The sequence below is a fragment of the Oncorhynchus mykiss genome, chromosome 26, assembly GCF_013265735.2.
Source record: "Oncorhynchus mykiss isolate Arlee chromosome 26, USDA_OmykA_1.1, whole genome shotgun sequence".
Classification (NCBI taxonomy): domain Eukaryota; kingdom Metazoa; phylum Chordata; class Actinopteri; order Salmoniformes; family Salmonidae; genus Oncorhynchus; species Oncorhynchus mykiss.
This window is the reverse complement of record NC_048590.1, coordinates 48,795,432-48,939,610: the sequence shown is the minus strand read 5'-3', so window position 1 is coordinate 48,939,610 and position 144,179 is coordinate 48,795,432. Positions and strand designations below refer to the sequence as shown.

The 144,179-nt window shown below is 46.2% G+C and overlaps 4 protein-coding genes and 1 long non-coding RNA gene across 7 annotated transcripts in view; 4 read left to right on the top strand and 1 right to left on the bottom strand.

The window, feature by feature from the left end:
- LOC110527003 (E3 SUMO-protein ligase PIAS1-like) overlaps positions 1 to 2,569 on the top strand; it is a 109,634-nt gene extending 107,065 nt beyond the window's left edge. For both annotated transcript variants that reach the window (XM_036963709.1, XM_036963708.1), the window contains exons 13-14: positions 886 to 926; positions 1,062 to 2,569. In XM_036963709.1, the coding sequence (XP_036819604.1) occupies positions 886 to 926; positions 1,062 to 1,457 (437 nt within the window). In that variant the 3' untranslated portion in view covers positions 1,458 to 2,569. The remainder of the gene's footprint in view (positions 1 to 885; positions 927 to 1,061) is intronic.
- Positions 2,570 to 11,091: 8,522 nt separating this feature from the next.
- LOC110526784 (relaxin-3 receptor 1-like) lies at positions 11,092 to 13,146 on the top strand. Its single transcript, XM_021607973.2, has one exon. It carries the CDS (start codon positions 11,306 to 11,308, stop codon positions 12,323 to 12,325), a length of 1,020 nt encoding a protein of 339 aa, XP_021463648.1. The 5' UTR covers positions 11,092 to 11,305; the 3' UTR covers positions 12,326 to 13,146.
- Positions 13,147 to 14,577: 1,431 nt separating this feature from the next.
- Positions 14,578 to 27,973, top strand: mo4l1 (Mortality factor 4-like protein 1). Of its 2 annotated transcripts, NM_001165073.2 has the most exon segments (13): positions 14,622 to 14,762; positions 15,270 to 15,316; positions 15,447 to 15,514; positions 15,994 to 16,080; positions 17,034 to 17,072; positions 17,308 to 17,388; positions 17,487 to 17,512; positions 20,330 to 20,418; positions 22,076 to 22,177; positions 22,560 to 22,648; positions 22,881 to 23,053; positions 26,558 to 26,642; positions 27,399 to 27,971. In NM_001165073.2, coding segments are annotated over 13 exon segments (1,008 nt in total). In that variant the 5' UTR covers positions 14,622 to 14,722; the 3' UTR covers positions 27,481 to 27,971.
- Positions 16,299 to 17,314, bottom strand: LOC118944437. The gene is made up of 2 exons (XR_005039727.1): positions 16,952 to 17,314; positions 16,299 to 16,884 (listed from the first exon to the last, which is right to left on the bottom strand). It is a non-coding gene; the product is annotated as an uncharacterized LOC118944437 (long non-coding RNA).
- A 17,926-nt stretch (positions 27,974 to 45,899) lies between the features above and the next one.
- LOC118944539 (uveal autoantigen with coiled-coil domains and ankyrin repeats-like) lies at positions 45,900 to 127,815 on the top strand. Its single transcript, XM_036964467.1, has 19 exons — positions 45,900 to 46,128; positions 92,017 to 92,147; positions 101,965 to 102,053; positions 103,255 to 103,319; positions 105,842 to 105,899; positions 107,805 to 107,875; positions 108,012 to 108,118; positions 113,178 to 113,359; positions 116,171 to 116,208; positions 117,107 to 117,148; positions 118,244 to 118,351; positions 118,544 to 118,576; positions 118,819 to 118,911; positions 119,062 to 119,092; positions 119,204 to 119,253; positions 119,699 to 122,449; positions 122,962 to 123,117; positions 124,299 to 124,364; positions 125,654 to 127,815. The coding sequence occupies exons 1-19, from the start codon at positions 46,081 to 46,083 to the stop codon at positions 125,723 to 125,725; spliced, it is 4,191 nt and encodes a 1,396-aa protein (XP_036820362.1). The 5' UTR covers positions 45,900 to 46,080; the 3' UTR covers positions 125,726 to 127,815.
- The last annotated feature ends 16,364 nt before the right edge of the window (positions 127,816 to 144,179 follow it).

The following is a 144,179-nucleotide window of genomic DNA, read 5'->3' as shown; positions in this document are numbered from 1 at the left end:
TACCACGCCCCAACCCAGCTCACAGGTAACACACTACCACGCCCCAACCCAGCTCACAGGTAACATACACACTACCACGCCCCAACCCAGCTCACAGGTAACACACTACCACGCCCCAACCCAGCTCACAGGTAACATACACACTACCACGCCCCAACCCAGCTCACAGGTAACACACTACCACGCCCCAACCCAGCTCACAGGTAACACACTACCACGCCCCAACCCAGCTCACAGGTAACATACACACTACCACGCCCCAACCCAGCTCACAGGTAACACACTACCACGCCCCAACCCAGCTCACAGGTAACACACTACCACGCCCCAACCCAGCTCACAGGTAACATACACACTACCACGCCCCAACCCAGCTCACAGGTAACACACTACCACGCCCCAACCCAGCTCACAGGTAACACACTACCACGCCCCATCCCAGCTCACAGGTAACACACTACCACGCCCCAACCCAGCTCACAGGTAACACACGCATACACAACCACACACATTACCACACACAACCATACACATTACCACGCCCCAAACCAGCTCACAGGTAACACACATACACATACACAACCACAAATATACAACCACACACACACAATACCACACTTACACAACCACACATACACAACCACACACACACGCATACACAACCACACACACACGCATACACAATCACACACACACCAACCTAGTACAACACACTGCCTGGACACATTTCTTCAGGAGTCTCCTCAGGGTCTGTGGAGACCAGTATGTCCCTGTATACAGTAAACACTAACTTGTCTGAGTCAGTTGAACCTGTACTGATCATGGTTCATTGTGAATAAAAATGAATGACCGTATGTTGTGTTTGGTCCATTGTTTTATTCACAGATGTGAATTTCTTCTCCTTTCTACAAGGGGACAACCATCAGGTATGTTTTAGATGGAACCCCCCCTGTAGGCCTCCTGAAGTCAACACTCTATATAGCCTCTAAAGATGTCCCCAGAACTTGGGTTTGGTAACAAGATGAATATAAGTGAATGTACCTGTTTGTCCTCCTCTGAAGCATTACAACATGGTGATGGCCGCCGCCGCCGCCGCCTCGGCCTCAGACGACCACGAGCTCCTCCTCAACCACTTCCGTCCCTACACCACCTCTTCCTCGTCCCAGCTGTTCCTGGACCAATCTGGGGCGCCCTCCTCTGGCTCGCTGGCGCCCGTCAACGGTGGTGATGGCGGCGGAAACAGCAGCGGTGGCAGCAGCAGTAGCCTAGTGTCCTCTAGCAGTCTGAGAGACACTCACAGCACACACTCCACACACTCACACACACACCCCACGCACTCACACACACACCCCACGCACTCACACACACACCCCGGCGTAGGAGGTCGGTCCAGTGCTGATGTGACGGCGGCCGCATCCCTCTACGGGGCCGTCCCCGACGTGATCTCACTAGACTGACGATTTTGTTTTCGGCGACTAGCGACTGACTCCGAAACAGAGGGTTTGTTGGTTGTTTAATGGAGGATGCAGTCATGACTACTAAACTGACGCAGAAACAGTTTAACGGTCCCACCCAGTCTACAGCTCTGGTTTTGAGTTGTGTCGTTAAGGCTGACTCCAGAACAGTGGAATACCTGTCTGTGGCGGAGCCGGTCCCCAGGTGTCGTTTGACTGGGCTGACCCAGGAACAGTTATAAAGTCACACCCCACAGATGGTTGGGATTGGCACCTAGTGTTGCTAGTTACCGGTTGGTAGCTGGCTCCCTGACGACATTCCACTAGACTGACTCCAGAACAGTTACCGGTTGGTAGCTGGCTCCCTGACGACATTCCACTAGACTGATATCAGAGAGGTCTATGGGTTTCATCTCTGACGTCGACAGACTGGACCTAGATCAGCTCCCTGCCGGTACCTACCAGAAACGCTAGCCGTGCAAAAACGGAGGAAGGCTCTTTTTTTTTTTTTTAGGAAAAGAGTAACGCTGTGTACAGAGAACAAAAAGTCTATTTTCTCTTTTTACTTTTGTATATTAATTAATTGAAGAATTTTTCTGTCCCGTAAGTAACTTCAGTTGCTATTTTGAAGTGGAGACTGAAGATGTATCCACACACCTATACATACGTTTCCCCTCGATAAAATGAACTTTAATATCTCATTACTTTTCTTTGGTTTTTATCCTGTTAGATCTGATGGGGATTTTCCTCACACATTCATGGCATTACCTCTTGACATTTTCAACTCTCTCTACTCTTCATTTTTGAAATCACAGTTGAATTTGTTCTCCAAGACAATATCTTTTCCCTGGTTGACTTGTTTGTTACTGTATAATTTGTTTTGGTATTCTGCGTTCTAAGTTATATGTAAGATATATGAATAAGTCTCTCTGGATAAGTGGATCTGCTAAATGACGTGAACATGCATTCCCTAAGGACTTCAGCTTGATGCTGTGGGGAGTGTACAGCTAGGTGGGTGATATTAGACATTTCTGATTTTCGTCTCTGTTAAGGGCCAGTGCCGTCAGAATTCTGTTTCCAGGTGTTTTTATCATAGTGCACAACGGCTGATGAAACTAACATGGTAAAAGTGTGAGAAAAAAAAACGTAAATCAGTTTTATTTCCTGATAGTTGCTGGATGAAAATACAATCTACACAGGGCCTTCTAATCAGCAGGTTTGTTTGGGTGGGAATTTCGGCTTTACACGGTGACATCACCATGTGGTAAATTTGTTGCTAGACCAATAGCAAAGAGACTTCCAAACCCTCTCTGCCAATAACAGCTCGTGTTCAGTTCCCCCCCTTTACATGGTGACATCACCATGTGGTAAAATGGTTGCTAGACCAATAGCAAAGAGACTTCCAAACCTCTCTGCCAATAACAGCTTGTGTTCAGTTCCCCCTTCCCACTCAGACCACTCCCGGACCAGTCTCGGCTAAATTCTTGCTTTAGAGCGGGTTTTTTTCTTCCTAAAAAGCCATTTTTGCCCATTTTAATGGACATCTATTACAGTAAGGTGCTTCATGTTACCTAGAAATTATTTGATATCGATATATAAACGGCTGCATTGGGCCTTTCATCCCCCCCCCCCCCCCCCTTCAATTGACCATCTGTGCAGTCATTATCATTATGCACAACATTTCAATTTGGTAGACACAGAATGCCTATTTAACTTGAGAAATACTCCACAGTAATTTCATGCTTTTATTTGAAACCTCGTTATATTCTGTTATTGCTTTGGTTTTGTTTATTCAACCACATTTGTCACCTTTTGCACAAAACCAAAAATGAACTCAACCCCACACAGAGTGCATGTGTATCTGGGCTCTACATATCAGTCAAGTATCCTCCACCTATCACACACTCTTCCTCTCTGGTTTCACCTGGTTGTTTGTGAGACACTCCAGCTAAAGTCATAGCAGAGAGGAGTACCCCGTAGAGGTGGAGGGGAGTACCCCGTAGAGGTGGAGGGGAGTACCCCGTAGAGGTGGAGGGGAGTACCCCGTGGAGGTGGAGGGGAGTACCCCGTAGAGGTGGAGGGGAGTACCCCGTAGAGGTGGAGGGGAGTACCCCGTAGAGGTGGAGGGGAGTACCCCGTAGAGGTGGAGGGGAGTACCCCGTAGAGGTGGAGGGGAGTACCCCGTAGAGGTGGAGGGGAGTACCCCGTAGAGGTGGAGGGGTGTACCCCGTAGAGGTGGAGGGGTGTACCCCGTGGAGGTGGAGGGGAGTACCCCGTAGAGGTGGAGGGGAGTACCCCGTAGAGGTGGAGGGGAGTACCCCGTAGAGGTGGAGGGGAGTACCCCGTAGAGGTGGAGGGGAGTACCCCGTAGAGGTGGAGGGGAGTACCCCGTAGAGGTGGAGGGGAGTACCCCGTAGAGGTGGAGGGGTGTACCCCGTAGAGGTGGAGGGGAGTACCCCGTAGAGGTGGAGGGGAGTACCCCGTAGAGGTGGAGGGGTGTACCCCGTAGAGGTGGAGGGGTGTACCCCGTGGAGGCGGAGGGGAGTACCCCGTGGAGGCGGAGGGGAGTACCCCGTGGAGGCGGAGGGGAGTACCCCGTGGAGGCGGAGGGGAGTACCCCGTGGAGGCGGAGGGGAGTACCCCTTGGAGGCGGAGGGGGAGTACCCCGTAGAGGCGGAGGGGGAGTACCCCGTAGAGATAAAGACAGACATATCTACTGTGTTATAAATGCTATGGGGATATTGCTAATATGAGAGGCAGTTTCCATCCAACTCAACTGTGGGCAAAAGTTTTGAGAATGACACAAATATTAATTTTCACAAAGTCTGCTGCCTCAGTTTGTATGATGGCAATTTGCATATACTCCAGAATGTTATGAAGAGTGATCAGATGAATTGCAAAGTCCCTCTTTACCATGCAAATGAACTGAATCCCCCCCAAAAAAAACATTTCCACTGCATTTCAGCCCTGCCACAAAAGGACCAGCTGACATCATGTCAGTGATTCTCTCATTAACACAGGTGTGAGTGTTGACGAGGACAAGGCTGGAGATCACTCTGTCATGCTGATTGAGTTTGAATAACAGACTGGAAACTTCAAAAAGAGGTTGGTGCTTGGAATCATTGTTCTTCCTCTGTCAATCATGGTTACCTGCAAGGAAACACTTGCCGTCATCATTGCTTTGCACAAAAAGGGCTTCACAGGCAAGGATATTGCTGCAAGTAAGATTGCACCTAAATCAACCATTTATCGGGATCATCTAGAACTTCAAGGAGAGCGGTTCAATTGTTGTGAAGAAGGCTTCAGGGCGCCCAAGAAATTCCAGCAAGCACCAGGACCGTCTCCTAAAGTTGATTCAGCTGCGGGATCAGGGCACCACCAGTAGAGCTTGCTCAGGAATGGCAGCAGGCAGGTCCATCTGCACGCACAGTGAGGCGAAGTCTTTTGGAGGATGGCCTGGTGTCAAGAAGGGAAGCAAAGAAGCCACTTTTCTCCAGGAAAAACATCAGGGACAGACTGATATTCTGCAGAAGGTACTGCTGAGGACTGGGGTAAAGTAATTTTCTCTGATGAATCCCCTTTCCGATTGTTTGGGGCATCTGGAAAAAAGCTTGTTCGGAGAAGAAGAGGTGAGCGCTACCATCAGTCCTGTGTCATGCCAACAGTAAAGCATCCTGAGACCATTCATGTGTGGGGTTGCTTCTCAGCCAACGGAGTGGGCTCACTCACAATTTTGCCTAAGAAAACAGCCATGAATAAAGAATGGTACCAACACATCCTCCGAGAGCAACTTCTCCCAAACATCCAGGAACAGTTTGGTGATGAACAATGCCTTTTCCAGCATGATGGACAACCTTGCCATAAGGCAAAAGTGATACCTAAGGGGCTCGGGGAACAAAACATTGATATTTTGGGTCCATGGCCAGGAAACTCCCCAGACCTTAATCCCATTGAGAATTTGTGGTCAATCTCAAGAGGCGTGTGGACAAACAAAAACCCACAAATTCTGACCAACTCCAAGCATTAATTATGCAAGAATGGGCTGCCATCAGTCAGGATGTGGCCCAGAAGTTAATTGACAGCATGACATGTAATTGTCAATAAAAGCCTTTAACACTTATGAAATGCTTGTAATTATACTTCAGTTTTCCATAGTAACATCTGACAAAAATATCCAAAGACACTGAAGCAGCAAACTTTGTGGAAATGAATATTTGTGTCATTGTCATTGACTGAGTCAGAATGTGACATGGTGAAATGGTGCTTCGAGTGATAGACAATATAGAGACGGAATACAGACAGAGGACTTTAAACAGTGAACATGTAACTGTAATAGAATGAGTGAATTACCAGTCAGGATGTAAAGGTATAGAAACTAAGCGCAGACTCAACAGTCACTGCTGGTTAAATATACAGGAGACTCTATAGTCATTGGAACTCAACAACTGCCATGTAAAGCTCTTTCAGAAGACATTAAAGAATGTGTCGGGATCGAAACAATGACAGCAATGTTTGTCACTTTTTCCTGCTGAATCAGTTTTCCGCCAACATAGACAATATGAAAGTAAAATACAGGGTTTGTTCAGGCTACTGTACTGAATTTTAAAACTTTCCAAAATCCCTGCTTTAGTGATAGTCACAATCATCACAGTCACCTACAGTCAAAAACAGATACTTTTTAGAGAGGGAGAGGGAGGGAGGGAGGGAGGGAGTGGGAGAGAGAGGGAGAGAGAGAATGTTGAAGTCATTGACATGACCTTTTCTGTCTGTCCGTAGCCCATTCTGCGGAGTGTCTTTGTAGTCAGGCTTTTCTGCAGTGTCATTCTCAAGGTGTTTGTGCTTCAGTCCTCTTCTCTTCCACAGCTCTTCACTTCAAGCCTAATTAGCTTTCCCCTCTTGAGATAGATAATCGCTTGCGACAGCTTCCCCAATCACTCTCCATCTAGTATCCTGAACCAGAGCAAATAACAGGTCAACTTTGCAGCCAGTGGATATGGAGACCTTCCTGCCCCCCCCCCCCCCCCCCCCCCCTCTCCTACTCTTAACTAATTGACTCTTTGATAACATCAGACCTTCCTGCCCCCCCCCCCCCCCCCCTCTCCTACTCTTAACTAATTGACTCTTTGATAACATCAGACCTTCCTGCCCCCCCCCCCCCCCCCCTCTCCTACTCTTAACTAATTGACTCTTTGATAACATCAGACCTTCCTGCCCCCCCCCCCCCCCCCCCCCCTCTCCTACTCTTAACTAATTGACTCTTTGATAACATCAGACGTGTTTTAACAATGTCCTCTCTGTATAAACAATGTTGTGCAGTATTTTATTTATTTTGTAATATATACATATATATAAATCGGATCTATTTTTACACCTGTTTGATTTTCATGGATGTGTGTGTGTGTGTGTGTGTGTGTGTGAGGACAGAGTTTGGGAAGCGCTGGTTTAGGTAACCCTAGTTTAGGGTAGACCAACAAAGTGAGACTAAGATTTGGGGTTAGAGGTTAGGAGTTGACCCAATCAGAAATGTCTTTATTTATTTAGATAATTGAGTTTCTTTTTGTTTCAGATTCGTTGTTGATGTCATCGCTCTAGATCTCTGTGATCTCTTTTTGTTTCAGATTCGTTGTTGATGTCATCGCTCTAGATCTCTGTGATCTCTTTTTGTCGGTTTTTAAGACAAGGTGAGAGCAGACATCACAGAATGTGTTCCCATTTCAAATGCTATGTGTAGCCTAACATGGGCATGGAATGGCCTTATTGTGAAGTCCTCTCCCACTCTCCCCCCATTGGTAATAAATATTATGATGTCCGTATCACCCCCCCAATCCCAAGTGTTTCAATAGTGTCAGTTCCTCCAGTGTTAGTTTGTGTTTTTGCGTCATCCAAAAACATCAGATGAAATTCATTTATATATTTTCAGAAAGAAAATCTGTACAATAAAGTGGACTTCAACCTAAAAAAAAAAAAGGTCCAATTTACTAAATGAATTTAAAGAGCGGATAAGTTGCCAGCTGCCCTCACTGCCTTAACCCCCAGGTTCTGCTTTCACATTTCCAAACAGAGAGTGAAACGGCTTTTCAAGGAAGATGGAACGTTGTACAGTAGACCGATGTCAGGTTGTAGAGAGTACGAGGTGAAAACACAATATTTATTACTTGCGTTGGAAGAAATGGTTTACTTTATTGAATGTTTTCTGTCTAATGTATAGGAGTTTAGATGTAATAAAAAGCATTTTTGTTAACTATGGGTTTTATCTTCATTTTAGTTCACAAACAAATAGATTGAAGATATGGGATCGTCCATATTTTGTTCCTTGTCTCTAGTCACGATTTTGTGTGTACCGTATATTAACTTGTCAAAATCGAATCTGATCTGTGGCGTTTTTAACCTCTTTGTCAGGAACATATACACACAGTATTAAATACTCATGTGGAATGGTAACGTGTTTCATTTCCAGTGCCAGTAAGTGGCTTACAAAATACATGAATATACAATAGTGTATGTTATTACCACAACCATACACTGGGTGGCAGTAGACACTCATTTTGCAGTCCGCGTTAGACGAGGCAGAGTCAAAATCAAATCAAATTGTATTGGTCACACACACATATTTAGCAGGTGTAGAGAAATGCTTGTGTTCCTAGCTCCAACAGTACACAACACTCTTGGGTACAACTAGTCACTAGTGTAGCCACGCATCAAAGGAGTGGAATGCAAGTTACATCATTCTATTCTAGAAGTTACATTATTCTATTCTAGAAGTTACATTATTCTATTCTAGAAGTTACATTATTCTATTCTAGAAGTTACATTATTCTATTCTAGAAGTTACATTATTCTATTCTAGAAGTTACATTATTCTATTCTAGAAGTTACATTATGAGATGGAAATACTTCACCACATATTAGTGAACAGATTTAAAAGGATCATATTCGTTATGGAATCCAACAGCTTATAGCAGCATGCAGGGAAACGTCATAACTATGCACACTACTCCGTCTAGGAGGAGCCATGTGTGGGAAGGCTTGTCGTCAAAATATGGAGATACTAGAACTGCATTGGCAATCTTTAGGAATTGTTAAAAGTTTCTGAAGGTCATTGTTGCCCTCCTGCTTGCTTCTCTGCCTCAGTTTAATTAAAGTTACTCAGTTATTGATTGACAAGTCGTTGAACTAGTATATACTTGTATTTTTTAGTGAGTTTGATGATAAATCCATTGATCCATTGAAAATTCCCCTAATTTGAGATTTATTGTGGTTCCAATCGAAAACCGAACGCATTCAAATGCATTGACAAAAAGTTTTCTGAAGATTCAATTATGGGGATTGGGAGAAGGGGATTGGAGTGTGGTAAAGGGATTGGTGTGAGGGAAAGGGATTGGTGTGAGAGAAGGGAATTGTGTTGGGGTGGGTAGATTGGGTTGGAGTGAAGAGGAAGGACTGCTCTCCAGAGTGATTTAGAAGCAGCTGCTTCCCTTCTTCCTCTGCTTGGCTACAGATGCAATGCTGAGGCCATCACTGGTATAGAGGGCAGAGTGCTGTAGGATGGTAGATAGCATCACCCATATGTACCACTCCCTTGCTACTTTGGGTTGAAACATCACCCACGTGTACCATGGCCTTGCTACTTTGGGTTGAAACATCACCCACATGTACCACGGCCTTGCTACTTTGGGTTGACACATCACCCACATGTACCATGGCCTTGCTACTTTGGGTTGAAACATCACCCACATGTACCACGGCCTTGCTACTTTGGGTTGACACATCACCCACATGTACCACGGCCTTGCTACTTTGGGTTGACACATCACCCACATGTACCATGGCCTTGCTACTTTGGGTTGACACATCACCCACATGTACCACGGCCTTGCTACTTTGGGTTGACACATCACCCACATGTACCACGGCCTTGCTACTTTGGGTTGACACATCACCCACATGTACCACGGCCTTGCTACTTTGGGTTGACACATCACCCACATGTACCATGGCCTTGCTACTTTGGGTTGACACATCACCCACATGTACCATGGCCTTGCTACTTTGGGTTGACACATCACCCACATGTACCACGGCCTTGCTACTTTGGGTTGAAACATCACCCACATGTACCACGGCCTTGCTACTTTGGGTTGACACATCACCCACATGTACCACGGCCTTGCTACTTTGGGTTGACACATCACCCACATGTACCACGGCCTTGCTACTTTGGGTTGACACATCACCCACATGTACCTGGGGTTGAATGGAGGCTTTGGAGATGGTGCCGTCAACATCTATGATCTTGGACTTGACTATTGAACAGCTCCAAGGAGATGGAGATTACCTAAACTTTTCTTTCATTAAAAAAAAATGTATTCTTATTTTTTGTATTTTTGTTGAAGTTTTGACTCTGAAGAGTACAATTAAGAAATACAATTAGAAATGTCTCACCTAAACTCACGGCCTTGGTACAGCCCTGTGGGTCGGCCGTGTCGGGGTTACCGTGGGTCGGCCGTGTCGGGGTTACCGTGGGTCGGCCGTGTCGGGGTTACCGTGGGTCGGCCGTGTCGGGGTTACCGTGGGTCGGCCGTGTCGGGGTTACCGTGGGTCGGCCGTGTCGGGGTTACCGTGGGTCGGCCGTGTCGGGGTTACCGTGGGTCGGCCGTGTCGGGGTTACCGTGGGTCTTACAGTTTTATATAGAGCTCTTATTGCATGGAACTTCCTTCCATTTCATATTGCTCAAATAAACAGCGAACCTGGTTTTAAAAAACAGATAAAGCAACACCTCACGGCACAACGCCTCTCCCCTATTTGACCTAGATAGTTTGTGTGTATGTATTGATATGTAGACTACGTGTGCCTTTTTAAAAATGTATGTAGTTCTGTCCTTGAGCTGTTCTTGTCTTAGTGTTCTGTATTGTGTCATTCTGTAGTATGTTTTGTGTTGAACCCCAGGAAGAGTAGCGGCTGATTTTGCAACATCTAATGGGGATCCTAATAAAATACCCCCAAATACCAAATAGGTAGGCCTGTTAAGCAATAAATGCAGTGTTTTCGATATAAAATGCATTTTGTTTGGGAAATACATAGGCCTACCGGTTAAAGCTGTCATCAACTATCAAGTTGTACTAGTAACACTGCTTGTGGGCTTCAGAGGGAAATTGACCATTTACAGTAATCGGTGTCAAGACTGTCATGTTTTTCGTTGTCCATTTTGACATGAGACACAATAATGCAATCATTAAGACAACGGGGTGAGATTAAATATATGGATGTTTATAAAAAAAACACACATGGTTTGGTCCCATTCCATTCGCGCCTTTCGAGCCATTGTTATGAACCGTCCTCCCCTCAGCAGCCTCCACTGATCTCTACATTGGGATGGTCGATGAAAGATCTAAATAATGTTTCCAATCAATACAATAGTATTTATTAGGTTTAAGCCTACCGGTCCTTTATTTCTCGGTGAGAAGCCAAATCACTATTGCCCAGAAAAACACATTTTATTCCATTATAAAAACCCATTACGCCCAGCGTAGCCTATTGGTCAATATCAATAAAGTGATGCAAATAGGGAATATAGGCTATAGCCTAATGTCAATCAAACATTGTCACCAATCATTGTGCGTTCAGGGCAGGGCATCAAGAAGCGGTCACAATATAAATCCTGTAAGAACTGCAATTGTCAAGACGCTTTGAGCTACCCCACCAAGACCGCTACATTGTCAATGTGTGTGATTATGCGATGATGGGAATGGCGCATAGCAATCGCTGCGCTCTTATCATTTCAAACTAACCTGAGGATGTATTGGAAGCAGAGTGAGCGACTCCAACCCTGATTTGAAGTTGGATAGCCTACATGAATCACTCGAATTTAATAACAGAAACGATGACTGAAGGAAACAACAGCAGTGTAGGCCTACTGAATCGGTCCTTGACGGATCTGGACCGGTTCAGTAGCCTAGAGGACATCGACGTGACGGCCGACGGGACTCCGATTTTGAGGGTGTTCATCTGCGTCGTTTACTCCGTGGTGTGCGCTGTGGGCTTGGTGGGCAACTTACTTGTGCTGTTCTTTATCAGAGTGAAACAAGAGCGGAAAAAATCCAGAATCAACTTCTTTGTACTTAACTTGGCAGTGACGGACTTCCAGTTTGTATTGACTCTGCCGTTCTGGGCAGTGGACACCGCACTTGACTTCAGCTGGCCGTTTGGAGACGCCATGTGCAAAATCATCAGCTCCGTCACGGTTATGAACATGTACGCGAGCGTGTTCTTTCTGACTGCAATGAGCGTCACCCGATACTGGTCCGTCGCCTCCTCTCTAAAGGACCGAACTAGGCAAAAGTCCTGCTCTGCCAAATGGATTAGCGTGGTTCTTTGGGTATCCGCAACAATTGCGACTGCACCAACATCCATATTCTCAACCGTGACAAATGTAGCGGGGGAAAAACTATGTTTGCTTAAGTTCCCTGATGGACAATATTGGTTAGCAGTTTATCACCTTCAGAAAATTATATTTGCATTTGTTTTACCAATGGCCATTGTTTCAGTCAGCTACATCATGCTTTTGCGATTCATCCGCAACCGTAGTATGAAAACAAACACCAAACGGACATCACAAGTCACCAAATCTGTCACCATCGTCGTCCTCTCCTTCTTTCTTTGCTGGATGCCAAATCACGCCATCACATTCTGGGGCGTCCTTGTGAAATTGAATGCTGTGCATTGGGATAAATCTTACTACATAGTTCACACTTACGTATTCCCTGTGACAGTCTGCCTTGCGCATGCCAATAGCTGTCTAAACCCTGTAATTTATTGCCTAATGAGAGAAGAGTTTAGAAAGAAACTGAAAGATTTGTTATATGGCGGATAGTCACTTTACGCAGTGGAAGAATCGGTTTCCGTTGCCATTACGCACGCGCTCCCTGTTGCATAATGTACTCTATAGGGCGCACGACATGGGTGTACTGTAATAGGCGAACGCAGTATGTTCTGTTGGTGGAAAAAAAATCACAAAACAGGCATGGACAAGCACTAAAACAAACGGTCACAATGATACAGTGATAATGGCTACCAAAATTGCGCATGAGGCAATTCTGCCTGTTATGGTTCCTCCTATCCATGTGCTGTTGTATTCCCGGAAAGTTATCATTAAACGATAGAGAAACGGCCCGTACTGTCATCATTAAACTCTAGGGAAACCGCCCGGACAGTCATCATTAAACGATAGAGAAACCGCCCGGACAGTCATCATTAAACGATAGAGAAACCGCCCGGACTGTCGTCTTTAAACGATAGAGAAACCGCCCGGACTGTCGTCTTTAAACGTTAGAGAAACCGCCCGGACAGTCATCATTAAACGATAGAGAAACCGCCCGGACTGTCGTCTTTAAACGTTAGAGAAACCGCCCGGACAGTCATCATTAAACGATGGGGAACCGCCCGGACAGTCATCATTATTAAACGATAGAGAAACCGCCCGGACAGTCATCATTAAACGATAGAGAAACCGCCCGGACAGTCATCATTAAACGATAAACAGAGGCAGACTAGATATTGTCTTTATCATTCCATCATAATTGTAGCCTAGTGGAGATAAACGTACCCATGATCCTATGTTCTCCTTCACAGCTGCACGTCTAGTCTTCAATGTGTGCAATGGCATTTGTCACAAATTCACAAATTACATGCAATGGGAGGGACGTGTAAATATTATGCCTATGATAACAGATAACCATATTGCTTAAATTGTGTTCATGCAAAATAAACATCCATATATTTAATCTCACCCCGTTGTCTTAATGATTGCATTATTGTGTCTCATGTCAAAATGGACAACGAAAAACATGACAGTCTTGACACCGATTAGTGTAAATGGTCAATTTCCCTCTGAAGCCCACAAGCAGTGTTACTAGTACAACTTGATAGTTGATGACAGCTTTAACCGGTAGGCCTATGCATTTCCCAAACAAAATGCATTTTATATCGAAAACACTGCATGTATTGCTTAACAGGCCTACCTTTTTGGTATTTGGGGGTATTTTATTAGGATCCCCATGAGATGTTTCAAAAGCAGCAGCTACTCTTCCTGGGGTTCAACACAAAACATGAAACATAATACAGAATTACATAATACAGAACACTAAGACAAGAACAGCTCAAGGACAGAACTACATACATTTTTAAGAAGGCACCTAGCCTACACATCAATGCATAGACACAAACTATCTAGGTCAAATAGGGGAGAGGTGTGGTGCCAATAGGCTACACTTATGCATCACATACTTGACCCATATCAATAAAACACTTAATCTCAGTTTGATATTGACCTACTATCCTATTTGTCAGGACAGAATGATTGATATTTTTGTTATACTCTTCAGACTAATGAATGAACTTATTAATGATCTTCAAACCTCTTGGCCAGCCATCTGTGTACCATCACACGAGACACAAGATCAAGAGCTGATTTATTAGTTAGTGGCTGAAATAACTAATTCATGTTAAGATTGTATGAATATTCTAAACAGCCTAGTACCCTACAGGGCTTCTGGGTGGTGCAGCGGTCTAAGGCACTGCATCTCAGTGCTAGGAGGTGTCACTACAGACCCTGGTTAGATTTCATGCTGTATCACAACCGGCTGTGAATGGGCGGCACACAATTGGCCCAGCGTCATTCGGGTTTGACCGGTGTAGGTCGTCATTGTAAATAAGAATTAGTTCTTAACTGACTTAAATAAAAAATATGTATTATAATAATCTAAACATACATCCAGATCTGGTACAGTATTCTCATTGGCAGAACTAGGGGGAAAAACTGTCACGTTCTGAATACAAAATGTGTACAGTGAAATGCTTACTTACAAGCACTTAACCAGTAATGCAGTTCAAGAAATAGAGTTTAGAAAATATTTACTAAATAAACTCAAGTAAGAGTCCCATAGGCCTGCGCACAATTGTCCCAGCCTCGTTAGGGTTTGGCCAGGATGTAATTGTAAATAATAATGTGTTTTTAACTGACTTGCCTAGTTAAATAAAGGTTCAAATAAAGTAAATGAATACGGCTCCCTTCACAAAACAATGATCATGTCCTGGGGCGGCCCCGGCCCCAGCCCCAGCCCCAGCGCAGTGCGATACCGTGGTCACCTGACCGCGCTGCCAGGCTGCGCACGTCGAGAGAAGAGCCCTTTGCCGTGTTGTGTCAGGAAGAAATGGAAGCTGGCAATGCACGAATTTGATCATTCAGAGATCCGAACAGTTGAGTCTGTGAATGGCGCCAAAACAGGACCCTAAACCTAAATTTCAAGAAGGTAATGTGCACCGTGATGATGAACTGTGAAAATTAAAAACGTAGCTAGACCCTGTCGTCTCGTGAGTGAAAAGGCATCGACGGTATGGCGCTTCTCGCGCAGAGCACGTTAGCTAAAACACTGCTACATGCTAGCTAGAGATATCATCAATTTGAAAATTGCATGAATAATTAAATGTAATCTACCATAAGTAGTGTACTAATACAGGTACCTTTCGTATTCATTCAGCCAACTAACTAGACTGTTTGCTCTAACTGGCTGTGTTGAAACAATAAGCTACCTAGCTAACGTTAGCTAATTGCTAACGGGTAAACAATCCCTTGCCAAGGGCCTTGGCTTGAATAGCAAATGTAGCTAGCTGGCTAACTATGCAATTGTGTTTCTATTGTATTTGTTTTATACGTTGGCCACATATCAACGAAATACATTTAGCTACACCTTAGCCAACCACTGGTGTGCACGGTTTAATATAACCATCCAGCATTTGTCTATTTCTTCTGTTTTTAGGTGAAAGAGTTCTGTGTTTTCATGGGCCATTGCTTTACGAAGCAAAGGTGGGTTTAGATTCATTCCACCAATTTGAATGGCTTTCGGCTCGTGTTTACTAAACAATACACCATTTGCAGTAGCCTATACCTAAAGTCATATTTATTACAATTCGTAATGATTGTTGTTGTATTTCAGGCAGTGAAAACCAATATCAAGGAGAAGCAAATTAAGTACTTCATTCATTACAGTGGATGGAACAAAAAGTGAGTCAGTTTTTTCATTGTTGGCTTTTCAAATAATAAGGCACGTGTATCTAAAGTGACTTAGTTATGGTGCATACGTTTTTTATGAATGGGTGGTCCTGGGAATTGAATCCACTATTCTGGCGTTGCAAGTAACATTCTCTAACAGAGCGTTACCCAAACTCTTGGGGACCCCAAGGGGGATTCAAATGATCAAAGCTTGATGAGGAGTTCCTCATTTGAATCAGCTGTGTAGTGCTAGGGCAAAAACCAAAACGTACACCCGTTGTGAAACGCTGCTCTTAACATTTGAGCTGCAGAGGACCAGTACTGTCTATTTAGACAGTACTGTTAGCTATGAACCCATCTTTTTTTAGAATTAACTTTTTAATTTTTTTATGACTGCTTACCTCACAGCCACAGACCTAACATTCTGGTATTGATTCAATAAAAAATAAACGGTCAGACATCTGAATGTGGTTGATCTCTTTCTGTTTTAGCTGGGATGAATGGGTTCCTGAAAGCAGAGTTCTCAAATATGTGGACAGCAACCTGCAGAAACAAAAAGAGCTTCAAAAGGCTAATCAGTGAGTTCATCTCATTACAGACTCTGTGTGGTGGGTGTTTAGTGTATGGGATGTACCAACTGTCTCATTACAGACTCTGTGTGGTGGGGGTTTAGTGTATGGGATGTACCAACTGTCTCATTACAGACACAGTGTGGTGGGGGTTTAGTGTATGGGATGTACCAACTGTCTCATTACAGACTCTGTGTGGTGGGGGTTTAGTGTATGGGATGTACCAACTGTCTCATTACAGACACAGTGTGGTGGGGGTTTAGTGTATGGGATGTACCAACTGTCTCATTACAGACACAGTGTGGTGGGGGTTTAGTGTATGGGATGTACCAACTGTCTCATTACAGACACAGTGTGGTGGGGGTTTAGTGTATGGGATGTACCAACTGTCTCATTACAGACACAGTGTGGTGGGGGTTTAGTGTATGGGATGTACCAACTGTCTCATTACAGACACAGTGTGGTGGGGGTTTAGTGTATGGGATGTACCAACTGTCTCATTACAGACACAGTGTGTTGGGGGGTTTAGTGTATGGGATGTACCAACTGTCTCATTACAGACACAGTGTGGTGGGGGTTTAGTGTATGGGATGTACCAACTGTCTCATTACAGACACAGTGTGGTGGGGGTTTAGTGTATGGAATGTACCTACTGTGTCATTACAGACACAGTGTGGTGGGGGTTTAGTGTATGGGATGTACCAACTGTGTCAACATTGTGTTGGGGTGGGGGGAGTGTTTTAGTGTATGGAATGTACCTACTGTGTCAACATTGTGTTGGGGTGGGGGAGTGTTTTAGTGTATGGAATGTACCTACTGTGTCAACATTGTGTTGGGGGGGGGGGGGGGGGGGGGGGGGGGTTTAGTGTATGGAATGTACCTACTGTGTCAACATTGTATTCAAGCTGCCATTGGACGAAATACAACAATGAGATTCTATATGTTAATCAATGTCTCCCCAGAAATGCCGACGATGACTCGAAGATGGGAGAACATAAAAAGTGATTCCACTCATTTTAATAATGAACCATAATAGTAATCTTTATGTATATAGCACCTATGATACAATACTTGCAGCCCACGGTGCATTTACTTGTAAGCACTAGTTGAACCATAAACTTACTGGTTAAAAAGAAGATACATAAAATGATCATAAGGAAATGTTAGAACAAGTGTTTCTGAAGGTTATTGTAGTTCATGGCCTGGTTTCTTGGCGGTGTTTCCTTCCTCTTACAGGCATTATGATGTTGAGGGAAAGATGAGGGGTGTAGCACCGAGCAAGAAGATTGCTGCTGTGCAGCAGAAAAATGTTGATCTGTAAGTTTGATCCCGTCTTTCAAGTATGACCCATTTTCAAACTTTCACCAAAAAAAGAATTGAACAGCGCCTTTTAATGCAATCTTTTTTTTCTTCAGGAAAGCGAAAAAGACAAAACTAAAGAGTAAGTAAAAGTGTTAGTCCCACCAGTTTCTGCTACTAGTTAGTGTTAGTCCCACTAGTTTCTGCTACTGGTTAGTGTTAGACCCACTGGTTTCTGCTACTGGTTAGTATTAGACCCACTAGTTTCTGCTACTGGTTAGTGTTAGTCCCACTAGTTTCTGCTACTGGTTAGTATTAGACCCACTAGTTTCTGCTACTGGTTAGTGTTAGTCCCACTAGTTTCTGCTACTGGTTAGTATTAGACCCACTAGTTTCTGCTACTGGTTAGTATTAGACCCACTAGTTTCTGCTACTGGTTAGTGTTAGTCCCACTAGTTTCTGCTACTGGTTAGTATTAGTCCCACTAGTTTCTGCTACTGGTTAGTGTTAGACCCACTAGTTTCTGCTACTGGTTAGTGTTAGACCCACTAGTTTCTGCTACTAGTTAGTGTTAGACCCACTAGTTTCTGCTACTGGTTAGTGTTAGACCCACTAGTTTCTGCTACTAGTTAGTGTTAGACCCACTAGTTTCTGCTACTGGTTAGTGTTAGTCCCACTGGTTTCTGCTACTAGTAATAGTGTTAGTCCCACTAGTTTCTGCTACTAGTTAGTGTTAGACCCACTAGTTTCTGCTACTGGTTAGTGTTAGACCCACTAGTTTCTGCTACTGGTTAGTGTTAGACCCACTAGTTTCTGCTACTGGTTAGTGTTAGACCCACTAGTTTCTGCTACTGGTTAGTGTTAGACCCACTAGTTTCTGCTACTAGTTAGTGTTAGACCCACTAGTTTCTGCTACTGGTTAGTGTTAGTCCCACTGGTTTCTGCTACTAGTAATAGTGTTAGTCCCACTAGTTTCTGCTACTGGTTAGTGTTAGACCCACTAGTTTCTGCTACTGGTTAGTGTTAGACCCACTAGTTTCTGCTACTGGTTAGTGTTAGACCCACTAGTTTCTGCTACTAGTTAGTGTTAGTCCCACTAGTTTCTGCTACTAGTTAGTGTTAGTCCCACTAGGTTCTGCTACTAGTTAGTGTTAGACCCACTAGTTTCTGCTACTAGTTAGTGTTAGTCCCACTAGTTTCTGCTACTAGTTAGTGTTAGTCCCACTAATTTCTGCTATTAGTTAGTGTTAGTCCCACTAGTTTCTGCTATTAGTACAAGTGTTAGTCCCACTAGTTTCTGCTACTAGTTAGTGTTAGTCCCACTAGTTTCTGCTACTAGTGTTAGTCCCACTAGTTTCTGCTACTAGTTAGTGTTAGTCCCACTAGTTTCTGCTACTAGTTAGTGTTAGTCCCACTAGTTTCTGCTATTAGTACAAGTGTTAGTCCCACTGGTTTCTGCTACTAGTTAGTGTTAGTCCCACTGGTTTCTGCTACTAGTTAAAGTTAGTCCCACTAGTTTCTGCTATTAGTACAAGTGTTAGTCCCACTGGTTTCTGCTATTAGTACAAGTGTTAGTCCCACTGGTTTCTGCTATTAGTAAAAGTGTTAGTCCCACTGGTTTCTGCTATTAGTACAAGTGTTAGTCCCACTGGTTTCTGCTACTAGTTAGTGTTAGTCCCACTGGTTTCTGCTACTAGTTAGTGTTAGTCCCACTGGTTTCTGCTACTAGTTAGTGTTAGTCCCACTAGTTTCTGCTACTAGTGTTAGTCCCACTAGTTTCTGCTACTAGTTAGTGTTAGTCCCACTAGTTTCTGCTACTAGTTAGTGTTAGTCCCACTAGTTTCTGCTATTAGTACAAGTGTTAGTCCCACTGGTTTCTGCTATTAGTAAAAGTGTTAGTCCCACTGGTTTCTGCTATTAGTACAAGTGTTAGTCCCACTGGTTTCTGCTACTAGTTAGTGTTAGTCCCACTGGTTTCTGCTACTAGTTAGTGTTAGTCCCACTGGTTTCTGCTACTAGTTAGTGTTAGTCCCACTAGTTTCTGCTACTAGTAAAATTGTTAGTCCCACTAGTTTCTGCTACTAGTTAGTGTTAGTCCCACTGGTTTCTGCTACTAGTTAGTGTTAGTCCCACTGGTTTCTGCTACTAGTTAGTGTTAGTCCCACTGGTTTCTGCTACTAGTTAGTGTTAGTCCCACTGGTTTCTGCTACTAGTTAGTGTTAGTTCCACTGGTTTCTGCTACTAGTTAGTGTTAGTCCCACTAGTTTCTGCTACCAGTAAAAGTGTTAGTCCCACTGGTTTCTGCTACTAGTTAGTGTTAGTCCCACTGGTTTCTGCTACTAGTTAGTGTTAGTCCCACTTGTTTATTCTACTAGTTAGTGTTAGTCCCACTAGTTTCTGCTACTAGTTAGTGTTAGTCCCACTAGTTTCTGCTACTAGTTAGTGTTAGTCCCACTGGTTTCTGCTACTAGTTAGTGTTAGTCCCACTAGTTTCTTCTACTAGTTAGTGTTAGTCCCACTAGTTTCTGCTACTAGTTAGTGTTAGTCCCACTAGTTTCTGCTACTAGTTAGTGTTAGTTCCACTGGTTTCTGCTACTAGTTAGTGTTAGTTCCACTGGTTTCTGCTACTAGTTAGTGTTAGTCCCACTAGTTTCTGCTACTAGTTAGTGTTAGTCCCACTAGTTTCTGCTACTAGTTAAAGTGTTAGTCCCACTAGTTTCTGCTACTAGTTAGTGTTAGTCCCACTAGTTTCTGCTACTAGTTAGTGTTAGTCCCACTGGTTTCTGCTACTAGTTAGTCCCACTAGTTTCTGCTACTAGTAAAAGTGTTAGTCCCACTAGTTTCTGCTACTAGTTAAAGTGTTAGTCCCACTAGTTTCTGCTACTAGTTAAATGAACCCTTTAACATTCCTTTGTGGATAGGGTTTGATTGTGTGTCTGTCCCATTTGTCTTTGTGCAGCACCAGCGGCTGGAGAAGGTACCAGCACAGGAGAGATGCCACAGCCACCGCGGAAGAAGAGGGCTCGTTGCGACCCAACTGTGGAGAGTGTATGTCCACCTATGGATGCTGTGTGTTGTCCCTCACGTACAGCAGGCCTGTTCTCTGTGTTGTCCCTCACGTACAGCAGGCCTGTTCTCTGTGTTGTCCCTCACCTACAGCAGGGCTGTTCTCTGTGTTGTCCCTCACCTACAGCAGGCCTGTTCTCTGTGTTGTCCCTCACCTACAGCAGGCCTGTTCTCTGTGTTGTCCCTCACATACAGCAGGCCTGTTCTCTGTGTTGTCCCTCACATACAGCAGGCCTGTTCTCTGTGTTGTCCCTCACATACAGCAGGCCTGTTCTCTGTGTTGTCCCTCACATACAGCAGGCCTGTTCTCTGTGTTGTCCCTCACCTACAGCAGGGCTGTTCTCTGTGTTGTCCCTCACCTACAGCAGGCCTGTTCTCTGTGTTGTCCCTCACCTACAGCAGGCCTGTTCTCTGTGTTGTCCCTCACATACAGCAGGCCTGTTCTCTGTGTTGTCCCTCACATACAGCAGGCCTGTTCTCTGTGTTGTCCCTCACATACAGCAGGCCTGTTCTCTGTGTTGTCCCTCACATACAGCAGGCCTGTTCTCTGTGTTGTCCCTCACCTACAGCAGGCCTGTTCTCTGTGTTGTCCCTCACCTACAGCAGGCCTGTTCTCTGTGTTGTCCCTCACATACAGCAGGCCTGTTCTCTGTGTTGTCCCTCACCTACAGCAGGCCTGTTCTCTGTGTTGTCCCTCACCTACAGCAGGCTTGTTCTGTGTTGTCCCTCACCTACAGCAGACCTGTTCTCTGTATTGTCCCTCACATACAGCAGGCCTGTTCTCTGTGTTGTCCCTCACATACAGCAGGCCTGTCCTCTGTGTTGTCCCTCACATACAGCAGGCCTGTTCTCTGTGTTGTCCCTCACATACAGCAGGCCTGTTCTCTGTGTTGTCCCTCACATACAGCAGGCCTGTCCTCTGTGTTGTCCCTCACATACAGCAGGCCTGTACTCTGTGTTGTCCCTCACATACAGCAGGCCTGTCCTCTGTGTTGTCCCTCACATACAGCAGGCCTGTCCTCTGTGTTGTCCCTCACATACAGCAGGCCTGTCCTCTGTGTTGTCCCTCACATACAGCAGGCCTGTCCTCTGTGTTGTCCCTCACATACAGCAGGCCTGTCCTTTGTGTTGTCCCTCACATACAGCAGGCCTGTCCTCTGTGTTGTCCCTCACATACAGCAGGCCTGTCCTCTGTGTTGTCCCTCACATACAGCAGGCCTGTCCTCTGTGTTGTCCCTCACATACAGCAGGCCTGTCCTCTGTGTTGTCCCTCACATACAGCAGGCCTGTCCTCTGTGTTGTCCCTCACATACAGCAGGCCTGTCCTCTGTGTTGTCCCTCACATACAGCAGGCCTGTCCTCTGTGTTGTCCCTCACATACAGCAGGCCTGTTCTCTGTGTTGTCCCTCACATACTGCAGGCCTGTTCTCTGTGTTGTCCCTCACATACTGCAGGCCTGTTCTCTCATACTCTGAAACAACAGCTCCAGTTCCTTGTGTCCTGCAGCAGTCAGCCAATCGCAGATGGGAATTGTGTTTTTTAACAAGACCCAGGGCTTATTATTATTATTTTTTTACTGGTTTTCACATCTCTTATTGTAAATGAGTCTGACTGTTCCATTTGGTTTCGCTGTAACCAGGAGGAGACGTTCATCAACCGTGTGGAGGTCAAGGTGAAGATTCCTGAGGAGCTGAAGCCGTGGCTGGTGGATGACTGGGACCTTATTACCAGACAGAAGCAGGTGGGGGTCTAGACAGCTGTCTACCAGGGTTGGGCTCAATTCCAATTGAAAATGGTCAATTCAGGAATTTGAATTTTAAACTTCAAATATTGAAAAAAAAACGTTTGAAATGAGTAGCTTTTACTTTTTAAGTTTTATTGAGAAGTAATTGAAAATAGTTTATTTATTTATTATTGAATTGGAATTTCAGTTCCTGAATTGGCTGCCGTCACTTCAAATTGACCCCAACCCTGCTGTCTTATGGTCAGAAGATGCCAACTATTTACTGACAAGACAGTCTTTCTCTACAAGTTCATTCTTTACAGGATTTAGTTTGTGTTTTAAGTGTATTTTATCAGGTGCTTGACAAACACGTATACATTACATTTTTATTGACTTGTAGCTTTTTCACCTGCCCGCGAGAAAGAATGTGGATAGCGTCTTGGAGGACTATGCAAGCTATAAGAAATCAAGAGGAACTTCAGAAAGCAAGTGAGTAAAAGCACACCCCTCTAGATGCTGCAGTACGAGTGAAGTTACAATGAAGAAGGTCATCTGACTAGAAACCAGACAAGCCTGGCCTGTATCTGCTTATCAAAGTAGACTAGCTGTAATTCGCTTGCTTGGTGAAGGTCAACCCAGGTATCACGCATTCATTCAGCTCTAGCTGTGAACACTCCAACAGTGCCTGTTGCCTTATATCTCCTGTCCTGGTTCCCCTCAGGGAGTATGCTGTGAACGAGGTGGTGGCAGGGATCAGGGAGTACTTCAACGTCATGCTGGGCACTCAGCTGCTCTATAAGTTTGAGAGGCCCCAGTATGCAGAGATACTGGCGGATCACCCCGACACACCCATGTCCCAGGTCTACGGGGGCCCACACCTGCTCCGGCTTTTTGGTATGTAGCTCCCGTGGGGGGGGGCTGTCTGAATGAGGAGGATCGGAAGTAGCCTCTGGACTGGAACTTTTAACAAATATTTCAGTTTGAATCTCAGGAGACTAACGTTGTGGTGATTGAGCTCTTTAGGAGAGGTGAAGACCCAGGGGGAAATAGTTCTCTTTAGGAGAGGTGAAGACCCAGGGGGAAATGGTTCTCTTTAGGAGAGGTGAAGACCCAGGGGGAAATGGTTCTCTTTAGGAGAGGTGAAGACCCAGGGGGAAATGGTTCTCTTTAGGAGAGGTGAAGACCCAGGGGGAAATAGTTCTCTTTAGGAGAGGTGAAGACCCAGGGGGAAATTGTTCTCTTTAGGAGAGGTGAAGACCCAGGGGGAAATGGTTCTCTTTAGGAGAGGTGAAGACCCAGGGGGAAATAGTTCTCTTTAGGAGAGGTGAAGACCCAGGGGGAAATGGTTCTCTTTAGGAGAGGTGAAGACCCAGGGGGAAATAGTTATTAGAGCCTTAAGACCGTTTACAGTGCCTTTTGTCGACTCTTCTCCTACCACCGTTCACTGCTCTGTCATTGGTGCACCGTCACAGCACCCACGAAAGCTCTCATCTTCAGCCATACTGCTAATGAAGGCCACTTTAATAGATTTCATTATTGGCCGTTATCACAGGGATGAAAGGTTACCTTTCTGGAGTCAATGGGGGTGTAAGAGAATGTGTCATGTGTAATACCCAGGGAAGGCCAGAAAGTTAACTTCCTGGAGTCAATGGGGGTGTAAGAGAATGTGTTATGTGTAATACCCAGGGAAGGCCTGAAAGTTAACTTCCTGGAGTCAATGGGGGTGTAAGAGAATGTGTCATGTGTAATACCCAGGGAAGGCCAGAAAGTTAACTTCCTGGAGTCAATGGGGGTGTAAGAGAATGTGTTATGTGTAATACCCAGGGAAGGCCAGAAAGTTAACTTCCTGGAGTCAATGGGGGTGTAAGAGAATGTGTTATGTGTAATACCCAGGGAAGGCCAGAAGTGAAGCATCTACCGCCGCCACAAATTGCATCCAGAATCCCATTAGTTAGTTAATTAACATTGAGCGGATCTTTAACTACCGACTATTGGGTTTCTGATCTGAACCGGTGGGATCATCAGATGGACTAAGTGCCAGGGACATTTGAGAGAGAGCGTCTCGTTCCGAGCCAGGTTGAACTGAGATTAGTAGATGAAGAACCATTTAGAAAAGTGTTTGTGTCATCAATGGCTGTGGCAAACACTTGAAGGGCAAACGCCAAGTGTCAATTGGGTGGTGCACTCTGTAAACAAAAACCCTGCTTCTATCTCAAGATCATCAGACTGTAAAATAGCCATCATTAGGTCTGATTCCACACGGTTACATAACTCTGCACCTTGGAGGCTGCTGAGCCTATATACATAGACTTGAAATCACTGGCCACTTTAATAATGTTTACTTATTTTTGCTTTGCTCATCTCATATATACTGTATTCTATTCTACTGTGTTTTAGTCTGTGCCACTCTGACATTGCTCATCTCATATATACTGAATTCTATTCTACTGTGTTTTAGTCTGTGCCACTCTGACATTGCTCATCTCATATATACTGTATTCTATTCTACTGTGTTTTAGTCAATGCCACTCTGACATTGCTCATCTCATATATACTGTATTCTATTCTACTGTGTTTTAGTCAATGCCACTCTGACATTGCTCGTCCTAATATTTATATATTTCTTAATTCCATTCTTTTACTTTTAGATTAGTGTGTATGTTAGATATGACTGCACTAGAAACACAAGCATTTCTCTACACCCGCAATAACATCTGCTAAATGTGTGTGACCAATAACATCTGCTAAATGTGTGTGACCAATAACATCTGCTAAATGTATGTGACCAATAACATCTGCTAAATGTGTGTGACCAATAACATCTGCTAAATGTGTGTGACCAATAACATCTGCTAAATGTGTATGACCAATAACATCTGCTAAATGTGTGTGACCAATAACATCTGCTAAATGTGTGTGACCAATAACATCTGCTAAATGTGTATGACCAATAACATCTGCTAAATGTGTGTGACCAATAACATCTGCTAAATGTGTGTGACCAATAACATCTGCTAAATGTATGTGACCAATAACATCTGCTAAATGTGTGTGACCAATAACATCTGCTAAATGTGTGTGACCAATAACATCTGCTAAATGTATGTGACCAATAACATCTGCTAAATGTATGTGACCAATAACATCTGCTAAATGTATGTGACCAATAACATCTGCTAAATGTATGTGACCAATAACATCTGCTAAATGTATGTGACCAATAACATCTGCTAAATGTATGTGACCAATAACATCTGCTAAATGTATGTGACCAATAACATCTGCTAAATGTATGTGACCAATAACATCTGCTAAATGTGTGTGACCAATAACATCTGCTAAATGTGTGTGACCAATAACATCTGCTAAATGTGTGTGACCAATAACATCTGCTAAATGTATGTGACCAATAACATCTGCTAAATGTATGTGACCAATAACATCTGCTAAATGTATGTGACCAATAACATCTGCTAAATGTATGTGACCAATAACATCTGCTAAATGTATGTGACCAATAACATCTGCTAAATGTATGTGACCAATAACATCTGCTAAATGTGTGTGTGACCAATAACATCTGCTAAATGTGTGTGTGACCAATAACATCTGCGAAATGTGTGTGACCAATAACATCTGCTAAATGTGTGTGTGACCAATAACATCTGCTAAATGTGTGTGACCAATAACATCTGCTAAATGTGTGTGTGACCAATAACATCTGCTAAATGTGTGACCAATAACATCTGCTAAATGTGTGTATGTGACCAATAACATCTGCTAAATGTGTGACCAATAACATCTGCTAAATGTGTGACCAATAACATCTGCTAAATGTGTGTATGTGACCAATAACATCTGCTAAATGTGTGTATGTGACCAATAACATCTGCTAAATGTGTGACCAATAACATCTGCTAAATGTGTGACCAATAACATCTGCTAAATGTGTGTATGTGACCAATAACATCTGCTAAATGTGTGACCAATAACATCTGCTAAATGTGTGTATGTGACCAATAACATCTGCTAAATGTGTGTATGTGACCAATAACATCTGCTAAATGTGTGACCAATAACATCTGCTAAATGTGTGACCAATAACATCTGCTAAATGTGTATATGTGACCAATAACATTTTATTTTATTTTGAAATTATAAATAAAATGAAATCACAATTTATTTTGGAGTGCATTTAACAAAGTCACAACACTCTTCGCAGATTTAAATAAAACGGTATAGCAGTTTCCATGGGAGAGTTTCAGTTAACCGTCATCTGTCCCACACCTGCATTCAGACAGTATTTATTCAAATATCAGCCAATGCTAATATAGAATCATGTCTGTGTACATATGGTTAAATCTGGTCCCTGACCGTGCTGTTCTTTGTGTTGTGCAGTGAGAATTGGCTCCATGCTTGCCTACACTCCCCTGGATGAGAAAAGCCTGGCTCTGCTGCTCAACTACCTGCAGGATTTTCTCAAGTAAGACGCCTCTCCTTCATCCCCACTCGTGAAATTGAATGTCTGGCTTGGCAGAGCATTCCCTAACCTGGCTGGCCTATCATATTTCTATATTCTCATCAGAAGGATTTCACCGTTGAAAACGTAGCCCACTGACCGTGAAATGCTGCTGCCTAATCTCGCTGTCAGGGCTCGGTCTTGACACTGACAGACTTTGTGATACCACTCTAACGAGAAGTTATCAAGACCATTGGATTCCAGAGTAGGCCTAATCGTACAGCTTATTTCAGTCATCCTGATGAAGCAGTTCCTTTGTTCACTGTTGCTCTGTCATGAATGTTTTCCTTGCAGTGGGCCTAAATGTCTGGCCGTGTATCTGCAGGATACTGTCTGTGTGTACCCTAGAAACCATCTTGGGAATGTGGCCATAATCATGATCCTCCTCAACCAGCAACAACCGTAGTAGATTGGGATGGGTTCAAACGGAGGCCACATTCATTTAGCCTTTTCCACGTGTCGTTATTTCCTGTAAACAAATGTGGCCTTCTCCTAATTGCTGCGGATGGTTATCTGGACAAAGTCTGTTAAAGGTCCGAATAGAAATTAGGTTATAAGTTGTTAGGATGAGCTGATCTGCTCCTCATTTTTCTGCATCCTGTAATATTTCTAGACTTCGTAGAGGCCGATCACCTTTTACGAATACAGATGCCAAATTTTTGTCCATTTTCTATGGCTGGTAATTGACCTCCAATTGCTTGTTCCTCCTGTCTGTCGTAGGTATCTAATGAAGAACTCCTCCCTCTTCAGTGCCAGCGACTACGAGGTGGCGCCCCCAGAGTACCATAGGAAAGCCGTCTGAGAGGCAGGTGTGGTGGGGGGGGGGGTGTGATCGACCCATTCGGAAACACCAAGCCTCTTCCAGACAACATGGAACCATCTCAAACCCGTTTGAGTGGAAAGATGGACTGGAATTTATTTTTTATTTTTTTTCACTTGAACTATTTCTGGAGGTTCCCTGGAGTCGGTCATGTCTTTTGGAGCAGTGGTAGCTTTTAAGATATATAAAGTGTTTTTCTTTCTCTCCCATCGGGTACGTAACACAAGCGAGGCGGGCATGTTTTTCCTCCCAATATCGGGGACTTTTTACCATGAACAGCTCTGTAATGTTTCTGTGCATTCCATCGGGTCTGTTTTTGTCTGTTTTCACCTCAACGACTTTGCATGTGTTGAATTATGGATATATGATGCTAACCACAATTTGTGCAAAGCAATCGAGTTGAAATGTCTTTGGTGGGATACATTAGCTGTGTAATGGTTGGCTATCATTTTGTAATAAAGATGTTTCTACACAAGTTCTGTATGGTAAATATCCTTCATTCTCCCTGACAACCTGTACTCTACAAATACAGAAATAATCCTCTCATTATTTTGGCATTCATGAGACTGAGATTGAACAATGGCCATTGACTCCCCATTAGATGGTTTTCAGTCAAGTCACATGCACAATCACAGTGAAATGAGTGCCTTGCCCTTCTCAACTGCAGTATTCAGTATCAGAATAGTGTAACTGGCACCTACTACCATACCCTGTTCAAAGACCCTAATCTTCTGTCTTGCCCATTCACCCTCTGAATGGCACACAAACACAGTCCATGTCTCAAGACTTAAACATCCTTCTTTAACCTGTCTCCTCCCCTTCATCTACACTGATTTGAAGTGGATTTAACAGGTGACATCAATAACGGATCATAGCTTTCACCTGGTCAGTCTGTCGTGGAAAGAGCAGGAGTTCCTAATGTTTTGTACACGTAAACAGGGTTGAAAAGTGACGTAACCCGACTCAATACTTATGGTAATACACATGTAAGCAGGAGTAAGATACTATCTATTTCTAGAGTTAACTATATCAATATTTATGGTAATATGCAGTTGAAGTCAGAAGTTTACATAAAGTTGTGGCCAAAAGTTTTGAGAATGACACATCTTAATTTCCGCAAAGTTTGCTGCTTCAGTGTCTAGATATTTTTGTCAGATGTTACTATGGAATACTGAAGTATAATTACAAGCATTTCATAAGTGTCAAAGGCTTTATTGACAATTACATGAAGTTGATGCAAAGAGTCAATATTGCAGTGTTCACCCTTCTTTTTCAAGACCTCTGCAATCCGCCCTGGCATGCTGTCAATTAACTTCTGGGCCACTGATGGCAGCCCAATCTTGCATAATCAATGCTTGGAGTTTGTGGGTTTTTGTTTGTCCACCCACCTCTTGAGGATTGACCACAAATTCTTAATGGGATTAAGGTCTGGGGAGTTTCCTGGCCATGGACCCAAAATGTTTTGTTCCCCGAGCCTTATGGCAAGGTTGTCCATCATGCTAGAAAAGGCATTGTTCATCACCAAACTGTTCCTGGATGGTTGGGAGAAGTTGCTTTCGGAGGATGTGTTGGTATCATTCTTTATTCATTGCTGTGTTCTTAGGCAAAATTGTGAGTGAGCCCACTCCCTTGGCAGAGAAGCAACCCCACACATGAATGGTCCCATGATGCTTTACTGTTGGCATGACACAGGACTGATGGTAGTGCTCACCTCTTCTTCTCCGGACAAGCTTTTTTCCAGATGCCCCAAACAATCGGAAAGGGGATTCATCAGAGAAGATGACTTTACCCCAGTCCTCAGCAGTCCAATCCCTGTACCTTCTGCAGAATATCGGTCTGTCCCTGATGTTTTTCCTGGAGAGAAGTGGCTTCTTTGCTTCTCTTCTTGACACCAGGCCATCCTCCAAAAGTCTTCGCCTCACTGTGCGTGCAGATGCACTCACACCTGCCTGCTGCCATTCCTGAGCAAGCTCTACTGGTGGTGCCCCAATCCCACAGCTGAATCAGCTTTAGGAGACGGTCCTGGCGTTTGCTGGACTTTCTTGGGCGCCCTGAAGCATTCTTCACAACAATTGAACCGCTCTCCTTGAAGTTCTTGATGAGCTGATAAATGGTTGATTTAGGTGCAATCTTACCGGCAGCAATATCCTTGCCAGGGAAGCCCTTGTTGTGCGATGAAATGATGACGGCAAGTGTTTCCTTGCAGGTAACCATGGTTGACAGAGGAAGAACAATGATTCCAAGCACCACCCAACCTTTTGAAGCTTCCAGTCTGTTATTCGAACTCAATCAGCATGACAGAGTGATCTCCAGCCTTGTCCTCGTCAACACTCACACCTATGTTAACGAGAGAATCACTGACATGATGTCAGCTGGTCCTTTTGTGGCAGGGCTGAAATGCAGTGGAAATGTTTCAGTTCATTTGCATGGCAAGAGGGACTGCAGTTAATTGCAATTCATCTGATCACTCTTCATAACATTCTGGAGTATATGCAAATTGCCATCATACAAACCGAGGCAGCAGACTTTGTGAAAATGAATATTTGTGTCATTCTCAAAACTTTTGGCCACGACTGTACACTTAGGTTAGAGTCATTAAAACTAGTTTTTCAACCACTCCACAAATTTCATCTTAACAAACTTTTGGCAAGTCGATTAGGACATCTACTTTGTGCATGACACAAGTAATTTATCCAACAATTGTTTACAGACAGATTATTTCACTTGTAATTCACTTTATCACAATTCCAATGGGTCAGAAGTTTACATACACTAAGTTGACTGTGCCTTTAAACAGCTTGGAAAATACCAGAAAATTATGTCATGGCTTTAGAAGCTTCTGGTAGGCTAATTGACATCATTTGAGTCAATCGTAGGTGTACCTGTGGATGTATTTGAAGGCCTGCCTTCAAACTCAGTGCCTCTTTGCTTGACTTCATGAGACAATCAAAAGAAATCAGCCAAAAATTGTAGACTTGTAGACCTCCACAAGTCTGGTTCATCCTTGGGAGCAATTTCCAAACGCCTGAAGGTACCACGTTCATCTGTACAAATAATAGTACGCAAGTATAAACACCATGGGACCACGCAGCCGTCATACCACTCAGGAAGGAGATGCGTTCTGTCTCCTAGAGATGAACTTCCTTTGGTGCGAAAAGTGCAAATCAATTCCAAAACAACAGCAAAGGACCTTGTGAAGATGCTAAAGGAAACGGGTACAAAAGTATCTATATCCACAGTAAAACGAGTCCTATATCGACATAACCTGAAAGGCCGCTCAGCAAGGAAGAAGCCACTCATCCAAAACCGCCATAAAAAAAGCCAGACTACGGTTTGCAACTGCACATGGGGACAAAGATCGTACTTTTGGAGAAATGTCCTATGGTCTGATGAAACAAAAATAGAACTGTTTCGCCATAATAACCATCGTTATGTTTGGAGGAAAAAGAGGGAAGCTTGCAAGCTGAAGAACATCATCCCAACTGTGAAGCACGGGGGTAGCAGCATCATGTTGTGGGGGTGCTTGCTGCAGGAGGGACTGGTGCATTTCATAAAATAGATGGCATCGTGAGGAAGGAAAATTATATGGATATATTGAAACAACATATGTATTTATCTATATCTATTACAGCAAATGTGTCTTCCAAATGGACATTGACACCAAGCATACTTCCAAAGTTGTAGCAAAATGGCTTAAGGACAACAAAGTCAAGGTATTTGAGTGGCCATCACAAAGACCTGACCTCCATCCTATAGAAGGGAGTGTGAGGGAGGGTGGATTGAAGGTGTGAGGGAGTGTAAGTGTGAGGGAGGGTGGATGTGAAGGTGTGAGGGGGGGTGGATGTGAAGGTGTGAGGGAGTGTAAGTGTGAGGGGGGGTGGATGTGAAGGTGTGAGGGAGTGTAAGTGTGAGGGAGGGTGGATGTGAAGGTGTGAGGGAGTGTAAGTGTGAGGGAGGGTGGGTGTGAAGGTGTGAGGGAGTGTAAGTGTGAGGGAGGGTGGGTGTGAAGGTGTGAGGGAGTGTAGGTGTGAGGGAGGGTGGATGTGAAGGTGTGAGGGAGTGTAGGTGTGTGTGTGTGTGTGTGTGTCTGAGTAGAGACCTGTGGATGGGCATAGAGCCAGTGTCGATAGTCTGTGGGAGAGGGAGAGCAGTAGCTGTAACCCATTTAACAGTCTTATGGCCAGGGGATAGAAGATGTTTAGGAGTCTGTTGGTCTGAGCCGTGATGCATGTCTCAGGTGGCTGGAGTTTTTGGCAATTTTTCTGGGCAACCAAGAAAGACAATTTGAAAGATAGCTGCAGTTCAATTTCCTCTGGAGCTTGTGTCTGAATTTTTATGGAGTTTGCATATTTCTTTGTGAAAGAATAATTGCTAGAAAGATTAGAAGTTGAAACCTGGACCCATTTAAAATGATAAAAGGATGCCCTCAATTGAGGATTCATAGTCTTCAGATTCGGAGGCAGAATTCCTGGAGATATATGAAAGACTTGGACTAAAAACAAAGCAGAGTCCTATATCCACTACTTCCTGTACAGTGGTGCCCTAGATAATCTACTTCCTGTACAGTGGTACCCTAGATCATCTACTTCCTGTACTTTGGTACCCTAGATCATCTACTTCCTGTACAGTGGTGCCCTAGATAATCTACTTCCTGTACAGTGGTACCCTAGATCATCTACTTCCTGTACTTTGGTGCCCTATATCATCTACTTCCTGTACAGTGCCGCCCTAGATAATCTACTTCCTGTACTGTGGTGCCCTATATCATCTACTTCCTGTACTTTGGTGCCCTATATCATCTACTTCCCATACAGTGGTACCTTAGATCATCTACTTCCTGTACAGTGGTGCCCTAGATAATCTACTTCCTGTACTGTGGTGCCCTATATCATCTACTTCCTGTACTTTGGTGATCTATATCATCTACTTCCCGTACAGTGCTGCCCTAGATTATCTACTTCCTATACACGTAAATGTTTTGCTCCTTGAAGTAATCCAGAAATGTGTACGCCACCATCTTGTCTATTTCAAGTCATTGATTGAGACATTCTGTAGCTAACCTACTGCAACATGATAGGCCTTTGCAAAACAGAAAGGGAAAGGACTTGAGTCACTAAGGTACTAAATTCATGATATTAATGAACAGAATACAAGGCTGCTGAGGTGTGGGCCAACGGTGTGTTTCTAACAGCTTCCAGCAACAAATACAAGATGCAATTCCAACCGAGTCAGTCAGTGAATGGTGAGTGACCAATCAGCGGAGAGTGGTGGGAGGAGCTATAGGAGGACGGGCTCATCGTAATGGCTGGAATGGAATTAACGGAACGGTATCAAACACATGGAAACCACATGTTTGACTCAGTTCCTTTTTTTTCCATTCCAGCCATTACAATGTGCCCATCCTCCTATATCTCCTCACACCAGCCTCCACTGGTGTCAATGGATTCTGCACTAATGTAAAATAACTGGTTAAGCAAAAGCACAATCTGAGAAGACATTGACTGTAGAAAGGATTCATCAAATCCAGGTGTTAATTAAACGTGCAACTCATTGGACTGTTCTTATTTATGTTAACAATGAATTGAATATGACTCTGTTTACTTGTCAGATTTGACAATTGGCAGACACGAAGATGACTACAGATGAGGCAGCAACGACAGGCCAGAGGAAGATCAGAAAGGAATTGGTGACTGAATAACCATTCCACACTGTAGGTGTAGCCTACTGTGGTCTTAGGCAGGGTTTCTCAACCTGGGTCCTGGGGCCCCCTCTGGGTGCACGGTTTTTGTTTGTGCCCCCTAGCACTACACAGCTTGATGACGAGTTGGTTATTTGAATCAGCTCTGTAGTGCTAGGACAAAAAACAAAAAGTGCACCCAGTGCTGGGGCCCCAGGACCAAGTTTGAGAAACCCTGATCTGAGAACAGCCTGGTCTGAGAACACCCTGGTCTGAGAACACCCTGGTCTGAGAACACCCTGGTCTGAGAACACCCTGGTCTGAGAACACCCTGGTCTGAGAACACCCTGGTCTAAGTACAGCCTACTCTGAGAACACCCTGGTCTGAGAACACCCTGGTCTGAGAACACCCTGGTCTGAGAACAACCTGGTCTGATGACTCTTGGTCTGAGAACAACCTGGTCTGAGAACACCCTGGTCTGAGAACACCCTGGTCTGAGAACAACCTGGTCTGATGACTCTTGGTCTGAGAACACCCTGGTCTGAGAACACCCTGGTCTGAGATCACCCTGGTCTGAGAACACCCTGGTCTGAGAACACCCTGGTCTGATGACTCTTGGACTAAGAACACCCTGGTCTGATGAATCTTGGTCTGAGAACACCCTGGTCTGATGACTCTTGGTCTGAGAACACCCTGGTCTGAGAACACCCTGGTCTGAGAACACCCTGGTCTGAGATCACCCTGGTCTGAGAACACCCTGGTCTGAGAACACCCTGGTCTGATGACTCTTGGTCCGAGAACACCATAGTCTGATGACTCTTGGTCTAAGAACAACCTGGTCTGATGACTCTTGGTCTGAGAACATCCTGGTCTGAGAACACCCTGGTCTGATGACTCTTGGTCTGAGAAGAACCTGGTCTGATGACTCTTGGTCTGAGAACACCCTGGTCTGATGACTCTTGGTCTGAGAACACCCTGATCTGAGAACACCCTGGTCTGAGAACAGCCTGGTCTGATGACTCTTGGTGTGAGAACACCCTGGTCTGATGACTCTTGGTCTGAGAACACCCTGATCTGAGAACACCCTGATCTGAGAACACCCTGGTCTAAGAACAACCTGGTCTGATGATGCTTTTCCCACGTCAGGACGAATAATGAAGTGACATGTTGGTTTTGATCTGGAGGGGGTGGTAACATCTAACTATTGGACTGTATTATGACTGACAGCTCCTCCTACCCAACACCCTCGACGACTGAACAGTCAATCAAAGTAGGTAGTGAATTGTAATGTAATTAAGGTCAACTATGTAATTGAATAATGTCTTGTACTATTTAAAAAAGTATATATATTTAACTAGAACCGTCAGTTAAGAACAAATTCTTATTTACAATGACGGCCTACCCTGGACGATGCTGGGACAATTGTGCGCCGCACTATGGGACTCCCATTCGCCGCCAGCCTGGATTCAAACCAAGGTCTGTGGTGACGCCTCTAGCACTGAGATGCAGTGCCTTAGACCGCTGAACCAGGGCCTGTAGTGACACCTCTAGCACTGAGATGCAGTGCCTTAGACCGCTGAACCAGGGCCTGTAGTGACACCTCTAGCACTGAGATGCAGTGCCTTAGACCGCTGAACCAGGGCCTGTAGTGACACCTCTAGCACTGAGATGCAGTGCCTTAGACCGCTGAACCAGGGCCTGTAGTGACACCTCTAGCACTGAGATGCAGTGCCTTAGACCGCTGAACCAGGGCCTGTAGTGACACCTCTAGCACTGAGATGCAGTGCCTTAGACCGCTGAACCAGGGCCTGTAGTGACACCTCTAGCACTGAGATGCAGTGCCTTAGACCGCTGAACCAGGGCCTGTAGTGACACCTCTAGCACTGAGATGCAGTGCCTTAGACCGCTGAACCAGGGCCTGTAGTGACACCTCTAGCACTGACATGCAGTGCCTTAGACCGCTGAACCAGGGCCTGTAGTGACACCTCTAGCACTGAGATGCAGGGCCTTGGACCACTGAACCAGGGCCTGTAGTGACACCTCTAGCACTGAGATGCAGTGCCTTAGACCACTGAACCAGGGTCTGTAGTGACGCCTCTAGCACTGAGATGCAGTGCCTTAGACCGCTGTGCAACTTGGGAGCCCAAATTGGTGACAAACTATAAAGGAAAATGTATTCCAAATAAAAACCCAAAGAAGGAATTAGAAAATACTAAAACCAATCAGCAAGTCCTGCTTTTATTATAAAAGTTACTGAGAATAAAGCATTTAATGATTGCACCTCATTATACTGTTATACTAAACTAAGCTGGCTACAACTGGGTTTTGTTTTGCCTGCTGATAGAGGGACTCAACCATCTCTTCCCTGGCGTACATGATCTCTGACAGAGGGGCTCTACCATCTCTTCCCTGGCGTACATGATCTCTGACAGAGGGGCTCTACCATCTCTTCCCTGGCGTACATGATCTCTGACAGAGGGGCTCTACCATCTCTTCCCTGGCATACATGATCTCTGACAGAGGGGCTCAACCAACTCTTCCCTGGCGTACATGATCTCTGACAGAGGGGCTCTACCATCTCTTCCCTGGCGTACATGATCTCTGACAGAGGGGCTCAACCATCTCTTCCCTGGCGTACATGATCTCTGACAGAGGGGCTCAACCGCGTACATGATGTCTTTGACAACAGCGAAGAGGGTCTGCCTGTCTCTGAGGTCTACTCCACTCTCCACTCCCCACTGTGTCTGGTCTGATGGACACTGTTCATCAGTAGGGGGAGCAGGTATCCATCAGAAGGGTTCCTCCAGAAGGTTTCTCAACCTTGGCGTATATTTCGCCGCACCTACGACTACACTCCTCCATCTGCCTCTCTAGGGCTGAGAGCACTCCTCAACCTGCCTCTCTAGGGCTGAGAGCACTCCTCCACCTGCCTCTCTAGAGCTGAGAGCACTCCTCAACCTGCCTCTCTAGGGCTGAGAGCACTCCTCAACCTGCCTCTCTAGGGCTGAGCGCACTCCTCAACCTGCCTCTCTAGGGCTGAGAGCACTCCTCAACCTGCCTCTCTAGGACTGAGAGCACTCCTCCACCTGCCTCTCTAGGGCTGAGAGCACTCCTCAACCTGCCTCTCTAGAGCTGAGAGCACTCCTCAACCTGCCTCTCTACGGCTGAGAGCACTCCTCAACCTGCCTCTCTAGGACTGAGAGCACTCCTCAACCTGCCTCTCTAGGGCTGAGAGCACTCCTCAACCTGCCTCTCTAGGGCTGAGAGCACTCCTCAACCTGCCTCTCTAGGGCTGAGAGCACTCCTCAACCTGCCTCTCTAGGACTGAGAGCACTCCTCAACCTGCCTCTCTAGGGCTGAGAGCACTCCTCAACCTGCCTCTCTAGGGCTGAGAGCACTCCTCAACCTGCCTCTCTAGGGCTGAGAGCACTCCTCAACCTGCCTCTCTAGGACTGAGAGCACTCCTCAACCTGCCTCTCTAGGACTGAGAGCACTCCTCAACCTGCCTCTCTAGGACTGAGAGCACTCCTCAACCTGCCTCTCTAGGACTGAGAGCACTCCTCAACCTGCCTCTCTAGGGCTGAGAGCACTAGTCAACCTGCCTCTCTAGGGCTGAGAGCACTCCTCAACCTGCCTCTCTAGGGCTGAGAGCACTCCTCAACCTGCCTCTCTAGGGCTGAGAGCACTCCTCAACCTGCCTCTCTAGGGCTGAGAGCACTAGTCAACCTGCCTCTCTAGGACTGAGAGCACTAGTCAACCTGCCTCTCTAGGGCTGAGAGCACTCCTCAACCTGCCTCTCTAGGGCTGAGAGCACTAGTCAACCTGCCTCTCTAGGGCTGAGAGCACTCCTCAACCTGCCTCTCTAGGGCTGAGAGCACTCCTCAACCTGCCTCTCAATGGCTGAGAGCACTCCTCAACCTGCCTCTTTAGGGCTGAGAGCACTCCTCAACCTGCCTCTCTAGGGCTGAGAGCACTCCTCAACCTGCCTCTCTAGGGCTGAGAGCACTCCTCAACCTGCCTCTCTAGGGCTGAGAGCACTCCTCAACTTGCCACTAGGGCTGAGAGCACTCCTCAACCTGCCTCTCTAAGGCTGAGAGCACTCCTCAACCTGCATCTCTAGGGCTGAGAGCACTCCTCAACCTGCCTCTCTAGGGCTGAGAGCACTCCTCAACCTGCCTCTCTAGGGCTGAGAGCACTCCTCAACCTGCCTCTCTAAGGCTGAGAGCACTCCTCAACCTGCCTCTCTAGGGCTGAGAGCACTCCTCAACCTGCCTCTCTAGGGCCGAGAGCACTCCTCAACCTGCCTCTCTAGGGCTGAGAGCACTCCTCAACTTGCCCCTCTAGGGCTGAGAGCACTCCTCAACCTGCTTCTCTAAGGCTGAGAGCACTCCTCAACCTGCCTCTCTGGGGCTGAGAGCACTCCTCAACCTGCCTCTCTAGGACTGAGAGCACTCCTCAACCTGCCTCTCTAGGGCTGAGAGCACTCCTCAACCTGCCTCTCTAGGGCTGAGAGCACTCCTCAACCTGCCTCTCTAGGGCTGAGAGCACTCCTCAACCTGCCTCTCTAGGGCTGAGAGCACTCCTCAACCTGCCTCTCTAGGACTGTGAGCACTCCTCAACCTGCCTCTCTAGGGCTGAGAGCACTCCTCAACCTGCCTCTCTAGGGCTGAGAGCACTCCTCAACCTGCCTCTCTAGGGCTGAGAGCACTCCTCAACATGCCTCTCTAGGGCTGAGAGCACTCCTCAACATGCCTCTCTTGTGCTGAGAGCACTCCTCAACCTGCCTCTCTAGGGCTGAGAGCATCTCAGGCCCATTCTGTTCCACATACCCCTTCCTGAACACTTTGTGGTACAATCTGTGCAAAAGGTAAAAGATGTGTCCACAACTTCCTACATCTGTTCACTGGTAATACTAGAACACTGTCCACAACATCCTACATCTGTTCACTAGTAATACTAGAACACTGACCACAACATCCTACATCTGGTCACTAGTAATACTAGAACACCGTCCACAACATCCTACATCTGTTCACTGGTAATACTAGAACACTGTCCACAACATCCTACATCTGTTCACTAGTAATACTAGAACGCTGACCACAACATCCTACATCTGTTCACTAGTAATACTAGAACACTGACCACAACATCCTACATCTGTTCACTAGTAATACTAGAACACCGTCCACAACATCCTACATCTGGTCACTAGTAATACTAGAACACTGTCCACAACATCCTACATCTGGTCACTAGTAATACTAGAACGCTGACCACAACATCCTACATCTGTTCACTAGTAATACTAGAACACTGACCACAACATCCTACATCTGTTCACTAGTAATACTAGAACACTGACCACAACATCCTACATCTGTTCACTAGTAATACTAGAACACTGTCCACAACATCCTACATCTGGTCACTAGTAATACTAGAACACCGTCCACAACATCCTACATCTGTTCACTAGTAATACTAGAACACTGACCACAACATCCTACATCTGTTCACTAGTAATACTAGACCGCTGACCACAACATCCTACATCTGTTCACTAGTAATACTAGAACACTGACCACAACATCCTACATCTGTTCACTAGTAATACTAGAACACTGTCCACAACATCCTACATCTGGTCACTAGTAATACTAGAACACCGTCCACAACATCCTACATCTGGTCACTAGTAATACTAGAACACTGACCACAACATCCTACATCTGTTTACTAGTAATACTAGAACACCGTCCACAACATCCTACATCTGGTCACTAGTAATACTAGAACACTGTCCACAACATCCTACATCTGTTCACTGGTAATACTAGAACACTGACCACAACATCCTACATCTGTTCACTGGTAATACTAGAACACTGACCACAACATCCTACATCTGTTCACTAGTAATACTAGAACACTGACCACAACATCCTACATCTGTTCACTAGTAATACTAGAACACTGACCACAACATCCTACATCTGTTCACTAGTAATACTAGAACACTGTCCACAACATCCTACATCTGTTCACTGGTAATACTAGAACACTGACCACAACATCCTACATCTGTTCACTAGTAATACTAGAACACTGACCACAACATCCTACATCTGTTCACTGGTATTACTAGAACACCGTCCACAACATCCTACATCTGGTCACTAGTAATACTAGAACACTGTCCACAACATCCTACATCTGTTCACTGGTAATACTAGAACACTGACCACAACATCCTACATCTGTTCACTGGTAATACTAGAACACTGACCACAACATCCTACATCTGTTCACTAGTAATACTAGAACACTGACCACAACATCCTACATCTGTTCACTAGTAATACTAGAACACTGTCCACAACATCCTACATCTGTTCACTAGTAATACTAGAACACTGTCCACAACATCCTACATCTGTTCACTGGTAATACTAGAACACTGACCACATCATCCTACATCTGTTCACTAGTAATACTAGAACACTGACCACAACATCCTACATCTGTTCACTAGTAATACTAGAACACTGACCACAACATCCTACATCTGTTCACTAGTAATACTAGAACGCCGACCACAACATCCTACATCTGTTCACTAGTAATACTAGAACACTGACCACAACATCCTACATCTGTTCACTAGTAATACTAGAACACTGTCCACAACATCCTACATCTGTTCACTAGTAATACTAGAACACTGACCACAATGCAAAAGGACATGCTCCTAATCATCACAACACAAGACTGTCCCGAATTCTAAAAATCTCACCAAGTTTCTTAGGCACTGCGTTAGATAATATGAATTTACCTATAGTAGAACTGGAGGTCTGGACAGAGGGGTCTGTTTTCAGAGGTGAAGATGTAGTCCTCTCCGTACTGTATCTGCAGGTCGTTCTTCAGGACCGTCAGTGCAGATGAGGAGGGAGTGACAGATTTCAAAGAGCTGGGTCAGTGTCTCTATGGCTTCGGCCCCCACATCCCTGTGCCTGAGGGCATCTGCCACAAACTATATTCTGGAAGATGAGGGTGTTTTTGCTCCTGGGACCAACCACAAACAAAACGGTGTCAGAATGAGTCAGAGAATAAAGAGGATAACTGGATTAACAAACAGGCTTATTAGACAGAATCTCTGACCCACCTGCTCAATCTTCCGGTCTTGTCAGCACATGTCATCAGGGTACAGGTCATCTTTGCCTCGCAGCGGGTGTTCTTGGACAGTCTTCTGTCATTGGCTGTTTGGGATCTGACGGCCACATTGTGTTGACACCTATAATGAGCCTGAACAAAATATATGGATTTTATTCTTCTCATTTCTATAAAACAGCTAATCTATTTACAGGGTTCGTGTAGGAGACAATACATAGCAAGAGACTAAACAAACTAAAGATGTGTGTGAGAGAGAGAGAGTCACCGTGTGTGAGAGAGAGAGAGTCACCGTGTGTGGCCCCAACAGTGTTGCTGATTTGGCCTTACCTTAAAAAGCACACGCTGTCCTTCACTTGGTTTTGTGACAGTGACCCTTCAAGTGACTCCTGACTTTGGTGTCTTCTGTAGCCACTCTTTAAACTGACTTACTCCTTCGATGGCCATTCCAAAGGATACCTCAAAAGCACAGTGGTCCATCTGTGTGAGCCTCTCCCCGTAGGAACAGACATGGCACTTGTACCCAGGAGCCAATCCACTCTATGAATTTAAAAAGAAATGTTGTCAACAGTGATATTGATTGACATAACTACAGTGGTGGAAAAAGTAAAAGTAAAGATACCTTAATAGAAAGTTACTCAAGTAAAAGTGAAAGTCACCCAGTAAAATACTACTTGAGTAAAAGTCTACTCTAGTATCAAAAGTAAATGGAATTGATAAAATGTACTTAAGTATCAAAAGTAAAAGTATAAACCATTTCAAATTCCTTATATTAAGCAAACCAGAAGGCACAATAAAATGTTTTATTGACAGATATCCAGGGGCTCACTCCAACACTCCAACACTCCAACATAATTTACAAACGAAGCATTTGTGTTTAGTGAGTCCGCCAGATCAGAGGCAGTAGGGAGGACCAGGGATGTTCTCTGTTTAGTGAGTCCACCAGATCAGAGGCAGTAGGGATGACTAGGGATGTTCTCTTGATAAGTGTGTGAATTGAAGTACTTTTGGGTGTCAGGGAAAATTTATGGAGTAAGAACTACATTATTTTATTTAGGAATGTAGTGAAGTAAAAAGTAAAAGTTGTCAAAAATATAAATAGTATAAAAATAAAAAAACAACTTAAGTAGTACTTTAAAGTATTTTTTACTGAAGTACTTTACACCGCTGCATAACTACATAGGTCACAAAAGACATGTATACCAGCTAACAACTAGTCTTTTAAATCATGAACCACTGATGAGGCGTTTGTTAGCAACAGTAACTGGAACTTTTTGAAGGCATCCAATCACCTCTCTCATGCTGTTGACCAATGACTCAGATTTATGGTTTTGGAATACGCCCCTAAGATAAACGGGGCGTGGTTTCGGCTCTCATTTACATCAGACATTTACTTATGAATAAGAGCATTAGCACATGTGAGCAAGCTTAAATTGCTATAATTTGAGTAGCAGTATATATTGGAGTCATAAAGGGCTAGAATATTTAATTATGTTTAAAAAAACGCTGAGAGTTTAAGTTTAAAAAGCTAGACCCAGGCTGATCAGAGGATATAATGAGCTCAATTAATAAAAAATGACATGATGGTTATCTTACTCTTCAGACTAGGAGGCAGAATTTGGCTTTGATATTGTGACCATCATTTACCTCATGCAGCGCGATACATCTCCTTCACATAGAGTTGATCAGGCTGTTGATTGTGGAATGTTGTCCCGCTCCTTTTCAATGGCTGTGCGATGTTTTGGATATTGGCGAGAACTGGAACACGCTGGTGTACACGTCTCTCCAGAGCATCCCAAACATGCTCATGTGTCATGTGAGTGTGCAGGCCATGGAAGAACTGGGACACTTTCAGCTTCAGGGAATTGTGTACAGATCTTTGCGACATGGGGCTGTGTATTATCATGCTGAAACATGAGGTGATGGTCGCAGATGAATGGCACGACAATGGGCCTCAGGATCTCGTCACGGTATCTCTGTGCATTTAAATTGTCATCGATAAAATGCAATTGTGTTTGTTTCTATAGCTTATGCCTGCCTGTACCATAACCCCACCTCCACCATGAAGCACTCTGTTCACAACGTTGACATCAGCTAACCGCTCGCCCACACGATGCCTGTTATCTGCCCGGCACAGTTGAAATCGGGATTCATCCGTGAAGAGTACACTTCTCCCGAGTGCCAGTGGCCATCGAAGGTGAGCATTTGTCCACTGAAGTCTGGTACGACGCAAAACTGCAGTCAGGTCAAGACCCTGGTGAGGATGACAAGCATGCAGATTAGATTTCCTGAGACGGTTTCTGACAGTTTGTGTAGAACTTCTTTGGTTTTGTGCAAAACCCACAGTTTCAACTGTCTGGATGGCTGATCTCAGACAATCCTGCAGGTGAAGAAGCCATATGTGAAGGTCCTGGGCTGGCATGGTTACACATGGTCTGCGGTTGTGAGGCTGGTTCGACGTACTGCCAAATTCTCTAAAACGACTTTGGAGGTGGTTTATGGTAGAGAAATGAATGTTCAATTGTCTGGCAACAGCTCTGGTGGACATTCCTGCAGTCAGCATTCCAATTGCTTGCTCCCTAAAAACTTGAGACATCTGTGGCATTGTGTTGAGTGACAAAACTTCACATTTTAGATTGACCTTTTATTGTCCCCCAGCACAAGGTGCACCTGTGTAATTATCATGCTGTTTAATAAGCTTCTTGACATGCCACACCTGTCAGGTGGATGGATTATCTTGGCAAAGGAGAAATGCTCACTAACAGGGATATAAACAAATTTGTGCACAACATTTGAGAGAAATAAGCGTTTTGTGTTATGGAACATTTCTGGGATCTTTTATTTCAGCTCATGAAACATGGGACCAAAACATTACATGTTGCGTTTTATAATTTTGTTCAGTGTAGTTTGAGTATATACACAGATTTGAGTCAGGCTAACAAAATCTACTTTTGTAGAAGTAGTGTCTTATGTATCCAGTCTTCCCTGTACAGTGTGCCATGGACATAATGTTGTTGTTGGGTGCTAGCAGGAACCCATGACCGTTAATGGTCAGCTCTGCTATTGACAGGCAGCGATGCCTGTTGACCTTGTATAACATCTCGATAAGACAAAGGCTGTTCAGTGGAAGAGGAGTTTTCTCTGGCTTCAATCACACAGGTGCAGGACACAGCATTGCCAGCAATGCAGTACTACGGGGAATCCATGGCAACGCTGTTGCTATGGAAACTTTGAGAGCTGTAGTAAAAAAAAAAAAACATCCAGTCGACATACCACAGGAGGTTGGTGGCACCTTGATTGGCAAGGACGATCTCGTGGTAATGGCTGGAGTGCAATAAGTGGAATGATATCAAATATATCAAACCCATGTGTTTGACGTCATTCCATTCGCTCCGTTCCAGCCATTATAACGAGCCGTCCTCCCCTCAGCAGCCTCCAATGCAACATACTGTACATACACTCTGAGCCGACCTGTAGAAGTTCACTTGAATGAAAGACAGCATGTTGAGCCTGTGTATAAGACAGAACTGTGCCCTTTATGTTCAGTGTATTGACGTGTCGGAGCTAGACATTCTTTGGGAGGTAGTTCAAGGTGGGAGGTGGGAGGTGGGAGGCTTAGGCCTTTAAAAGTTGTATTTATTATACCAACAACAAATATGAATCTCATTCTGAAAAATATTCATAAACTATGTGCTTTTTCATGTTTCCATGACAGCGACTGTCAATATAACAATTTCCTCTTCTTGAGCAAAAAGTAAACAAGCAAGTGTTCAATTACAGCGCAGATTTTAATTATGTTGTGTCTTCTGTTGTTATCAATAACCAAGCAATTATGTTAAATTGGGAAAATAATTGCCCAGAAGGGGGCAATCTTTCTCTTTTTCGACTTGGTTGAGTTGAGCCGTCCCACAGAAAGTAATTGTCTGCTTAATTGATTCCACATTGACAGTGTACATTACAAGGCAACATATATTTTATTAGAACAATTTTGATGAGACTTTGTGTAGTATTGCCCCCCTCCTGCCCAACCAGTTCAATGTTCAAATCTACAACTGTTTAGTAAATTCCTCTCCTAGCATACATTAACCCTGAAAATATGCATTAGCCTATTCACACTGAGTATACCAAATGTTAGGAAGACTTTTGTAATATTGTGTTGCACCTCTTTGGCCCTCAAAATTTGTCAGGGCATGGATTCTGCAAGGTGTCGAAAGCGTTCCATGGGGATGCTGGCCCATATTGACTCCAATGCTTCCCACTGTTGTGTCAAGTTGGCTGGATAGCCTTTGGATGGTGAACCATTTTTGATACACGGGAAACTGTTGGGTGTGAAAAACCCAGCAGCGTTGCAGTTCTTGACACACTCAAACTGGTGGACCTGGCACCTTCTACCATACCCTGTTCAAAGGCACTTAAATATTTTGTCTTGTCCATTCACCCTCTGAATGGTACACATACACAATCCATGGCTCAACTGCCTTAAGGCTTAACAATCCTTGTTTAACCTGTCTCCTCCCCTTCATCTACACTGATTGAAGTGGATTTAACAAGTTACATCAATAAGGGATCATAGATTTCACCTGGTCAGTCTATGTCATGGAAAGAGTTCCTAATGTTTTGTACACTCAGTGTATATTGTGTATAATCCATGAGTACTCAAACCCCGGTCCAGCGACTGTCAAGTCAACACCGTAACAAAAACGAGAGGTTGGAACCCCTTGACGAGGTCGCTAGGTGTTGGGTTAAGGTTGCTACATCACCCCTTCCTTCAGGAGAGAGAAAATGTCCCCACGCTTCTCTACACAGTCCTTCACATGTACACACCTATTCCATGGCCTCATTGGTGCCATCCCACTTATGACACCAATGCATCAAACTAGACTTAAACTAGACTTAAACCCTGGACTGTCAAGCGAACACCTTAAACGTTACGCCCAGTGGTCCGAACCTCTTGACCAGGTTGCTAGTGTTGGCTTAAGGTCTGTACAATATTAAGGACAAAAAAATTAAAGGGGGATGCCTAGTCAGTTGCACAACTTAATGCATTATATTATTTATAGTATATGTATAAATGAGCTCATAGTTTCTCATGGTGTCTAATGCAGGTCCATGAGCACAACACTTGTTTGGTATGAATTCAGTCTTGTATTCAGTCTTGTATTAAGTAATGTTTAAAAACAGAGCCCCTAGTCATAATTTTGTAATTTTCATATTTGTAACATTCCAGTATTACAAAAAATAAGTAGACCTAGGAATGTTTTGGGGAATTAATATGTGTGTGGGATATATGAGCTCTAGTGTGGATCATAAATCTAATAATCTATTTATGAATTGCTGTAGGCAAGACAGGTTCGGAAAAGCCTGTACTGTCTGTCCCGCCATTTCCCTCTTTCAGCCAGGTAAACCTGACGTCACATCACCACAGAATCTTAGGTTGTCCTGTGGGTTTTCCCATCAACTCCAAAAGTACGGCTGCCCAAGCTAACAAGGAAGTCCCTCCTTCAGTTACGACTTATTGGTTACCACCCGAAGGGTACGGGACACATTGTATTCTCATTGGTTTATTTGGTTGTCAATTTAGCAGCTCTAGTTGGTTTGCGTCAGGTGAAAGTCGTACGGTACTCAGCGGAGAAAAAGTTGTTTCGTTTAGAAATGAAACGTTTGTCAACATCTTAAATGATAAATGTTGAATAATAAGATTTACAACTTCAACATCACCAGGTAAACAGCAAGAATGAAGAGTCTCAAGTACCGACTGAAAAAGCATGAAGTTACGCTCACAGTAAGTTGAATCAGAACTTTTTGTGAATTACACATACATTTTTAGTAAAGTACAGTGTAGCCTGATATATCGGACTCGAATTATATCAACCAAGTTTTCCTGTTCCAAAGTTTCGAGCTTCCCAAACAAAAGCCTACCAACCCAAGCTAATCGGGGTTTGGCTACATCAAGCCCGTTTGTCATGATCGTGTTGTTAATCATTGTCTTATTGACAAATCCTTAAAACAAAAGTTTCACATTGAAACATGCTCGTTTATCCAACTGTGTTCGTGGGCAGGGGAGTGGGCTTTTGAGAAAGGATGTTGGAACATACACCCACGACACGAGCGTCCAATAGCGCCAAATGTTCTCCCTATGGAGGGCATCGTGTCGTGTGTAAATCTGTGCAACAAAGTTAGCATTGTTTAGAGTCTCTATCAGTCGGCACTTCAGGGCCATTGAGCCTCAGCAATATCGATCAATGTCCTCTCTAACAGCATTTATTGTTTTATTGCGTCGTATTTTGTCGCTGGCTTGTAGGCGCCTATAAAAGACAGGCAATTTGAGACAACTGCAAGATGCAGATGTCACCGACTGTACAGACTGCGAGAACCTTTCATAGGCAACATTACAATATCTTGTCAGGGGACTGTCGTGCCTTTACATGTTCAAGGGCTACGCAATTCCACACGGATGTTATGTCATATGGATGCACTCTAAAATACACTCTGAAATGTATGTGTATGTATATATACCGTGTATGATATATATATATACACATTATATGCTATATCGTAGCCTAATGTTGACTCTATACCAAGAATATTTAGTTGTTGTACAGGTTAGGCCAGTAGGCCCACTATTTATTTCTGGAAGTGACCTGTATGTTACGTTAAGGGCATGAGTGAGTATCCCTTAGGCTATTCCTGCTATAGCCCATACAGCCTGCAGGGTAGTAGTATTATGATTGTACTCAGTTCAGCAGGAGTTGTGTGGATGTTTGGCAGCGACAGCCCCTTCTCCCCACAGTAGGCTAATTAACATGAGAAAGGCACAAAGCCAAGCGCTGTTTATTGTCCAAGTTTGTGGCCCAGTCCCTAGAAAAGGAATTCAGGAATTCCATTCAATTTAAATCACAGTGGACCTGTCTCACACGTTTGCAGAGGCGAGAAACGCACAGGTCATGGTGATGAGCTGCAGGCCAATGTTTAGCCTAGTAAAAAAAAAAAAAAATAATGAACATAACTTGAGAAAAGCATTAATTTCCCCTGTGGGCGATGGAGGTGCACACTGATTTAAAAGGCAGCAGGGTGGTCATGTCTAGAAAACAGGATTCCTGGTATTCTTATTTTGAAACCTCCAGACCTGTAACAGACACTATTGGATGTAAAGAATCTTCAAATAGCGCAGAAAACACGATTGGCATTTGACTGATAATTTCATATTGGCTTTGTTTCATACCGTTGTGCTTGGAGGGGCTGAAGGGACCTAGAATTGAGATGGGGAGGGGGGGGGGGGGGGGTAGTAGCACGTTGCAGGATGAACCAGTGCAAATGCCTGGAGTTACAAAATGTGCCCCAAGAAATTGTCTGTCCAACTCCAAGGCCCCGGGCCCTACTTCTAGACCCCTCATGTTAACCTGAGCTTCCTGATTGATTCATTTGATATCATGGTTACCCTTAATCAACCCTTTTAGACCTTCACACGTTCATGGGGGGCAGGAGGTCCATTTGGAATCGATTGATATTTATGATGTCATACAGAAAAGATACCAAAAGAATATTCGTTGTGATCTTTCATACCAAAAGAAAATTGGTTTTGAACTCTATGATTGTAAGTAAGCATTTATCTCACTGTAAGGTTGTATTCGGCGCACGTGACAAAAAAAACTTTGATTTGTCCGTGTGAAACATGAGGTGATACTGCCTGTAACCTAAAAAAACGTTGATTTGTCCGTGTAAAACATGAGGTGATACTGCCTGTAACCTAAAAAACGTTGATTTGTCTGTGTGAAACATGAGGTGATACTGCCTGTAACCTAAAAAACGTTGATTTGTCCGTGTGAAACATGAGGTGATACTGCCTGTAACCTAAAAAACGTTGATTTGTCTGTGTGAAACATGAGGTGATACTGCCTGTAACCTAAAAAACGTTGATTTGTCCGTGTGAAACATGAGGTGATACTGCCTGTAACCTAAAAAACGTTGATTTGTCTGTGTGAAACATGAGGTGATACTGCCTGTAACCTAAAAAACGTTGATTTGTCCGTGTGAAACATGAGGTGATACTGCCTGTAACCTAAAAACTTTGATTTGTCTGTGTGAAACATGAGGTGATACTGCCTGTAACCTAAAAAACGTTGATTTGTCCGTGTGAAACATGAGGTGATACTGCCTGTAACCTAAAAAACGTTGATTTGTCTGTGTGAAACATGAGGTGATACTGCCTGTAACCTAAAAAACGTTGATTTGTCCGTGTGAAACATGAGGTGATACTGCCTGTAACCTAAAAAACGTTGATTTGTCTGTGTGAAACATGAGGTGATACTGCCTGTAACCTAAAAAACGTTGATTTGTCCGTGTGAAACATGAGGTGATACTGCCTGTAACCTAAAAAACGTTGATTTGTCTGTGTGAAACATGAGGTGATACTGCCTGTAACCTAAAAAACGTTGATTTGTCCGTGTGAAACATGAGGTGATACTGCCTGTAACCTAAAAAACGTTGATTTGTCTGTGTGAAACATGAGGTGATACTGCCTGTAACCTAAAAAACGTTGATTTGTCCGTGTGAAACATGAGGTGATACTGCCTGTAACCTAAAAAACGTTGATTTGTCTGTGTGAAACATGAGGTGATACTGCCTGTAACCTAAAAAACGTTGATTTGTCCGTGTGAAACATGAGGTGATACTGCCTGTAACCTAAAAAAACAGACTAGCATGTCCCTACTGAACTGACAGCATTAGTCTTGTGAGCCAGCTTCTCCATGGGTGTAACAGGGAACTCTTCCCACACCCTCATCATATTGCACTGTTATTATGAGAACTACAGTAACTGACAGTAACTGACTACAGAACACAAAATGAAGCACACCCTACAGTCCAGCAGAGCCTACACACTTATATACAGTTGTGTTTGTAATGTCTGCTTACTCTAAAAACCCACGAGGATGATCGTCCTGTTTCAAGTGGTCCAACAGCTGTGTGAGAGTGAGTCAGCATGAGGCCCTTTGGGACGGGAACAATAGCTGAATCTAATCCAGACCACGGCCACTTGTGGAAATCGTCCACTAAGTTTTGCAATGTATTTTTTTTCTACACATTCCTTTGTTTTTTCTGTCTTCCGAATAAGATCCTGGGGATTAGTTTCAGGTCTGTAGGACAAAGGTAGCCAATAGTAAGCTCTTCTTTTTTACGCTCCGTTTGACAGAAATGATCTTGTATTTAGAGAGATTGTTCCTGAGTGCTGAGCTATACTTTCTGTTGAGGCTGCCAGACTGATTCCACCCTTATCAAACTCAACCTACAGAAAGCTACTTACTGTCAACAATCCCCTCCTCCCTCTCCTTTTCTACATTGCTGCTACTAGCTGTTTATTATCTATGCATAGTCACTTTACAAATGACCTCCACTAACCCGTACCCCTTCACATTATCTCGGTACCGGTACCCCATGTATGTAGCCGCTATTTCTTGAACTGCATTGTTGTTTAAGTGCTTGTCAGGAAGCATTTCACGGTACACCTTTTGTTTTCAGAGGATGTGACAATTTATGGGATTTGAGTTTCAACACTTCTGACACTGAACTGTAAACAGGCCCTAGTTCTGCCATTGAGAATACTGTCTGGGTGTATGTTTAGATTATTATAATATATTTTTTTAACCTTTATTTAACTAGGCAAGTCAGTTAAGAACAAATTCTTATTTACAATGACGGCCTACACTGGCCAAACCCGAACGATGCTGGGCCAATTGTGTGCCGCCCTATGGGCCTCACAATCACGGCCGGTTGTGATACAGCCTGGAATCGAACCAGGGTGTCTGTAGTGACGCCTCTAGCACTGAGATGCAGTGCCTTAGACCGCTGTGCCACTCGGGAGCCATCCATTTCCACATTCCAACCCTTGCTGTCTTGAGTTTGAGGTAGTAAGCTGAGGTAGGTCACACCTTCTCTTCAGGCTCAGAAAGCATTTGAAATGACTTTTTTTTACCGAACATTTTAGCCTCTGATAAAGTTTGACACTTATTTTCTTTTTAGATAGTTTTGACAGTCCATCCCTCCGAGGCCTTTTAGCAACATTGTTCCTCTTGAATGAGAACAAGTTGTTTGCTCGTTTCGATTCACTCATATTGATTTGGGCTTTGTGAATGCTTTGGTGCCTGATTCTTTTCCACTGCGTTTGGGTCTGTCATGTCTCATCAACTCATGCAGATGTGGAGCCCTGGCATATTAGTTTGTTCACAGCTCTTCACAAATCACAGAGAATAACTGTGACAGGTCTGAGGTTAGGAAAGTTTTGCCAGACAGCTGTTGGTGTTCTGTTTTTTTCGGTTGAGTGAGGTGATAGACAGGCCAGTGTTTGTGTTGACAAATGACTAAATGAAGGAGGGTGAGTTCAATACCACACCTTAGACATGCTGGGGTGTAATCATTAGGAGCAGGTCTAAAGCGATCTTTGGCACTGACCCCACAAGTAACCTTCAATGTCAAATGGCCCACAAAATCTTCTCCCTGCTGCGGTAAATTGGCAGGGGTATAGGGGGGTAACAGAAGGAAGAACAGTATTGGTTCTGGAACAGCATGAGTACACGCTAGGACAACAGGCCTGCCTGCCCTGCTCAGAGAAGATGGGGGAGGAGCAGACGGGCCAAGAACAGAGGGGAGAAAAAACACAAGAAAATCAAGATAACTCATCCAAAGGACTTTGACTTCTCAAACACAGCAGAAAGCTAACACAATATGATGCCCTGTCACCTTAAGTCAGCAACTTACTTAGATAACTAGCAAGTTATCGCCTTCTGTTGCACTTCTCCACTAGGATGATAACTCAGAAACAGGCATTCTATCAACAGACATCTGACTGATGTGTAGCTACTTTTCTCCAATACTCTTTTCAGTGTAGCCAGCCCTACTTTTCTCCAGTACTCTTTTCAGTGTAGCCAGCCCTACTTTTCTCCAATACTCTTTTCAGTGTAGCCAGCCTACTTTTCTCTAGTACTCTTTTCAGTGTAGCCAGCCCTACTTTTCTCTAGTACTCTTTTCAGTGTAGCCAGCCCTACTTTTCTCTAGTACTCTATTCAGTGTAGCCAGCCCTACTTTTCTCTAGTACTCTTTTCAGTGTAGCCAGCCCTACTTTTCTCTAGTACTCTTTTCAGTGTAGCCAGCCCTACTTTTCTCTAGTACTCTTTTCAGTGTAGCCAGCCCTACTTTTCTCTAGTACTCTATTCAGTGTAGCCAGCCCTACTTTTCTCTAGTACTCTTTTCAGTGTAGCCAGCCCTACTTTTCTCCAGTACTCTTTTCAGTGTAGCCAGCCCTACTTTTCTCTAGTACTCTTTTCCGTGTAGCCAGCCTACTTTTCTCCCGTAAAATGCAAGATTAACTTTAAGCAAGACATTAGCAAATGTAGCTGTCTTAGGGCTGTCCCCGACATAAAGAAATATATTGGTCGACCGAAAGTCGTCTGATCGAAATGTTTAAACGTGTATTTTTTACAAATACATATGTGTTATAATAAAATCAACTATTGCACTTGTCTGATGTTTTAAGCACTCTGTTTGATGAAATAAGACACAAATGACTCGAGGGAGCCAGAGATTTCTGCCGTTACTCTCCTGAGGTTGCCTGTAATAAGCTACACGAGGAGTCGGTCAGCTTTTTCATGTGGAACGCCAATTTAACTTTACATTTACCGATCTGCGTGCCAGTTATGGTTTTCGTATTTTCGTGGAACAGTTTCATTTAATTTATAATAATGTCTTCGTATCGCAAAATAATTGTCATGTGGTTAATCAAAATTCTATCCAAATCTAAATTAAAATGATACTAACCTCAAAAGTAACTACTATTGCCAACTATATGAAACTAGACTAGGTAAAAACATTGCAGCATGCAGGTAGAAAATATCCTCATACCACTCACTCACCCTCTCTCACACTCTCTCTCTCTCTCTCTGTCTCTCTCTCTCACACACACACACACACACACACACTCTCACTCACTCACTCACTCACTCACTCACTCACTCACATGAGCAAAGTTTTCTTTACAAAAATGTTTCTTTCTATTACTTTGTTTTGAGCTGTTGAGGAGAGGAGGACTAGTGGGTTGGTTTTGAGCTGTTGAGGAGAGGAGGACTAGTGGGTTGGTTTTGAGCTGTTGAGGAGAGGAGGACTAGTGGGTTGGCTTTGAGCTGTTGAGGAGAGGAGGACTAGTGGGTTGGTTTTGAGCTGTTGAGGAGAGGAGGACTAGTGGGTTGGCTTTGAGCTGTTGAGGAGAGGAGGACTAGTGGGTTGGTTTTGAGCTGTTGAGGAGAGGAGGACTAGTGGGTTGGCTTTGAGCTGTTGAGGAGAGGAGGACTAGTGGGTTGGCTTTGAGCTGTTGAGGAGAGGAGGACTAGTGGGTTGGTTTTGAGCTGTTGAGGAGAGGAGGACTAGTGGGTTGGCTTTGAGCTGTTGAGGAGAGGAGGACTAGTGGGTTGGTTTTGAGCTGTTGAGGAGAGGAGGACTAGTGGGTTGGCTTTGAGCTGTTGAGGAGAGGAGGACTAGTGGGTTGGCTTTGAGCTGTTGAGGAGAGGAGGACTAGTGGGTTGGCTTTGAGCTGTTGAGAGGAGGACTAGTGGGTTGGTTTTGAGCTGTTGAGGAGAGGAGGACTAGTGGGTTGGTTTTGAGCTGTTGAGGAGAGGAGGACTAGTGGGTTGGTTTTGAGCTGTTGAGGAGAGGAGGACTAGTGGGTTGGTTTTGAGCTGTTGAGGAGAGGAGGACTAGTGGGTTGGTTTTGAGCTGTTGAGGAGAGGAGGACTAGTGGGTTGGTTTTGAGCTGTTGAGGAGAGGAGGACTAGTGGGTTGGTTTTGAGCTGTTGAGGAGAGGAGGACTAGTGGGTTGGTTTTGAGCTGTTGAGGAGAGGAGGACTAGTGGGTTGGTTTTGAGCTGTTGAGGAGAGGAGGACTAGTGGGTTGGCTTTGAGCTGTTGAGGAGAGGAGGACTAGTGGGTTGGCTTTGAGCTGTTGAGGAGAGGAGGACTAGTGGGTTGGTTTTGAGCTGTTGATGAGAGGAGGACTAGTGGGTTGGTTTTGAGCTGTTGAGGAGAGGAGGACTAGTGGGTTGGTTTTGAGCTGTTGAGGAGAGGAGGACTAGTGGGTTGGTTTTGAGCTGTTGAGGAGAGGAGGACTAGTGGGTTGGCTTTGAGCTGTTGAGGAGAGGAGGACTAGTGGGTTGGTTTTGAGCTGTTGAGGAGAGGAGGACTAGTGGGTTGGTTTTGTGGAGTCATGTTGATAGTCTGAGGTAATGTTTACCCATCTCGTTTGATTTACCATCAATGCCTATTATAAATGGACTGTTTCATATTAATTCCAGATCCATATGAGTGGCAGCAGAAGTTGACATGGCGGCTATAGTGGAATGTTGAGGTTATTCATGTTCACAGCTTTCCAGGAGCTACATGTACGTTGCATGTACAGATCAGCTGAACAGATCCCAGATAGGATAGATGAGGATAGATGACTCGTCTGAAGGTCACCTCTTTCTCAGGAATACACCCTTGCATTAAAATGAACTCATGTGGATCAAGTGTTTATGAACTAAATGCCTATCTAGGACAGATGTTCCACACACAGTGAATGAGTCACTGTCACATCCATAACATATCAACATTTTATTTGTGATTCATCAGAAGCCTGTCCTCTGAATGACTCTGACAACCAGCACAGTGACAACCCTAGTAGACAGACTGTCATCTCAACAGAGAAACAGACCATAAAGAGCACAAACTATGGAGAGAGGGTTATTTTGAAGTGTTGAAGAGAGTCTAGACATCCTTTCCCAGAACAGAACCCATTCCTGCCGTATCGATTGATGGGTTCCTGTGGAAGCATGGAGCTGGGCTGGCCTCACCCCAATGGGAAATGGGATGTTTTTCTGAAAGCCCTGTGTGTGTGTGTATGTAGGTCCCAGAGTGCTGCTGCTGGGCGAGAAGGAAACAATGTGGATTGAAGTTTATCCTAGCATGAGTAAAAGCCCCAGGATTACAGGGGAAAGAGAGAATGTGCATAGCAGCATGAAAAGCTCTCTGACCTCTGGTCTCCACTGCAGTGTGGGAGGTTAGAACAGTGTGGTCAGTCAGTCAGTCAGTCAGTCAGTCAGACAACGCTGTCGCTGGATGCCAGTAGTGCTCTGACAATACTATTGATTCATAGTGGTTTATCAATGCCTGGAAATGTAAAGTTAACATTTGCCCTTTTTGAAAGCTGCAATGTGTACCTTTTTTTTGGGTGACCTGATCAAATTCACATAGAAATGTTAGTTATAGAATCTGTCATTCTCATTGAAAGCAAGTCTTAAGAAGCGGTAGATCTGTTCCATGTGTGCTATTTCTATGCTTCCCGCTCTTAAGTTTAGTTTTTAGTTTGTGTCTTTTGCTTTGGGTTTTGTTCACCAGCTTCAAACAGCTGAAAATACTATATTTTTGGTTGTGTAAAATATATTTCACAGCAGCTTAGATGGTACACTGATTCTCTACACTTGCTTGTTTTGTCACATAAACTGAAATTAAGCAAAATATTAGAATTTTAACCAGGAAATGGCGTTGCGATTTTTCTGCATATTGCACCTTTTTTTAAATCGATTACTGTACATTCTCCTCTTTAGCCAGCCACCAGTGTCTCTTAGAGGAAGTAGCAAAGTTATTTCTAAGGTGTTCTCGGGCAAAGATCGATCAAGCATTAATGTCCAAATAGCTGAGGCTTAAGCAGAAGGAAAGTAGTGTATTGTCACGTCTCTCCAGAACGCACGCTCTCCCTCCATTTTTGTGCTCCTTCAATGTTTCATAATGTCGTTGTTTGAATTGTTTGCCCTTTGATTGTTAGTGTCTATCAATTCCCCATTACATAAATGACCAGTAGTAGTACCGGTAAATGACCAGTGGTACCACCAGTAAATGACCAGTAGTAGTACCAGTAAATGACCAGTAGTAGTACCAGTAAATGACCAGTAGTAGTACCAGTAAATGACCAGTAGTAGTACCGGTAAATGACCAGTAGTAGTACCGGTAAATGACCAGTAGTAGTACCGGTAAATGACCAGTAGTAGTACAGGTAAATGACCAGTAGTAGTACCAGTAAATGACCAGTAGTACCACCGGTAAATGACCAGTAGTAGTACCAGTAAATGACCAGTGGTAGTACCAGTAAATGACCAGTAGTACCACCAGTAAATGACCAGTAGTAGTACCAGTAAATGACCAGTAGTAGTACCAGTAAATGACCAGTAGTAGTACCAGTAAATGACCAGTAGTAGTACCGGTAAATGACCAGTAGTAGTACCGGTAAATGACCAGTAGTAGTACCAGTAAATGACCAGTAGTAGTACCAGTAAATGACCAGTAGTAGTACCGGTAAATGACCAGTAGTAGTACAGGTAAATGACCAGTAGTAGTACCAGTAAATGACCAGTAGTACCACCGGTAAATGACCAGTAGTAGTACCAGTAAATGACCAGTAGTAGTACAGGTAAATGACCAGTGGTAGTACAGGTAAATGACCAGTGGTAGTACAGGTAAATGACCAGTGGTAGTACAGGTAAATGACCAGTGGTAGTACAGGTAAATGACCAGTAGTAGTACCAGTAAATGACCAGTAGTACCACCGGTAAATGACCAGTAGTAGTACCAGTAAATGACCAGTAGTACCACCGGTAAATGACCAGTAGTAGTACCAGTAAATGACCAGTAGTACCACCAGTAAATGACCAGTAGTAGTACCAGTAAATGACCAGTAGTAGTACCAGTAAATGACCAGTAGTAGTACAGGTAAATGACCAGTAGTAGTACCGGTAAATGACCAGTAGTAGTACAGGTAAATGACCAGTAGTAGTACCAGTAAATGACCAGTAGTAGTACCAGTAAATGACCAGTAGTAGTACCGGTAAATGACCAGTAGTAGTACAGGTAAATGACCAGTAGTAGTACAGGTAAATGACCAGTAGTAGTACCGGTAAATGACCAGTAGTAGTACAGGTAAATGACCAGTAGTACCACCGGTAAATGACCAGTAGTACCACCGGTAAATGACCAGTAGTAGTACAGGTAAATGACCAGTAGTAGTACCGGTAAATGACCAGTAGTAGTACAGGTAAATGACCAGTAGTAGTACCGGTAAATGACCAGTAGTAGTACCGGTAAATGACCAGTAGTAGTACCAGTAAATGACCAGTAGTAGTACCAGTAAATGACCAGTAGTACCACCGGTAAATGACCAGTAGTAGTACCAGTAAATGACCAGTAGTAGTACCGGTAAATGACCAGTAGTAGTACCAGTAAATGACCAGTAGTAGTACCAGTAAATGACCAGTAGTAGTACAGGTAAATGACCAGTAGTAGTACCGGTAAATGACCAGTAGTAGTACCGGTAAATGACCAGTAGTAGTACCAGTAAATGACCAGTAGTACAGGTAAATGACCAGTAGTAGTACCGGTAAATGACCAGTAGTAGTACAGGTAAATGACCAGTGGTAGTACAGGTAAATGACCAGTAGTAGTACCAGTAAATGACCAGTAGTAGTACCGGTAAATGACCAGTAGTAGTACAGGTAAATGACCAGTGGTAGTACAGGTAAATGACCAGTGGTAGTACAGGTAAATGACCAGTGGTAGTACAGGTAAATGACCAGTGGTAGTACAGGTAAATGACCAGTGGTAGTACAGGTAAATGACCAGTGGTAGTACAGGTAAATGACCAGTGGTAGTACAGGTAAATGACCAGTGGTAGTACAGGTAAATGACCAGTGGTAGTACAGGTAAATGACCAGTGGTAGTACAGGTAAATGACCAGTAGTAGTACAGGTAAATGACCAGTAGTAGTACCGGTAAATGACCAGTAGTAGTACCGGTAAATGACCAGTAGTAGTACCAGTAAATGACCAGTAGTACAGGTAAATGACCAGTAGTAGTACCGGTAAATGACCAGTAGTAGTACAGGTAAATGACCAGTGGTAGTACAGGTAAATGACCAGTAGTAGTACCAGTAAATGACCAGTAGTAGTACCGGTAAATGACCAGTAGTAGTACAGGTAAATGACCAGTGGTAGTACAGGTAAATGACCAGTGGTAGTACAGGTAAATGACCAGTGGTAGTACAGGTAAATGACCAGTGGTAGTACAGGTAAATGACCAGTGGTAGTACAGGTAAATGACCAGTGGTAGTACAGGTAAATGACCAGTGGTAGTACAGGTAAATGACCAGTGGTAGTACAGGTAAATGACCAGTGGTAGTACAGGTAAATGACCAGTGGTAGTACAGGTAAATGACCAGTGGTAGTACCGGTAAATGACCAGTGGTAGTACCGGTAAATGACCAGTGGTAGTACCGGTAAATGACCAGTGGTAGTACCAGTAAATGACCAGTGGTAGTACCAGTAAATGACCAGTGGTAGTACCAGTAAATGACCAGTGGTAGTACCGGTAAATGACCAGTGGTAGTACCGGTAAATGACCAGTGGTAGTACCGGTAAATGACCAGTGGTAGTACCGGTAAATGACCACAACTAATGATCTGTGGAGCTTCTCAAAGTAATGTTTTCCTCACTTCAAACAGCAAGCAAACAAAATCTGATTTTACATACAATGACAATGAAAATAGTTCCTCAATGTTTTTAAAAAATATTTCCAGCTCTCTCCCTTTCCATAATCCAGGGTTTCCCAAACTTGGTCCTCAGGAACACAAGGGGTGCATGTTTTGGTTTTTACCCTAGCACTACTTGGCTGATTCAACTAATCATCAAGCTTTGATAATTTGAGTCAGCTGTGTACTGTTAGGGCAAAAAACTAAACGTGCACCCCTTGGGTTCCCGAGGACCGAATGTGGGAAACACTGCTATAACCACTCAGCATCAAAGTGAAAAATGTAATGCCCTGATCCAGTGGGAGCGTCACAAAATACCAGATTACTTCTTACAGGATGGTCTGGAACAGTTTTTCTCCTTCTGGTTAGGCTATCTGAAGGTTACATTTGACTAGTTACATAAAGGTTAAATAAAAATAAAATAAAAATATATTTTTTAAATCTTGATCTCCGGCTCCCTCTTGAGTCATTTGTCTTAATTATTTAATCAAACAGCATGCCTCTTGCGACGAGCAAACCCGTATCCGGGAGCGTAATCATAGCCTGAAATGCATTAGCATAACGCAACGGACATAAATACCCCTAGAAACTTTTCCTATTCATGAAAATCGCAAATGAAATAAATATATTCAAACACAAGCTTAGCCTTTTGTTAACAACACTGTCATCTCAGATTTTCTAAATATGTGTTACAGTCAACGCTAGACAAGCATTTATGTAAGTTTATCATGGCATAATGCTATGCTTGGCTCTGCTGGCAGCAGGCAACATTTTCACGAAAATAAGAAAAGCAACCAAATTTACCTTTGAAGAACTTCCGATGCTTTCACTCAGGAGACTCCCAGTTAGATAGCAAATGTTCCTTTTTTCCAAAAATATTATTTTTGTAGGTGAAATAGCTCCCGTTTCTTCATCATGCATGGCTGAGAAATCGACTGGAAAATGCTACAACTATAACGCAAAACTTTTTTCAAAATTTGCTCCATAATATCTACAGAAACACGGCAAACGTTGTTTAGGATCCATCCTCAAGGTGTTTTTAACATATATATTCGATAATATATCCGTCGAGGCAATTGGTTTCTCATAAGAAGCGATTGGAAAAATGGCTACCTCAGTATTTTACGCAAGGTTTTCTGCGGGAGACACCATGTGACCACATGCTATATATGGTCCCTTACAGCCATTCTAAAATGGAAATGCCTAAAAAGACGTCACAATGCTGTAGACACCTTGGGGAATACGTGGAAAATGTAAGCTCATTCCTAGCTCATTCACAGCCATATAAGGATTCATTGGCATTGGCACGGTTTCAAAAAATGCGGCACTTCCTGGTTGGATTTTTATCTGGGTTTCGCCTGTAACATAAGTTATGTGGCACTCACAGACAATATCTTTGCAGTTTTGGAAACATCAGTGTCTTCTTTCCAATTATATGCATAGTCGAGCATCTTTTCGTGACAAAATATCTTGTTTAAAACGGGAACGTTTTTCATCCAAAAATTTAAATAGCGCCCCCTAAATCCAAGAGGTTAAAGCATCTTTCAACATGGAAAACAGACCAAGGGTCTCTTTTACAGCTGGGTCTTACGTATACATGTTTACACATACCGTTTAGGTACAATGATTAAGCTCAGTACATATAGTTGGTTTATTAAAACACAGAGTGTGTCTATATATGGAAAAATAATTTTTTTAAAGACGAATCTCGTCAGCCAAGATTTATTTTTCGGCGACGGCCCTAATTGAAAGCATGGCGGTTTGTGGGTTTCCATTGGAGGATTTGTGCTGTATGATGCTCCATCAGGATTGACACACTTTCGAAGGTTACTATACAGTTGAAGAACAGTCGGCCCACCTTCTCCCTGAAAACCCTGCTATGACATGTTTCTGGTCTGTGAAAAGGGAATCAATCTGGAACAGGTCTAATCTTGTTGCTGTGAACATAGCACTAAGTTATTCTATGAATTTCAACGGTAGTTGGCAATGGACTAGCTTAGATTAGTACACTGTATGTGTGTGAATCCGTATGTATGAACCAAAGCCATCAATGAACCGTTGGTGCCTGTAATGAGGAAAGTTATGCTAAATTAATTTGTCGGCAATTGGATCACCATCCAACAATCAGGAGACCTAATGTTTTGACATAAACCAAAGCAGCACATTTGAGTTAAACCCGCCCATAGTCTCTCAGAAGATGCTGATTGGACTGGATACTTATTAGCCACTCCAAGTGCCTCTCCATTGGAGTAGGTCCTGATTTGAATCAGTGAAGATTCTTTATTAGTAATAATGAATTCATTTCTAATCAGTGGGCTCTAGCATTTGAATACTACATCTTACAAATGCATGCAGTGGCAGGGCACTTAGTTATGAAATTAGCCATGGCATATTAAAGAGATGAGCAAGAGAGCAATCAGACTCATTTCAAGCCCTTGAACTACTCTCTCCAGTGTGTGGGAAAGGCAGCCCCCCGCACCTCTCTGATTCAGAGGGGAGGGGTTAATTGCGGAAGACACATTTCAGTTGAATGCATTCAGTTGCACAACTGACTATGTATCCCCCTGGACTGAAACATGGTGTTTTGACAGGCTGTATCTTTTAAAATGATTAACCCTCTTCGGAGGACACACACTCATTTTAATCTGATTTATTTCACAGCTTTTCTGATACATATGCATATATTTCACAGACATACACATTTTACTGACACGGTACTTTTTATATTATTTTACCTTTATTTCAACATGGAAAACAGACCAAGGGTCTCTTGTACAGCTGGGCCTTACGTATACATGTTTACACATACCGTTTAGGTACAATGATTAAGAAACTACACAAGACAAACAAAACCATCACCGATAACACAAACAAATACAGCAGCAGCTTATTACATTTACATAAGGTTATTCCCCTAACAGGTTATTCCCCTAACAGGTTATTCCCCTAACAGGTTATTCCCCCAACAGGTTATTCCCCCAACAGGTTATTCCCCCAACAGGTTATTCCCCCAACAGGTTATTCCCCCAACAGGTTATTCCCCTAACAGGTTATTCCCCTAACAGGTTATTCCCCCAACAGGTTATTCCCCCAACAGGTTATTCCCCCAACAGGTTATTCCCCCAACAGGTTGTTCCCCCAACAGGTTGTTCCCCCAACAGGTTGTTCCCCCAACAGGTTGTTCCCCCAACAGGTTGTTCCACCAACAGGTTGTTCCACCAACAGGTTGTTCCACCAACAGGTTGTTCCACCAACAGGTTGTTCCACCAACAGGTTATTCCCCCAACAGGTTATTCCCCCAACAGGTTATTCCCCCAACAGGTTATTCCCCCAACAGGTTGTTCCCCCAACAGGTTGTTCCCCCAACAGGTTGTTCCACCAACAGGTTGTTCCCCCAACAGGTTGTTCCCCCAACAGGTTGTTCCCCCAACAGGTTATTCCCCCAACAGCACAATAACTTGTATTACCCGAAACAGTTATAAAGCAATCACATAACATTAAAACATTACCAAACATTAAAACATTACCAGACATTAATTTTTTTTTTTTTTTTTTTTAACCTTTAGGCAAATCTAGGCAAGTCAGTTAAGAACTAATTCTTATTTTCAATGACGGCCTAGGAACAGTGGGTTAACTGCCTGTTCAGGGGCAGAACGACAGATTTGTACCTTGATTTGTACCATGTCAGCTCGGGGGTTTGATCTTGCAACCTTCCGGTTACTAGTCCAACGCTCTAACCACTAGGCTACCCTGCTGCCCCACATTACCAAACATTAACAAACATTACCAAACATTAATACATTACCAAACATTAGTACATTACCAAACATTAATACATTACCAAACATTACCAAACATTAATACATGACCAAACATTACCAAACATTAATACATTACCAAACATTAAAACATTACCAAACATGAACTCTTTAATCTCAACCCTCAGCCACTCTCAGCCCATCCCACCTATCACCATAGACCAACCCTCAGCCACTCTCAGCCCATTCCACCTATCACCATAGACCAACCCTCAGCCACTCTCAGCCCATCCCTCCTATCACCATAGACCATCCGCGTTTGGTTTCCATGTGCCATATATTTTTCAATTGTACTGTGATGTTTTACATACATGTTGAACCTTTCTAATCATATCCACAGATGGTGAGCTAAAGATGAAAACCTTTCCTACCAGTATTGTTATATTATTTGTTGACTTCCAGATCGCCCAACACTGCTATTTGTAAGGTTCATTTTAAGTGAATGTTGTGATTATTATGATGTTTTTTAACCATTCCTGAATCTGTGACCAGAAACAAGATACATATGGGCAATTCCAGAATAAATGATTAGTTATTCTGTCTCTTCACAGCAAAATTTACAGAGCTGAAATTGTTGTATGCCCCGTGTGTGTGTGTGTGTGTGTGTGTGTGTGTGTGTGTGTGTGTGTGTTGGTGGCAAGAACTTTGTATAATAATGGTTTGGGGTGGTGGAGGGGTAGGATGGTGGGTTTGGGCTGGTGGAGGGGTAGGATGGTGAGTTTGGGCTGGTGGAGGGGTAGGATGGTGAGTTTGGGCTGGTGGAGGGGTAGGATGGTGAGTTTGGGCTGGTGGAGGGGTAGGATGGTGGGTTTGGGATGGTGGAGGGGTAGGATGGTGGGTTTGGGATGGTGGAGGGGTAGGATGGTGGGTTTGGGCTGGTGGAGGGGTAGGATGGTGGGTTTGGGCTGGTGGAGGGGTAGGATGGTGGGTTTGGGATGGTGGAGGGGTAGGATGGTGGGTTTGGGATGGTGGAGGGGTAGGATGGTGTGTTTGGGCTGGTGGAGGGGTAGGATGGTGGGTTTGGGCTGGTGGAGGGGTAGGATGGTGGGTTTGGGCTGGTGGAGGGGTAGGATGGTGGGTTTGGGGTGGTAGATGGGTAGGATGGTGGGTTTGGGCTGGTGGAGGGGTAGGATGGTGGGTTTGGGCTGGTGGAGGGGTAGGATGGTGGGTTTGGGCTGGTGGAGGGGTAGGATGGTGGGTTTGGGCTGGTGGAGGGGTAGGATGGTGGGTTTGGGCTGGTGGAGGGGTAGGATGGTGGGTTTGGGCTGGTGTGAGAGGAGCAGGTCTCGGTAGTGCTTTGTTTGGAAGGAGAAACCTCTGATTTGAAGGTGGTTTGGGAACAACCGGGAGAGTCATGAGTACAAGCATTACAAGTGAGACGATACCCTGTAACATCTGGACTTAATGCTGTGTGCCTCACCTCTTCATGAACCAAAACAGTCCGTCCTCAGACAGAAACTCTTACCCTAAAGGTATGATCAAATAGATTTGCAGGTTGAGGAAATTAGATTTTCCAAGCGGTTGGTCAACTTCCCTGTTGAGGTGATGAGTCACTAAAGGAAACCTGCAGCTCTCCTGAACATGTTTATATGTGCTGTGGAATGTTTTGTCAGGTGGGCCAGCATTGACTCACTATAACAGCAGACATCATTCTGTAGAATTACTCTGAAGAGGTTGACCTGGTCCCCAATGACCTGTCCACCTTTTTTGATTGGCCCACACGGTGTAACCTCACAAGCACAGCAGTGCCTGGCTCACTCCACTTCCCCTTCTCATTCTCTTCCTCTGCCCAGATTCTCTGTCTCCACTCCCTCTGGAATCAATGAAAAGAGGCCTGGAGTGCTGTGGAAGACTTCTCTGTCTGGCTGCTCAGGGCCTGAAAGCACTGTCACTAAGGGGTTATTATGTGTGTGCGTGTGAAAAGGAGAGACTTTAATACACCCCCCACTTATGGCTGTGTGTGAGAGCGAGAACGCGAGAGAGGCTGAATACACTCCCACTCAGAGGCTCGTCCAAAGAGAGAGGAGAGCCTCTGTTCACATCAGAGGCCACCATGGCACGGCGCCCCGTGGCGCCCTCCGTTTTGGAATTGCCCTGGCTCCTCCCCTTTTTGTCTTCATGAAACGACAAGGAAACTACTGTATTAATCCAGAAACCTTCTTTTTCACTGTGCCTGTGTGGAACCAGTCCTACTCAAGACTGCAGAGTGCCTCGCAGCAGATGTTCTCATGTTTTAGAAATGCTTTTAGGAGTGAGTCAATACTTTGTTGCCCAAAAAGAGTGAGAGATACTTTGTCATCTACCTGAGGAAGGGCCTCTCTGTCCTCTGCCTGAGGAAGGGCCTCTCTGTCCTCTGCTTGAGGAAGGGCCCCCTTTGTCCTCTGCCTGAGGAAGGGCCCCCTTTGTCCTCTGCCTGAGGAAGGGCCCCCTTTGTCCTCTGCCTGAGGAAGGGCCCCCTTTGTCCTCTGCCTGAGGAAGGGCCCCCTTTGTCCTCTGCCTGAGGAAGGGCCCCCTTTGTCCTCTGCCTGAGGAAGGGCCCCCTTTGTCCTCTGCCTGAGGAAGGGCCCCCTTTGTCCTCTGCCTGAGGAAGGGCCCCCTTTGTCCTCTGCCTGAGGAAGGGCCCCCTTTGTCCTCTGCCTGAGGAAGGGCCCCCTTTGTCCTCTGCCTGAGGAAGGGCCCCCTCTGTCCTCTGCCTGAGGAAGGGCCCCCTCTGTCCTCTGCCTGAGGAAGGGCCTCTCTGTCCTCTGCCTGAGGAAGGGCCTCTCTGTCCTCTGCCTGAGGAAGGGCCTCTCTGTCCTCTGCCTGAGGAAGGGCCCCCTTTGTCCTCTGCCTGAGGAAGGGCCCCCTTTGTCCTCTGCCTGAGGAAGGGCCCCCTTTGTCCTCTGCCTGAGGAAGGGCCCCCTTTGTCCTCTGCCTGAGGAAGGGCCCCCTCTGTCCTCTGCCTGAGGAAGGGCCCCCTTTGTCCTCTGCCAGAGGAAGGGCCGGGAGGCTAATAGAGAAAAGTCTCAGCAGAGGAATGCCAACTACAATAAATGGGGCTATGGAAGGGAAAGAAACCTGTTTTTGAAAAGTTAAACAAAAGCACTGAGCTTTGTGTGAACTTTGCGGTTCAAAGGCTGAGCCATGTTTTACTATGTACCGTTATTGGTGTTTTAAACAGTGAAGAGAATAAAGAGATTTCTTCTGAGTCAGATCACAGAGCCGATAGATAACATGAGGAAAACATTGGAGAATGACGATGGGACTGTTTATCTGAGACTTGACTCCATTTGATCACAGAATATTTTTTTGTAGAAATCTTTCTGACTGTTTTGGTTTGAACGGAAGGCCAAGTAGCCTATTCTCAACAAATGTAATTAACGCGTCAGATGTAGACTAGATTGAGGGCTATTCAGAAATTATACCAATGTGGATATCAAACTAAAGTATCAGAACACTTGTTTGCAAAACTCTGAGTTAGTTTACGAGAGCCTCTTCAGATGTCTTTTTTGACTCTCTTCACATCCATCTTAAAACACTTGATGTGGCAATCGGTTGTGCGTTAGTTTCCCTTAGATCAGGGGTCACCAACCTTTTCTGAGTCAAGGTGGCTTTCTAATTGAAAATGTAGGCCGGGATCTACCACTCAGATTTGTATTTTAATTACTTAAAAAGCGTAAACATATGCAACATTAACTAATTTAACTAACATTCTGTGTTAATGAGGTTCATGCAGTTGGCCATAGGCCCAATACATTATCACGGCACATTGAATTCTCCTGTCCAATATTGTTCTTCTGAGACCATTTTGACATTGTTTTAAAATGTTAGGTTTATGACCACACTGGTAATAGATCATTTGTTGTATTATTTGTGAGTCACAGCTGAGTGAGCATAATAAATAACTATTTTACTAGACAGATGGGCTTCATCTGATGGTCAGTCTGAGGGAAGAAGCAGTGGTGAGGCTGGCTCTCAGCCATACTCCCCTTCCCTTCCCTCTCAGCCATACTCCCCTTCCCTCCACTCTCAGCCATACTCCCCATCCCTCCACTCTCAGCCATACTCCCCTTCCCTTCCCTCTCAGCCATACTCCCCTTGCCTTCCCTCTCAGCCATACTCCCCTTGCCTTCCCTCTCAGCCATACTCCCCTTCCCTTCACTCTCAGCCATACTCCCCATCCCTCCACTCTCAGCCATACTCCCCTTCCCTTCCCTCTCAGCCATACTCCCCTTGCCTTCCCTCTCAGCCATACTCCCCTTGCCTTCCCTCTCAGCCATACTCCCCTTCCCTTCACTCTCAGCCATACTCCCCATCCCTCCACTCTCAGCCATACTCCCCTTCCCTTCCCTCTCAGCCATACTCCCCTTCCCTCTCAGCCATACTCCCGTTCCCTTCCCTCTCAGCCATACTCCCCTTGCCTTCCCTCTCAGCCATACTCCCCTTCCCTTCCCTCTCAGCCATACTCCCCTTCCCTTCCCTCTCAGCCATACTCCCCTTCCCTCCACTCTCAGCCATACTCCCCTTCCCTCCACTCTCCCTCCCTTCCCTCTCAGCCATACTCCCCTTCCCTCCACTCTCAGCCATACTCCCCTTCCCTTCCCTCTCAGCCATACTCCCCTTCCCTCTCAGCCATACTCCCCATCCCTCCACTCTCAGCCATACTCCCCTTCCCTTCCCTCTCAGCCATACTCCCCTTCCCTCTCAGCCATACTCCCCTTCCCTTCCCTCTCAGCCATACTCCCCTTCCCTCTCAGCCATACTCCCCTTCCCTTCCATCTCAGCCATACTCCCGTTCCCTTCCCTCTCAGCCATACTCCCCTTCCCTTCCCTCTCAGCCATACTCCCCATCCCTTCCCTCTCAGCCATACTCCCCTTCCCTTCCCTCTCAGCCATACTCCCCCCACTCCCTTCCCTCTCAGCCATACTCCCCTTCCCTTCCCTCTCAGCCATACTCCCCTTCCCTTCCCTCTCAGCCATACTCCCCCCACTCCCTTCCCTCTCAGCCATACTCCCCTTCCCTTCCCTCTCAGCCATACTCCCCTTCCCTTCCCTCTCAGCCATACTCCCCCCACTCCTTTCCCTCTCAGCCATACTCCCCATCCCTCCACTCTCCCTCCACTCTCCCTTCCCTCTCAGCCATACTCCCCTTCCCTTCCCTCTCAGCCATACTCCCCCCACTCCCTTCCCTCTCAGCCATACTCCCCATCCCTCCACTCTCCCTTCCCTCTCAGCCATACTCCCCTTCCCTTCCCTCTCAGCCATACTCCCCCCACTCCCTTCCCTCTCAGCCATACTCCCCACCCCTCCACTCTCCCTCCACTCTCCCTCCACTCTCCCTCCACTCTCCCTCCCTTCCCTCCACTCTCCCATCCCTCCACTCTCCCTCCCATCCCTCCACTCTCCCTCCCATCCCTCCACTCTCCCTCCCATCCCTCCACTCTCCCTCCCATCCCTCCACTCTCACTCCCATCCCTCCACTCTCCCTCCCATCCCTCCACTCTCCCTCCCATCCCTCCACTCTCCCTCCCATCCCTCCACTCTCCCTCCCATCCCTCTACTCTCCCTCCACTCTCCCTCCCTCCCTTCCCTCCCATCCCTCCACTCTCCCTCCCATCCCTCCAATCTCCCTCCCTTCCCTCCACTATCCCTCCCTTCCCTCCCTTCCCTCTCAGCCATACTCCCCATCCCTCCACTCTCCCTCCCTTCCCTCCCATCTCTCCACTCTCCCTCCCATCCCTCCACTCTCCCTCCCATCCCTCCACTCTCCCTCCCATCCCTCTACTCTCCCTCCACTCTCCCTCCCTTCCCTCCCATCCCTCCACTCTCCCTCCCATCCCCCCACTCTCCCTCCCATCCCTCCACTCTCCCTCCCATCCCTATACTCTCCCTCCACTCTCCCTCCCTTCCCTCCCATCCCTCCACTCTCCCTCCCATCCCTCCACTCTCCCTCCCATCCCTCCACTCTCCCTCCCATCCCTCCACTCTCCCTCCCATCCCTCCACTCTCCCTCCCATCCCTCCACTCTCCCTCCCATCCCTCCACTCTCCCTCCCATCCCTCCACTCTCCCTCCCATCCCTCCACTCTCCCTCCACTCTCCCTCCACTCTCCCTCCCTTCCCTTCACTCTCCCTCCCATCCCTCTACTCTCCCTCCCATCCCTCTACTCTCCCTCCCATCCCTCTACTCTCCCTCCCATCCCTCTACTCTCCCTCCCATCCCTCTACTCTCCCTCCCATCCCTCTACTCTCCCTCCCATCCCTCTACTCTCCCTCCCATCCCTCTACTCTCCCTCCCATCCCTCTACTCTCCCTCCCATCCCCTACTCTCCCTCCCATCCCTCCACTCTCCCTCCCTTCCCTCCCACTCTCCCTCCCTTCCCCCCCACTCTCCCTCCCTTCCCCCCCACTCTCCCTCCCTTCCCTCCACTCTCTCTCCCTTTCCCCCCACTCTCTCTCCCATCCCTCCACTCTCTCTCCCATCCCTCCACTCTCTCTCCCTTCCCTCCACTCTCTCTCCCATCCCTCCACTCTCTCTCCCATCCCCCCACTCTCTCTCCCTTCCCCCCACTCTCTCTCCCTTCCCCCCACTCTCTCTCCCATCCCCCCACTCTCTCTCCCATCCCCCCACTCTCTCTCCCTTCCCCCCACTCTCTCTCCCTTCCCCCCACTCTCTCTCCCTTCCCCCCACTCTCTCTCCCTTCCCCCCACTCTCTCTCCCTTCCCCCCACTCTCTCTCCCTTCCCCCCACTCTCTCTCCCTTCCCCCCACTCTCTCTCCCTTCCCCCCACTCTCTCTCCCATCCCCCCACTCTCCCTCCCATCCCTCCACTCTCACTCCCATCCCTCCACTCTCACTCCCATCCCTCCACTCTCACTCCCATCCCTCCACTCTCCCTCCCATCCCTCCACTCTCCCTCCCATCCCTCCACTCTCCCTCCCATCCCTCTACTCTCCCTCCACTCTCCCTCCCTCCCTTCGCTCCCATCCCTCCACTCTCCCTCCCATCCCTCCACTCTCCCTCCCATCCCTCCAATCTCCCTCCCTTCCCTCCCTTCCCTCTCAGCCATACTCCCCATCCCTCCACTCTCCCTCCCTTCCCTCCCATCCCTCCACTCTCCCTCCCATCCCTCCACTCTCCCTCCCATCCCTATACTCTCCCTCCACTCTCCCTCCCTTCCCTCCCATCCCTCCACTCTCTCTCCCTTCCCTTCACTTTCCCTCCCATCCCTCTACTCTCCCTCCCATCCCTCTACTCTCCCTCCCATCCCTCTACTCTCCCTCCCATCCCTCTACTCTCCCTCCCATCCCTCTACTCTCCCTCCCATCCCTCTACTCTCCCTCCCATCCCTCTACTCTCCCTCCCATCCCTCTACTCTCCCTCCCTTCCCTCCACTCTCCCTCCCTTCCCTCCCACTCTCCCTCTCTTCCCCCCCACTCTCTCTCCCTTTCCCCCCACTCTCTCTCCCATCCCTCCACTCTCTCTCCCATCCCTCCACTCTCTCTCCCTTCCCTCCACTCTCTCTCCCATCCCTCCACTCTCTCTCCCTTCCCCCCACTCTCTCTCCCTTCCCCCCACTCTCTCTCCCTTCCCCCCACTCTCTCTCCCTTCCCTCCACTCTCTCTCCCTTCCCCCCACTCTCTCTCCCTTCCCCCCACTCTCTCTCCCTTCCCCCCCACTCTCTCTCCCCTTCCCCCCACTCTCTCTCCCTTCCCCCCCACTCTCTCTCCCTTCCCCCCCACTCTCTCCCCTTCCCCCCACTCTCTCTCCCTTCCCATCCCTCTACTCTCCCTCCCTTCCCCCCCACTCTCCCTCCCATCCCTCTACTCTCCCTCCCATCCCCTCTACTCTCCCTCCCTTGCCCCCCACTCTCCCTCCCATCCCCCCACTCTTCCTCCCATCCCTCCACTCTCCCTCCCTCTGCTGAGAAAAGGGGACAACATCTTCCAGCTGATGGTGAAACTCAAGTCACACTGCATTATTTCTGCTTCCTGCACCAATTCATGTTGTTACTCTTATGGCCAGAGAGAGTGCATTTTCTGGCTGATAATAAAGTGTTGAACAAGGTGTTGGCACAGTGCAGAATAACAACTTAAACATGAACTTACTCATAAAAACAGCAGTATTCGTTGAGTCTGTATTCGTTGATTCTCTTACGGTATCATCTTTCCTGTAGGTTCCAGGCTTCTTTTTTACAGGCTATGGCTCCAGGAAACTGTGCAGACATGGTGATCTGAGCTATCTGATTGGCCAGCGGTAGGCCTATAGGTGCACTTGATTTGCTCTCTATGTCTGCCTGTTAGGCAGAGTTTTAAAAATGTATATATATTTTTTAAATGCAACCTTTATTTAACTAGGCAAGTCAGTTAAGAACAAATTCTTATTTACAATGACGGCCTAGGAACAGTGGGTTAACTGCCTTGTTCAGGGGCAGAACGACAGATTTGTACCTTGTCAGTTCAGGGATTCGATCCAGCAACCTTACTGGCCCAACGCTCTAACCACTAGGCTACCTGCCTTCAGACACATGAAGTGGTTCAAAATGGGAACACTTTGCATTCTTCTAGGACTGGCGGATAAATCAAGTGCACCTACCGTCAACAGTGTGAAACCAATACAAAAAAGCTTTATCTTAGGTAAAAAAAAAAATATATATATATATTTATTATTACTATTATTATTATTATTATTATTATTATTATTATTGATTTTTTTTTTTAACAAGAGTGTTTGGTGAATGCCTTGGAGATTATGATCGACCGGTTGGTGACCACTACCATAGATTGTTTCTTAGGAAATGACCACATGATAGTAATGGGGACCAGTAGGAGGCAGGTAGATCACATGATAGCAAGGGGAACCAGTAGGAGGCAGGTAGGTCACAATTTGGTTTAAATAATGCAAAAACAAAGTGTTGGAGGAGAAAGTAAAAGTGCAATATGTGCCATGTAAGAAAGCTAACGTTTCAGTTCCTTGCTCAGAACATGAGAACATATGAAAGCTGGTGGTTCCTTTTAACATGAGTCTTCAATATTCCCAGGTAAGACGTTTTAGGTTGTTAGGTAGTTATTATAGGAATTGTAGGACTATTTCTCTCTACCATTTGTATTTCATTAACCTTTGACTATTGGATGTTCTTATAGGCACTTTAGTATTGCCAGTGTAACAGTATAGCTTCCGTCCCTCTCCTCGCCCCTACCTGGGCTCGAACCAGGAACACATCGACAACAGCCACCCTCGAAGCAGCGTTACCAATGCAGAGCAAGGGGAACAACCACTCCAAGTCTCAGAGCGAGTGATGTTTGAAACGTTATTAGCGCGCACCCCGCTAACTAGCTAGCCATTTCACATCGGTTACACCAGCCTAATCTCGGGAGTTGATAGACTTGAAGTCATAAACAGCGCAATGCTTGAAGCATTGCGAAGAGCTGCTGGCAATTCGCACGAAAGTGCTGTTTGAATGAATGCTTACGAGCTGGCTGGTGCCTACCACCGCTCAGTCAGACTGCTCTATCAAATCATAGACTTAGTTATAACACAATAACACACAGAAATACGAGCCTTAGGTCATTAATATGGTCGAATCCGTAAACTATCATCTCGAAAACAAAACATTTATTCTTTCAGTGAAATACGGAACGTTCCGTATTTTTTCTAACGGGTGGCATCCATAAGTCTAAATATTGCTGTTACATTGCACAACCTTCAATGTTATGTCATAATTACGTAAAATTCTGGCAAATGAGTCGGCCCAAACTGTTGCATATACCCTGACTCTGCGTGCAATGAACGCAAGAGAAGTGACACAATTTCACCTGGTTAATATTGACTGCTAACCTGGATATCTTTTAGCTATATATGCAGGTTTAAAAATATATACTTCTGTGTATTGATTTTAAGAAAAGCATTGGTGTTTATGGTTCGGTACACGTTGGAGCAACGACAGTCCTTTTTCGTGAATATGCACAACATCGATTATATGCAACGCAGGACACGCTAGATAAACTAGTAATATCATCAACCATGTGGAGTTAACTAGTGATCATGATTGATTGTTTTTTATAAGATGAGTTTAATGCTAGCTAGCAACTTACCTTGGCTTACTGCATTCGCATAACAGGCAGGCTCCTCGTGGAGTGCAATGTAATCAGGTGGTTAGAGTGTTGGACTAGTTAACTGTAAGGTTGAAAGATTGAATCCCCGAGCTGACCAAGGTAAAAAAAATCTGTCGTTCTGCCCCTGAACAAGGCAGTTAACCCACTGTTCTTAGGCCATCATTGAAAATAAGAATGTGTAAACTGACTTGCCTAGTTAAATAAAGATTAAATAAAGGTGTAAAAAATATTTTTTTAAATCGGCCAGATCGGTGTCCAAAAATACCAATTTGCGATTGTTATGAAAACTTGAAATCGGCCCTAATTAATCGGCCATTCCGATTAATCGTTCGACCTCTAGTGTGGAGAGTTCTTGGTACTGTAGCACCTGCCTCTGATGCTGGCACTTGGCAGTGGTCCTGGTACCTCATACCAAAAAATTTGCCAAATAATATATTTCCATACAAATGTATGTATTTCAAAAACATTTTAATATTGTTTATATTTCACATAAAATATATTTTATGGATGCATTTTATGTATATATTTTTGGGTATGGTCCAGTCCTGTTACAGTGTCCTGTAACCAGGAACCTGGTAACCTGTAAGTCCTGTTACAGTGCTCAGCCTGTTGGTGCATTAGGCTGACAGTAAAAGCCTAAGTTAGGCCCACTTGGAGGTTACATGTTTTGCATTCTGATAACTAAGGAATGGTATGATTTATCTTGTGATGGACACCATGACAATTAGATCATGGAATGATTTCCTGCTTTACAGAGGTTGCCACTTGTCATAAATCATATTTGTGTTTTATTACTGTAGCCCAACTGTTGCTAGGTTACATGCATTTGGGCTCATGAACGCAGCTGCCTGGTAAAGAAGGACAGATGACTGGGAAGGAGAAGACCCAAAGCGGCGTCTGGCATTTCTCAGAAACTCTATTAAATGAATACAGTTGGCTTTGGGGATGACCAGTGAAATATACCTGCTGGAGCGCGTGCTACGGGTGGTGACCAGTGAATTATACCTTCTGGAGCGTGTGCTACGGGTGGTGACCAGTGAAATATACCTGCTGGAGCGCGTGCTACGGGTGGTGACCAGTGAAATATACCTGCTGGAGCGCGTGCTACGGGTGGTGACCAGTGAATTATACCTGCTGGAGCGCGTGCTACGGGTGGTGACCAGTGAAATATACCTGCTGGAGCGCGTGCTACGGGTGGTGACCAGTGAATTATACCTGCTGGAGCGCGTGCTACGGGTGGTGACCAGTGAATTATACCTGCTGGAGCGCATGCTACGGGTGGTGACCAGTGAATTATACCTGCTGGAGCGCGTGCTACGGGTGGTGACCAGTGAATTATACCTGCTGGAGCGCGTGCTACGGGTGGTGACCAGTGAATTATACCTGCTGGAGCGCGTGCTACGGGTGGTGACCAGTGAATTATACCTGCTGGAGCGCGTGCTACGGGTGGTGACCAGTGAATTATACCTGCTGGAGCGAGTGCTACGGGTGGTGACCAGTGAAATATACCTGCTGGAGCGCGTGCTACGGGTGGTGACCAGTGAATTATACCTGCTGGAGCGCATGCTACGGGTGGTGACCAGTGAAATATACCTGCTGGAGCGCGTGCTACGGGTGGTGACCAGTGAATTATACCTGCTGGAGCGCGTGCTACGGGTGGTGACCAGTGAAATATACCTGCTGGAGCGCGTGCTACGGGTGGTGACCAGTGAATTATACCTGCTGGAGCGCGTGCTACGGGTGGTGACCAGTGAATTATACCTGCTGGAGCGCGTGCTACGGGTGGTGACCAGTGAATTATACCTGCTGGAGCGAGTGCTACGGGTGGTGACCAGTGAAATATACCTGCTGGAGCGCGTGCTACGGGTGGTGACCAGTGAATTATACCTGCTGGAGCGCGTGCTACGGGTGGTGACCAGTGAATTATACCTGCTGGAGCGAGTGCTACGGGTGGTGACCAGTGAATTATACCTGCTGGAGCGCGTGCTACGGGTGGTGACCAGTGAATTATACCTGCTGGAGCGCGTGCTACGGGTGGTGACCAGTGAATTATACCTGCTGGAGCGAGTGCTACGGGTGGTGACCAGTGAAATATACCTGCTGGAGCGCGTGCTACGGGTGGTGACCAGTGAATTATACCTGCTGGAGCGCGTGCTACGGGTGGTGACCAGTGAATTATACCTGCTGGAGCGCGTGCTACGGGTGGTGACCAGTGAAATATACCTGCTGGAGCGCGTGCTACGGGTGGTGACCAGTGAAATATACCTGCTGGAGCGCGTGCTACGGGTGGTGACCAGTGAAATATACCTGCTGGAGCGCGTGCTACGGGTGGTGACCAGTGAATTATACCTGCTGGAGCGCGTGCTACGGGTGGTGACCAGTGAATTATACCTGCTGGAGCTCGTGCTACGGGTGGTGACCAGTGAATTATACCTGCTGGAGCGTGTGCTACGGGTGGTGACCAGTGAAATATACCTGCTGGAGCTCGTGCTACGGGTGGTGACCAGTGAATTATACCTGCTGGAGCGAGTGCTACGGGTGGTGACCAGTGAATTATACCTGCTGGAGCGCGTGCTACGGGTGGTGACCAGTGAAATATACCTGCTGGAGCGCGTGCTACGGGTGGTGACCAGTGAATTATACCTGCTGGAGCGCGTGCTACGGGTGGTGACCAGTGAAATATACCTGCTGGAGCGCGTGCTACAGGTGGTGACCAGTGACCTGAGATAAGGCGGGGCTTTACCTAGCAAAGACTTATAGATGACCTGGAGCCAGTGGGTTTGGCGACAAATATGAAGTGAGGGCCAGCCAATAGGAGCATACAGTTCGCAGTGGTGGGTAGTATATGGGGCCTTGGTGACAAAATGGATGGCACTGTGATAGACTACATCCAATTTGCTGAGTAGAGTGTTGGATGCTATTTTGTAAATGACATCGCTGAAGTCATGGATCGGTAGGATAGTCAGTTTTACGAGGGTATGTTTAGCAGCATACGTGGAGGCTTTGTTGCAAAATAGGAAGCCAATTCTAGATTTAATTTTGTATTGGAGATGCTTAATGTGAGTCTGGAAGGATAGTTTACAGTCTAACCACATACCTAGCTATTTGTAGTTGTCCACATATTCTAAGTCCGAGCCGTCCAGAGTAGTGATGCTGGACGGGCGGGCAGGTGCTGGTAGCGATCGGTTGAAGAGCATGCATTAGTTTTACTTGCATTTAAGAGCAGTTGGAGGCCACAGAAGGAGTGTTGTATGGCATACGTCTGGAGGTTTGTTAACACTGTCCAAAGAAGGGCCGAAAGTATAAAGAATGGTGTCGTCTGCGTAGAGGTGGATCAGATAATCAAGAGCGACATCATTGATGTATACAGAGAAAAGAGTCGGCCCGAGAATTGAACCCAGTGGCACCCCTTTAGAGACAACAGGCCCTCCCATTTGACACACTGAACTCTATCAGAGAAGTAGTTGGTGAACCAGGCGAGGCAGTCCTTTGAGAAACCAAGGCTGTTGAGTCTGCCGATAAGAATGCGGTGATTGACAGAGTCGAAGGCCTTGGCCAGGTCGATGAAGACGGCTGCACAGCACTGCCAGCAGGTAGTTGGGGAGTGGTGGAGCTGCAGAGCTCCAGTCTGGAGGCCCTGTGCACTGCAGTGCCCCGTGGGATGCGGTGTTAGCCAGGGAAGGCTCCCTGATCACAGATCATATTCATTTCCAAATGGCTTCTTTCAGACAGCATTAGCGCCACTCGTGATTGGGTGATGCACCCAGTATGTGACCCTGATCATCATGCGTTTGTAAAGATTCAAATTGACAAACTACTGACTGGATGAAGTTGATGGTGAACGTATATGGAATGGTTTGAATAATGAAACACACAAGTAACAAAATCACACATTTAAAAATGAACATTAGCTTGATTGGTACGTTCTGAGCAGGAAGACACAGTGTATGGATCCAAGTTGGAAGAGTGCAGCAACATGACCTTATTATGGAACTTACAGCCAGGCTCAGCCCCCAACATTATCTTGATATGGAACTTCCAGCCAGGCTCAGCCCCCAACATGACCTTGATATGGAACTTACAGCCAGGCTCAGCCCCCAACATGACCTTGTTATGGAACTTACAGCCAGGCTCAGCCCCCAACATGACCTTGTTATAGAACTTACAGCCAGGCTCGGCCCCCAACATTACCTTGTTATGGAACTTACAGCCAGGCTCAGTCAGCTGTATGGAGGTTTTATTCATTATGAAATATTGTGTCAGCTAAATGTTGCCCCTATTTATACAAGACAAATCCTGTGTAGAATTTAAATCAGCATTGAAGAAAGTAACATGTTTTATTTATATGAGCTGTGATGTAGAAAGCGAACATGGCCTAGATAAAAATCAAAAGACATTTGTTTTATCTGTTACACTTAACTTGAGTCCACAGTAGTATACAGCTCTTTTCACCTACATCAGGGTGGCTGGTACACCCCAGTGGGTTTTTAGGATTAAAGTCTGGCTCCATGTGCTGACCATGAGGTCATCCTGGCAGTACTAGTCTGCTGTGTAGGGCCCTTACATCATAGCCTCTCAGTAGGAGAGTGAGGAGCAAAGATGAGGGGGCGAGTGTGTTGGGGGGGGGGGGGTTGCGCTGAGGGATTTCGCAGAGTCAGGGAGAACCATGGCTGAGGGCTTATCTCCCCCCTCCACACACACACACAGACTGAGCCACAGGAACACAAACCCTATTCTGCTGATGAGACAGACGCTATGGAGAGGGCCCAGACTGGCGCTCTATGGAGAGGGCCCAGACTGGCGCTCTATGGAGAGGGCCCAGACTGGCGCTCTATGGAGAGGGCCCAGACTGGCGCTCTATGGAGAGGGCCCAGACTGGCGCTCTATGGAGAGGGCCCAGACTGGCGCTCTATGGAGAGGGCCCAGACTGGCGCTCTATGGAGAGGGCCCAGACTGGCGCTCTGTGGAGAGGACCCAGACTGGCGCTCTGTGGCGAGGGCCCAGACTGGCGCTCTGTGGCGAGGGCCCAGACTGGCGCTCTGTGGCGAGGGCCCAGAATGGCGCTCTGTGGCGAGGGCCCAGAATGGCGCTCTGTGGCGAGGGCCCAGACTGGCACGACAGTGGAGTCTGGTGGGGAGAAAGGAAAACGTTCACTCTACTGCCTAGTTAAGGGAACGGGGGAGACCTAGTCAGTTGTACAACTGAATGCATTCAACTGAAATGTGTCTTCCGCATTTAACCCAACCCCTCTGAATCAGAGAGGTTCGGGGGGCTGCCTTAATTGACATCCACGTCTTCGGTGAGGTTTCACTCTCCTGCCCAGTTGAGGGAGGGTATCACTCTCCTGCCGAGTTGAGGGAGGGTATCACTCTCCTGCCCAGTTGAGGGAGGGTATCACTCTCCTGCCCAGTTGAGGGAGGGTTTCACTCTCCTGCCCAGTTGAGGGAGGGTTTCACTCTCCTGCCCAGTTGAGGGAGGGTTTCACTCTCCTGCCCAGTTGAGGGAGGGTTTCACTCTCCTGCCCAGTTGAGGGAGGGTTTCACTCTCCTGCCCAGTTGAGGGAGGGTATCACTCTCCTGCCCAGTTGAGGGAGGGTTTCACTCTCCTGCCCAGTTGAGGGAGGGTTTCACTCTCCTGCCCAGTTGAGGGAGGGTATCACTCTCCTGCCCAGTTGAGGGAGGGTATCACTCTCCTGCCCAGTTGAGGGAGGGTTTCACTCCAGCATGGATTTAAATCTCTAAGTCGATTCTTGTGTTCCTGCAGTTTCATCATGTGGGAATCCATTTTGGTGGTGTTGATATGCTTGCAAATTCACCCAATGCTGCCCTCTGTTGGTCAGATATGGAGTATTGAATTGTCATTGGTTGAAACCATGTACTGGAGCTCTACATTGCTCAAACTAGAGGAACTTCACAACTATAAAAAATAAAACAAAGTTTTTCCTAAATTCATCTTGATGTCATTACGCCCCCACTAAATAAACAAACGATCTCTGAAACAAACATTTTTGAGGGTCGAGGACAATGGGTTCACAGAAAAGAGTGGAGTTTTGAGGGGTTTTCCTAGTGGGACCTATTGACTGAACTGGTCATATAACCGGTAAAGAAAGAGTGGAGTGCTGATTACAGACAAGTCCACACCCGCAAGCTGAGCCTCTTCCCAGATTGGAATGTTGCTATGCCAAAACTGGCATTTTCCTCACGTAGACGAACTGTCCACTACAGACGTTTATCTAGCTGTGACATTTACCATAATGGATGGCTTTTTATGGGACTTTTATCAACAATGGTCCCTGACAGTAATGTCCATGTGAACAGTGTTACTCCAAATTTGTCATAAAGCATCCAGTGAATTGCATAAGTCATTCCAGTAAATTGCTGCTTCTGTTGGCACTGTAAGATGAGAGATCACTGTTTTATCAACTTTTAATTGCAACATATGTCTTCATGCAACTTTGTCTTGACAGAATACAAAGGGGCTTTAAAGACACAGTATTCTGTGTGAGCATGTTTCTTCCAGATTCTTCTATTGAGCCTCATGCCTTGCCCTCTGTATACTGTGCGTGTGTGTGTGTGTGTGTGCTGTGACTTGTGGTGGTGTTAGCCACCTTCACCATCGGGTTACTTTCAGGGAGTCACTGCTGTACTTTCGTTTCAGTTCACCTCTATTCATTTTGTTGTACATTTATTTCATCACTCTGACTAACTGGACTGATCTCTCCAGTGAGTGTGGTGTCACTCTGCTCTCAGCCTCATATGGACTGATCTCTCCAGTGAGTGTGGTGTCACTCTGCTCTCAGCCTCATATGGACTGATCTCTCCAGTGAGTGTGGTGTCATGCTGCTCTCACAATACAATGTTTATGTTACTAGGACCTAACAATCCAGTACAATGTTTATGTTGCTAGGGCCTAACAATCCAGTACAATGTTTATGTTGCTAGGGCCTAACAATACTGTACAATGTTTATGTTGCTAGGACCTAACAATACTGTACAATGTTTATGTTGCTAGGACCTAACAATCCAGTACAATGTTTATGTTGCTAGGGCCTAACAATACAGTACAATGTTTATGTTGCTAGGACCTAACACTCCAGGACAATGTTTATGTTGCTAGGGCCTAACAATACAGTACAATGTTTATGTTGCTAGGGCCTAACAATACAGTACAATGTTTATGTTGCTAGGACCTAACAATACAGTACAATGTTTATGTTGCTAGGACCTAACAATACAGTACAATGTTTATGTTGCTAGGGCCTAACAATACAGGACAATGTTTATGTTGCTAGGGCCTAACAATACAGTACAATGTTTATGTTGCTAGGACCTAACACTCCAGGACAATGTTTATGTTGCTAGGGCCTAACAATACAGTACAATGTTTATGTTGCTAGGGCCTAACAATACAGTACAATGTTTATGTTGCTAGGACCTAACACTCCAGGACAATGTTTATGTTGCTAGGGCCTAACAATACAGTACAATGTTTTTGTTGCTAGGGCCTAACAATACAGTACAATGTTTATGTTGCTAGGACCTAACACTCCAGGACAATGTTTATGTTGCTAGGGCCTAACAATACAGTACAATGTTTATGTTGCTAGGGCCTAACAATACAGTACAATGTTTATGTTGCTAGGACCTAACACTCCAGGACAATGTTTATGTTGCTAGGGCCTAACAATACAGTACAATGTTTATGTTGCTAGGGCCTAACAATACAGGACAATGTTTATGTTGCTAGGGCCTAACAATACAGTACAATGTTTATGTTGCTAGGACCTAACACTCCAGGACAATGTTTATGTTGCTAGGGCCTAACAATACAGTACAATGTTTATGTTGCTAGGGCCTAACAATACAGTACAATGTTTATGTTGCTAGGACCTAACAATACAGTACAATGTTTATGTTGCTAGGGCCTAACACTCCAGGACAATGTTTATGTTGCTAGGGCCTAACAATACAGTACAATGTTTATGTTGCTAGGACCTAACACTCCAGGACAATGTTTATGTTGCTAGGACCTAACACTCCAGGACAATGTTTATGTTACTAGGACCTAACACTCCAGGACAATGTTTATGTTGCTAGGGCCTAACAATACAGTACAATGTTTATGTTGCTAGGGCCTAACAATACAGTACAATGTTTATGTTACTAATAATAATAAAAACATATCTGCTGAGTTAGTGACCACTGTTCCACATTTATAGCAGCCAAATCAGCAACCAGGCAGCAGCAGAGCGAGTCTAAACGCCCTCTATCTCCATGTCATCAGGCCCAGCTGGGACAATACAGCCCCACGGGCCCCCGCCAGCCAATACTAATAAGCCAGGCAGTTTTTTAATACCTCCGCCAGGGACCCTGTTATTGCAGCGAATAGAATTGCAATGTGCGAGTGATGTCGAGGTCAGGCGCTGCTGTTATTTTTTCCCTCCCCTTTCAGGTCCATATGAAGGAAAAAGAGAACACGCCGAGGTCACCGCAATGCTTTCTCAAACATCCCAGGAATTTCGACAACCGGAATTGTTTTGAAATGGGAGATTTTATTTGGCACTACTTTCTGCCCCCCTTGTCTGCCGGTTTTAGATTTGGGAGTAAGGGGAGAGTTTCGCCTCTGTTGTCCAGATACTGCCGTTTGTCTTTGGTGTCTTTCAGACAGATTGACCAGGAGGAGGACAGAGTGTTAGTTCCATGTTCTTGTCTGTTATGACCCAATGTCTCAGGAGGACAGAGTGATAGTTCCATGTTCTTGTCTGTTATGACCCAATGTCTCAGGAGGACAGAGTGATAGTTCCATGTTCTTGTCTCTGTTATGACCCAATGTCTCAGGAGGACAGAGTGATAGTTCCATGTTCTTGTCTCTGTTATGACCCAATGTCTCAGGAGGACAGAGTGATAGTTCCATGTTCTTGTCTCTGTTATGACCCAATGTCTCAGGAGGACAGAGTGATAGTTCCATGTTCTTGTCTGTTATGACCCAATGTCCCAGGAGGACAGAGTGATAGTTCCATGTTCTTGTCTGTTATGACCCAATGTCTCAGGAGGACAGAGTGATAGTTCCATGTTCTTGTCTCTGTTATGACCCAATGACTCAGGAGGACAGAGTGATAGTTCCATGTTCTTGTCTCTGTTATGACCCAATGACTCAGGAGGACAGAGTGATAGTTCCATGTTCTTGTCTATGTTATGACCCAATGTCTCAGGAGGACAGAGTGATAGTTCCATGTTCTTGTCTATGTTATGACCCAATGTCTCAGGAGGACAGAGTGATAGTTCCATGTTCTTGTCTATGTTATGACCCAATGACTCAGGAGGACAGAGTGATAGTTCCATGTTCTTGTCTGTTATGAACCAATGTCTCAGGAGGACAGAGTGATAGTTCCATGTTCTTGTCTATGTTATGACCCAATGTCTCAGGAGGACAGAGTGATAGTTCCATGTTCTTGTCTATGTTATGACCCAATGTCTCAGGAGGACAGAGTGATAGTTCCATGTTCTTGTCTATGTTATGAACCAATGTCTCAGGAGGACAGAGTGATAGTTCCATGTTCTTGTCTATGTTATGACCCAATGTCTCAGGAGGACAGAGTGATAGTTCCATGTTCTTGTCAATGTTATGACCCAATGTCTCAGGAGGACAGAGTGATAGTTCCATGTTCTTGTCTATGTTATGACCCAATGACTCAGGAGGACAGAGTGATAGTTCCATGTTCTTGTCTGTTATGAACCAATGTCTCAGGAGGACAGAGGGATAGTTCCATGTTCTTGTCTATGTTATGACCCAATGTCTCAGGAGGACAGAGTGATAGTTCCATGTTCTTGTCAATGTTATGACCCAATGTCTCAGGAGGACAGAGTGATAGTTCCATGTTCTTGTATATGTTATGACCCAATGACTCAGGAGGACAGAGTGTTAGTTCCATGTTCTTGTCTGTTATGAACCAATGTCTCAGGAGGACAGAGTGATAGTTCCATGTTCTTGTCTATGTTATGACCCAATGTCTCAGGAGGACAGAGTGATAGTTCCATGTTCTTGTCTATGTTATGACCCAATGTCTCAGGAGGACAGAGTGATAGTTCCATGTTCTTGTCTATGTTATGACCCAATGACTCAGGAGGACAGAGTGTTAGTTCCATGTTCTTGTCTGTTATGAACCAATGTCTCAGGAGGACAGAGTGATAGTTCCATGTTCTTGTCTATGTTATGACCCAATGTCTCAGGAGGACAGAGTGATAGTTCCATGTTCTTGTCAATGTTATGACCCAATGTCTCAGGAGGACAGAGTGATAGTTCCATGTTCTTGTCTATGTTATGACCCAATGACTCAGGAGGACAGAGTGTTAGTTCCATGTTCTTGTCTGTTATGAACCAATGTCTCAGGAGGACAGAGTGATAGTTCCATGTTCTTGTCTATGTTATGACCCAATGTCTCAGGAGGACAGAGTGATAGTTCCATGTTCTTGTCTATGTTATGACCCAATGTCTCAGGAGGACAGAGTGATAGTTCCATGTTCTTGTCTATGTTATGACCCAATGACTCAGGAGGACAGAGTGTTAGTTCCATGTTCTTGTCTGTTATGAACCAATGTCTCAGGAGGACAGAGTGATAGTTCCATGTTCTTGTCTATGTTATGACCCAATGTCTCAGGAGGACAGTGATAGTTCCATGTTCTTGTCTATGTTATGACCCAATGACTCAGGAGGACAGAGTGATAGTTCCATGTTCTTGTCTATGTTATGACCCAATGTCTCAGGAGGACAGAGTGATAGTTCCATGTTCTTGTCTATGTTATGACCCAATGACTCAGGAGGACAGAGTGATAGTTCCATGTTCTTGTCTGTTATGAACCAATGTCTCAGGAGGACAGAGTGATAGTTCCATGTTCTTGTCTATGTTATGACCCAATGTCTCAAGAGGACAGAGTGATAGTTCCATGTTCTTGTCTATGTTATGACCCAATGTCTCAGGAGGACAGAGTGATAGTTCCATGTTCTTGTCTATGTTATGACCCAATGTCTCAGGAGGACAGAGTGATAGTTCCATGTTCTTGTCTATGTTATGACCCAATGTCTCAGGAGGACAGAGTGATAGTTCCATGTTCTTGTCTATGTTATGACCCAATGTCTCAGGAGGACAGAGTGATAGTTCCATGTTCTTGTCTATGTTATGACCCAATAACTCAGGAGGACAGAGTGTTAGTTCCATGTTCTTGTCTGTTATGAACCAATGTCTCAGGAGGACAGAGTGATAGTTCCATGTTCTTGTCTATGTTATGACCCAATGTCTCAGGAGGACAGAGTGATAGTTCCATGTTCTTGTCTATGTTATGACCCAATGTCTCAGGAGGACAGAGTGATAGTTCCATGTTCTTGTCTATGTTATGACCCAATGACTCAGGAGGACAGAGTGTTAGTTCCATGTTCTTGTCTGTTATGAACCAATGTCTCAGGAGGACAGAGTGATAGTTCCATGTTCTTGTCTATGTTATGACCCAATGTCTCAGGAGGACAGTGATAGTTCCATGTTCTTGTCTATGTTATGACCCAATGACTCAGGAGGACAGAGTGTTAGTTCCATGTTCTTGTCTGTTATGAACCAATGTCTCAGGAGGACAGAGTGATAGTTCCATGTTCTTGTCTATGTTATGACCCAATGTCTCAGGAGGACAGAGTGATAGTTCCATGTTCTTGTCTCTGTTATGACCCAATGTCTCAGGAGGACAGAGTGATAGTTTCATGTTCTTGTCTATGTTATGACCCAAATCACGTTCTCTCTTTTTATTCTGGATGAAATTAATTGGGATTTGCCTTTCTGCTTACTGTTATCTTACTAAATTGCCACTAGTCATTTATCTGTTAAATTAAATTGAGTTTTTGCAGTGAGATAAAATATGATAAATATCTGTTTCATCTGTATAATTTTCCCTGTCTTATCAACTGTCATCGTCCATCAGTGTTTTGGTGAAAACATTCCTCAGCTCCCAGAATCAGTACAAGTCCTTAGAGACCCAGAATCAGTACAAGTCCTTAGAGACCCAGAATCAGTACAAGTCCTTAGAGACCCAGAATCAGTACAAGTCCTTAGAGACCCAGAATCAGTACAAGTCCTTAGAGACCCAGAATCAGTACAAGTCCTTAGAGACCCAGAATCAGTACAAGTCCTTAGAGACCCAGTATCAGTACAAGTCCTTAGAGACCCAGTATCAGTACAAGTCCTTAGAGACCCAGTATCAGTACAAGTCCTTAGAGACCCAGTATCAGTACAAGTCCTTAGAGACCCAGTATCAGTACAAGTCCTTAGAGACCCAGTATCAGTACAAGTCCTTAGAGACCCAGTATCAGTACAAGTCCTTAGAGACCCAGTATCAGTACAAGTCGTTAGAGACCCAGTATCAGTACAAGTCCTTAGAGACCCAGTATCAGTACAAGTCCTTAGAGACCCAGTATCAGTACAAGTCGTTAGAGACCCAGTATCAGTACAAGTCGTTAGAGACCCAGTATCAGTACAAGTCGTTAGAGACCCAGTATCAGTACAAGTCGTTAGAGACCCAGTATCAGTACAAGTCGTTAGAGACCCAGTATCAGTACAAGTCGTTAGAGACCCAGTATCAGTACAAGTCGTTAGAGACCCAGTATCAGTACCAGTCCTTAGAGACCCAGTATCAGTACAAGTCCTTAAAGACGTGTTCAGAGCTGTAACATTGGAAGTGCTGTGCTTCATTTACAGTCTGCTGAAGTTCATCTTAGAATTTGATCACAGCTCCCTTTGATGTAACATAACCAGGCCTTCTTATAACATTGTGTGTATACATACAGTCCCTCTGTCCTGTGTCTGACTGCCATCTCTTCAAGGTATAGATTGTACATCACCTCCCTCCTGAACCATTTACCATTTACTATTTCATGTAAATTTGCTAGGCACTGTCATTGTCTATATTTCCTGGCCAAGTAGGAATCATCCCCCTCTTGGTGATCACATGATTCAGTGAACAAGTCCTCCATTGGACAGTGGTAATACGTTGTAGAGGGCGTAGTGTAAGATGGAGGGGGTCCGTGCAGAAAGCTGTTCCCTGATCTCTTGCCCAGGGCCCTGCTGTTGGAAGTGGGGGAAAATAGCCAGGGGAAGCCTGGAGCTGGCAGCTTCAGACGGAGCTCCATTTGGGCTTCGTAGATGGGAAGAGGTTTCAGTGGCCAACAGGGAACTGTGGCATCTCCTCTTTACCTGTGGGACTCCCTAACACTCAGTCACTAATGGGCTCTCCAGCTTCTGTTCAATATCGCCAAAGTCAAAACACGTCTTTATGAGGTCATCAGCCATCTGGTGAGGTATTTTTTTTGTACAGACTAGAACTGTGAAACTGGCCTAGGAACAGTGGGTTAACTGCCTGTTCAGGGGCAGAACCACAGATTTGTACCTTGTCAGCTCGGGGATATGAACTTGCAACCTTTCGGTTACTAGTCCAACGCTCTAACCACTAGGCTACCCTGACGCCCCTTTAGCTGTCACTCACCACAGGGGGTGTTTCCTGTCTGTCTGAGACGGTCACCTCTCTGCCCAGCGAGTGTCCTGTCTGAGACGGTCACCTCTCTGCCCAGCGAGTGTCCTGTCTGAGATGGTCACCTCTCTGCCCAGCGAGTGTCCTGTCTGAGTTTCCTGTCTGCGAGTGTCCTGTCTGAGTGTCCTCTCTGCCCAGGGAGTGTCCTGTCTGAGACGGTGACCTCTCTGCCCAGGGAGTGTCCTGTCTGAGACGGTCACCTCTCTGCCCAGCGAGTGTCCTGTCTGAGAACACAAACACTCGCATCTTTCATAGCGAGCTATCGAGGGACTGAGCGGAGGGACACAGTATAGGCAGGTTGGCCGGCAGGTTGGCCACCAGGCAGACAGTCAGAATAGTGCACTAGCCCTATCTATCAGCAATCTAATGCTGTATCCCACCTAGACATGACCAGGCAGGTCGGCCACCAGGCAGACAGTCAGAATAGTGCACTAGTCCTATCTATCAGCAATCTAATGCTGTATCTCGCAATGGAATGCTGTATCTCGCAATTTCTTGGCTTGCAATGTGTCACAACTTCAGTAAAGAAAGAACTATCAATGAAGGCTAGGATATTGAGATAAGGGAGATGCAACACTGGTCTTTCACACAGTCACACAGAGTATCTTGCCATGTGTATGGGTTGGCTTCATGCTGGTCACAGCCTGGTTGCCAGGGCATCAACAGTTGAGTCACTTCAAAGCTCTTAGTTGTTACTTTTTGCATCTACGTAAAAAAAATTACAGTTTTTCGGTTAAATTTCGTTTAAACTTTTTAACGTTCACACCCCTACTTTTAGCTCAGGTCGTCAGTGGTACATCCTCCTTTCTAATTAAAGCATCAATTTGCCGTAACGACATACACCTAATATTCCCCTCTGGCCTCTCTGTTTTCCTCCCTTTCTCTCTGTCCCTCCCCATGGTGTCTGTCAGCCTGTAAATAATCTGACCATTATACCATCGCCCAGCTCCCCCTAATCACCAGTCAGTCTGTAAATAATCTGACCGTTACACCATCGCCCAGCTCCCCCTAATCAACAGTCAGCCTGTAAATAATCTGACCATTACACCATCGCCCAGCTCCCCCTAATCAACAGTCAGCCTGTAAATAATCTGACCATTACACCATCGCCCAGCTCCCCCTAATCACCAGTCAGTCTGTTGCCCTGTGTCTCTAAAATATAATGGCTGTTCACCGCGTTAATGGCTAACACTGACGACCCCACAATGGTGAGGAAGTGGGTTAAGAGGCCACAGCTGCTACTGCTAACAGAGGCTCTACGTTTCTCTCCCTCAGGCCCCCAGATTAACCATGTGTGTGTTCGTGTGCACTTTCCAAGAACTCAACAATGTCTCTCCTTGAATCAACAACATCAGTTTTTCAATCAGTGGTTGTCAGTCAGTTTACGGCAGCCATTTTTAATTTACACCATTCTGACCAGAGTGTTTCTGTTTCAGAGCTATGTGACCCGAGCAGAATGCGTTTTGATGGCCACTCATTAACAGGATATCCTTCCACCACTGGCTCGGACTGTGCTTGTTTTCTTGGGCACCTCACGACCTGGGTAAACAGTCTGGTTGGCAAAGTGGCTGGCACTTAGTTTTGTTCAGTGTTAGTCTTAGTTTCCTCCCTGAGTCCCCGTCTCTCTCGTCCACTACAGCATGAGTCAGTCTCTCTGCCTGTATTGCACTGTAGCTAGGAGCTCTAACTGCTATCTGAGCTTTTTTTCAGTAAATTAGGACTATCACCAGCTCTCCTAGCTGTAGTCTGGGGCTTCTTCTGTCAGTGGATACTGCCTCACTGTTTCAGCCCTGGTGAGACATTCAGATGGCATGTAGGTTCTGTTTGTGTCTGTAATGATGAATGGAATATCTATAAGACACTGGGAGGTAACAGGGCGGTGTCTGTTACCATGGTGCCTGTTTTCATTTCTGTGTTGAGGGATATTGGTCGGTACTAGGTGTCAGGACCTTGGATCTCTCCTTCTCTCTCCCTCTTACGCTCCGTCACCCTCGCTTTATCTCTGTTTCTCTCTCTCCCTCTCCCTCCCGTCTCATTAAAGATGTCTGCTATCCCATCACTGCCAGGGGGTGCTGTGGCCTTAGTGTTGTCAACCTGTCTGTGGCTTGGCCCGAGGACACCCAGCAGTAAAGTCCTGGCTCCACTTCACTGCCTGACGCCCTGACCTCCTCCTCTTGGCTCCTCTCACTCACACATGGTGACAGGGGGAGGGAGGGGGAGAGAGAGGGGGAGAACGGCTGGGTATTTACTGCTGGTCATTTAATCTGTCAGGACATTACAGGCCATTGGCTAAGAGGAACGTGGATATGATGAGGGTGTTGGGATGAGCTACGGCCTGCCGATACGGACAGTCGAGGGCCTCGGGAAGATGTGATGGAGAATCACAGTGGACTAGAACGTCCACCGGCTCCTTCGTAGCCTGCACATAGCCTAATAGTGCCTCAAGTTGGTGCAGGTTCTTAGATTAATTAACATTAAAGCTCCATTTAATTAAAAAACAATTACATCCATCAATTAATGATCAACATTTACTTGAAAATTGCATTGATATTTTACAATTCACTCCCTAAAGCATAAAAATGATTCTCCAGCGCTTGTCTTACAGGCACTATATTGAGAACAGATTTATTCGCTACCCCATGAAGTCATGTTCAACACTATACGTGGTGTTCTAAACCCGACTCATGTATCCAGTCCAAACAAAACAACCCAGACACACCCATATAGATATTTAGGTGTGAGGGCCACTGCACTCAGTTTGTCAACCCAGGTTCCATTTTGGTGCCTTTGTCTCCATGCAGTTTTAGAAAGAAGACACCCGGTCCTTCAAATGACGTGTCATGCGGACGGGCATTTTCGCATGTTTGCGGAATATCACGGCCACTCTGCTAACGCCAGTCTGGCAGCGGGTCGTAACCCGAGCCCCCGCCGAGCTGACGCAGTGTGTGTAAATTAAACGCGTCCCCCTCCTTTCTCGCTCTCTCTCTCTTCTGATCTCTCGTTCTTTTTCACCTCGCAAATAATACAAGTTGACGTATTCCATTGTTAATAGACGGCCCAGTGCGATGTTTACCACCAAGGTAGTAATGACAGTTGGGTGGAGGGTTTAAGGGGAGCCTGCAAACCCAGACAGCTGATTTGTAAAAGACTGTGACACCTAATCCTGCTACCGTGTGGTGGGATCAGCACCTCTGCACACACAGACACACATACAGAATGAGTATATAGACTGTTTAACAAGGTCCCTGAACGTCGGGGAACCTCAGGGGTCCGTGCCAGGGCCAGCTCCAATGTGCAACAATAATCCCCTTCTCCACATCATAGGTTAATATTTGGGGATGTGGGATAACGGTGGGGATGCTAGCAGCAAGGCTCCTCCTTGGCTGGCCTTGTTTCAGTCGGGGTGCTGCTGTGCTGTGTAGGATGGACAGGACACCGACGGTGTTGCTCTCAGAGCAGGCATGCTCAGAATGTATTCTTAGCCCCTGTCTTCCTATCAGTCATTGGAGAAAGGTTGGAGGGTAACAAATAAAGAGGTAACCTGTCTGCTGGTGCTGTCTGCACTAGCCTCTGTTTACCACAGGAGCCGGGGATACTTTTAGAACCAGAGAGAGAGAGAGAGAGAGAGAGAGATCCCATATTTACACCTTGGGGGCTGGCTGACCTTGCCATTAACTGGGTAGAAGACGCTGTACACCCCAGACTGAAAGAGAGACCAAGAGAGGAACTCCTACTGCACAAAAACTAAGCTGACAGTCTGCTAAGAGAAGACTGTATAGAAAGGGAGAGGAGACTGGACTGGAGGAGAGGAGACTGGACTGGAGGAGAGGAGACTGGACTGGAGGAGAGGAGACTGGACTGGAGAAGAGGAGACTGGACTGGAGGAGAGGAGACTGGACTGGAGGAGAGGAGACTGGACTGGAGGAGAGGAGACTGGACTGGAGGAGAGGAGACTGGACTGGAGGAGAGGAGACTGGACTGGAGGAGAGGAGACTGGACTGGAGGAGAGGAGACTGGACTGGAGGAGAGGAGACTGGACTGGAGGAGAGGAGACTGGACTGGACGGGAGGTGACTGGACGGGAGGAGAGGTGACTGGACGGGAGGAGAGGAGACTGGACGGGAGGAGAGGAGACTGGACGGGAGGAGAGGAGACTGGACGGGAGGAGAGGAGACTGGACGGGAGGAGAGGAGACAAGAAGAACAACTAAGAGAGGGAAGCAGAATACAAAGTGAAAGAGAGTAGTTAGAGAGAGATTGAAGAGATCCAGGCTGTAGCCGAGAGGCTGTTCCCCAGAGGAGGAGCTGCAGTAGCTGGCCGGGGCTGGTCCCAGGGCTGGCAGGGCTGGTCCTACTGCTCCTCCACACCTCCTCCTCCATCCCCACCCCCTTTTTCTATTTCTTCTCCTCCTACCCTGTGCTGTGCACAGTGGGGTGATGAACTCACAGACAGAGCCTGGGAGTGCCAGAAAAACTTTTAGGAACTTCTCCGTAACGCTTCGAGACCGAGAGGTTCTGGCAGCAACAGCAGGCGACGTCGCTGGAGAGCTCTGAAAGACGACCCAACGAGCTGCAACGGGACTCTCCGTCTGTCCGCTCACTCAGCTCACACGGGCTGGCAGAGTGCCTTAACAGCACTTCCCAGAAGGGAAAACTTTTGTTTTTGTTTGTTTGTCGTTCTACCGGAACAGTGGCGGCGTTTGCAGCGGCACTCTGCAAGGACCAGTCCCCCTCTCTCAACATGAGTCGCTGGCTGAAATGCACCTCCATGTACTTTGTAGGTATTCTTGTTCTTTTAGAGAGTAAGGGCATTTCTAATGACACTTGTTAAAAGTATCCTGAGGCCATTGGGACCTAACTACTGTGGTTGGGTTAGGACCTAACTACTGTGGTTGGGTTAGGACCTAACTACTGTGGTTGGGTTAGGACCTAACTACTGTGGTTGGGTTAGGACCTAACTACTGTGGTTGGGTTAGGACCTAACTACTGTGGTTGGGTTAGGACCTAACTACTGTGGTTGGGTTAGGACCTAACTACTGTGGTTGGGTTAGGACCTAACTACTGTGGTTGGGTTAGGACCTAACTACTGTGGTTGGGTTAGGACCTAACTACTGTGGTTGGGTTAGGACCTAGCTACTGTGGTTGGGTTAGGACCTAGCTACTGTGGTTGGGTTAGGACCTAGCTACTGTGGTTGGGTTAGGACCTAGCTACTGTGGTTGGGTTAGGACCTAGCTACTGTGGTTGGGTTAGGACCTAGCTACTGTGGTTGGGTTAGGACCTAGCTACTGGCGTTGGGTTAGGACCTAGCTACTGGCGTTGGGTTAGGACCTAGCTACTGTGGTTGGGTTAGGACCTAGCTACTGGCGTTGGGTTAGGACCTAGCTACTGGCGTTGGGTTAGGACCTAGCTACTGGCGTTGGGTTAGGACCTAGCTACTGGCGTTGGGTTAGGACCTAGCTACTGGCGTTGGGTTAGGACCTAGCTACTGGCGTTGGGTTAGGACCTAGCTACTGGCGTTGGGTTAGGACCTAGCTACTGGCGTTGGGTTAGGACCTAGCTACTGGCGTTGGGTTAGGACCTAGCCACTGGCGTTGGGTTAGGACCTAGCCACTGGGGTTGGGTTAGGACCTAGCCACTGGGGTTGGGTTAGGACCTAGCCACTGGGGTTGGGTTAGGACCTAGCCACTGGCGTTGGGTTAGGACCTAGCTACTGGGGTTGGGTTAGGACCTAGCCACTGGCGTTGGGTTAGGACCTAGCCACTGGGGTTGGGTTAGGACCTAGCCACTGCGGTTCCTGAATACTGAGTAAGCATGGTGTTGAAACAGCAGGAAGGAGTGAGCTGTGACTTACAGCTTATTCTTCTCTCACTAACCTGAAGGAACTCTGTGAATCTGCCCTACATTCCCCAGGATAATTATTTCATCAACCCAGAGGCACAGTGGCCTGTTTTAACTCGTTATCAAGTTCCATTCTTTACGTTTGTAGTTTTGAACTTGCATTCTGATAATACTAATATGAATTAGGTACATGTTGACGCTTAATGTTGGCGGGAGACAAATTGCATGCAAAATAGGCCTATCATCTATGTGGAATATTTATCTATCTGCCAGCCAGTGTGAGTTGAGTGAGCGGACAGACAGAGCGTCCTGTTGCAGTTTGGTGGATTTATTTATTTATTTATTTTTTACAAATTCCTTTGTGACACGTGTTTACATGTTGTTGTATCCAGGAACAGGCAGGGAACTGTCCTTTCTCGGTCTCTATGCAGGCTTTAGTCACCGCTTTCTGTTTTCTTGGATCCCTCTACTCCAGTGCCTGTGTTCTGTCCAAGAGGGGTCCTTTCTTGCAGAAGAACTAGCCGTTCCCATGCTCTGTGTCCAGGCACTCTCAGAAATGCTTTGCTTCAGAATGGAGCCGCACTATCTTGGCATAAATCATTGAGGCTAACCTCAATCCAGTCTATAGTCCCTCTGGGAATTCTAAAAGTTATGAATTATGACAAAGTGATGACTGTGGTGAGAATGAGTTTCCCTGACCCGTATGTTGTAAAGGCGAGGTATCTGTGTCGTGTTGACGTCGTGCCCTCTCTCTCTCTCTCCCAGAACACAGACTGGAACAAGTATGACGACCGGCTGATGAAGGCGGTGGAACGGGGCGAGGTGGACAAGGTGGCGGCCGTGCTCAGCAAGAAGGGCATCATCCCCACTAAGCTGGACATGGAGGGACGATCCGCGTGAGTAACGTGTGCTCACACAAACACTGCATCCAGGCATGAACACAGGCATACACGTGTATACAGAAGTCTACAGACACACACAGTCCCACAGGAATATATGGACCAGTAAAGCACTACACTATCCCACACAATAAGTTGTCTCAACCAATAGCGTGAAATGTCTGGCAATGCAAACTGTCTCTCATTCCAAGCATAGTAAAAAGCACTAGTCTCCTTCAAACTGCTAGGAATGCCAACATACTTGTCTGATTCAATTATTAACTTCTAACAGTTGAAAACAGAGCTGAGAACTGTTGTAGTACTAGATAATGTTATACAGCATATGGTCAGATGCTGGCCGCTCTCCGCTCCCCTCTCTTCTCTCGCCTCTCCCCGCACTCCTCTCTCACCGCTCCCCTCTCCCCGCACTCCTCTCTCACGTCTCCCTTCTCACCCCTCTCCCACCCTGTTCTGAGATCATAGATATCAGTTGTCCTCCATCCATGCCAGTCCCCATGTTGGGGAGGCTTGTGAAGCCACATTCAAACACCAAGTCTCCCCTCTGTATAGCTAGATACACACACACATCCAGTCGACTGTGCCAGTAGAGAGTTCAGAGAACTCTGGTAAACTGTATGTCACACACTGCTTGATCTTACTGGCCTGGAGCGGCTGTCACTCTGGCCAGGAAGTGGCTCAGAGCAAATAGATTTGAGCCACAGTTGATGTTTTTGATACACAATGACAGTTGGGGAACATGCTGTAATTCAAGGGTCAGGTTGTCGAGAGTAAACTAGTATTTTATCTAAAATGGCGGGTGGATGAACTCGGGATGGCCAGTAGTTTAGGATTTAAAACGCCGGGACCTTTTTTAGAATAGTTCTTTTTGGATGGCTCACCACCGGCAATATTGGCTCGGTTATGTGTCCTCTAAGAATGTCACCCATCCACCACTGGAAGGTCTATATAAAAGCTGTTAAGTCAGACTTGTTTTCCTGCCTGACATAAATGTAACCAGATTCCAACGCTGGTGTTTTAGGTAGCTGGTCCCCCTCGGCTTAATTCCAGCCATGTGAAGTAGTCGCCTGTCTCTGATCCATGCTTCAGGTTCGTTTTCAGCCCCGGCTTTGTTGCGACCTCCATGGAGAGAACTGGACATTCCAGAAGCTGTGGGGCTGAGTATTTTCAGTAGTGTATGAAATTCTCCCACACCAGTGTCTGTGTCACACTCGTGCACACGTACACACTCGTGCACACGTACACACTCGTGCACACATACACACTCACTCGCGCACACACACTTGCACACGTACACACATTCACTTGCGCATGCGCACACACCAAGGAGAGAAGGGCTTGTCTCATAATAAGGTGCTGGAATTTCTCAGGGCTAAATCAAGTGCGTCTGGCTGGCGTGGAAGACGCCACCCTGCATTACAGTGAGGAACTGGAGCTTGTTGTACTAAGCACTGTCCTGACACACGATGCTCACTGGTCACCTTCAATGTTGTTGGCTTAAAGACAACCGTGGCGAGAACAGAACCAGTTCTGTGTCAAACTGCGTCCATCACATAAACTGGAGAATAAGGAAACCCCAGCTCACTGGTCACAACCATCTGTTGATTCAGTTTAGCCTTAGTTCTAATGTATAACCTGGGCCATATATAACATCCTACTATATAACCTGGGCCATATATAACATCCTAATATATAACCTGGGCCATATATAGCATCCTAATATATAACCTGGGCCACACGTTGCCCTAATATATAACCTGGGCCATGCATAGCATCCTAATATATAACCTGGGCCATACATAGCATCCTAATATATAACCTGGCCCATATATAACATCCTAATGTATAACCTGGGCCATGCATAACATCCTAATATATAACCTGGGCCATACATAGCATCCTAATGTATAACCTGGGCCATACATAACATCCTAATATATAACCTGGGCCATGCATAACATCCTAATATATAACCTGGGCCATACATAACATCCTAATATATAACCTGGGCCATGCATAACATCCTAATATATAACCTGGGCCATACATAACATCCTAATGTATCACCTGGCCCATACATAGCATCCTAATATATAACCTGGCCCATACATAGCATCCTAATGTATAACCTGGCCCATACATAGCATCCTAATGTATAACCTGGCCCATACATAGCATCCTAATGTATAACCTGGCCCATACATAGCATCCTAATGTATAACCTGGCCCATACATAGCATCCTAATATATAACCTGGCCCATACATAGTATCCTAATGTATAACCTGGCCCATACATAGCATCCTAATATATAACCTGGCCCATACATAACATCCTAATATATAACCTGGGCCATACATAACATCCTAATGTATAACCTGGCCCATACATAACATTTACATTTTAGTCATTTAACAGACGTTTTTATCCAGAGGGTTAAGTGCCTTGCTCAAGGGCATATTGGCAGTTTTTTCCCCCCCCACCTAGTCAGCTCGGGGGTTTGAACCAGAAACCTTTCGGTTACTCGCCCAACACTCTTAACCTTAGTAACGTCATAATATATGACCTGGGCCACACAACATACCATCCTCGTGTGTGGTCACTTCTGTCTCCAGACAGACCTCAAAGCCACTGGAGGACGATGATGGACAGTAATCATGGTCTGCCTGTTCTGCCCTATGGGGAGGTTTAATTACTGGGTATAATCCCTCATCTTTAATTTAGTGTGTTTTTATAATCCCTGATGTGTAATTTAGTTTCCTGGATTAGGCTCCCCAGTGTTGATCTAATGATATCACCTCTAACGAGTGCAGAGATCCACAGCTGAACAAATAGTGTGGCTGTATCTCCACATTGCACACGCTCATGATGTAGGCTAGGCTAGCCTTAACTACTGCCCCTGATGACGTGGGCTAGGCAAGTCTTAACTACTGCCCCTGATGAGGCGGGCTAGCCTAGCCTTAACTACTGCCCCTGATGAGGCGGGCTAGCCTAGCCTTAACTACTGCCCCTGATGAGGCGGGCTAGCCTAGCCTTAACTACTGCCCCTGATGAGGCGGGCTAGCCTAGCCTTAACTACTGCCCCTGATGAGGCGGGCTAGCCTAGCCTTAACTACTGCCCCTGATGAGGCGGGCTAGCCTAGCCTTAACTACTGCCCCTGATGAGGCGGGCTAGCCTAGCGTTAACTACTGCCCCTGATGAGGCGGGCTAGCCTAGCCATAACTACTAGCCTAGCCATAACTACTGCCCCTGATGAGGCGGGCTAGCCTAGCCATAACTACTAGCCTAGCCATAACTACTGCCCCTGATGAGGCGGGCTAGCCTAGCCTTAACTACTGCCCCTGATGAAGTGGGCTAGCCTAGCCTTAACTACTGCCCCTGATGAAGTGGGCTAGCCTTAACTACTGCCCCTGATGACGTGGGCTAGCCTAGCCTTAACTACTGCCCCTGATGAGGCGGGCTAGCCTAGCCTTAACTACTGCCCCTGATGAGGCGGGCTAGCCTAGCCTTAACTACTGCCCCTGATGAGGCGGGCTAGCCTAGCGTTAACTACTGCCCCTGATGAGGCGGGCTAGCCTAGCCATAACTACTAGCCTAGCCATAACTACTGCCCCTGATGAGGCGGGCTAGCCTAGCCATAACTACTAGCCTAGCCATAACTACTGCCCCTGATGAGGCGGGCTAGCCTAGCCTTAACTACTGCCCCTGATGAAGTGGGCTAGCCTAGCCTTAACTACTGCCCCTGATGAAGTGGGCTAGCCTTAACTACTGCCCCTGATGAAGTGGGCTAGCCTAGCCTTAACTACTGCCCCTGATGAAGTGGGCTAGCCTAGCCTTAACTACTTCCCCTGATGAAGTGGGCTAGCCTTAACTACTGCCCCTGATGAAGTGGGCTAGCCTAGCGTTAACTACTGCCCCTGATGAAGTGGGCTAGCCTAGCCTTAACTACTGCTCCCAGTCATTTGCACTTGTGATAGCTGATTAAGTGTTAGCGCAGAGGGAAGGGCCTCAGCTCCAGCTGGAGTTCAGTGAGCGGTGGTTCCTTGATTGTATGGAGCTGGGGATATTGATTTCCGTAGTTTTATATACCATTGGGCAGTGTTTCTCAATCCATTCCTGAACGGTCTCATGGTGTGTGCGTTTGTTCTAGTCCAGCGCTAACACAACTGATTTCAACTAGTCACCTAATCACCTACACCTTGATTAGGCCTCATTAAATCAGCTGGGCTAAAACTAAAATGTGCAGGAATGGATATAGAAACAGGTCCTATACCAGCCCACATGATCCTCTCTACTCTGTCCGTCTCGGGATAAACACAGCCTCCATATCCTGTGTAGACTGGACAGACGGAGCTGAAAGACACTTAAGGAGCCATCTGGTGCCAAGATGAAATGACATGTCTGTGCTCTCGTTAATGACCCAGTGTCTGGTGTCTCACATGGAGTTAATGTCTTACCCCCCCCCCCCCCCCCCACACATACACACACAGAGACGGGCCGTTTTCTCTCAGATCAAATCTAAATCCGCGTAATTACTCTGGACAAAGGGATAGTGAAAGAGCGAGAGAGGGACAGCTTAAAGGAGCGGTAGAAAGAGAGCGAGACCTGTCATTCTATCAATCCAAACAAAAAGCTATCCGCATCTTGTGATGTCACGTTTCCACCGCAGGTCAAATTAAAGCTCAGAGCCTCCATTAAAACGACATCTTCTTTTTCTGTGCTTTTGTGAGTTTCTATTATTTGATTTCCTGTGCCATTTCTCCCGTCAGACTGGTTTGGCACTTGGCACCTTTCATGTCATTATGTTTAAGTCTGCAGTTATCTTCGTCTTGACCCCCTTCACCCTCCTCCTCCAGTCCACATACAGAAAATGTCAGCCTGTCAGTTATACTTTGAACAATCCCAGGATCCCAGATGGGTTTGAATAGGTCATTATACTCACTGCTTAATGTGAGGAGGATTGATACAATTGAAGCCCTGTTTTACTTGAGCAGCACTCAGAGGAGAGTTCTAGAAGGCCAGTTACACAAGCAGTGGTCCTGCAAGTCAAAGTACAAGTCGGTGTATACAGTAGGCAATAGAGGCTATGACCATGTGGAACTGTTACAGCCATTCTATCATCTACTTTTGCCAATTCAAACGAGTATAACGTTTTACAAGGTTATTTTTGGCATTTATCACATCTCACACATCCACCTAATGCAAAACCACCATACAGTACATACTGAAACCTCTTCTCACCATAGTGTACATACTGAAACCTCTTCTCGCCATGCAGTACAGACTGAAACCTCTTCTCACCATAGTGTACATACTGAAACCTCTTCTCGCCATGCAGTACAGACTGAAACCTCTTCTCACCATAGTGTACATACTGAAACCTCTTCTCACCATACAGTACATACTGAAACCTCTTCTCGCCATGCAGTACATACTGAAACCTCTTCTCACCATAGTGTACATACTGAAATCTCTTCTCACCATACAGTACATACTGAAACCTCTTCTCACCATACAGTACATACTGAAACCTCTTTTCACCATACAGTACATACTGAAACCTCTTCTCACCATACAGTACATACTGAAACCTCTTCTCACCATACAGTACATACTGAAACCTCTTCTCACCATACAGTACATACTGAAACCTCTTCTCACCATACAGTACATACTGAAACCTCTTCTCACCATACAGTACATACTGAAACCTCTTCTCACCATACAGTACATACTGAAACCTCTTCTCACCATACAGTACATACTGAAACCTCTTCTCACCATACAGTACATACTGAAACCTCTTCTCACCATACAGTACATACTGAAACCTCTTCTCGCCATGCAGTACATACTGAAACCTCTTCTCGCCATAGTGTACATACTGAAACCTCTTCTCTCCATGCAGTACATACTGAAACCTCTTCTCACCATACAGTACATACTGAAACCTCTTCTAACCATACAGTACATACTGAAACCTCTTTTCACCATACAGTACATACTGAAACCTCTTCTCGCCATACAGTACATACTGAAACCTCTTCTCGCCATACAGTACATACTGAAACCTCTTCTCGCCATACAGTACATACTGAAACCTCTTCTCGCCATGCAGTACATACTGAAACCTCTTCTCGCCATGCAGTACATACTGAAACCTCTTCTCGCCATGCAGTACATACTGAAACCTCTTCTCGTCATGCAGTACATACTGAAACCTCTTCTCGCCATGCAGTACATACTGAAACCTCTTCTCGCCATGCAGTACATACTGAAACCTCTTCTCGCCATGCAGTACATACTGAAACCTCTTCTCGCCATGCAGTACATACTGAAACCTCTTCTCTCCATGCAGTACATACTGAAACCTCTTCTCTCCATGCAGTACATACTGAAACCTCTTCTTGCCATGCAGTACATACTGAAGCTTCTGATTCTCAAAGAACAAAACACCGCCCTCCCAAAGCATCACTTCTAGATCCCAATAGCATTGTTGTGACATGGCAACAGTTTAGTTATTCAAACAGATTCCTGAATCCATTTGTCCAACAAGACTAATGTTGTGCTTAGTTGGCGTGTCACCGGTTATCCACAGCGCTGCAGGCATATATATGGCTTACAGGCCCCAGGGTCAAGGTCTCCGGCTGCAGACTGAGTTTCTCAAGCGCCATCAACACAGCTTTTAATACCGGCGCCTGAGACGAGGTGTCAGGACGCCTGTCTCCTTGGAGGATCTATCAAGGTTAATGCATAAACAAGTTGCGGGCTGTGAGGCGTATTGGTTTACAAACAGATGTTTTTCCCGTATGTGTGGGGCCGGGGCATGGCTGGGGAAACTGACGGATGTGGGTCAGGAAGAGGGACACGGTCGATGTGTTAAGAGTGGCTAACAAGGGACCAACTAATCCAGGGTTTAGGTTGTTCAAACAAACCCAGGGATGTTAAGGGGCATATTTGTTGAAGATTTAAGTGACAAAGATGGAGGACCGTAAAAGAAAGGGGATGGGAAACGGGAGAATAGAGGGCCAGGGATTAAACGGGAGAATAGAGGGCCAGGGATTAAACGGGAGAATAGAGGGCCGGGGATTAAACGGGAGAATAGAGGGCCGGGGAGTAAACGGGAGAATAGAGGGCCGGGGAGTAAACGGGAGAATAGAGGGCCGGGGAGTAAACGGGAGAATAGAGGGCCGGGGAGTAAACGGGAGAATAGAGGGCCGGGGATTAAACGGGAGAATAGAGGGCCGGGGAGTAAACGGGAGAATAGAGGGCCGGGGATTAAACGGGAGAATAGAGGGCCGGGGAGTAAACGGGAGAATAGAGGGCCGGGGAGTAAACGGGAGAATAGAGGGCCGGGGAGTAAACGGGAGAATAGAGGGCCGGGGAGTAAACGGGAGAATAGAGGGCCGGGGAGTAAACGGTAGAATAGAGGGCCGGGGAGTAAACGGGAGAATAGAGGGCCGGGGAGTAAACGGGAGAATAGAGGGCCGGGGAGTAAACGGGAGAATAGAGGGCCGGGGAGTAAACGGGAGAATAGAGGGCCGGGGAGTAAACGGGAGAATAGAGGGCCGGGGAGTAAACGGGAGAATAGAGGGCCGGGGAGTAAACGGGAGAATAGAGGGCCGGGGAGTAAACGGGAGAATAGAGGGCCGGGGAGTAAACGGGAGAATAGAGGGCCGGGGAGTAAACGGGAGAATAGAGGGCCGGGGAGTAAACGGGAGAATAGAGGGCCGGGGAGTAAACGGGAGAATAGAGGGCCGGGGAGTAAACGGGAGAATAGAGGGCCGGGAAGTAAACGGGAGAATAGAGGGCCGGGGATTAAACGGGAGAATAGAGGGCCAGGGATTAAACGGGAGAATAGAGGGCCGGGGAGAATAGAGGGCCGGGGAGAATAGAGGGCCGGGGAGTAAACGGGAGAATAGAGGGCCGGAGATTAAACGGGAGAATAGAGGGCCGGGGAGAATAGAGGGCCGGGGAGAATAGAGGGCCGGGGAGTAAACGGGAGAATAGAGGGCCGGAGATTAAACGGGAGAATAGAGGGCCGGGGAGTAAACGGGAGAATAGAGGGCCAGGGATTAAACGGGAGAATAGAGGGCCAGGGATTAAACGGGAGAATAGAGGGCCGGGGATTAAACGGGAGAATAGAGGGCCGGGGAGTAAACGGGAGAATAGAGGGCCGGGGAGTAAACGGGAGAATAGAGGGCCGGGGAGTAAACGGGAGAATAGAGGGCCGGGGAGTAAACGGGAGAATAGAGGGCCGGGGAGTAAACGGGAGAATAGAGGGCCAGGGAGTAAACGGGAGAATAGAGGGCCAGGGAGTAAACGGGAGAATAGAGGGCCAGGGAGTAAACGGGAGAATAGAGGGCCAGGGAGTAAACGGGAGAATAGAGGGCCAGGGAGTAAACGGGAGAATAGAGGGCCAGGGAGTAAACGGGAGAATAGAGGGCCAGGGAGTAAACGGGAGAATAGAGGGCCAGGGAGTAAACGGGAGAATAGAGGGCCAGGGAGTAAACGGGAGAATAGAGGGCCAGGGAGTAAACGGGAGAATAGAGGGCCAGGGAGTAAACGGGAGAATAGAGGGCCAGGGAGTAAACGGGAGAATAGAGGGCCAGGGAGTAAACGGGAGAATAGAGGGCCAGGGAGTAAACGGGAGAATAGAGGGCCAGGGAGTAAACGGGAGAATAGAGGGCCAGGGAGTAAACGGGAGAATAGAGGGCCAGGGAGTAAACGGGAGAATAGAGGGCCAGGGAGTAAACGGGAGAATAGAGGGCCAGGGAGTAAACGGGAGAATAGAGGGCCAGGGAGTAAACGGGAGAATAGAGGGCCAGGGAGTAAACGGGAGAATAGAGGGCCAGGGAGTAAACGGGAGAATAGAGGGCCAGGGAGTAAACGGGAGAATAGAGGGCCAGGGAGTAAACGGGAGAATAGAGGGCCAGGGAGTAAACGGGAGAATAGAGGGCCAGGGAGTAAACGGGAGATTAGAGGGCCAGGGAGTAAACGGGAGATTAGAGGGCCAGGGAGTAAACGGGAGAATAGAGGGCCAGGGAGTAAACGGGAGAATAGAGGGCCAGGGAGTAAACGGGAGAATAGAGGGCCAGGGAGTAAACGGGAGAATAGAGGGCCAGGGAGTAAACGGGAGAATAGAGGGCCAGGGAGTAAACGGGAGAATAGAGGGCCAGGGGGTAAACGGGAGAATAGAGGGCCAGGGGGTAGACGGGAGAAAGCGGGTCAGGGGGTAAACGGGAGAAAGCGGGTCAGGGGGTAAACGGGAGAAAGCGGGTCAGGGGGTAAACGGGAGAAATCGGGTCAGGGGGTAAACGGGAGAAAGCGGGTCAGGGAGTAAACGGGAGAAAGGGGGTCAGGGAGTAAACGGGAGAAAGCGGGTCAGGGAGTAAACGGGAGAAAGCGGTTCAGGGGGTAAACGGGAGAAAGCGGGTCAGGTGGTAAACGGTAAACAGTGTTAGTCATGTTTGCAATAGTGTAGATATTGTCCTTTTCACGATGATGATCATGACGGGTATTTGATAGCTTCGCTGCCTTAACAATCCCTTATGGGTTGTTGGATCCCATAATGTGAAAATGCTCTTCAAGAACTTGTCGTCCTGCTGCCTCATAGTTTTTACGGGTCTAAGGTTTCTGCACCCAGAATGCTGATCTAGCCGATAGGGTTAGCCAGCATCAATTTACAGAGTTCTTTTCTCTGGCTCCATAATACACTCTTTCACTTCACCCTTCTCCAAGCCTCTCCAAACCTGCTCGTACTCCGACCTACTGCGCTTTCCCTCCCTTCACACGCTCTCTCCATCTCTCAACGCAGGTTCCACCTCTCTGCAACCAGGGGCCACCTGGACTGTCTCAATCTCATCCTGGGCCACAGCGTTGACCTCACAGCCACCGATGCCACCGGTGAGAGAATGACAGATGAAGTTCATGGTTATACATTTACATGTTAGTCATTTAGCAGACGCTCTTATCCAGAGAGACTTACATGTTAGTCATTTAGCAGACACTCTTATCCAGAGAGACTTACATGTTAGTCATTTAGCAGACACTCTTATCCAGAGAGACTTACATGTTAGTCATTTAGCAGACACTCTTATCCAGAGAGACTTACAGTAGTGAGTGAATACATTTTTGTACTGGTCCCCCATAACTCTGGCATTGTAAGCACCTATGCATGGTGCGCTACAGAACAGTCCATAGGAGAGCATTTCCACCAAGCCCATCTTTGGTGAAATCTTTCTAAGGGACGCGGATGTCGATTTAAGGCAGCCTCTTCCAGAACACAAATATGAAGGCAACATGCAACAATTTCATTGATTTTACTGAGTTACAGTTCATATGAGGAAATCAGTCAATTGAAATAAATAAATGAGGCCCTAATCTCTGGATTTCACTTGACTGGGAATACAGATATGCATTTGTTAGTGACAGATATCTGACAATAGAATGGGCCTCAGGATCTCATGGTATTTTTGTCCGTTCAAATTGCCATTGATAAAATGCACTTGTGTTCGTTGTCTGTAGTTTAATGCCTGTCCATACCATAACCCCACTGCCACCATGGGGCACTCTGTTCACAATGTTGATATCAGCAAATCACTGGCCATACACGTGGTCTGCGGTTGTGAGGCCGGTTGGACGTACTGCATAATTATCTAAAACGATGTCAATTATCTGGCAACCGTTCTGGTGGACATTCCTGCAGTCAGCATGCTAATTGTACACTCCCTCAAAACATGAGACACCTGTGGCATTGTGTGACAAAACTGCACATGTTAGTGGCCCTTTATTGTCCCCAGCACAAGGTACACCTGTGTAATGATAATGCTGTTTAATTGACTTCTTGATATACCACATCTGCCAGGTGGATGGATTATCTTGGCAAAGGGAGAAATGCTCACTAAGAGGGATGTAACCAAATTTGTGCAAATCATTTGAGAGAAATAAGATTTTTGTGTGTATGGGACATTTCTGGGATGTTTTATTTCAGCTCAGGAAACATGGGACCAACACATGACATGTTGCGTTTATATTTTTGCTCAGTGTAGATTATGGAAGATATTGATTTTGTGTATTGCTGATCTCCTGAGTTGTTTTCTTGCAGGTAAAAACGCCCTTCATCTAGCTTCCAGAAACGGCCAGTCGCTTTGTGTGCAGAAGCTATTGCAGGTACAGTCACTTAAAACAACGGCCTCCGTTCACATTAACTTACCTGTGTTATCTGTGCATCATGAAACGGACATCTGACCGAAATGTGCCGCAACATGTACTTTTGGGGCTTAGTTGCCAGGTGTCAGGGGTGGTTTCAGATTAAATCTAGTCCGGGACTAAAATACCAAAATTACCAAAAGTATGTGGACACCCTTTCAAATGAGTGGATTCAGCTATTTCGGCCACACCCGTTGCTGACAGGTGTATAAAATAGAGCGCGTAGTCATGCAATCTCCATAGACAAACATTGGCAATAGAGTTTCCCGTATTTGAAGAGCTCTTTGAGCTATTTGAATTTCATCGTGGTACCGTCACAGGATGCCACCTTTCCACAAGTTAGTTCATCATATTTCTGCTCTGCTAGAGCTGCCTTGGTCAACTGTAAGTGTTGTTGTCATTGTGAAGTGGAAAAATCTAAGATCAACAACGGCTCAGCTGCGAAGTGGTAGGCAACACAAGTTCACAGAAGGACTGTCGAGTGCTGAAGGACACATCGCCTAAAAATCACCTGTCCTCGGATTGCAACATTCCCTACCAAGTTCCAAGCTGCCTCTGGAAGCAATGTCAGCACAATAACTGTTTTTCGGGAACTTCATGAAATGGGTTTCCATGGCCGAGCAGCCGCACACAAGCCTAAGATCACCACGCGCAATGCCAAGCGTCAGCTGGAGTGGTGTAAAGCTCCCCGCCATTGGACTCTGGAGCAGTGGAAACACGTTCTCTGGAGTGATGAATCACGCTTCACCATCTGCCAGTCCGACGGACGAATCTAGGTTTGGTGGATGCAAAGAGACCGCTACCTGCCCGAATGCATAGTGACAACTGTAAAGTTTGGTGGAGGATAAATAATATTCTGGGACTGTTATTCATGGTTTGGGCTAGTCCCCTTAGTTCCAGTGAAGGGAAATCTTTACGCTACAGCATACAATGACATTCTAGATAATTCTGTGCTTCCAACTTTGTGGCAACATTTTGGGAAGTTTCAGAATGATAATGCCCCTGTGTACAAGTAAGGTACATACAGAAATGTTTAGTCGATCGGTGTGGAATAACTTTACTGGCCTACACAGAGCCCTGACCTCAACCCCATCAAACACCTTTGGGATGAATTGGAATGCTGACTGCGAGCCAGGCCTAATCGCCCAAAATCTGTGCTCAACCTCACTAATGCTCTTGTGGCTGAATGGAACCGATGCCCACAGCAATGTTCCAACATCTAGTGGAAAGCCTTCCCAGAAGAGTGGAGGCTATTATAGCAGCAAAACACCATTTTAATGCCCATGATTTTGGAATGAGATGTTTGATGAGCAGGTGTCCACATACTTTTGGCCATGTGGTGAACTGTACATGTCTTGGAAACCGGTCCATAATGTTCAAGGTGCATTACCAATACTTCTCTCTGTTCTTTGAGGAATAACATTTAGTTGGTTTTACTCGCCAGACATCAGCTGCAGTGATATTGAAACATGTTTGAAATATATTTGATCTGTTTACAGTGACTAAATTGTGCAATTGTAGGCTGAATGGTTGTTGAAGAACGCTGTTTTTGTTTGGCACAGTCCCTGATATGGCAACAGTAGCCCCTGATAGGGCAACAGTAGCCCCTGATAGGGCAACAGTAGGCCCTGATAGGGCAACAGTAGGCCCTGATAGGGCAACAGTAGCAGTCTGTTGAGTTGCTATTAATTTATGTGTTTACAATAAGGCCCTGTGTTCAAACAAGCCACCGGCCACATTAAGTGCCGCCCCCCCCTGAAAGGAATGGCAGCTTACCAGCGGGGGTGTTGGTCGTGTTGACAAGGCTGCCCTCTCGCAAACCATGCCGTCATCGCGCTTGACATAGCAACCCAACTCCCGGGCCGAGGGGAAAATCCTACTTGCCCCCCGACCCCCACTAGAGGTGTAGAATTCCATGCCCCCCCAACCCCTCCCGTAGCTGTTATCTGACCTGGCTACTCGTTTTGGGACCTTGTTGCTAGAGAGAGCAGGGTTTTTCTAGTGGGCCCTGAGAAGGCCCGAGCTAGGAGACCTTAAAGGCCTGCTGTTGGCATTCAGCCTTAAACAGCTCTCTTGGCTGTCAATGCTACAGCATTATTATCAGCCTCTGTCTGACTGACTGTCTCTGTCTGTGTGAGATGATATCACAGTGAACACTACATTGATAGCATTACGTGACCCTGCTGCAGAGACTCATCCAATTGGAGATGCAGATGCCAGGAAGATTCTGTCACTTTGATGCCATCCTCAAAGTCGGGACTCGGACGGGATTGAAACGACTCGTTGTACAGCAAACCTATACCAAAACATTTCTCCCCTGAATGTTGCCATCCTGTTGTATATTAATAGACCTAAGGGATTGCTCCCACAGAGTCTTCTTTTGAGAGATGCAAGCAGAAATGTAAGAAGAGTTTTGTCAGGGTGACTGGCTCAGGTTTTTAAGAGGCGTATTCAATTTGAGGATGATTTGTGTGGTTTTGCAGCACAACTGTCCTGTGGGGAATGTGGACTTGCAGGGGAGGACCGCTCTACACGACGCTGGTGAGAAACCGTTTGGATCCTCCTCTCCTCTGTCATTACAGTAGATGCCTTTTACTTCTCTACTTTCTCTAATCTGGTGTAATGAGCTGCCCAAGAGATCCTAATGAACTCCGGCAGACAGATGTACACACCAGAGTCGGTACATAGATGTGCTTTGTATTGACGATTGATGACCCAATGCAGTATTACACTGTACGACATTCACTTCACATACTATCATGACAGGTTCCTGATAGATTGATAGGTTTTTGAAAGATTGATAGGTTCCTGATAGATTGATAGGTTCCTGATAGATTGATAGGTTCCTGATAGATTGATAGGTTCCTGATAGATTGATAGGAATATGATAGGAACATGATGGAATGATAGGAACATGGTGTAATGATAGGAACATGGTGGAATGATAGGAACATGGTGGAATGATAGGAACATGGTGGAATGATAGGAACATGGTGGAATGATAGGAACATGATGGAATGATAGGAACATGATGGAATAATGGAATCCTGATAGATTGATAGGAACATGATGGAATGATAGGAACATGATAGGATTCTGATAGATTGATAGGAACATGGTGAAATGATAGGAACATGGTGGAATGATAGGAACATGGTGGAATGATAGGAACATGATGGAATGATAGGAACATGATGGAGTGATAGGAACATGATGGAGTGATAGGAACATGATGGAATGATAGGAACATGATGGAATAATGTAATCCTGATAGATTGATAGGAACATGATAGGATTCTGATGGAATGATAGGAACATGATGGAATGATAGGAACATGATGGAGTGATAGGAACATGATGGAATGATAGGAACATGATGGAATAATGTAATCCTGATAGATTGATAGGAACATGATAGGATTCTGATGGAATGATAGGAACATGATGGAATGATAGGAACATGATGGAATGATAGGAACATGATAGGATTCTGATAGATTGATAGGAACATGATGGAATGATAGGAACATGATGGAATGATAGGAACATGATGGAATGATAGGAACATGATGGAATAATGTAATCCTGATAGATTGATAGGTTCCTGATAGATTGATAGGTTCCTGATAGATTGATAGGAACACGATAGGTTAACACGTCTGCTCTTCAGTAATGTGATCAGATTTTCTTGAATGTTCTCCACTTGCGATGCTTGAAGAGATTATTTACTCTGATAGAAGTGGCCTGTCAATACTACAGGAGCTCAATATGAGCTGAGAAAAGTCCTTTAAGGCAAATATGAACACCAACACCCCATTCTGTCTCTTTGTAGTGCTGTACAACAACAACCTCCAGTACATTGGAATCACATATAGATTCACCTGTCGCACACGTTTATCCTTACCGTACCTCTACATGCGAGATGTAAACGTGCCAGGGTGAATGCCTGCTGTACAGGATTCATTTCTCATTATTATACCAGTCCTGTACTGAGCTCTGTGTTCATTACTATACCAGTCCCCTACTGAGCTCTGTGTTCATTACTATACCAGTCCCGTACTGAGCTCTGTGTTCATTACTATACCAGTCCCGTACTGAGCTCTGTGTTCATTACTATACCAGTCCTGTACTGAGCTCTGTGCTCATTACTATACCAGTCCTGTACTGAGCTCTGTGTTCATTACTATACCAGTCCCCTACTGAGCTCTGTGTTCATTACTATACCAGTCCCCTACTGAGCTCTGTGTTCATTACTATACCAGTCCTGTACTGAGCTCTGTGTTCATTACAATACCAGTCCCCTACTGAGCTCTGTGCTCATTACTATACCAGTCCCGTACTGAGCTCAGTGTTCATCATTTTGATGGCATGAACCTGGAATGATGAAGGCACTGCTGTCCGTTTGCTTGATGATGTGAAATAATGGTTTATTTTTGTGTGTCCAAGTGATGGCAGGCTGCTCCTCTAGCGTCAAACTACTGTGTGACAGCGGGGCCTCTGTAAACGCAAGTGATTTTGTGAGTATTGTTGTCCAATTCATTCACACCTATGCTGCTCTACGTTTATCCTTAACGGACTACTGTAGTAATGAGATAATCATCACAGCCGTGAATCACTAGCTCTGTTGTCCGTGTGTGTGTGTGTGTGCTGCAGGATGGGCGGACTCCTCTGGTGCTGGCTACCCAGATGTGCCATCCACACATCTGCCGGCTGCTGTTGGAGCGAGGGGCCGACATCGCCATCCGTGACAAACAGAACAAGTAAGCTGGTCCACCCAGGGTCCACAAAGCATCACAGCTAGCTACTAAATTAAATGTATTCAAAGCTTCACTTGTTGTTATTCACTTAGTGTGTATTGATGGGGTTCAGTTACAGTGTGTATTGATGGGGTTCAGTTACAGTGTGTATTGATGGGGTTCAGTTACTGTGTGCATTGATGGGGTTCAGTTACAGTGTGTATTGATGGGGTTCACTTAGTGTGTGTATTGATGGGGTTCAGTTACAGTGTGTATTGATGGGGTTCAGTTAGTGTGTATTGATGGGGTTCAGTTAGTGTGTATTGATGGGGTTCAGTTACAGTGTGTATTGATGGGGTTCAGTTACAGTGTGTATTGATGGGGTTCAGTTACAGTGTGTATTGATGAGGTTCAGTTACAGTGTGTATTGATGAGGTTCAGTTACAGTGTGTATTGATGGGGTTCAGTTACAGTGTGTATTGATGGGGTTCAGTTACAGTGTGTATTGATGGGGTTCAGTTAGTGTGTATTGATGGGGTTCAGTTACAGTGTGTATTGATGGGGTTCAGTTACAGTGTGTATTGATGGGGTTCAGTTACAGTGTGTATTGATGAGGTTCAGTTACAGTGTGTATTGATGAGGTTCAGTTACAGTGTGTATTGATGGGGTTCAGTTAGTGTGTATTGATGGGGTTCAGTTACTGTGTGTATTGATGGGGTTCAGTTACAGTGTGTGTTGATGGGGTTCAGTTAGTGTGTATTGATGAGGTTCAGTTACAGTGTGTATTGATGAGGTTCAGTTAGTGTGTATTGATGGGGTTCAGTTACAGTGTGTATTGATGGGGTTCAGTTAGTGTGTATTGATGGGGTTCAGTTAGTGTGTGTATTGATGGGGTTCAGTTACTGTGTGTATTGATGGGGTTCAGTTACAGTGTGTATTGATGGGGTTCACTTAGTGTGTGTATTGATGGGGTTCAGTTACAGTGTGTGTTGATGGGGTTCAGTTACAGTGTGTATTGATGGGGTTCAGTTACAGTGTGTATTGATGGGGTTCAGTTACAGTGTGTATTGATGGGGTTCAGTTAGTGTGTATTGATGGGGTTCAGTTACAGTGTGTGTTGATGGGGTTCAGTTACAGTGTGTGTTGATGGGGTTCAGTTACAGTGTGTATTGATGGGGTTCAGTTACAGTGTGTATTGATGGGGTTCAGTTAGTGTGTATTGATGGGGTTCAGTTAGTGTGTATTGATGGGGTTCAGTTAGTGTGTATTGATGGGGTTCAGTTAGTGTGTATTGATGGGGTTCAGTTAGTGTGTATTGATGGGGTTCAGTTAGTGTGTATTGATGGGGTTCAGTTACAGTGTGTATTGATGGGGTTCAGTTACAGTGTGTATTGATGGGGTTCAGTTACAGTGTGTATTGATGGGGTTCAGTTACAGTGTGTATTGATGGGGTTCAGTTACAGTGTGCATTGATGGGGTTCAGTTACAGTGTGTATTGATGGGGTTCAGTTACAGTGTGTATTGATGGGGTTCAGTTAGTGTGTATTGATGGGGTTCAGTTACAGTGTGTATTGATGGGGTTCAGTTACAGTGTGTATTGATGGGGTTCAGTTACAGTGTGTATTGATGGGGTTCAGTTAGTGTGTATTGATGGGGTTCAGTTACAGTGTGTATTGATGGGGTTCAGTTACAGTGTGTATTGATGGGGTTCAGTTACAGTGTGTATTGATGGGGTTCAGTTAGTGTGTATTGATGGGGTTCAGTTACAGTGTGTATTGATGGGGTTCAGTTACAGTGTGTATTGATGGGGTTCAGTTAGTGTGTATTGATGGGGTTCAGTTACAGTGTGTATTGATGGGGTTCAGTTACAGTGTGTATTGATGGGGTTCAGTTACAGTGTGTATTGATGGGGTTCAGTTACAGTGTGTATTGATGGGGTTCAGTTACAGTGTGTATTGATGGGGTTCAGTTACAGTGTGTATTGATGGGGTTCAGTTACAGTGTGTATTGATGGGGTTCAGTTACAGTGTGTATTGATGGGGTTCAGTTACAGTGTGTATTGATGGGGTTCAGTTACAGTGTGTATTGATGGGGTTCAGTTACAGTGTGTATTGATGGGGTTCAGTTACAGTGTGTATTGATGGGGTTCAGTTATAGTGTGTATTGATGGGGTTCAGTTACAGTGTGTATTGATGGGGTTCAGTTACAGTGTGTATTGATGGGGTTCAGTTACAGTGTGTATTGATGGGGTTCAATTACAGTGTGTATTGATGGGGTTCAGTTACAGTGTGTATTGATGGGGTTCAGTTAGTGTGTATTGATGGGGTTCAGTTACAGTGTGCATTGATGGGGTTCAGTTACAGTGTGTATTGATGGGGTTCAGTTACAGTGTGTATTGATGGGGTTCAGTTAGTGTGTATTGATGGGGTTCAGTTACAGTGTGTATTGATGGGGTTCAGTTACAGTGTGTATTGATGGGGTTCAGTTACAGTGTGTATTGATGGGGTTCAGTTAGTGTGTATTGATGGGGTTCAGTTACAGTGTGTATTGATGGGGTTCAGTTACAGTGTGTATTGATGGGGTTCAGTTACAGTGTGTATTGATGGGGTTCAGTTACAGTGTGTATTGATGGGTTCAGTTAGTGTGTATTGATGGGGTTCAGTTACAGTGTGTATTGATGGGGTTCAGTTACAGTGTGTATTGATGGGGTTCAGTTACAGTGTGTATTGATGTGGTTCAGTTAGTGTGTATTGATGGGGTTCAGTTACAGTGTGTATTGATGGGGTTCAGTTACAGTGTGTATTGATGGGGTTCAGTTAGTGTGTATTGATGGGGTTCAGTTACAGTGTGTATTGATGGGGTTCAGTTACAGTGTGTATTGATGGGGTTCAGTTACAGTGTGTATTGATGGGGTTCAGTTAGTGTGTATTGATGGGGTTCAGTTACAGTGTGTATTGATGGGGTTCAGTTACAGTGTGTATTGATGGGGTTCAGTTAGTGTGTATTGATGGGGTTCAGTTACAGTGTGTATTGATGGGGTTCAGTTACAGTGTGTATTGATGGGGTTCAGTTACAGTGTGTATTGATGGGGTTCAGTTACAGTGTGTATTGATGGGGTTCAGTTAGTGTGTATTGATGGGGTTCAGTTACAGTGTGTATTGATGGGGTTCAGTTACAGTGTGTATTGATGGGGTTCAGTTACAGTGTGTATTGATGGGGTTCAGTTACAGTGTGTATTGATGGGGTTCAGTTACAGTGTGTATTGATGGGGTTCAGTTACAGTGTGTATTGATGGGGTTCACTTAGTGTGTGTATTGATGGGGTTCAGTTACAGTGTGTATTGATGGGGTTCAGTTAGTGTGTATTGATGTGGTTCAGTTAGTGTGTATTGATGGGGTTCAGTTACAGTGTGTATTGATGTGGTTCAGTTAGTGTGTATTGATGGGGTTCAGTTACAGTGTGTATTGATGGGGTTCAGTTAGTGTGTATTGATGGGGTTCAGTTACAGTGTGTATTGATGGGGTTCAGTTACAGTGTGTATTGATGGGGTTCAGTTACAGTGTGTATTGATGGGGTTCAGTTAGTGTGTATTGATGGGGTTCAGTTACAGTGTGTATTGATGGGGTTCAGTTACAGTGTGTATTGATGGGGTTCAGTTAGTGTGTATTGATGGGGTTCAGTTACAGTGTGTATTGATGGGGTTCAGTTACAGTGTGTATTGATGGGGTTCAGTTACAGTGTGTATTGATGGGGTTCAGTTAGTGTGTATTGATGGGGTTCAGTTACAGTGTGTATTGATGGGGTTCAGTTACAGTGTGTATTGATGGGGTTCAGTTAGTGTGTATTGATGGGGTTCAGTTACAGTGTGTATTGATGGGGTTCAGTTACAGTGTGTATTGATGGGGTTCAGTTACAGTGTGTATTGATGGGGTTCAGTTACAGTGTGTATTGATGGGGTTCTGTTACAGTGTGTATTGATGGGGTTCAGTTAGTGTGTATTGATGGGGTTCAGTTACAGTGTGTATTGATGGGGTTCAGTTACAGTGTGTATTGATGGGGTTCAGTTACAGTGTGTATTGATGGGGTTCAGTTACAGTGTGTATTGATGGGGTTCAGTTACAGTGTGTATTGATGGGGTTCACTTAGTGTGTGTATTGATGGGGTTCAGTTACAGTGTGTATTGATGGGGTTCAGTTAGTGTGTATTGATGGGGTTCAGTTAGTGTGTATTGATGGGGTTCAGTTAGTGTGTATTGATGGGGTTCAGTTACAGTGTGTATTGATGGGGTTCAGTTAGTGTGTATTGATGGGGTTCAGTTAGTGTGTATTGATGGGGTTCAGTTACAGTGTGTATTGATGGGGTTCAGTTATAGTGTGTATTGATGGGGTTCAGTTACAGTGTGTATTGATGGGGTTCAGTTATAGTGTGTATTGATGGGGTTCAGTTAGTGTGTATTGATGGGGTTCAGTTACAGTGTGTATTGATGGGGTTCAGTTATAGTGTGTATTGATGGGGTTCAGTTACAGTGTGTATTGATGGGGTTCAGTTAGTGTGTATTGATGGGGTTCAGTTACAGTGTGTATTGATGGGGTTCAGTTATAGTGTGTATTGATGGGGTTCAGTTACAGTGTGTATTGATGGGGTTCAGTTAGTGTGTATTGGTGGGGTTCAGTTACAGTGTGTATTGATGGGGTTCAGTTATAGTGTGTATTGATGGGGTTCAGTTAGTGTGTATTGATGGGGTTCAGTTACAGTGTGTATTGATGGGGTTCAGTTAGTGTGTATTGATGGGGTTCAGTTACAGTGTGTATTGATGGGGTTCAGTTACAGTGTGTATTGATGGGGTTCAGTTAGTGTGTATTGATGGGGTTCAGTTACAGTGTGTATTGATGGGGTTCAGTTACAGTGTGTATTGATGGGGTTCAGTTATAGTGTGTATTGATGGGGTTCAGTTAGTGTGTATTGATGTGTCAGTGATGCATCTCTCTGGCCTCTATAGACTTTGTGCTTTGTAGCCTACTCTTCAATACATTTCATTATGGAGGCAATTGAATTATTCATATATCTGTGTGTCTGTGTCCAGGACCGCTCTGACCCTGGGCTGTGAGTATGGCTGTAAGGACGCGGTGGAGGTCCTTCTGAAGAGTGGCGCCGACGTGACGGCCGTGGACAGCTTTGGCCACGACTGTTTCCACTACGCCCGCCTCAGCAAGAACCAGGAGCTGGTCAGCCTTTTCAAGACCTACCTCGACAACGTCACCAAAGGTCAGAGCACGGCTGTGTCCCGATTTGACCTATGACCTATGCCCTAGGTACTCCTGTAGATGTGTTTTTCACCCTGTGTGAGGGCTGCCCTAGGTACTCCTGTAGATGTGTTTTTCACCCTGTGTGAGGGCTGCCCTAGGTACTCCTGTAGATGTGTTTTTCACCCTGTGTGAGGGCTGCCCTAGGTACTCCTGTAGATGTGTTTTTCACCCTGTGTGAGGGCTGCCCTAGGTACTCCTGTAGATGTGTTTTTCACCCTGTGTGAGGGCTGCCCTAGGTACTCCTGTAGATGTGTTTTTCACCCTGTGTGAGGGCTGCCCTGTGGACAAAAGGCCACATTTCATTTTCCTGTTGAAACCTTCAGCGATGTTCAAAACTGTGAAACCTGTTTCATCGACTTCAAATACTGTAATCATCGTCCATGTCTGGCAGGGAGAGGGAGGTTTTGGTGTTTTTCTGTGTCTTTCAAATGAGAACTCGATGTTTTCTTAGCCTCAGTAGGGGGGAGACAGGAGCAGCTAGCCCAGAATGAAGAGGTTCTGAGATGTTTCTATCTGCAGTGTAAGCTGTAACTCAGCCTGGTGCCTCAGAAATACAGAAACCACAGGAGACTGCAGAAAACACCCATTCTACCAGAATATCAAAATGAGAGCAAGGAAAAAGTAAAAATAACATGTCTATTGAAAACACTGGGTTAAAAAGTCACGCTGCAGAGAAAGTAAAGTTATTAACAGAATGAAATGGACTGGGGGAAATTTGCAGCAAAGGTGAAAAAAAGGATTGTGCTTTTTAGGGAAGGTAACCTGAGTTCAAGTGTGTCAGCATTCTTCTTTCAGAGGGAATTTAAGGTTGTTCATTTAGCGCGGCATGTGGCTTTGCAGAGTGTTTTAATGTGGGTTTTTATCAAGGCTATGTGAAATAGAGTACATAAAATGTCCCCAACAGATCCCCTTCATGTGAACTTTGTGTATGCATTTATCAAAGGTCCACTCAACTAGAACCCTAGGTGAAGGGGCCCCACTCAACTAGAACCCTAGGTAAAGGGCCCACTCAACTAGAACACTAGGTAAAGGGCCCACTCAACTAGAACCCTAGGTAAAGGGCCCACTCAACTAGAACCCTAGGTAAAGGGCCCACTCAACTAGAACAATAGGTAAAGGGCCCACTCAACTAGAACCCTAGGTAAAGGCCCCACTCAACTAGAACCCTGGGTGAAGGGCCCACTCAACTAGAACCCTAGGTAAAGGCCCCACTCAACTAGAACCCTGGGTGAAGGGCCCACTCAACTAGAACCCTGGGTAAAGGGCCCACTCAACTAGAACCCTGGGTAAAGGGGCCCCACTCAACTAGAACCCTAGGTAAAGGGCCCACTCAACTAGAACCCTAGGTAAAGGGCCCACTCAACTAGAACCCTAGGTAAAGGGCCCACTCAACTAGAACCCTGGGTAAAGGGCCCACTCAACTAGAACCCTGGGTAAAGGGCCCACTCAACTAGAACCCTAGGTAAAGGGGCCCACTCAACTAGATCCCTGGGTAAAGGGGCCCCACTCAACTAGAACCCTAGGTAAAGGGCCCACTCAACTAGAACCCTAGGTAAAGGGCCCACTCAACTAGAACCCTAGGTAAAGGGCCCACTCAACTAGAACCCTAGGTAAAGGGCCCACTCAACTAGAACCCTAGGTAAAGGGGCCCCACTCAACTAGAACCCTAGGTAAAGGGGCCCCACTCAACTAGAACCCTAGGTAAAGGGGCCCCACTCAACTAGAACCCTAGGTAAAGGGGCCCCACTCAACTAGAACCCTAGGTAAAGAGAACCCACTCAACTAGAACCCTAGGTAAAGGCCCCACTCAACTAGAACCCTAGGTAAAGAGAACCCACTCAACTAGAACCCTAGGTAAAGAGAACCCACTCAACTAGAACCCTAGGTAAAGGGGCCCCACTCAACTAGAACCCTAGGTAAAGGGGCCCCACTCAACTAGAACCCTAGGTAAAGGGGCCCCACTCAACTAGAACCCTAGGTAAAGGGGCCCCACTCAACTAGAACCCTAGGTAAAGGGGCCCCACTCAACTAGAACCCTAGGTAAAGGGGCCCCACTCAACTAGAACCCTAGGTAAAGGGGCCCCGCTCAACTAGAACCCTAGGTAAAGGGGCCCCGCTCAACTAGAACCCTAGGTAAAGGGGCCCCACTCAACTGGAACCCTAGGTAAAGGGGCCCCACTCAACTAGAACCCTAGGTAAAGGGGCCCCACTCAACTAGAACCCTAGGTAAAGGGCCCACTCAACTAGAACCCTAGGTAAAGGGGCCCCACTCAACTAGAACCCTAGGTAAATTGCATCTAATCAAATTCTACTCTTTAGCACTTTAGTCTACATTTGTCAGAAACTAGAATTGCCTGTTCTCCTAGTATCTGGTGCACCATCAGTCATTTACCCTACTTAACAATTATCTTGTTGTGGCAAATTGATGTCCTTGGTTTGTGGGAGGCGGCTTTAGATGGCTTCATCGGATTTCTCCCACACCTGTTGTTTGTTTTCACGCTCAGTGCTCATTTGAGATTGGTTTCTCATCAAGCCTTTAATCATCATTACTGTGGCATAATTGCTTTATTTTTTTTTGTTGCATAAAATCTTTGTGCCCGTGTGAAAGTACTGTCCTTGTATCACCTCATTTCAACTTCTCTCTTCAGTCTCCTGAAGACTTGGGGATGAGAAAACACATTGTATAGATTTAAATCATCAACGACATGAGTGACGGGCTGCTCTGACGTGTGTAAGCGGACCCGTTAATTGTTTCTCATCGTGTCCACAGCAAAAGAAGCTGCCAAGATGGAGCAGAAAAAGCGACAGGTAACATCGCATCGCTCACTTTAATCGCCAACCTTCACACTGATTTCTGTGCCCGGAGATTTAACTATCAGATTTAAAACTACACACATCTCCACAGACAATATCTCCTAGATCCTAGGGCAATGCCTCTCCTGCTGTGTTGCCCTTTGAGCTGTTGATTAGACTGTAGTTGTTATTGTTGAGCTGTATAGTAATCACTTGACATTTCTACTGTTATTTCCTCTGGGTGAATCCATTGTTGAAAAGGTGAGCCAGCTCATAGGCTTACCAAAAGTTTGACGTGAGCCCCATCAAGCAAATAGGATGGGTTTTTATTATTGATTCTGTTAACGCTTCCTCGTCAAGGCACTTCCTGGGTCATGTGTTCTGTATACATACATGGAGCGATAGACGATATCTGTGAGTTCTGAACAAGCCGATCCCAACAATACCACTTATGTTCAGTTTCTGCTCTATTGAATCTGACCACATTCACCACTCATTGATTTAATATTGAATCTGACCACATTCACCACTCATTGATTTAATATGGAATCTGACCACATTCACCACTCATTGATTTAATTTTGAATAGAGACGGTCACAAGTGTTTTTACAAAATCACTGTTGTGTTGAAGCTGTTTGCTTAATAGTGTATTACCATGCGGTAAACAGTGAGTTGTCATGTTTTACACTGTTTCCTGTGGAGGCCAAGTGACTCACACTCCGACATTCAGTTGGACATTACTGCCACCTAGTGACGAGATGGATAATCGCAGTTCATTCCCTAATGTAACTACCACCAGAGAAACTGTATATAAGGAAATCTCTTACCCTGCTACCACTAGCCATCAGCCCCCCCCCCCCCCCCCCCCCCTCCCGGTCCATCATGGCTAAATGATAACCTGTGTGTCCACAGCACTCAGTGGAGATGACTGAACAGGCCGAAGCCAACGTGAGGGTGAGTACAATTGTTTTTCTCTGCATATGTTCAATATTGAATTTGATAGGCCAGCTCCATTGAGTTTGACCTCGTAGTCCTTTGTGATGGACAGGGATGTAATTACCCGGTCTGAATGTATGAGGACATTAAGCAAGATGTACCCAGCAGTATATCGGGGAATATATAGGCTGGCCTGAGCATCAGCGTGACATGATTCTACAATGTCCAGGATAATTGAAGGTACTAGTGAATTTATATTTACTGTTGGATCTAATTAAACAGATCTATAGATGTTTTCAACTCAGTGGTTACTGTCCGCCCTGAGATTGGAATGTTGGGGGTTTGATCCCAGGTCAAGTCATACCAAAGACTCTAAAAAGGGACCTGATGCCGCTGTGTTTGGCACTCAGCATTAAGAAGATGGATTGGGGGTAAAGGCTTCCCAACTGAAACAATTTGGGAAGAATTTGTGCATATGTAATATTTTGTGCCATTTTTGTTAGTTTTGGACTTCGGTGAGGGTTTTTTCGGGCTGTTCGGGCACACAATGTTTTCTAGAGGCAAGCCAAGTTCGGAGTCAAGGTCTACGCCCCTTCGTCGGTGATTGGTCAACAGTAGGGGTTCTTCAAGGAGAGACGATTCGTTTTCATGCCCAATTTTTCATTGAGAAATATTGCACCAAACATCTTAGTTAGATGTTACATTTCCACGACTATGATTTTCTCGGCAAAAACGTCAAAATGAATTTCTCCAGGTATCTTCAGTAAGTGTATACTGGCTACGGCATCTCAAAATGAACAAACAGTACCATTGCTGCGTTTTTCTCATTTTTAAAGCGAATGTCTTTTAAGGGAGTATGCAAGCAACTCTCGTTCGGTTCGGGTTGCCGAGTTCAGCTAGGAGCCAGCCGAACAGAGGGATGCTGACGTGTTAAGGCCCTGTGACAGACTAGCATCCTGCCCAGCATCCTGTACATGTACTTCAAGCTGACTCATGCTACAGAAACATTTGATAGGATCCTGCCCTATGGGCTGTTCTGGCTTGGAGAAGGGTTACTTAAGAGATTTGTGTGATTTGACTTGTAAATGGATTGTGACTTCTAATGTTTGTCAGGACCTGGAGAGACAGAACGAGAGCCAGCAGGAGACTCTGAGGAAGTTTCACCTGGAGCAGAGGACTCTGATGGACAAGGTCAAACTACTGCAGCAGCAGCTCAGCCAGGTACACACACACACACACAGTAGTGTAGACAACTTCTTGACTAACACGGAAAGTCACTGAGAGGGGAATCAAACACAGTTTGTGCTTCAAGAGAAACATAAGAACTTGGACGGTGACAGGCACTATATATGGTAATGAGTTGTTTGTCAAACCCTCTGATACTTAACTTGTAATCCTCTATATCCTGTGCAGGAAAAACATACAGTGGAATGCATCCATAAAGAGGTGAGGACAGCCACACAACTCAATTGTTTGGGGTGGGAAGAAAAAATGGAACATTTTACCTATAGATTAGAGTTGAATTAGCATGCCTGTTTGTTTGTGGGTGTTTGTGAGAATGTGGAAATATTTGATTGGATACCAGGCCATAGCTGTATTCATCTGAAAGTTATCGTCCTCAAATGCAACTAAAGTTGTCAGGCTGTTGATCTGTTCTAAAGCTCCACGTTGTGTTTGTGCTGAATTAGAGGGAACAGCTGAAGCTCTTACTGAGTGCCAAAGACAGGGAGGAGGGGGCTCGGGCCCCAGAGACCGTCAAGGTTCAGCTCAGGAGCCACATGGTGAGGGACCACAGCCAAATGCCAAACCTGCTACAGCATCTGAAATCATCATGGGGTTTTACATAATAATAATACTACTAAGAGCTCTTGCTCAGGTTGTCTAAGGTTGTGCGTGAATGTGAACATACTGTATGTTCTATGTGTTTTCAGGGGGACTACTCTGGCCAGTCTGTTATCAAAGGTGAGGGAGCTCTCTTTAAATGTGAGATATCAGAGGATAAGAGATCCAATCAGAGGATCTGAATTTAAAAAAAATACCTCTTCTGAATCATCTCCGTATTTGTTCTGGCAGGAAAAGACAATGTCCTCGTCAAACAATCTCACAGCCTGGATTCAGCGCAGGTAAACCTGACTTTTTCGTTTTTCTAGAGCATTATGGACCGCAATGACAAGGAAACTCATGAAGTATGAAAAACACGCAGACCACATCTGCTGTGTATTCTAGTCCAGTCAGCAACCATGAGCTTATCAGCTCTCTGACAGCCAAATAAACGGCTGAATTCTCATTTCGTCCTGTCAGCTGTTTGCCCCCCAGCAAATGAGAGATTTATTCTCTTAAACCACTGCAGGTATTTTTTAGATTTTGGGCTCAACTTTTAAATTGATATTTTTTTATCCTATTGTAGCCTTCACATCTTCTCAGTATTCTCGTGTCGCTATAGTGGAACTGACTCTCATTGCAAAGCCAATATTGGACTGACACTGCTGTGAGTGAGAAATAGGTGTGCGAAGTGTATGTAAATTGCACAATCATTCCACACACATGAAACTTTTGTTCCTGCTGTAGGTGCTGCAGTCGTCCGGTCTTTCACACTCACTGTCCCGTCCCCTGGAGCTTGCGGGACGTCCTGGCGTGGGCTGGGACCCAGTCGAAGAGGTGGAGGCCCTGCGGCGCGAGCTGGAGACGGTGAGGAGGCGGCAGCAGACTGCCGAGGAAGAGGCTCTTCGCCTGCAGGCGGCACTGGCCCGCAAAAGCCAGGAGTGCCAAGAGCTGGTCCAGAGCCGGGAGACCATCCAACGGCAGGCAGACCGGCAGGTCCAGGAGCTGGAGGAGGCACTGGGGGATGTCCAGAAGAGGATGTTGGATTCTGAAGCCAAGGTCAAGCAGCTCCAGGCCCACGTGGTGGCGGTCAAGGAGCACCTAGGAGGCCAGGCGGCCGACGAGCTCCGTGCCCAGCTCCACGATGTCAAGGCCAAGTACGAGGGCGCCTCGGCCGAGGTGGGGCGCGTGCGTAACCACCTGAAGCAGAGTGAGAAGGCCCTGGAAGAGTACAAGAGCAGCGAGGGCCAGCTGGCGGTGGAGGCAGAGCGGCTGGGCCTGGAGCTGACCGCCTTGCGGGAGGAGCGGGATGAGCTGGCAGAGGCTGTGCTGGACATGGAGGCCCTCATTAAGGAGACCCGGGCACGGCAGGGAGAGAAGGTTGTGCCGGCAGAGAAGTTTGACAACATGAAGAACCTGCTGAGCAATGCGGTGGATGAGAAGGAGCGTCAGCTGGCAGAGCTGCGGGAGGACTATGACCGTGTGCTGGAGGAGGTGGCTGAGCTACACAGGGAAATGGACAGCCAGCAAACCCAGGCCGGGACAGGGGCGGTCCCCCTGCAGGAGCATGAGAGGATGAGGACGACCCTGGAGGAACAGAGTTCCTCCATGAAGAGGAGGCTGGCGGACATAACTGCCAAGAGCCAGGCACTGATCCGCCAGGTAGAGGAGAGCGAGGAGGAGCGGGAGATGCTCCAGGAGCAGCTGGAGGAGCTCAACAGCAGGGTGGAGGCTAACTTCATCCCCCTCAAGGCCCATGAAGAGGCCAAGAGCGCCCTGGAGAGAGCTGTGGAGGAGCTGGAAGAGAGGCTGGTGGAGGCCGCAGAAAGGAACGGCCAGGCCGAGGTGCAGATCCAGAGGCTACAAACGGAGAGGGTCACCCTGTGTGAGAGCGTCACTAGCCTACAGAGCGCTACCGTGCCCTCTGAGAAGTTCCGGAGCGAAGTGGGTGCCTTGAATGCTCGCAACGCTGAACTGGTGAAGGAACTGGAAGTGCTCCAGAAGAGGTTTGAAGAGAGAGAGAAGGAGCTGGCCCAGGTCACTGCCAAGAACCAGTCTCTGAAACAGAGCCTAAATGGAGAGTACGTGTCCAGAGAGAAACATGAGCAAGTGAATTCGGAGCTGAGTGCTGCTTTGGAGAAAGCCAAGGCTGAGCTCTCCAAAGTGGAGAAGGAGAGCAAAGAAAGTGAGGAAGAGTTGCAGAAGGTGAAAGAGGGTAGTGCAGAGTTGAAAGAGAAGCTGGAGAATGTTCAGGTGATGATAGAAAATGACTATGTGTGCCTTATAGACCATGAAGCTGTAAGGGTTAAGTTGAGCAATGCTGTTGTTGAGGCGGAGCATCGTGCCAAAGAGGCGTTGGCAAGCTACCAGTCTGCCCAAGATGGGACAGTAAAGCTTCACCAAGAAATGGAGGCGCAGAAGAAAGAACTAGATACTATCCAGGAAGCTATCCAGGCCAAGTTTGTTCCGTTGACTGCCATAGAGGAAAGGGAGAACTCCTACAACACCAAGCTGAAAGACTTGACAGGAAAGCTCTCGGAGATGCAAGAGAAGTACAACCAGGAGAAGTTGGAGGGGGAACGTCACAAGCACGAGAAAGAGAAACTGAAAGTGCAGATGGAGTCTGTGCAGCAGAGAATGGAGACAGGCTTTGTCGCCAGTGAAAAGCACAAGGAGGTGGAAGATGAGTACAGGGGTAAAATGGAGGAGCTGACGCTGAGGTTGGTAGACCTGGAGCAGCAGTACAAAGACGTGACTGTGCAGAGGGCCGAGCTGGAGGAGCAGAACGCCCTGTGTAACACTGACATCCAGAGCCTGCAGCAGCGCCTGGAATCCGAGTCAACCCGGCTGGAACACTATGAGGCCGAGCACCAGGCCCTGAGGGACACCATCCACGAAGCCCAGGACGAGTGCCAGAAAGCCAGGGAGGCTCAGCGTGGGGAGGCCCAGAGAGCCTGCGCCTTGGAGAAGGAGCTCCAGCGATGCTCCGGGGACCAGGCCGTCCTCCTGCAGCAGCATGCTCAGGCCAAGGAGGCCCTGGAGGGGCAGGTGGCCCAGCTACTTGCTTCCCTTCGCCAGGAGCAGGAGACCAGCGACCAGAGGGCCCAGAACGTGGCAGCCCTGCAGTCAGAGCTGCTCCGGGCCACCCAGGCCCTGGACGAACTTGGAGGAAGAGAGGACCAGTTAAGCCAGCTGAAGGCCGAGAAGCAGCGTCTGCAGGAAGAGACAGCGGCGTTGGGGGAGAGGCTATCTGGGCTGGCGGAGCAGTGCGAGGTGCTCCACCATGAGGTGGCCCAGGCCAGGGAGGACGAGGGCAGGGCCAGAGAGGACAAGTCCAGGGCCAGGGTGGAAACTGAGGCCCTGCAGGAGAAGAGCAACACCATGGATAAGGAGATCCGGGAGCTGAAGGAGAGGTACGAGGAGTCGCTCAGCACCATCGGGGAGTTTCAGAGGAGGATCCAGATGTCGGCGGAGCAGACAGAGGTCAAAGACAAAAAGGTAGGAGAAATATTCTGCATTGAATTGTCGGCCATTTTTAATATGAATAAAATCAACATAAATGTGCAGTTCCAGCCAAAAGTTGACACACCTACTCATTCAAGGGTTTTTCTTTATTTCTACAATTTTCTACATTGAAAAAAAGCGGTCATCAAGGTAAAGGGTGGCTACTTCGAAGAATCTCAAATACATTTTGATTTGTTTAACACTTTTTTGGTTACTACATGATTCCATATGTGATATTTCATAGTTTTGATGTCTTCACTATTATTCTACAATGTAGAAAATAGTAAAAAAAATAATAACTCTGGAATGAGTTGGTGTCTCAACTTTTGACTGGTACTATATATGGTAAAAGTACGGTAGTATTTACATTTGGTAAGATCTCAAATTCTCAGTTTTTAGTTCTGTTAAGAAGTTTGGCAGGCAATACTTTGGTCCGTTGATATGAGGTTTTCTAAATATGTAGATGGTTATGTGTGTTCTGGTGCTAACAGCTTTGTGTGTTTCAGATCAGCGAGCTGCTGACGGACGTGGAGAGACTGAAGCAGGCCCTCAATGGTCTGTCCCAGCTGGCGTACGCTGGCAACGCTGCACCCAATAAGAGACAGATGCAGCACATAGACACACTCCAGGCCCAGATCAAGAGCCTGCAGCAGCAGCTGGCTGTGAGTGTGTATATATATATTTATATACATACACACAGAATATACCTGTAGATTTTTAAAACTTGTCAGGGATGACACAAAGTAAATGACTTATTTCTGTTGTGGTCCCTTACGTTGTGTGAAGCTGTAACAATTGACCTTCCTACATAGTGTACATGATTGTATTGACATTTTATACTCATGACAGACGATGACCTATAACATGGTGTCATGTCAATACGCTGCACTAACACCATAATCAGTCACTCGGTACTCTCTGGCTCCCAAACATAATGAGCCTCGTTAGTAGGGACGAAAGCATTTTTTCAGTCCAGCGTTAGTTACCGATAATGGGATGTTATTATCTTCGTTAATTACCTTGATGACATGGAGGTTTGGTCCAGACATGATTGATCCTCCTCCCACAGTGAGTTAGTGGATATGAACCGTTTCCCTGTGGATATATCAGTACATCAGAAAGAACATCTGTGTCAGTGCTCTTACAGTGCAAACCAAAGACTATTTGTCTGTCGTATAATTACAGTAACACTCTCGCTGTGTGGCTATTACCGCCGATTTACCGCTGAGCTGGAAACGATGCGAGACTCCACAAAACATTTGTCTGTGCACCTGATTTTCAAGGACGACCTCTGCCTTCCTCTCTGTCAGCTCGCTCTGAGCCTTTGAAATGATGGAGGCAGAGAATGAACTGGTGTACTTTTTTTTGAAGTCGTGTCTAGCGGCTAGCCAGAACCCAGATGAAAAGAAAATGAGGTCCATATTAGAATCCTGAGAACGTCATTACTCATGCTCTCATGTGAACCCACGGTCGGGGCCACGTTTTCATTTGGAGTTCGCTCTCTTGGCTCTTTCGTTCGATGTTGGCAGTCTTCAGGAAAATATGGATGCCATCTATTTTTTTGCTGTGAAAGACGGGCGTATTTCAGAGGTGCATGGTAAGGTGGAGCCAGGCAGGCGGAGTCCCTTTGTGTAATGTCTGCCAGGTCAACCCATAGTGGGCCTGTACTCATCACATCACATCTCTCTCTCTCTCCCTCTCTCTCCCTCTCTCACTCTCACTCTTACTCTCTCTCTTCTCTCTCTTCCCCTCTCCATCTCTCTTCCCCTCTCCCTCCTCTCTCTCCCCCTCTCTCTCTCTCTCTTCCCCTCTCCCTCCTCTCTCTCCCCCTCTCTCTTCACAGGATGCTGAGAGTCAACACAGAGAGGTGGTTTCAATTTATAGAACTCATCTCCTCAGTGCAGCACAGGTCAGTATGTGTTTCTTTTAGTCATTTGTTTCTAGTTACAGTAAAATATAACACTCCAGCCTCCCTGGCATCTCTGGCATTTTTGTTGCCCAGCAAATTCCTGAAGGCAAATAATATATCTGAAAATATGTGATTGTTGATACGATAGTGTCCTAAATGTCAGAGGCTGACGACACCAGTAAGACTGGCCCGTAGCCCACACTGCTGACGACACCAGTAAGACTCTCCCGTAGCCCACACTGCTGACGACCCCAGTAAGACTGGTCCATAGCCCACACTGCTGACGACCCCAGTAAGACTGGTCCATAGCCCACACTGCTGACGACCCCAGTAAGACTGGCCCATAGCCCACACTGCTGACGACCCCAGTAAGACTGGCCCATAGCCCACACTGCTGATGACACCAGTAAGACTCTCACGTAGCCCACACTGCTGAAGACACCAGTAAGACTGGCCCATAGCCCACACTGCTGACGACACCAGTAAGACTGTCCCATAGCCCACACTGCTGACGACACCAGTAGACTGGCCCATAGCCCACACTGCTGATGACACCAGTAGACTGGCCCATAGCCCACACTGCTGACGTCACCAGTAAGACTCTCACGTAGCCCACACTGCTGAAGACACCAGTAAGATTGGCCCGTAGCCCACACTGCTGACGACACCAGTAAGACTCTCACGTAGCCCACACTGCTGACGACACCAGTAAGACTGGCCCATAGCCCACACTGCTGACGACACCAGTAAGACTGTCCCATAGCCCACACTGCTGACGACACCAGTAAGACTGGCCCATAGCCCACACTGCTGACGACACCAGTAAGACTGGCCCATAGCCCACACTGCTGACGATCTCAGTAAGACTGGCCCATAGCCAACACTGCTGACGACACCAGTAAGACTGGCCCATAGCCCACACTGCTGACGACCCCAGTAAGACTGGCCCATAGCCCACATTGCTGACGACCCCAGTAAGACTGGCCCATAGCCAACACTGCTGACGACCCCAGTAAGACTGGCCCATAGCCCACACTGCTGACGAGCCCAGTAAGACTGGCCCATAGCCCACACTGCTGACGACCCCAGTAAGTCTGGCCCATAGCCCACACTGCTGACGACCCCAGTAAGTCTGGCCCATAGCCCACACTGCTGACGACCCCAGTAAGACTGGCCCTTAGCCCACACTGCTGACGACACCAGTAAGTCTGGCCCATAGCCCACACTGCTGACATAACTGTGAAATAGGGAACCAGTGGATGATCTCAAACCGTTGTTGTTTCTCCCAGGGCCACATGGATGAGGACGTCCAAGCCGCCCTGCTGCAGATCATCCGCATGAGACAGGAGTTTGTCTGCTAAAAGTCCATTCAGCAACAACAAAACACAACACGCTGACTCAAATTCACCGTTCACACAGCCCCAGCTACAGAGCACCCCCCCCGCTGTGGCCCCTGTGGGCGCCTGGCGTGTGAGAGTGTGTGTTGGGATTGTGTGTGTCTGTGTGGGAAGAGATCCATGTTAGTAGTCAAACAAAATCCTCCCTATATGTCTAGATTGGTTTGTGTGTTTCAACAGAACTAAGACCAAGTGTTGTGGATGGACATAGATATACAGTAGATATACGGTAGATAGAGAGGGTAAGGGTAGACGATGGGTTGTACCTTAGCTAGGTGGATAAACCTCAGCATAGGTGATGACTCAGTGGGATACTGTAGCTGCTGACCAATAGAATGTACTAATGTCCTTTGAAAACATGAGCATGACGAACTGCCTATGCAGGCCTTTCTCTTCCTGACTACTCTGTTAAGGCTCCATGAAACAGGATATTCAATGCCTAGCTGGCAAGTCTCTGAAAGGAAGCTCTTCTTAGATGGAATGTATGTAAATCTCCTCTAGGACTGTATGGGTTTAGCATGATGTTGGGTCTTGTGTGGGAGGTGTGGTGTGGTGATTGGCCTCTGCTTAGATGATCCTCCTGACGTCGCAGCAGTGAAACGGATCTGAAAACGCAAGCAGCAAAGTCCGCTGTTAACTCACATTCCCCCGTGGCGATCGACTCCCGCCCGACTTTCGTCTTCATCTTTTGAGGTTCTACGGTGAATTCTAGAACCATGCCCTGGTCATTTCAAACAGGAACCCCCTGAAGTTACCTACTCATTCAGTTTGGGAGCAGGACTCCTCCATTTTGGGGCATTGGCCACAGCGACTGTTTCCCTAAAGGTCCAAACTTTATCTTGATTCTTTTCACTGAATCGTAAACTCCTCAAGCAGTCTCTTTAAGCCATTGACCCCACACAAACAAGGTGAATGTGGAGCTCTGCACATTCTGGATTTGACTCGAGGAGTGTTTGCAAACAACACTGTAGCCCAATCTTAAGACGAACCCCTACCATGAACCTTAACCCCTACCATTATGGTGGTCACAGATCTGAAGGAACAGGATAGGTTTAAGACTGTGACTCTATCAGGGCAGCCTACATGTTGATGACTTGAAGCAATCTGCATATTGCTTACACCTATCCAGTCCCCCTTCAGATCGGCAAAAACACACCAGAGAGTTAGAGGCTGGGAGTGTTGGACAGGGGTTCTAGAAAAGGGCCTTGGCTGTGTCCTAGTGTTTGCGGTGCAGCGTCTCCTGTTGCTGGAGCGAGAGTGCCCTCTAGTGGGGAGACTTGGCAGGCCAAGTTGACTGATGTATTAATTTGACTAGTGTTTTGTTGTTGTTGTCTTGTCGTGGTTCATTTTAGTGGTCTCTGAGAGTGGAGCAAGTCTCTTGTGCCTTTAAACTGATATCTTTTTCATGGCTTTGTACTACTTTGATTAATAAACAACGTTGGTGTAACAATGAAATTCAGCAGGTCTGGAGTAGAAAGACACAGGACACCCTTTAGGGGAACAGTTAGGATGTCATTCTGTAGGGATACTACGAATCCCTCTATTTATATGGATTGAGAAGTCTAAGGTTGCGTCTGAAATGGCACGCTATTCACTATATAGTGCACTGCTTTTGACCAGGAGGTCTAAAGTAGTCCACTGTGTAGTAGGGAATAGGGCTCCGTTTGGAACACGCGTGTTGCTAAGCGTAACAATATGAAGAAGCTCAGTGATGCTTTTGTCTTTTGTCTAACATGCTTTGCAAAGCATATAGAAATGTATATTAATCCGTTTCATACTAAATCCTCTATATACTACTGCTGTAACACAATGATCTAAAATGTCATTTCTGAAATGAACATAAAACAGATTCATTTAAAATTAGGTTCTTTTTTAAAAAATGTTAATATCGAGGATCATGAAATAAATCTTGTCTCCAATAACAGAATTTACAAGTTGAATACAGTTGTTTTAAATCTAGACCAATATGTTGAAATTGGTTGTTTTTCTTTTTTCTTCTTGTATTTTGTTTGTGAATTAGTGTTAAAAACATAAATAAAAGTCCCTAACTTAGAGAGATGTCTTGTTGATTTCCTTCCTGCACACAATATGAAGACACAATACGATGCTTCAATATACCTGGTGATGGTAATGTAATGATTTCCAGCCAGCACAGTACGGGTTTGGGTCGGCCCTATAGTGGGAATCAGTCAGCACAGTACGGGTTTGGGTCGGCCCTATAGTGGGAATCAGTCAGCACAGTAAGGGTTTGGGTCGGCCCTATAGTGGGAATCAGTCAGCACAATACGGTTTGGGTCGGCCCTATAGTGGGAATCAGTCTGTACGGTTTGGGTCGGCCCTATAGTGGGAATCAGTCAGCACAGTACGGTTTGGGTCGGCCCTATAGTGGGAATCAGTCAGCACAGTACGGTTTGGGTCGGCCCTATATTGGGAATCAGTCAGCACAGTACGGTTTGGGTCGGCCCTAAGTGGGAATCAGTCAGCACAGTACGGTTTGGGTCGGCCCTATAGTGGGAATCAGTCTGTACGGTTTGGGTCGGCCCTATAGTGGGAATCAGTCAGCACAGTACGGTTTGGGTCGGCCCTATATTGGGAATCAGTCAGCACAGTACGGTTTGGGTCGGCCCTAAGTGGGAATCAGTCAGCACAGTACGGTTTGGGTCGGCCCTATAGTGGGAATCAGTCAGCACAGTACGGTTTGGGTCGGCCCTATAATGGGAATCAGTCAGCACAGTACGGTTTGGGTCAGCCCTATAGTGGGAATCAGTCAGCACAGTACGGTTTGGGTCGGCCCTATAGTGGGAATCAGTCAGCACAGTACGGGTTTGGGTCGGCCCTATAGTGGGAATCAGTCAGCACAGTAAGGGTTTGGGTCGGCCCTATAGTGGGAATCAGTCAGCACAGTACGGTTTGGGTCAGCCTTATAGTGGGAATCAGCCAGCACAGTAAGGGTTTGGGTCGGTCCTATAGTGGGAATCAGTCAGCACAGTAGGGGTTTGGGTCGGCCCTATAGTGGGAATCAGTCAGCACAGTACGGTTTGGGTCGGCCCTATAGTGGGAATCAGCCAGCACAGTACGGTTTGGGTCGGCCCTATAGTGGGAATCAGTCAGCACAGTACGGGCTTGGGTCGGCCCTATAGTGGGAATCAGTCAGCACAGTACGGTTTGGGTCGGCCCTATAGTGGGAATCAGCCAGCACAGTACGGTTTGGGTCGGCCCTATAGTGGGAATCAGTCAGCACAGTAAGGGTTTGGGTCGGCCCTATAGTGGGAATCAGTCAGCACAGTACGGTTTGGGTCGGCCCTATAGTGGGAATCAGTCAGCACAGTACGGGCTTGGGTCGGCCCTATAATGGGAATCAGTCAGCACAGTACGGTTTGGGTCGGCCCTATAGTGGGAATCAGTCAGCACAGTACGGGCTTAGGTCGGCCCTATAATGGGAATCAGCCAGTCAGCACAGTACAGGTTTGGGTCGGCCCTATAATGGGAAGCAGCCAGTCAGCACAGTACGGTTTGGGTCGGCCCTATAATGGGAATCAGTCAGCACAGTACGGTTTGGGTCGGCCCTATAGTGGGAATCAGCCAGCACAGTACGGTTTGGGTCGGCACTATAGTGGGAATCAGTCAGCACAGTACGGGCTTGGGTCGGCCCTATAGTGGGAATCAGTCAGCACAGTACGGGCTTGGGTCGGCCCTATAATGGGAATCAGCCAGTCAGCACAGTACAGGTTTGGGTCGGCCCTATAATGGGAAGCAGCCAGTCAGCACAGTACGGGTTTGGGTCGGCCCTATAGTGGGAATCAGCCAGTCAGCACAGTACGGGTTTGGGTCGGCCCTATAGTGGGAATCAGCCAGCACAGTACGGTTTGGGTCGGCCCTATAGTGGGAATCAGTCAGCACAGTAAGGGTTTGGGTCGGCCCTATAGTGGGAATCAGTCAGCACAGTACGGTTTGGGTCGGCCCTATAGTGGGAATCAGCCAGCACAGTACGGTTTGGGTCGGCCCTATAGTGGGAATCAGTCAGCACAGTAAGGGTTTGGGTCGGCCCTATAGTGGGAATCAGTCAGCACAGTACGGTTTGGGTCGGCCCTATAGTGGGAATCAGTCAGCACAGTACGGGCTTGGGTCGGCCCTATAATGGGAATCAGTCAGCACAGTACGGTTTGGGTCGGCCCTATAGTGGGAATCAGTCAGCACAGTACGGGCTTAGGTCGGCCCTATAATGGGAAGCAGCCAGTCAGCACAGTACGGGTTTGGGTCGGCCCTATAATGGGAATCAGTCAGCACAGTACGGTTTGGGTCGGCCCTATAGTGGGAATCAGTCAGCACAGTAAGGGTTTGGGTCGGCCCTATAGTGGGAATCAGTCAGCACAGTACGGTTTGGGTCGGCCCTATAGTGGGAATCAGCCAGCACAGTACGGTTTGGGTCGGCACTATAGTGGGAATCAGTCAGCACAGTACGGGCTTGGGTCGGCCCTATAGTGGGAATCAGTCAGCACAGTACGGGCTTGGGTCGGCCCTATAATGGGAATCAGCCAGTCAGCACAGTACAGGTTTGGGTCGGCCCTATAATGGGAATCAGTCAGCACAGTACGGTTTGGGTCGGCCCTATAGTGGGAATCAGCCAGCACAGTACGGTTTGGGTCGGCACTATAGTGGGAATCAGTCAGCACAGTACGGGCTTGGGTCGGCCCTATAGTGGGAATCAGCCAGTCAGCACAGTACGGGCTTGGGTCGGCCCTATAATGGGAAGCAGCCAGTCAGCACAGTACGGGTTTGGGTCGGCCCTATAATGGGAAGCAGCCAGTCAGCACAGTACGGGTTTGGGTCGGCCCTATAGTGGGAAGCAGCCAGTCAGCACAGTACATATCACATTTACGTAAGTAATCAGACCCTTTTCTCAGTGTTGAAGCACCTTTGGCAGCGATTTCAGCCTAGAGTCTTCTTGAGTATGACCCTACAAGCTTGGCACACCTGTATTTGGGGAGTTTCTCCCATTCTTCTCTGCAGATCCAATCAAACACTGTCAGGTTGGATGAAGAGCGTCGCTGCGCAACTATTTTCAGGTCTCTCCAGAGATGTTCGATCGGGTTCAAGTCCAGCCTTGGCTGGGTCAATCAAGGACATTCAGAGACTTTTCCCGAAGCCACTCCTGCGTTGTCTTGGCTATGTGTTTAGGGTCGTTGTCCTGTTGGAAGGGGAACCTTTGCCCCAGTCTGAGGTCCTGAGCGCTCTGGAGCAGGTTTTCATCAAGGATCTCTGTACTTTTCTCCATTCATCTTTCCCTCAATCCTGACTAGTCTCCCCGTCTCTGCCGCTGAAAAACCTCCCCACAGCATGATGCTGTCACCACCATGCTTCACCGTAGGGATAATGCCAGGTTTCCTACAGATGTGACACTTGGCATTCAGGCGAGGAGTTCGATCTGGTTTTCATCAGACCTGAGAATCTTGTTTCTCATGGTCTGAGAGTCCTTTGGCAAACTCCAAGCGGGGTGTTATGTGCCTTTTTACTGAGGATTGGCTTCCATCTGGCCACTCTACCATAAATGCCTGATTGATGAAGTGCTGCAGAGATAGTTGTCCTTCTGTAAGTTTCTCCCATCTCCACAGAGGGTCTCTAGAACTCTGTCAGAGTGACCATCTGATTCTTGGTCACCTCCCTGATCAAGGCCCTTCTCCCCCGATTGCTCAGACACAATCCTGTCTCGGAGCTCTACGGACGATTCCTTCGACCTCATAGCTTGGTTTTTGCTCTGACATGCACTGTAAACCGTAGGAACTTATAATAGACAGGTGTGTGCCTTTCCAAATCATGTCCAATCAATTTAATTTACCACAGGTGTGGACTCGAATCAAGTTGTAGAAACATAGAGGATGATCAATGGAAACAGGATGCACCTGAGCTCAGTTTAATAATAATAAATGAACATTTCTATAAACCTGTTTTTGCTTTGTCATTATGGGGTATTGTGTGTAGATTGATGAGGGGAAAATTGATTGAAATAATTTTAGAATAGGGCCTAAACTTAACAAAAATTATTTATTGGCCTGATGTAACAATGTACATATTGCCAAAGCTTACTTTGGATATTTACAATATTAAAATAATAAGAATCAAAATTGTCAATGGGACAACATTAACAACAGTAACCAAGGGTCAAAATAACCATACATTGAACAATAACAATAAGCATACAGTAGAGGACATGTGCAGGTTGGTTGGTCTGTCAGACAATGTCCCTCATCTTATGGCAGGCAGCAATGTAGTGCACTGCCAACCCACAGCTCTCTGCGTCCTCCCCCTCCCTCTGTGTCCTCCCCCGGGTAGCCTATTCTCATCAGAGAGGTCTTAGAAACCTTCAATAAGGGTTTCAAAATTGGGGAAATGACACTCTCTAATTGTTTTTGAAATGTTGTCAGGAAATGCAGCTCCGTCTCAGGTTCTGCTGTTGTGCAGTGGTTGCACAGCCTTTCCTCTACAGGGAGCCAAGTTTTCCTGTGTCTACCCTTCTCAATGGCAAGGCTGTGCTCACTGAGCCTGTACTTTGTCAAGGGTTTTCTAAGGTTTTGATCAGTAACCATGGTCAAATAGTTAACCATTTTGCTTGTTTCCCAATAAGCAATGTAGTTTTGCTTTGACTGTGTTGTAATTTGGTTTATCCTGATTGATTGGATGTTCTGGTCCTGAGGCTTCAGTGTGTTAGTAGAACAGGTTTGTGAACTCAGCCCCAGGACCAGCTGGATGAGGGGACTGAGGCTTCAGTGTGTTAGTAGAACAGGTTTGTGAACTCAGCCCCAGGACCAGCTGGATGAGGGGACTGAGGCTTCAGTGTGTTAGTAGAACAGGTTTGTGAACTCAGTCCCAGGACCAGCTGGATGAGGGGACTGAGGCTTCAGTGTGTTAGTAGAACAGGTTTGTGAACTCAGCCCCAGGACCAGCTGGATGAGGGGACTGAGGCTTCAGTGTGTAAGTAGAACAGGTTTGTGAACTCAGTCCCAGGACCAGCTGGATGAGGGGACTGAGGCTTCAGTGTGTTAGTAGAACAGGTTTGTGAACTCAGTCCCAGGACCAGCTGGATGAGGGGACTGAGGCTTCAGTGTGTTAGTAGAACAGGTTTGTGAACTCAGTCCCAGGACCAGCTGGATGAGGGGACTGAGGCTTCAGTGTGTTAGTAGAACAGGTTTGTGAACTCAGCCCCAGGACCAGCTGGATGAGGGGACTGAGGCTTCAGTGTGTAAGTAGAACAGGTTTGTGAACTCAGTCCCAGGACCAGCTGGATGAGGGGACTGAGGCTTCAGTGTGTTAGTAGAACAGGTTTGTGAACTCAGTCCCAGGACCAGCTGGATGAGGGGACTGAGGCTTCAGTGTGTTAGTAGAACAGGTTTGTGAACTCAGTCCCAGGACCAGCTGGATGAGGGGACTCTTTTCTTTGCTCAGCTCTTGGCATTGCAGGGCATTGCAGGGCAGGGCATTGCAGGGCAGGGCATTGCAGGGCAGGGCATTGCAGGGCAGGGCATTGCAGGGCAGGGCATTGCAGGGTAGGGCATTGCAGGGCAGGGCATTGCAGGGTAGGGCATTGCAGGGCAGGGCATTGCAGGGCAGGGCATTGCAGGGCAGGGCATTGCAGGGTAGGGCATTGCAGGGCAGGGCATTGCAGGGCAATGCCAAGAGCTGAGCAAAGAAAAGAGTCTCCTCATCTGGCTGGTCCTGGGGCTGAGTTCACAAACCTTTTGAGATGGGGTCAGTTTCCAAAACGTAATTTCTCTTTTTTGAGATTTTATTATTTGTGGATATTGGCCTAATTCTGCCCTGCATGCGTTGTTTGTAGTTTTCCTCTGAAGAATCATACAAAACTCTACATGCAGGGTTTCAATAGGGTGTTTGTCCCATTTGGTGAAATCTTGTTTTGCAAGTGGACCCCACACCTCGCTGCCATGAAGTGCAATTGGTTCAATGACATATTGACTTTAGTTTTAGCCAAATTTTAATAGGTATTTCAATTTGAATTGGCTTTTTAATGGCGTAGAATGCCCTGCGTGCTTTCTCTCTCAGTTCATTCACTGCCTCATTAAGGTGTCCAGTTGAGCTTATTTTTAAACCTAAGTAATTGTAGTGTGTGCGATTACTCTATATATGTTGTACCAATTGAGAACTTTGGTCTAATTCCCTGAGATCTGGATCTTCTCTGGAAAATCATTATTTTAGTATTTTTGGCGTTTACTGCCAGGGCCCAGGTCTGGCAGTACTGCACTAGCAGGTCCAGGTTCTGCTGTAGGCCATGTGCTGTGGGGATTTACTGCCAGGGCCCAGGTCTGGCAGTACTGCACTAGCAGGTCCAGGTTCTGCTGTAGGCCATGTGCTGTGGGGGTTTACTGCCAGGGCCCAGGTCTGGCAGTACTGCACTAGCAGGTCCAGGTTCTGCTGTAGGCCATGTGCTGTGGGGGTTTACTGCCAGGGCCCAGGTCTGGCAGTACTGCACTAGCAGGTCCAGGTTCTGCTGTAGGCCATGTGCTGTGGGGGTTTACTGCCAGGGCCCAGGTCTGGCAGTACTGCACTAGCAGGTCCAGGTTCTGCTGTAGGCCATGTGCTGTGGGGGTTTACTGCCAGGGCCCAGGTCTGGCAGTACTGCACTAGCAGGTCCAGGTTCTGCTGTAGGCCATGTGCTGTGGGGGTTTACTGCCAGGGCCCAGGTCTGGCAGTACTGCACTAGCAGGTCCAGGTTCTGCTGTAGGCCATGTGCTGTGGGGATTTACTGCCAGGGCCCAGGTCTGGCAGTACTGCACTAGCAGGTCCAGGTTCTGCTGTAGGCCATGTGCTGTGGGTGACAGCAAGCATAGGTCATCTGCGAAGAGCAGCCATTTAACCTGAATTGTGGAGACACCAGGAGCTGAGGATTTTTCTATATATTTTTTTCTCTCTCATCCTCTCTCTCTCATCCCCTCCCTCTCTCTCATCCCCTCTCACTCTCTCTATCATCCTACCTCTTTCTCTCATCACCTCTCACTCTCTCTCTCTCTCTCTCCCATCCTCCCTCTCTTTCTCTCATCCTCTCTCTCGCTCTCATCCTCCCTCCCTCTCTCGCTCGCTCTCATTCTCTCTCTCTCTCTCATCCTCTCTCTCTCTCTCCTCTCTCATTCTCTCTCTCATCCCCTCTCCTCTCTCCTCTCTCATTCTCTCCTCTCTCCTCTCATCCCCTCTCTCATTCTCCTCTCTCTCCTCTCATTCTTGCTCTCTCTCTCCTCTCTCCTCTCATTCTCTCCTCTCATTCTCTCCTCTCATTCTCCTCTCTCTCCTCTCATTCTTGCTCTCTCTCTCCTCTCTCCTCTCATTCTTGCTCTCTCTCTCCTCTCTCCTCTCATTCTCTCTCTCTCTCTTTCTCCTCTTCCCTCGGAGTGGGAGCAGTACAGTTCATGTGGTTTCACTTTAAACACAATCAACCCTGGAATGAGAGAAAGAGCCTCATACAGCTCTCACTTTAAACACAATCAACCCTGGAATGAGAGAAAGAGCCTCATACAGCTCTCACTTTAAACACAATCAACCCTGGAATGAGAGAAAGAGCCTCATACAGCTCTCACTTTAAACACAATCAACCCTGGAATGAGAGAAAGAGCCTCATACAGCTCTCACTTTAAACACAATCAACCCTGGAATGAGAGAAAGAGCCTCATACAGCTCTCACTTTAAACACAATCAACCCTGGAATGAGAGAAAGAGCCTCATACAGCTCTCACTTTAAACACAATCAACCCTGGAATGAGAGAAAGAGCCTCATACAGCTCTCACTTTAAACACAATCAACCCTGGAATGAGAGAAAGAGCCTCATACAGCTCTCACTTTAAACACAATCAACCCTGGAATGAGAGAAAGAGCCTCATACAGCTCTCACTTTAAACACAATCAACCCTGGAATGAGAGAAAGAGCCTCATACAGCTCTCACTTTAAACACAATCAACCCTGGAATGAGAGAAAGAGCCTCATACAGCTCTCACTTTAAACACAATCAACCCTGGAATGAGAGAAAGAGCCTCATACAGCTCTCACTTTAAACACAATCAACCCTGGAATGAGAGAAAGAGCCTCATACAGCTCTCACTTTAAACACAATCAACCCTGGAATGAGAGAAAGAGCCTCATACAGCTCTCACTTTAAACACAATCAACCCTGGAATGAGAGAAAGAGCCTCATACAGCTCTCACTTTAAACACAATCAACCCTGGAATGAGAGAAAGAGCCTCATACAGCTCTCACTTTAAACACAATCAACCCTGGAATGAGAGAAAGAGCCTCATACAGCTCTCACTTTAAACACAATCAACCCTGGAATGAGAGAAAGAGCCTCATACAGCTCTCACTTTAAACACAATCAACCCTGGAATGAGAGAAAGAGCCTCATACAGCTCTCACTTTAAACACAATCAACCCTGGAATGAGAGAAAGAGCCTCATACAGCTCTCACTTTAAACACAATCAACCCTGGAACGAGAGAAAGAGCCTCATACAGCTCTCACTTTAAACACAATCAACCCTGGAACGAGAGAAAGAGCCTCATACAGCTCTCACTTTAAACACAATCAACCCTGGAACGAGAGAAAGAGCCTCATACAGCTCTCACTTTAAACACAATCAACCCTGGAATGAGAGAAAGAGCCTCATACAGCTCTCACTTTAAACACAATCAACCCTGGAATGAGAGAAAGAGCCTCATACAGCTCTCACTTTAAACACAATCAACCCTGGAATGAGAGAAAGAGCCTCATACAGCTCTCACTTTAAACACAATCAACCCTGGAATGAGAGAAAGAGCCTCATACAGCTCTCACTTTAAACACAATCAACCCTGGAATGAGAGAAAGAGCCTCATACAGCTCTCACTTTAAACACAATCAACCCTGGAATGAGAGAAAGAGCCTCATACAGCTCTCACTTTAAACACAATCAACCCTGGAATGAGAGAAAGAGCCTCATACAGCTCTCACTTTAAACACAATCAACCCTGGAATGAGAGAAAGAGCCTCATACAGCTCTCACTTTAAACACAATCAACCCTGGAATGAGAGAAAGAGCCTCATACAGCTCTCACTTTAAACACAATCAACCCTGGAATGAGAGAAAGAGCCTCATACAGCTCTCACTTTAAACACAATCAACCCTGGAATGAGAGAAAGAGCCTCATACAGCTCTCACTTTAAACACAATCAACCCTGGAACGAGAGAAAGAGCCTCATACAGCTCTCACTTTAAACACAATCAACCCTGGAACGAGAGAAAGAGCCTCATACAGCTCTCACTTTAAACACAATCAACCCTGGAACGAGAGAAAGAGCCTCATACAGCTCTCACTTTAAACACAATCAACCCTGGAACGAGAGAAAGAGCCTCATACAGCTCTCACTTTAAACACAATCAACCCTGGAATGAGAGAAAGAGCCTCATACAGCTCTCACTTTAAACACAATCAACCCTGGAACGAGAGAAAGAGCCTCATACAGCTCTCACTTTAAACACAATCAACCCTGGAATGAGAGAAAGAGCCTCATACAGCTCTCACTTTAAACACAATCAACCCTGGAATGAGAGAAAGAGCCTCATACAGCTCTCACTTTAAACACAATCAACCCTGGAATGAGAGAAAGAGCCTCATACAGCTCTCACTTTAAACACAATCAACCCTGGAATGAGAGAAAGAGCCTCATACAGCTCTCACTTTAAACACAATCAACCCTGGAATGAGAGAAAGAGCCTCATACAGCTCTCACTTTAAACACAATCAACCCTGGAATGAGAGAAAGAGCCTCATACAGCTCTCACTTTAAACACAATCAACCCTGGAATGAGAGAAAGAGCCTCATACAGCTCTCACTTTAAACACAATCAACCCTGGAATGAGAGAAAGAGCCTCATACAGCTCTCACTTTAAACACAATCAACCCTGGAATGAGAGAAAGAGCCTCATACAGCTCTCACTTTAAACACAATCAACCCTGGAATGAGAGAAAGAGCCTCATACAGCTCTCACTTTAAACACAATCAACCCTGGAATGAGAGAAAGAGCCTCATACAGCTCTCACTTTAAACACAATCAACCCTGGAATGAGAGAAAGAGCCTCATACAGCTCTCACTTTAAACACAATCAACCCTGGAATGAGAGAAAGAGCCTCATACAGCTCTCACTTTAAACACAATCAACCCTGGAATGAGAGAAAGAGCCTCATACAGCTCTCACTTTAAACACAATCAACCCTGGAATGAGAGAAAGAGCCTCATACAGCTCTCACTTTAAACACAATCAACCCTGGAATGAGAGAAAGAGCCTCATACAGCTCTCACTTTAAACACAATCAACCCTGGAATGAGAGAAAGAGCCTCATACAGCTCTCACTTTAAACACAATCAACCCTGGAATGAGAGAAAGAGCCTCATACAGCTCTCACTTTAAACACAATCAACCCTGGAATGAGAGAAAGAGCCTCATACAGCTCTCACTTTAAACACAATCAACCCTGGAATGAGAGAAAGAGCCTCATACAGCTCTCACTTTAAACACAATCAACCCTGGAATGAGAGAAAGAGCCTCATACAGCTCTCACTTTAAACACAATCAACCCTGGAATGAGAGAAAGAGCCTCATACAGCTCTCACTTTAAACACAATCAACCCTGGAATGAGAGAAAGAGCCTCATACAGCTCTCACTTTAAACACAATCAACCCTGGAATGAGAGAAAGAGCCTCATACAGCTCTCACTTTAAACACAATCAACCCTGGAATGAGAGAAAGAGCCTCATACAGCTCTCACTTTAAACACAATCAACCCTGGAATGAGAGAAAGAGCCTCATACAGCTCTCACTTTAAACACAATCAACCCTGGAATGAGAGAAAGAGCCTCATACAGCTCTCACTTTAAACACAATCAACCCTGGAATGAGAGAAAGAGCCTCATACAGCTCTCACTTTAAACACAATCAACCCTGGAATGAGAGAAAGAGCCTCATACAGCTCTCACTTTAAACACAATCAACCCTGGAATGAGAGAAAGAGCCTCATACAGCTCTCACTTTAAACACAATCAACCCTGGAATGAGAGAAAGAGCCTCATACAGCTCTCACTTTAAACACAATCAACCCTGGAATGAGAGAAAGAGCCTCATACAGCTCTCACTTTAAACACAATCAACCCTGGAATGAGAGAAAGAGCCTCATACAGCTCTCACTTTAAACACAATCAACCCTGGAATGAGAGAAAGAGCCTCATACAGCTCTCACTTTAAACACAATCAACCCTGGAATGAGAGAAAGAGCCTCATACAGCTCTCACTTTAAACACAATCAACCCTGGAATGAGAGAAAGAGCCTCATACAGCTCTCACTTTAAACACAATCAACCCTGGAACGAGAGAAAGAGCCTCATACAGCTCTCACTTTAAACACAATCAACCCTGGAACGAGAGAAAGAGCCTCATACAGCTCTCACTTTAAACACAATCAACCCTGGAACGAGAGAAAGAGCCTCATACAGCTCTCACTTTAAACACAATCAACCCTGGAACGAGAGAAAGAGCCTCATACAGCTCTCACTTTAAACACAATCAACCCTGGAACGAGAGAAAGAGCCTCATACAGCTCTCACTTTAAACACAATCAACCCTGGAACGAGAGAAAGAGCCTCATACAGCTCTCACTTTAAACACAATCAACCCTGGAACGAGAGAAAGAGCCTCATACAGCTCTCACTTTAAACACAATCAACCCTGGAACGAGAGAAAGAGCCTCATACAGCTCTCACTTTAAACACAATCAACCCTGGAACGAGAGAAAGAGCCTCATACAGCTCTCACTTTAAACACAATCAACCCTGGAACGAGAGAAAGAGCCTCATACAGCTCTCACTTTAAACACAATCAACCCTGGAACGAGAGAAAGAGCCTCATACAGCTCTCACTTTAAACACAATCAACCCTGGAACGAGAGAAAGAGCCTCATACAGCTCTCACTTTAAACACAATCAACCCTGGAACGAGAGAAAGAGCCTCATACAGCTCTCACTTTAAACACAATCAACCCTGGAACGAGAGAAAGAGCCTCATACAGCTCTCACTTTAAACACAATCAACCCTGGAACGAGAGAAAGAGCCTCATACAGCTCTCACTTTAAACACAATCAACCCTGGAACGAGAGAAAGAGCCTCATACAGCTCTCACTTTAAACACAATCAACCCTGGAACGAGAGAAAGAGCCTCATACAGCTCTCACTTTAAACACAATCAACCCTGGAATGAGAGAAAGAGCCTCATACAGCTCTCACTTTAAACACAATCAACCCTGGAATGAGAGAAAGAGCCTCATACAGCTCTCACTTTAAACACAATCAACCCTGGAATGAGAGAAAGAGCCTCATACAGCTCTCACTTTAAACACAATCAACCCTGGAATGAGAGAAAGAGCCTCATACAGCTCTCACTTTAAACACAATCAACCCTGGAATGAGAGAAAGAGCCTCATACAGCTCTCACTTTAAACACAATCAACCCTGGAATGAGAGAAAGAGCCTCATACAGCTCTCACTTTAAACACAATCAACCCTGGAATGAGAGAAAGAGCCTCATACAGCTCTCACTTTAAACACAATCAACCCTGGAATGAGAGAAAGAGCCTCATACAGCTCTCACTTTAAACACAATCAACCCTGGAATGAGAGAAAGAGCCTCATACAGCTCTCACTTTAAACACAATCAACCCTGGAATGAGAGAAAGAGCCTCATACAGCTCTCACTTTAAACACAATCAACCCTGGAATGAGAGAAAGAGCCTCATACAGCTCTCACTTTAAACACAATCAACCCTGGAATGAGAGAAAGAGCCTCATACAGCTCTCACTTTAAACACAATCAACCCTGGAATGAGAGAAAGAGCCTCATACAGCTCTCACTTTAAACACAATCAACCCTGGAATGAGAGAAAGAGCCTCATACAGCTCTCACTTTAAACACAATCAACCCTGGAATGAGAGAAAGAGCCTCATACAGCTCTCACTTTAAACACAATCAACCCTGGAATGAGAGAAAGAGCCTCATACAGCTCTCACTTTAAACACAATCAACCCTGGAATGAGAGAAAGAGCCTCATACAGCTCTCACTTTAAACACAATCAACCCTGGAATGAGAGAAAGAGCCTCATACAGCTCTCACTTTAAACACAATCAACCCTGGAATGAGAGAAAGAGCCTCATACAGCTCTCACTTTAAACACAATCAACCCTGGAATGAGAGAAAGAGCCTCATACAGCTCTCACTTTAAACACAATCAACCCTGGAATGAGAGAAAGAGCCTCATACAGCTCTCACTTTAAACACAATCAACCCTGGAATGAGAGAAAGAGCCTCATACAGCTCTCACTTTAAACACAATCAACCCTGGAATGAGAGAAAGAGCCTCATACAGCTCTCACTTTAAACACAATCAACCCTGGAATGAGAGAAAGAGCCTCATACAGCTCTCACTTTAAACACAATCAACCCTGGAATGAGAGAAAGAGCCTCATACAGCTCTCACTTTAAACACAATCAACCCTGGAATGAGAGAAAGAGCCTCATACAGCTCTCACTTTAAACACAATCAACCCTGGAATGAGAGAAAGAGCCTCATACAGCTCTCACTTTAAACACAATCAACCCTGGAATGAGAGAAAGAGCCTCATACAGCTCTCACTTTAAACACAATCAACCCTGGAATGAGAGAAAGAGCCTCATACAGCTCTCACTTTAAACACAATCAACCCTGGAATGAGAGAAAGAGCCTCATACAGCTCTCACTTTAAACACAATCAACCCTGGAATGAGAGAAAGAGCCTCATACAGCTCTCACTTTAAACACAATCAACCCTGGAATGAGAGAAAGAGCCTCATACAGCTCTCACTTTAAACACAATCAACCCTGGAATGAGAGAAAGAGCCTCATACAGCTCTCACTTTAAACACAATCAACCCTGGAATGAGAGAAAGAGCCTCATACAGCTCTCACTTTAAACACAATCAACCCTGGAATGAGAGAAAGAGCCTCATACAGCTCTCACTTTAAACACAATCAACCCTGGAATGAGAGAAAGAGCCTCATACAGCTCTCACTTTAAACACAATCAACCCTGGAATGAGAGAAAGAGCCTCATACAGCTCTCACTTTAAACACAATCAACCCTGGAATGAGAGAAAGAGCCTCATACAGCTCTCACTTTAAACACAATCAACCCTGGAATGAGAGAAAGAGCCTCATACAGCTCTCACTTTAAACACAATCAACCCTGGAATGAGAGAAAGAGCCTCATACAGCTCTCACTTTTATCTTGTAGCTCTTAGACGGATTGATTCTCTTCTTCACCACGTTGAGTTTTTCTTCAAAGTGAAGAGATACAGTACATCTCACAAGAGAATAACCTTCCTATTTTGAAACAGGTTCTCTGGGATCCTAATTGAAGCCTTGGGTTGGTCCAGTACAATATGGATGACTTGGTTTAGAAGTTGTACGTCTGAATATAGTCAGATCTAACGGCTCCAGTATAAAATGGCCTGATGTTTACATTAGTCTTCCAGCAGTATAATACACACTGTAGAATGTCTTCCAAATTAGAGCAGCCTTTTGATTAAAACCTTATACATCTTTACCCTGCCACACACACACACGCACCTTTTAACCGATACAAGACTTGAGGCTTGATTGCTGTAAGAGCCAAGGCAGACTGGTTTCACATGGCAGACCCTCTCTCCCCCCGTGGTTTTAGGACTCTTTTATTTGCGGTCTGCTCTGAATAAGCTGTTCTCAGCAATTATGGCAAATACAATTCAATCTGTTTGGAGATTTCCCTTTAATCTCATTTCCAGGGTCCTAACCAGAACCAGCTGCCCCCCCCCCCCCTCCTTTCCCCCTCTAAACATTCATCATCCCAGTAAAGATCACAGTGCTGTGATGTCGTTTAACCCCCCCTTTCTTACCCTTCTCTTCCCCTCCTGTCCCTTGTTCAAACTGAACCCTTGTAAAGGGGGGCGGACACACCCCCTCCACTGGGCTTTCCTGTGGTTTGTTACCTCACGCAGTAGTTGCCACCCCACTAACTCTCCCGCCATGATTCAGAGCAGAGCACTTTATTACACACTGACCGTGGCTGCAAGGGCCATCCACATGTCATACAAATAGTTTCCCTTGCTTTTGGCTGTGTTCCCTCTTCCCTGGTCTCTCGCTCGCTCTCACCCAACCTCCACCTCTCTCTACATCAATCTACCTTTCACGCCATCTCCCACCCTCCTTATTCCTCTCTCTGTCACTCCCCCTCTTCCTCTCTCCTAACCCCTGTGGTCAGGTCAGAGGTTGCTGCGGCCATCTCTGTTTCCTCTCTGGGATTGCTGACCACATCTCTGTCAGTAATAGGCCATTAGCCTGTCAGGCTGCAGCGCTGCAGTGGGGGCCACTGTACACGCACCCAGGCCCCCCCCCCCCCCCCTCTTCTCATTGATCCCCTGAGGGGCCCCCGCACTCTTCTCCTCCCAGGCCTCAGTCCTTGGCCAAGCCCTCTGTTTTTGCAGAGTTCCAAAACACTTTGTTGCCTCAATAATGTTCATTTCTGGGATAATATTGCTCTGGAGGGACACATGGTGCTGATTTGACTTGGACGGCGCTTCGCCATGGCCCTCGTTCCTCGTTCCCACTCTCTCCCTTTTCTCTTCTCTTCATTCTTTGGTTCTTTCTCTTCCTGCGGTACGAGTCTCTGATACTGTGTTGACCCGGGATTTACACACCAGGGAGTTGTACCAGAGAGGGGACTGGAGGCCTCTCATTTCACAGGATTTACACCAGGGCTGGTTGGGGGGGGGGGATGGATGGGGGGGTAGGTATGCTGGGGGAGGGATGGATGGGGGGGGCTAGGGATGTGTGTGTGTGTGTGGGGGGGGGGGGGGGGGGGGTAGGTATGCTGGGGGAGGGGTGGATGGGGGGGCTAGGTATATGTGTGTGGGGGGGGGGGGGGTAGGTATGCTGGGGGAGGAGTGGATGGGCGGGGCTAGGTATGCTAGGGGAGGGATGGATGTGGGGGGAGGGATGAATGGGGGGGGCTAGGGATGTGGGGGGGTAGGTATGCTGGGGGAGGGATGGATGGGGGGGGGGCTAGGGATGTGGGGGGGTAGGTATGTTGGGGGATGGATGGATGGGGGGGGCTAGGGATGTGGGGGGTAGGTATGCTGGGGGAGGGATGGATGGGGGGGATAGGGATGTGGGGGGGTAGGTATGCTGGGGGAGGGATGGATGGGGGGGATAGGGATGTGGGGGGGGTAGGTATGCTGGGGGAGGGATGAATGGGGGGGGATAGGGATGTGGGGGGGTAGGTATGCTGGGGGAGGGATGGATGGGATCAGAGGAGTCCCAG

Excerpts from the sequence above, each read along its gene's own strand:
- LOC110526784 (XM_021607973.2), top strand. The coding sequence starts at position 11,306 with ATGAATCACTCGAATTTAATAACAGAAACGATGACTGAAGGAAACAAC.
- mo4l1 (XM_036963150.1), top strand. The coding sequence starts at position 14,723 with ATGGCGCCAAAACAGGACCCTAAACCTAAATTTCAAGAAG. Across the intron at positions 14,763-15,269 it reads TAAACCTAAATTTCAAGAAG|GTGAAAGAGTTCTGTGTTTT; the intron begins GTAATGTGCACC and ends TTCTGTTTTTAG. Across the intron at positions 15,317-15,446 it reads CATTGCTTTACGAAGCAAAG|GCAGTGAAAACCAATATCAA; the intron begins GTGGGTTTAGAT and ends GTTGTATTTCAG.
- LOC118944539 (XM_036964467.1), top strand. The coding sequence starts at position 46,081 with ATGAAGAGTCTCAAGTACCGACTGAAAAAGCATGAAGTTACGCTCACA. Across the intron at positions 117,149-118,243 it reads AGGCCGAAGCCAACGTGAGG|GACCTGGAGAGACAGAACGA; the intron begins GTGAGTACAATT and ends AATGTTTGTCAG. Across the intron at positions 119,093-119,203 it reads TGGCCAGTCTGTTATCAAAG|GAAAAGACAATGTCCTCGTC; the intron begins GTGAGGGAGCTC and ends TTGTTCTGGCAG.